The sequence below is a fragment of the Lynx rufus genome, unplaced genomic scaffold (assembly GCF_022079265.1).
Source record: "Lynx rufus isolate CCGP_SWC_20201006 ecotype Redwood Valley unplaced genomic scaffold, mLynRuf1.p SCAF_6, whole genome shotgun sequence".
In the NCBI taxonomy this organism is placed as follows: domain Eukaryota; kingdom Metazoa; phylum Chordata; class Mammalia; order Carnivora; family Felidae; genus Lynx; species Lynx rufus.
The window spans coordinates 98,797,836-98,927,500 of NW_025814878.1; the positions used below are offsets into that span (position 1 = coordinate 98,797,836).

Here is a 129,665-nt window from a genome sequence, read left to right on the forward strand (position 1 = left end):
AAAAGGCCTACAACCAAAATTCTCATCCTTCGATTCTAAGATCAGATCATATAAACCTTTTTCCCTCATATCCATACAAATGAATCTAAAACTGGAAACACAAAAAGATTGAAAGTCATAAAAAATAAAACAGAAAAAAGAAACATAAAAAGGAATCTGTGAGTGGAACCACACAAGTACTCCAGACTTTGCTAAAGACAAAAAAAAATTCACTTTGGTTTACAAAAGATTCAAGAATTTTCTAAAACATTCAAGAAATAATATGGCAATGCGAAAGAATGAAATTCTGCCATTTGCAACAATGTGGATAGAACTGGAGGGTATTATGCTAAGTGAAATAAGTCAGTCAGAGAAAGACAGATATCATATGTTTTCACTCATATGTGGAACTTGAGAAACTTAACAGAAGATCATGGGGAAAGGGAAGGAGAAAAAGTATTTTCAAACAGAGAGGGAGACAAAAACGATAAGAGACTCTTAAATACAAGAACAAACTGAGGACTGATGGGAGGGGTGTGGGGGAGAGGTGATGGGCATTGAGGAGGGCACTTGTTGGGATGAGCACTGGGTGTTGTAAGGGATGAATCATGGGAATCCACCCCTGAAACCAAAAGCACCTGTATACACTGTATGTTAGCTAAGTTTACAATAAATTATATTTAAAAATAAAAAACAAAAATAAATAAAACCAACATTTTCACACAAAAACGAAAATCTTTAGAATATAATTTTTATTTTTAGAAGTTTGTAGTTCACGTCTATGACCATACCATCCTGAACGCATCTGATCTTGTCTGATCTTGGAAGCTAAGCAGAGTCAGGCCTGGTTAGTACTTGGATGGGAGAAATTTGTAGTTCACTAGCAATTTTTAAAAGGAAATTGATTGCTTTATAAAAATAAGTATAATATTACTGAGAGATTAGTCTATTCTGATAATAAAATAAGTAACTACATTTGCTTATATTAATACAGATGATCTATCACCTCAGCACCCAGAACTCTGTACACACCATAGTTCAATATAGATTTCACATACATCATCAACAGGAAAGTCAGATGAAACTAAACTGAACATGACTTCTTTTTTTTTTTTTAATTTTTTTTTAACGTTTATTTATTTTTGAGACAGAGAGAGACAGAGCATGAACAGGGGAGGGGCAGAGAGAGAGGGAGACACAGAATCTGAAACAGGCTCCAGGCTCTGAGATGTCAGCACAGAGCCCGACGCGGGGCTCGAACCCACGGACCGTGAGATCATGACCTGAGCTGAAGTCGGACGCTTAACCGACCAAGCCACCCAGGCGCCCCTGAACATGACTTCTTAAATGACTTGTTAATGGACTAAATGATAGATTATATCTTGCGACTTACTTCAAAGTTTTTTTAACATCTCCAAAATTTAATAACCTATATTGAGATCTTCTCCCCACAGGGTTCTTGTTTCTCTAGGAAGATACACTCAGTCAGTCTTTCATAGACTTCCTGGATTTCTGAGTAGATGGTGTTTTCCAGGGTCTGGGTGGGAGGGTAATGAGGTGGTATTAGTCAAGGGGTACAAAATTTCAGTATACAAAATGAATGAGTCCTAGGATCTACTATACACCATAGAGTTTATAGTTAATATTGTGTTGTATACTTAAAAGTGTGCTAAGAGGATAGATCTTATGTTAAATGTTCTTATCTCTCACACATGAAATAATAAATACAGAGAGCAGTAAGAAACTTTGGAGCTGATGGATATGCTTACGGCATAGATTATGGTGACAGTTACACAGATACATACTTATCTCTAAATTCATCAGGTTGTATATGTCAAATATGTACAGCTATTTGTATGTCAATCATACCTCCATTAAGTGGTTTTTTTAAAAAGAAAAAAACTATAAAAAAAAAAGACTTGCTGGAGAGGCAGTTAAGGGCTATCTGCACAAATAAAATCTAAAACACCTGGGCAAGAGAAATAGCAAAATATAGAATTGTGTGCACATATGTAAACATAGGTGAAAATTAATTTCAATAAAACAGAAATTTCAGGTTGACCTACATGTGGGGTGATATGGATAAGCATGGTGAAAGCATCAGGCGGGTTTCCCCATATAGGTCTTCTTCACATGCTGGCTAGACTTTTCTCCCATACCAACAACTATTAAGCATGACCCTCGCCCCTAAAAAATGCATACTTCCTGGTATGCACTGTCAACCTCTTCTACCACTAATATTATAATGAGAGATCAAGTTTTTCAATGTATTGGGTGATCAAGATTGGTCACTTAGGAGTGAACGGTAGTGTTGTCATATGTCTAATCTAATAGAAGATGTCATCAATTTTATAATACATATTTATTATATAGGCCAACAAAAGGAAAAACAATACTGCTGAATGTCTTCAATTCCAGGAGCATTCTGATTTCAGAGAAATTAAATTGTAAGAAAAGCATAATGTATTTAATATGCCTGATATCACTTCAAGTGTTCAAAATATTTCTGGAAGACCATGTCAAAACAATATAATTAAGATACGTATAAGTAAAAAAATAAAAGTAAAAAAACCTGATTTTATTATGCTGAGATTAAATGATCCCTTAAGTCACGTGTATATTTTTTTTCCTTTGAGTTTCTATTTAAACTAAAGAAGTTTAGCAAGGAAGCCCAATGTAATATCAACCTATTCCCATAAACAGTGTCTTTTTATATAGGCAATAAATACAAATAATATAGAAATCAATTTATCATTTATAGCAATAAAAACTCTAAAAACTGTGACCATTATTATTAATCATCATGGGATTACAAATTGAAACGACAATGAGATATCACCTTACACCTGTAAGAATGGCTAAAATCAGAAAGACAAGAAACAACAAGTGTTGGAAAGTATATAGAAAAAAAGGAACCCTTGCTGCAGTGTCAGTGGGAATATAAATTGGTGCAACCACTGTGGAAAACAGTGTGAAGTTTCCTCAAAAAATTGAAAATAGAAATACCATACAATCTAGTAATTCCACTACTGCATATTTACCCAAGGGAAACAAAAACACTAATTTGAAAACATATATGTACCTCTATGTTTATTGCAGCATTATTTACATAGCCAAGATTCAGAAGCAACCTAAGTGTCTATGGATAGATGAATGTTTAAAGATGTGGTACATACATACAACGAAATATTACTCAGCCATAAAAAAGATGAGATCTTGCCATTTATGACAATATGGATGGACCTAGAATGTGTTTTGTTAAGTGAATAAAGACAGAGATAGATAAATTTCACATGATTTCACCTATATGTAGAATTTAAAAAACAAAACAAATAAACAAACAAACAGATGAAAAGCAGAAATAGAGCCATAAATACAGTGAACAAACTGATGGTTGCCAGAGGGGTTGGCATGGGGAGTGAGTAAAATAGATGAAGATACCTGGGAGCCACAGGCTTCCAGTTATGGAATGAATAAATCATGGGATTGAAAAGTACAGCATAGAGAATATATATAGTGACTGGTATTGTAGACAGAGGGTAGCTACACCTGTGGTCAGCATAGCATAATGTATACAGTTGTCAAATCACTATGTGATATACCTAAAACAAATATAATATTGTGTATCTGCTATCTTTCAATAAATTTTTTTCAATAAAATATAAATTAAAAAAATAAACTACAAACTGTTATAAAAGCTCCCTTGCCCAATACCTAGCCTACAGCTTCCATAAGATTACTGGTAAGGAACACACACAATTTTTTTCAATTAGAAAGATATAAAACTGTGATCATTACTTATTTAGAAAATGAGTTTTACTAAGATTTTAAGTCATACTTAGCTTCCCAGATTCATTGCTTTGTTTTAGACTTAAATTGCTCCCTGGCAGAATAAACTTTCCCAGAGCTGTTTTTTTTCTTTTTTAAAAAAAATAGCCACACTGAGATTAACATTCTGATATTTTTTAATGACTTAAAATACCTTTAACTCTTCTATTTACATTATATGTTAGCTAGAAATAAAAGTTTTTGTAAAAAATCATTTTTTGTTTATTTTGATAAATGGAATCTCGATAAGAATCTTTTCCCTTGTATTTCATCATCTTTTTCCATTCTAGAAACTTAAAAAAATATTTTCTTGGTGTGAATTCAGCATATTAAAATTAAAATTTAATTAAATTTTAAATATTAAAATTAAGTATATTATTTCTAGGATGTTTGTTTGTTTCCAATGTTGGCTATTCTGCATATCATGTTATGTCTTCTTTTAACCTGAGGTCTTATGTCCTTATTCTATCATAGGATTTTTTTTCAAATGTTTTATCACCTTCATACATTTTCTCTCCCTTTATGACTTCTCTGTGATGGATACTGTCACTACTGTTAATTTTCCACACCCCTTGGCTTTGTCCTCACTCCTCCTCTTCTTCTTCTTCTTGTCCTCACTCCTCTTCTTCTTCTTCTTTTCTAGTGCATTATGTCAGTATTCTTCTACAAATGATCTGATCACTAATTCATTCTTTAGTTATATGTATTTCTATTTTATTAAACAGCCCATCCCCTTGAGTTTTGTATTTCAACTTTTTTTTTGTCTAATATGTTCCAGTGGTAATGCTTCCTACCTGCTTCATCATCCTTCATATTTCCACTCTTTTTATTTCCCTAAGGTTAGTTTCTCATTTATTTTAATCTTGTGTTGAATTCCCATTCGTTTGCCTCCTTAGATACATTGTACTATTTGTTGCCTTTCTCTCATAATGTGGAAACTCCTCAGATATATTGAAATTTTCCCCTTATAAATGCTTTTGCTGCCTTGGTTACTAATGTCTGTGGGGTGAGCCAAATCTCAGGCACTAAGTTCACTTGTGTGTGTGTGTGTGTGTGTGTGTGTGTGTGTGTATGTGTGTGTGTTGAAACTGGAAGAAAATATCAATTAAGAGAGTCTCCTATACTGCAGTGGATGATTCCCTGTTCCTTGCTCCTATTTATACCATGGATGTTATCTATACTCTAGGAAATATTATAGTTCATATACTTCAATACATTCTTCTTTCCCAGATTATCAGTTGAGAGATAGAAACTGTCACACCTAAACATAATTGTCCTTGGCTCCACACTTCACCTAGACAAACATTGGCCTTACATTACTCTACAACTGACACACTTAAAAATGTGGGGGGAGGAGAGATATTTAAAAGTAATCTTTAAGGTACTGGTTTCATGCTTCTTGTGCACATTTATTTTTTTTTTCTTTTTTGCCTTTGTCTGTCTTTCTTTCTCTTTCTTTCTTTCTTTCTTTCTTTCTTTCTTTCTTTCTTTCTTTCTTTCTTTTTTCTTTTTTGCTTGAACCTTTATTTTGCTGAGCTGTGAAACCAAAATTTCAAGACTGTCCAGCACTTATCCTATTAGATAGAATTCACAAGATGTACTCCTTCCAACTACTATCGCATTAAGTCCATTCTGATTGTACTCACTGGTTTGATGTCAACAGGACACAAGGGAAAGGTGAATAGTGCAACAAAAATCCTCTACAGAAGCCTAGTCTCTCTCTCTCTCTGGGCTTTGGAATTCCAGAAGGCTAATTCTTCTCCACCACCCCTCCCCAAGAAAAACAGGAATTCAAAAATCTTCAACTCTTATAGGACTCCTGTAGGTTTTATAGTTGCTAAAGGAAATCTATCTAATCACTACTGGCATCCCAAGACCAGGAAGGGACACAGAATGAAAATCAGTTGCACACATTTCCATCTTGTACAGAGATTAGTGATGTGTGGTCACATTTGAATGTATATATTATTCAAAACTATTTCTATTATGATAGGATTTCAAAATCAATTTTTCTTGTCCCCTGCAGTATTCTAATAACTCCCAATTTCTCTAATTTGTGCTGGAGATACAAAAACACATTCTCATTATTTGTCTCTCCTTTGGCTAGAGCTTATGCAGACTACAGTAGTCTCCTTCCTCACCTCTATCTCTTCTCTATGTCAGTATCTTCAACATGTTATAATGGATGAAGCCCCAAGAAATATTACAAGGCAAACATTTTTATTACATTAAAAATCAATCAACTAGATGTAATTTTTTAATTGCTAAATAGGTTTTATATTATGCAAATCACTACAGATTCATCACAACTATGATAAATCAGTGGTCTTAAGAGATAAAAAGCTTTGATGAAAATTCAGTAGATGATTGCTCAAGAAATACCACATGTTTTCATTTTCTGTTAAAAACTTTGAGACAGCCAGACCAACACTAAACCTTCCTACCCACTTAGAAAGCTGATCTGAGGATTAACACAACAGTCTGCACAACCTGAACCACAGAATTCAGCAGGTACACATTGCTGAGAAGTGAGCTGGGGGCAGGGAGCCGCTTTTGTGTGTGGAGTTAGGACGGAAACGTGGAAGGGGGCGGGGGGAGAATATGGGAAAAGCTTCCGCCCGAAAGCAGCTAGAGAGAAAGTGGAAAAGTGGAAACAGCTGCAGGGACTGAACTAAAAAGGAGAAAGGAGAAAGGAGAGGGTTTAAATTCCATTAAGACTGTAAACAGGGGAGTGCAGAGTCTGAAACTCCGCAACACAATACCTGGTGGTGCTCTGGTGGGAAGGGCGAATCCCCAGGAGCAGAGTGGAGTCCAGGGTTCTTCAGGCCACACGGGTAGAGGCGGTCCCCTGCTGGGAGGACACCTGGTAGAGGCTGTGTGGGTCCGCCAAAGGCAAGGCTCCAGTGGACCCGAGAGAACAACCACATTTGCTGGTGCTGGAACAAGGTCATTAAGGGTGAAGCCTGGTGCTAGACGTGTGTTGTGATTTTTTCATAATCCCTGAAATGCTGCTGCTACACTATCTCGCGAACTTTTTCTGGAGCGGGCTGGCACCCGGCTGCAGTCTCTGGGTACCAGTAGCAGCAAGGTCCTGCAAACATTCCTGAGTGCCGCAGGCACCCAGCCATTGTTCCGTGAGACCCTCCTGCAGAGGGGCAGAATGGGTGGAAGCCACGGTCCCTCAGAAGTAAGGGGTCAGGAAAAACAGCCACATCTGAGACAGAACTCAGGAGGGAGGTGCTGCCTGGGGCTTGGTCACGACTGTGCAAAAACGGGAAGTGGACGGAAGCTGAAGACAAAGGATGGATGTGCAATTGCTGACTGGGGAGAACAGAGTTCCAAAAATGGAGAACTGGGCCAGAGCTGGGTGACTCCATGGAGAGCTCCAATGGAGAGCTGGGCGGCTCCATCGTCACTGCTCCCGCGCATGCGCATACACACCTACAAGCACCACAATCATCCACCCCAGTAAGCTAAGCAGCGCCACCTAGTGGAGAATGGAGTTATTACATTAAGCCATGCCGAACTGGGCCAACCTCGCACTTCAGGAACACAAGTCTTTCCGCCTGCTTAGTTTATGGGCTATAAAATTCTTCATAGTTTGACTTCTAGGGGAAAATGAAGTAATTTCAGTCATATTTCAGTCTGTTCGCCAGTCCGTCTATTCAATTTTCTTTCTGTTTTTTCCCCATTTTTCTTGTCTCTCATTTTCTTTTCTTTTTCTGAATACAAAAAGAAAAAATTCATTTTTATTTTTAATTATTATTAAAAATATTTTTGTTTAATTTTTTTCTACTATATTTTTACTGTTGTGTAAATTTTTTCAAATTCTATTTTACTTCCATCATTTCATTTTAGTCTACTTCAGTGTATTCATTTTTTCAAATTTTGAATCGATTTCCTTTTTTTTAATTTCCCCTTTTTTCTCTAATCTGTTAAGCCATTTTCAACACCCAGATCACAACACACAGGATCTAGCATCATTTATTCTATTTTTTTGCATATGTGTTTGTTTCTAATTTTTTAATTTATAATTTTTTTAATTTTAATATTTTTTAATTTTCATTTTTTTACCACATTAATTCCTTTTCTCCCTTCAAAATGATGAAATGAAGGAATTCACCCCAAATAGAAGAGCAGGAAGAAAAGACAGCCAGGGACTTAACCAACACAGATACTAGCAAGATGTCTGAACTAGAATTTAGAATCACAATAATAAGAATACTAGCTGAAGTCAAAAATAGATTAGAATCCCTTTCTGTGGAGATAAAAGAAGTAAAAGCTAGTCAGGATGAAATAAAAAATGCTGTGACTGAGCTGCAATTTCAAATGAAGGTCACGGAGGCAAGGATGGATGAGGCAGAACACAGAATCAGTGATATAAAGGACAAATTTATGCAGAATAATGAAGCAGAAAACAAGAGGGAGATGAAAGCAAAAGAGCACGATTTAAGAATTAGAGAAATCAGTGACTCATTAAAAAGGAACGACATCAGAATCTTAGGGGTCCCAGAAGAGGAAGAGAGAGAAATTGGGGTAGAAGTGTTATGTGAGCAAATCATAGTGGAAAACTTTCCTAACCCAGGGAAAGACACAGACATCAAAATCCATGAAGCACAGAGGACTCCCATTTGATTCAACAAAAACCAGCCATCAACAAGGCATATCATAGTCAAATTCACAAAATACTCAGGCAAGGAGAGAATCATGAAAGCAGCAAGGGAAAAACAGTCCCTAACCTACCAGGGAAGACATATCAGGTTTGCAGCAGATCTATCCATGGAAACTTGGCAGGCCAGAAAGGAATGGCAGGATACATTCTCTGTACTGAATCAGAAAAATATGCAGCCAAGAATTCTTTATCCAGAAAAGCTGTCCTTCAAAATAGAAGGAGAGATAAAAAGTTTCCCAGACAAATAAAAACTAAAGGAGTTTGTGACCACTAAACCAGACCTGCAAGAAATTTTAAGGGGGACTCTCTGAGGGGAGAAAAGATGAAAATGCACACACACACACACACACACACACACACACACACACACACACAAATAAAAAAAGACCAAAAGCAACAAAGACTAGAAAGGACCAGAGAACACCACCAGAAACTCCAACTCTACAAGCAACATAATGGCAATAAATTCATATCTTTCAGTACTCACTCTAAACATCAATGGACTCAATGCTCCAATCAAAAGACATAGGGCAATAGAATGGATAAGAAAACAAGAACCATCTATATGCTGTTTACAAGAAACCCACTTTAGACCTAAAGGCACCTTCAGATTGGAAGTAAGGGGATGGAGAACCAGTTATCATGCTAATGATCAACAAAAGAAAACCAGAGTAGCCATACTTATATCAGACAATCTAGACTTTAAAATATAGACTGTATCAAGAGATAAAGAAGGGCCTTAAACCATAATTAAGGGGTCTATCCACCAAGAAGACCTAAAAATTGTAACCATTTATGTGCCAAATGTGAGAGCACCCAAATATGTAAATCAATTAATCACGAATATAAAGAAACTCATTGATAGTAATACCATAATAGTAGGGGACTGCAACACCCCACTCACAGCAATGGACAGATCATCTAATAAAATCAACAAGGAAACAATGGCTTTGAATGGCACACTGGACCAGATGGACTTAACAGATATATTCAGAACATTTCATCCTAAAGAGCAGAATGTAAATTCTTCTCCAGTGCACATGGAACGTTCTCCAGAATACACCACATACTGGAACACAAATCAGCCCTCAGCAAGTACAAAAAGATTGAGATCATACTGTGCATATTTTCAGACCACAACACTATGAAACTCGAAATCAACCACAAGAAAAAATTTGGAAAGGTAACATATACTTGGAGACTAAAGAACATCCCACTAAAGAATGAATGAGCTAACCAAGAAGTTAAAGAGGAAATTAAAAAGTTCATGGAAGCCAATTAAAATGATAACACCACAATCCAAAACCTCTGGAATGCATGAAATGTGGTCATAAGAGGAAAGTATATAGCAATCCAGGCCTTCCTAAAGAAGGAAGAAAGACCTCAAATACACAACCTAACCTTATGCCTTAAAGAACTGGAAAAAGAATAGCAAATAACACCCAAAACCAGTAGAAGACAGGAAATAATAAAGATTAGAGCAGAAATTAATGCTATTAAAACCAAACCAAACCAAACCAAAACAAAACAAAACAAAACAGATTAATGAAACCAGATGCTGGTTCTTTGAAAGAATTAACAAAATTGATAAACCAGTAGCCAGTTTGATCAAAAAGAAAAGGAAAGGACCCAAATAAATAAAATCAAGAATGAAAGAGAGATCACAACCAGCACAGCAGAAATAAAAATAATAATAAGAGAATATTATGAACAATTATACACCAATAAAATGGGCAATCTGGAAGAAATGGACAAATTCCTAGAAACATATACACTACCAAAACTGAAACAGAAAGAAATAGAAAATTTGAACAGACCCATAACCAGTAAAGAAATCGAATTAGTAATCAAAAATCTCCCCCCCCCACAAAAAAAACAAAACAAAACAAAACAAAAAAACAGGAGTCCAAGGCCAGATGACTTTCCTGAGGAATTCTACCAAACACTTAATGAAGAGTTAACGCCTATTCTCTTGAAGGTTTCCCAAAAATAGAAATGGAAGGAAAACTTCCATACTCTTTCTATGAAGCCATCATTAACTTGATTCCAAAACCAGACAGAGAACTATAGACCAATTTCCTTGATGAACATGGATGCAAAAATCCTCAACAAGATATTAGCCAACCAGATCCAACAATACCTTAAAAAAATTATTCACCACAACCAAGTCGGATTTATACCTGGGATGCAGGGCTGGTTCAATATCTGCAAAACAATCAACGTGATTCATCACATCAATGAAAGAAAGGACAAGAACCATATGATCCTCTCAATAGATGCAGAGAAAGCATTTGACAAAATACAGCATCCTTTCTTGATAAAAACCCTCAAGAAAGTAGGGATGGAAGGACCAGACCTCAAGATCATAAAAGCCATATATGAAAGACCCAACGCTAATATCATCCTCAATGGGGAAAACTGAGAGCTTTCCCCTTAAGGTCAGGAACAAGACAGGGATGTCCACTCTCGCCACTGTTATTCAACATAGCATTGGAAGGCTTAGCCTCTGCAATCAGACAACACAAAGAAATAAAAGGCATCCAAATTGGCCAGGAGGAGGTCAAACTTTTACTCTTTGCAGATGACATGATACTCTATATGGAAAACCCAAAAGATTCCACCAAAAAACTGCTAGAACTGATTCATGAATTCAGCAAAGTTGCAGGATATAATATCAATGCACAGAAATCGGTTGCATTCTTATACACCAACAATGAAGCAACAGGAGAAATCAAGGAATCAATCCCATTTACAATTACAGCAAAACCATAAAATACCTAGGAATAAATCTAACCAAAGAGGTGAAAACTACACTGAAAATTATAGAAAACTTATGAAAGAAATTGAAGAAGACAAAAAAAATGGAAAAAGATTCCATACTCCTGGGTAGGAAGAACACATATCATTACAATGTCAATACTACCCAAAGCAATCTACATATTTAATTCAATACCTATCAAAATGACGCCAGCATTCTTCACAGAGCTAGAACAAATAATCCTAAAATTTGCATGGAACCCGAAAAGACTCCAAATAGCCAAAGCAATCTTGAAAAAGAAAAACAAAGCAGGAGGCATCAAAATCCCAGACTTCAAGCTATTCTACAAAGCTGTAATCATCAAGACAGTATGGTACTGGCACAAAAACAGACACTCAGATCAACGGAACAGAATAGGGAACCCAGAAATGGACCCACAAGTGTATGGCCAACTAATCTTTGACAAAGCGGGAAAGAATATCCAATTGGAATAAAGACAGTCTCTTCAGCAAGTGCTGCTGGGAAACTGGACAGTGACATGCAGAAGAATGAACCTCAACCACTTTCTTATACCACACACAAAAATAAACTCAAAATGGATGAAGGACCTAAATGTAAGACAAGAAGCCATCAAAATCCTCGAGGAAAAGCAGGAAAAAACCTTTTTGATCTTGGTTGCAGCAACTTCTTACTCAACACATCTCCGGAAGCAAGGGAAACAAAAGCAAAAATGAACTATTGGGACCTCATCAAAATTAAAAGCTTCTGCACAGTGAAAGAAACAATCAACAAAACTAAAAGGCAATGGATAGAATGGGAGAAGATATTTTCAAACAACATATCAGATATTCAAAATCTATAAAGAACTTATCAAACTCAACACCCAAAAAGCAAATAATCCAATGTAATGGGCAAAAGACATGAGTAGACATTTCTCCAAAGAAGACATCCAGATGGCCAATGGACACATGAAAAAATGCTCAACATCACAACTCAGGCAACAACAGATGTTGGTGAGGATGCGGAGAAAGAGGATCTCTTTTGCATTGTTGGTGGGAATGCAAGCTGGTGCAGCCACTCTCGAAAACAGTCTGGAGGTTCCTCAAAACATTAAAAATAAAACTACCTTACGACCCAGCAATTGCACTACTAGGTATTTATCCAAGGGATACAGGTATGCTGTTTTGAAGGGACACGTGCATCCCAATATTTATAGCAGCACTATCAACAGTAACCAAAGTATGTAAAGAGCCCAAATATCCATCGATGGATGAATGGATAAAGAAGATGTGGTGTATATATATATACAATGAAGTATTACTTGGCAATCAAAAAAATGAAATCTTTCCATTTGCAACTACGTAGATGCTAAGCAAAATTAGTCAGAGAAAGACAAACATTATATGACTTCACTCATATGAGGACTTTAAGACACAGAACAGATGAACATAAGGGAAAGGAAGCAAAAATAATATCAAAACAGGGAGGGGGACAAAACAGAAGAAACTGTTAAATACGGAGAACAAACAGAGGGTTACTGGAGGGGTTGTGGGAGGGCGGATGGGCTAAATGGGTAAGGGGCATTAAGGAATCTACTCCTGAAATCACTGTTGCACTATATGCTAACTAATTTGATTGTAAATTAAAAAAATAAAAATAAATTTTAAAATTTCGAGCTGTGCACTAATAAAATTTATCTAATAAGTTAAATCTTCTCAATGTGTGTATTTTAAGGCAAAGAAGCAGGTAGTTTGAAATTTGTTTTGGTTATGATGAAATAACTCATTATTTTATTTTAGAATAAAAAATATGCTTAAAGTTAATTATTTTAAGTTTTTGAAATAGCTTTAGAAAAGCAACTCCTATGTTATTAATAAGTTAAAAATAACTTGTTATTGTGAATTTAAACTCTCTAGCTTTTAATGTATTTTATTAAAATTTTAATTGATGTGTTCCTTTTTGCAACATTTTTTAAAAATATAAGTTTCAGAATACAATTTTCTTGTTACATAGGATAACAGCATCTACAGTTTGGACTATTCAGGGAAAATGAAACAAAATCTAAGTAACACATCAATCCTTTTTTAGAATTATTTTTAACTGGTGATGATTTATCTTATTTATTTAGTATTTACAATGTCTTTATTTGTAATGTCTTATTAATCTCATTGTAATTAAAGTTGCTATCTTAGCCCTCACATCAAGAATTTGTCTTATTAAGTGCTTTCCTCTATTGATGATTAAAACAAAAACGAAAACAGAGATCTGTAGGAATTCAGTGTGTGTGAGTTCTAAAAAAATTATCTGTTTGATATTTGGACAACTTGGCCATTTAATTTGGGGCATATTTGTGTGTGTCCTTTGTATGTTCTATTAAAAAAATTAGATTATAAAACCAAAATGCGAAATAGTAAACTTTACCTAATATTTATGTAATAGAATTATGTTAGAAGATAGATGAATAGATGGAGGAACAATAGGATAATATACAAAACAGTAAGAATATCCTTTAAAATCTATGTATTGGCTAATCTGTGCATGATGTAACCATGTGAATTACTTCAAACTAATTCTGCACTCTATACAAAGCTACATTGCATTGCACAGCCTCTACTTAACCTTTTAGAGTGATCCTAAGTGCTCTTGGACCTTTTTTAGAGTGCAAAAATAATAGTTTGCTGCTAGTATCAAAAGGAAATTTACTAATTCATAAATGTTTTTTAAATATTATTTAAAGGGGATTGCTTTATTTTTAATTCATAAAAATTAGTAACTAAAGTAATTTGCATGACTAGGTTATTGGTCAGGTCAGCACCAAAAACTCTGCATAACATAGTGGAATAGATAGATAGATAGATAGATAGATAGATAGATAGGGGTAGGTATATAGATATATTTTTTAATGTTTATTTATTTATTTTGAGAGATAGAGAGATGGAGGGGGAGGGACAGAATAAGAGGGAGAAAGAATCCCAAGGAGGCTCGATGCTGCCAGCACAGAGCCTGACACGGGGCTCCCTCTCAAGCAAGAACCGTGGGATCATGACCTGAGCCGAAATCATGAGTCGAATGCTTAACCAACCAAATCACCCAGGTATATTATATACATATTATATAATATTATATATATATAATATATATAATATATATTGTATATATATTATATATACAATATTATATATTGTATATTGTATATATCATATATTATATATTATATATGTGAATATTACACATATTATATATATTTATATATTTATATAAATCATATTTATGTATTTGTATAATGTATAAATATTACATATATATTATATATCATATCTATATCTATATATATATATATGTATCTTTAAGATACTCACCCTCATTTAAACTTAGGAACAAGCAAATTAACACCAAACAGATATTACACATCAATAACCTGGCAAAAATTAGACATAGTATCAAATGTAGGTGAAAGTCTGAAATGCTAGAAACACATATTTTGCTGCTATGAAAATTCTTATACTTTAATAGATCATTCAAAACTGTTTTTTTGCAGCAATTTCATTCTCTTTTCATATAGCAGCATAAACTGGTACAATCATTTTAGAAAACAGTTTACCATTATTCTACTAAAGTTGAAGATTGGCATACCCTAAAACCCAGCCATTTCATTCATAGGTATGTACCCTAGACTAAAGGACCTAGAGAAATTTATGGACATATACATAATGTTCTTAGCAAGAGTATTAATAATAGCATCAAATTGTAAATAATCCAAACATCCATTAGCAGTAGAGTGAATACATAATTAGTGGTATGTTAATAAAATAGCATCCTATACTGTAATTGCATGAATATAAAGAAAAAGCAACACATAAAAATTATATACAGCATAACTTAATTTATATGAATTTCCAAAATGGGCAAAACTAAACCGTATCATTTAAATATGCATAAATAGCTGAGAAAACTAAAGAAAACCAAGGAGAGGATTGTTATGAAAGTAAATTTTATGATTACTTCTGAGTGAAGGGGATAGGTTATGACTGGGAAGGGGTACAAGGGAAGGCTTGTGAGGGTCCAGAAATGAACTTTCTTCAATTGAGTTTGGTTGAACAGTTGTTAAATTTACATCTGCTTGTTAAACTGTGCATGTTTTATATATTTATATTTATCTCAATAATCACACCCACCACATTCCACACTACACACACACACACACACACACACACACACGCAGCATATGTTGATCTTGCCATAAAAATTTTAGCTGTTATCTTTGAATAATAATTCCTTTCCCCCATTTTTACACTTTACAAAATTTCATTGAAAAGCAAATATTACTTTTAATAATGGGAGTAAATATCTTCTCCCAATAACATAATGAACCCTGCAGAAAAATTCTGGCAGCTTATGTTTAGTGAATTTCTTTTGTGCAACACAGTATACTATACTCTTCACACACCTTAACTCATTTAAGATTAAAAACAACCCTACAATGTAGTTATTAACAGTCTCTTTACAGAGGCAGGTGTCAATGTGCACATAATTATTAATGTGAGAGCTAATCTGCCCAAGTCTGACTGGAACTTTCCCCACCATTCTATACAAATTCCAATAACGGAGAAAGTTTGTTAACTATCCATCTATTCACCTTCCCCTTATGATATTTTGTAAAATTTTCATCTGATATTTAATTCATTCATTTATTCAACAAATATTTACTTAGTACCTATTACATTCCAGTACAAGATATATGAAGGGGCAGGGAGGGGGAAGGAGCAGGGAATTTTGTTTTTAAAAGATACACAAGGGCACCTGGGTGGCTCAGTCAGTGAAGCATCCGACTTAGGCTCAGGTCATGATCTTGTGGTCTGTGAGTGCAAGCCCCCTGTCTGGCTCTGTGATGACAGCTCAGAGCCTGGAGCTTGTTTCAGATTCTGTGTCTCCCTCTCTCTCTGCCCCTCCCCCGCTTGTGCTCTGTCTCTCTTGCTCTCAAAAATAAATAAAACATAAAAAAATGAATGAAAATAAAAAAATTTAAAAAGATACACAAAAATGAAAAGAAATGGCAAAGTCTAAGCTTACGTTTTAGTGGGGGAGACAAATAATTTCAGATACTAATCAGTTCCATGAAGAAAAAGAAACAATTGGACAGTGATTGGGGATAGTAGAAACATTTGGGCTGAGTTTTGAATGCTAAATAAGCCATGCAAACTAATGGAAGGGGTTCCAGACAGTGGCAGTTATAAACATCAAAGCCCTGAAAGGGGAATGAGCCTTCGTACATTCAATGAATAGAAGTAGAAGTAGAAGGCTATTCTATCTGTAGTACAGTGAGCAAAGAGGACAGAAGGTATATCTTGCAGAGCCAGGTCAGTCCAAGAAAATAATTTAGAGTTCATTTTTGATACAATGGGAAGTTACTGGAGGTTTTTAAGCAAGGGAATGTCACAGTGCAGTTTATCTTAAAAACAAACAAACAAACAAAAACGTAGGACCTATGTCAAGAAACAACTTTGAGGGAGAGAGGGTTGAGTTGAGAAACAGCAAAAGTAGAGGTGGGAAGACATTAGTTTTTAGTAAGAAATCTAGGGAGGAGATGAAGAAGCTTAAACTAGAGTGGTAGCAATCAAAATGGAGAGAAGGGTTCAGCTTCCTGGTATTTTCTGCGGATGGATAAGATCAACTGAGTGTATATTTCTTCATTAAACAACTCTTCATTGCATGCTGTAATACATCAGGCCCCATTCTAAGTGCTGGGGACATAGAACTGAACAGGATAGGTAGGATCCCTGAACTCAAGGAGCTTATCTATTACATATTGCAATGGGGGAAACAGACTTTACTAGGTAAATAAAAATATCTTATAATGTCAGCTAATAAGTGTTATGAAAAATAAAGGCAAGAGTGATAGAAGTGGGGTAACATTTTAGATAAATCAAGGAAAGACTTTACATAGCATGTGACACTTAAGCAAAGACTCCAAGTGAAGCACAAGCCACACAAATTTTGGGAGTAAAGGACTCTAGGGGATGGAACAGAAAAAAAAAAAAGAACTTGAGGTGGGAATGTCAAAGAGGATTCTTGGGGTTTTGGCTCAAGGAACTGGAGAACTGAATGTAAAATTTACTGGGATGGAAGAAACTAGGGAGGAACAGGTTGGAGGACAGGGACCAAAAGTTAGTTTTTGAGAATTTATTGACTCAATTCTTAGGAGCCTGTATTGGTACAAATTTATTTCTCCTATGGGTATACTGCAGTAATACAATTTACCAGTATACACTAAGTGATAAACTCTAACCATAAAATTTCGTATGTTCTTAGCTTCAGACCAAGATGATTAATTTTATAAATTACAAAATAAAAGGAATACAGGCCTCAACCTAATACATTAAAAAAATAAATTTTATCAGGAGAACAAAGTCTTAGTAAATCTGATAGCAAACGAACTAGGAATCAGATCCTTTTCTATCATGGTTTCTTACTTCTCCCTCTTTTATTCCCTACCACCTAGAAGCTTGGTCACCAGTAAGTCCACAGAGTTAGCTATTCATTTTTGAAATAGAATTTATTTGTGTAATAAAGAATTAAAATATGGCTGTGAACGTAGAAAATAATATAGAATAAAATTTGAAATGTGCAATAGTAATTTTAGAGTAAAGGTAGTTAAGCACAGTTAAGCACTAGAGTTTTATGCTCAACTTCTACTTAAAAGATCAATCAGTATTTTATATATTATTAACTATAATGGAAAAAATGTACTTACTTGCAATTTTAATTAGCAGTTATAATTCAAAACAGTTTTATTTATATACTGTGTCAGGCCCTTGCAAAAAGTACAAATCTTAAAGATACATTTTTTGAAGTTGGCTTCACATAATAGACTGATATATCTACTTTCCAAAAGTCATAAAAATTGCTTTTCTTACTAATCTACCCATATAATTAAATCAACATGGAGGAAACATGTATTTTCTGTATGAAACCAAAATGATGGTTGATATTTTTTTCATTACATTTTTCATTACATCGGTATAAAAGCTGGTAAGCTCATGTATTCCCCAGAGCTTGGTTTCCATCACATGGGTCTTCAGATACCATACACAAAATGAAGAAACATCTAATGAATTCTATCCATCCCTCTCCAAAACTTTACTTACAATGAAGATATAGGTATTGTTTATATGAAGAACATACAAAAAGAATTGGAAAATGTTTGGCTAGAAGGAAGACAACTCTTCAGAGACTACTGTTTGCAGTTTGCAGAACAAGATAATTTTCTCTAGGAAGAATAATGTCAATACAGCAGCACTATATTCACCAGAAATCCAATGGATCTCTCATGTGGCAGGAAACCAGGCCTTCTGGCTGCTCACAACATCATTCAGCTTCCCTTTACTCTTCAGGAAGTGTCTGTTAAATGCTAATCCATCACCCTTAGAAAGCTGAAAGTCAACCAAGAACTTCTCAACCATTTGTACCAAATTCACTTCGAAAATCAGTTTATTGTTTCTCCTATCAGTTGATACAGTAACCTGACTCATACAACTCTTTTTCTACTGATAGTCTAACTTCTCACAAATTTCTTTCAGGTATTGATAAGGTTTGGCTACATCCAGTTTGGTAAAAAATCATGTCATTCTTTTAACCAAGTGCTTCCCAGGGGTCTGGGGGAATCCTGGGGTGCCAAGTAACTATTTAGAAGCATACGATCAGAACATGTGGATGGGGAAAAACTGATCTCTTGTACAGTTTATCAATATTATGAAGGGCCAGTGTCCCATAAGAAAAGACCTGTCCATGATTCTTGCTGGGAGCTAGAGTACTTCATATTTTCTTCACTAGAAGCACTGCTTACCACAGAGAAGCCCAAACTGGATTGAATGTGTTTAGAAAATCCACTAGGAGACTTATGTACACCATCTGAAATGACTCAGGGCCTTTTTACCCATTTCTTGAGTGGTTTGTTGTACCATCTATCTTTTTTGATGTCTGGGGTAGTAATTCTTACTGATGGATTCTCAACTAGGACTTTATGCAGCCAAGCTGGATAAACAGAATCAATTTTTTCCAAGAGTTGAGGTATGTATTTTTCTTTCTTTCCAATCAGACTATTCCTGACAACCATCACTGGGCTGGTCCCATGGCAACATTGCCATAAGTACTATTCCATAGGACGAAACATCAGTGAGTTCTGCATGAAATCCTTTTCTCTTTAGAAGTTCTGGAGCAATGTAAGGTAAACACATCTTGTTCAATAAACACTCATGATCATTGTGCCAAAACACTGTTGCCAAGCCAAAGTCAGAGATTCTGAGGTAATCCCTTTCATCCAAAAGGATATTTTCTGGCTTAATATCCCTGTGAGTTATCCCAATACCATGCAAATAACCACCCTGCCATGATTTCCTGGAAGAACCTCTGAGCATCTTCTTCAGGCATGCCAATGTCTGGCTCTATGCTGTCAAAAAGTTCTCCACCACTACAGTACTCCAATAATAGATACTGAATTTGCCTTCTCTCCTGTGACAGTAGAATTTCACTACACTCTCATAATTTAACACGCTATTGATACAGATCGTTTTCTTAACATTTTCTAGACAGTCTATGACATGCTTCATGTCTACAATCCTGACTGCAACTACTCCTTTAATTCTTCTCTTTACAGCAAGTTGAACTTCTCCATAGACACCTTCTCCCAAGTCTGCACCAAGCCCCAGTCTTCCACAAAGGGCACTTCCATTACTTCATGGTGGACCATGCAGGCCATTCTTTGCCCGCCACCACAAGAATTCCAAATCTGGAATGTATATTCTAAGGTCAACAGAAAGGTAAAGTTAAGCTAAACTCCTCCACATTTTTCAAAAGTTTCTACTAGAGATATTAATGGATTATACCCATAATATGCACCAATTTTATAGGATTTTTTTAATATCTCCAAAAGTTAATAATCGGTAATGAGATCTCTTCGCCCTAGAGTTCAATCAGCACTATGGGGAAAAGCAGTCATGCTAGCAGCAATTTAAGGACTTGCTAGAAAAATAGAGGATATTTGCATAAGGAAAACCAAGAAAACCTGCCCAAGAAAAGCAGGAAGATGTAAAGGTTTGTAAACACACATGAAAACTGGATTTTGTTAAGAAGACATTTCAGATTGACCTATAAGTGGGGTGATATATGCCATCAGGATTTTTAATTTTGGGAGAAAATATCCTCAGGGCTTGATCTCATTACATGAAGGAAAACAGGAGAGGCAAAAAGCCCTTGTGATTTAGCTCAATGCAACATACACCGCAAGTTGTCCTTACAGAAAGATGCCAATACAGAACAGCATATTTCATCTTTTGGTCTTCAATACCTAAGAGTTACAACTAATATCTATTACTACTCTGAACAATCAGAACCTATTTATCACTTTAATGACTGACGTTTATCAGTTATTTTATTGATCCAGGCAGCCTTTCACAGTAGGAGTTATTCCTGTTACACAGATGACTCATGCAAGAATTGACACTTTCATGTAATTTTCCAAATGAATGCATACCAACAAATTCAGGTCGCATAATTATAAAAAATTTCCAAAAATAAATCCTGCACTGGTGAAGTGGTTTTGACAGAGAAGGTCATGTTTCATTATGGAGGGAAGTTTAGAAAGTAAATTTGGGAATGGGACAAAGAAATACTATGTGAGAATGAAGGAACAAAAGTGACAGGCATCCCCTGTGAGTCTCCTACACACTCTGGCTAGACTTTTCTCCTGTAAAAACAACTATTAACTTTGTCTCTAAAAATACAAACTCCTTGCTACACACTGTTAACATCTTCCACAAATAAAACATGGAAAATTCAAGTGTTTCAAAGTGTAGGCTAATGAAACATGATAGTCTTGGAATGGGTATCAATGGGTCGCTAAACCTCATCTAAGATGTACTGTTTTAAAGTCGCTAAAAAGAAAACAAAACAAAAAGAAAACAACCATGAAATGCTATCAATGCCAGAAACATGCTGGTTTAGAAATAGTTAAATGCTAAAAAAATAAAATGTGTCCAAATATTAAATACAATGAACTCTGTACTTTCTGACTCAAAATTTCCATTTATTTATAGCAGCTATTTATATTTACAATATTTTATTTTCCTTAAAAGCAAATCAACCTAAGACAATGATAGTTCAGTCTTCACCCTGCACTGCTTCCCTCTCTTTCAACCACTCCAGAAATAGGAGTCAAGCTTTCTGTTCCATACTTTTTCAGTGCAATTTTTCTTTGAGTTCCAGTTGTAAATTCATTAGGCCTAAGTAAATAGACTGGATCCGCTTCTTGCTTCTGAAACTTACATTTAAAGAGCACCAACTATATATCTTTCTCATAAAAAGACAAACAACTATATTCAACTATGCAAGTCTTCCATATTTGCCCTTGGGATTTAAGTGTAGTTCTAGAAAATTACATAGCTGCACATACAAGTACTACTGTAAATTCTAAAATGTATTCCAAGCAATTTCAACTTAATTTTTTTTTGACAATACTCTTTTTATGGTCTTGTTCTTCACCATGCAAATATAAATATTTAATGACTTCAGGAGAATTACTAGTAACCAAAATAAACAACATTAAGAAGTTGTTTTGTTTTTTGAATTTTGTAATTTTTCAAATAAACAATAAAATTGAAGAATTTCACAGAAAATGCCTGTATACACACCACCTAGATTTTATCATTGATATTTTACTGCATGTTTTATCATGTATCCATCCACTTAGCCATCCTTCTACCCATGCATTACTCCAAGTTACTTTTGATGAATTTCAAAGTATTTTGCAGATTTTTGAGGATTTTTACAAACATATATGTGTAACTCAAACAATTATTAACATATAGAAATGTATTATCATTCCAGAAATTTCCTCATGTCTCCACTAAGTCCCCCTACTTCTACCCCAGAAGTAGTCACTCTTCTAATTTTTTGTTCATTATAATTTTTCTCTTTTATTTCATATAAATGAAATCATGCAATATGCACTCATTTACAGAAGAATTTTTTTAACACCACAATGCTTTTTGAGTTAAAGTCATATTATTGTATTAACGGAATTTATAAATATTATTTCTCTAAGTAGCATTCCAACTTATGACTATACCTGGAATATTTCACATTTTTTGGCTACTATGAACAAAGCTGCTATGAACATTCCCATACACCCCTTTTTGTCATCATATATTTTCAGTTATCTTGGATAAATATCTAAAATTATAACTGATGGGTCACAGGATTGATGTAGGATTTTTATAAATATCTGCCAGATCTTCTTTGAAAATGGTTGTATTCCACTAAGAATGTGAGAATCAGTTTCTCCACAATCTCACCAATGTTTGACGCTAATAATTTTTTTGATTTTACCATTATTGTATGTAATAGTTTCTTATTGTGGTTTTTTCATTTTCTTGATGGTTATTGAAATTAAGCACTTTCTCATGTCCTGACCAGATACATATATTACACACACACATACACGCACGCGCACACACACACACACACACACACACACATCTTATTTGGGAAATGTCTGTTCAAATTTTTGCCTGTTTTTAAAGTTGGGATGTTTGTCTTTTATTTTTAAATTTTAAATGTATTTTATGTATCTTGGATAACACTGTCATTAGATTCATGTTTTATGAGTGTGTTTCTCCCAGTGTATGCTTGCCTATTCATTTTCTTGATGGTGAGTTTGATTTAGAATGTTTCTATTTTTTCCAAATTTTTTATGGCAAAATACATATAATGTAAAATTTACCATCTGAATAATTTTTAAGTGTACAGTTCAAATGATATTAAAATACATCCATCATTGTTGTATGACCTCCACCACCATCCATCTCCAGAACTCTTTTGTCTTGTAAAACTGAAACTCTGTACTCAGTAAACAATAACTCTCCATGCCTCCCTTCTTTCAGTCTTTGGCAACCACCATTCTACCCTCTGTCTTTCTGATTCTGACTACACTAAGCACCTCATATGAGTGAAACTATAAAATATTTGTCTTTTTATGACTCACTTTTTCACTTGGCAGAAAGTCCTCAAGTTTCATCCATGTTGTAGCTTGTGCAAGAATTTCCTTCCTTTTTATTCCATTATATGTATATAACACATTTTATTAATCCACTTATCTGTCAATGGACATTTAGGTTACTTCTATATTTAATTTTTTTTTAATTTTTTTAACGTTTATTCATTTTTGAGACAGAGAGAGACAGAGCATGAACGGGGGAGGGGCAGAGAGAGAGGGAGACACAGAATCAGAAGCAGGCTCCAGGCTCCGAGCCATCAGCCCAGAGCCCAGACGCAGGGCTTGAACTCACGGACCACAAGATCATGACCTGAGTCGAAGTCAGATGCTTAACTGACAGAGCCACCCAGGCGCCCCTATATTTTAGCTATTGTGAATAATGCTACTATGAAAATAGATGTACAAATATCTCTTTGAGATGCCACTTTCAATTATCTTGGATAAGTACCCAGAAGAGGAATTACTAGATCATATAGTAATTATATGTTTAATTTTTAGAGGAACCATCATACTATTTTCCACAGCAGGTGTGTCTTTTATATTCCCACCAACAGTGTGTAAAACTTCCACTGACTCTACATTGTTGCCAACACTTCTCCTTCCCAGCCTCTCTCTCTTTCTTTCCTCCCTCTGTCCCTTCCTTTCTCCCTCCATCCCCTTCTCTTCTTTTCTCCCTTCCTTCCTTCCTCCCTCCCTCCCTCCCTCCCTCCCTCCCTCTCTCTCTCTTTCTTTCTTTCTTTCCTTTCTTTCTTTTCTCTTTTCTTTTCTTTTTTCTTTTCTCCATGAGGAGTAGCCCTCTTCATGGGCTCAGGTGCTATCTCACTTTAGTTTTGACTTACATTTTCCTAATGATTAATGATATTGAGCATCTTTTTAGGTGCTTATTAACAAAGTGGCTATTTAAGTCATTTGACTATTTTTATAAAGTTGTTTTTCTGTTGTTAAGTTTTAGGAGTTCTATGTATATTCTGGATACTTACCTCTTACTGGATACACAATTTGCGAATACTGTCTATTTTGTGGGTTGCCTCTTTACTATGTTACTGTGTGATGGTGTTTTTTGATGCAAAACTCCTTTAATTTTCATGAAGTCTACTATATTTTTTTCTTTTGTTGCCTATGACTTCAGTGTCCTATCCAAGGAATTATTGCCAATGTAATATCATGATGCTTTGCCCTATTTTTTTCCTGTTTTATGGTTTAAAATTTTACATTTAGATCTTTGACTTATTTTGAGGTATTTTTTGTATATGATATTAGATAAGTGTATAACTTGATTCTCCTACAGGTGAATATTCAATTTTCCCAGTACCATTTGTTGAAAAGACTGTATTTTCCACATTTAATGGTCTTGATACTCTTGTTAAAAATGATTTGACCATATATGTGAGGATTTATTTCTGGGCTCTTTATTCTAGTCCATTGGCCAGTCTTTATTCTAGTCCACTGGCCAGTATGTGTGTTTTTATGCCAATTCCACAGTGTTTAGGCAACTATAGCTTTGTAGTAAATTTGAAAGGAAGTCCATCATTCTTTTCCAAAATTGTTCTGGTTGTCTGGGGTCTCTTTCAATCCCATATGAATTTAAGGATAGTTTTTTCCTATTTTTACAAAAATATAATTGAGAACGTGATAGGGATTGCTTTGAATAAAATGTAGATAACTTTGGGTAGCATTGACATTTTAATGATACTAAGATTTGTAATCTAAGAACATATGTTATGTTTCCATTTACATTATTTATGTTTCTTAAAATTTTTTTAATGTTTATTCATTTTTGAGAGAGAGAGAGAGAGAGAGTTAGCAGGGGAGGGACAGAGAGAGAGAGGGAGACACAGAATCCGAAGCAGGCTCCAGGCTCCGAGCTGTCAGCACAGAGCCCAATGCAGGGCTCAAACCCATGAACCGTGAGATCATGACCTGAGCCGAAGTCAGACGCCCAACTGACTAAGCCACCCAGGTGCCCCTATTTATGTCTTTTTAAATTTCTTTCAGCGATGTTTTTTAAAGGTTTATCTATTTTTGAGAGAGAGAGAGCATGAAAGTGGGGAAGGGCAGAGAGAGAGGGGGACAGACGATCTGAAGTGGGCTCTGTGCTGACAGCAGCAAGTCTGATTCAGGACTTGAACTCAAGAACCATGAGATCATGACCTGAGCCAAAGTCAGACGCTCAACTGACTGAGCCACCTAGGTGCCCCTGATAGTTTTTATTGTACAAGTCTTTTACCTCCTTGGTTAATTCTCAAGTATTTTATTCTTGCTATTATAAATGCAGTTGTTTTGCAATTTCTTTTTCAGATTGTTTATTATTAATGTATAAAAGTGCAACAGATTTTTAAGTGTTGACTCTGTATCCTGCTACTTTTTCTGAATTCATTTGTTCGTTCTAATAGATTTTTTGGTGGAGTAGTGTTTTCTACATACAAAATGACACCATCTGGGGGCACCTGGGTGGCTCAGTCAGTTGAGCATCTGGCTTTGACTCAGATCATGATCTCATGGCTCATGAGTTCAAGCCCCACGTCGGGCTCTGTGCTGACAGCTCAGAGCCTGGAACCAGCTTCAGATTCTGTGTCTCCCTCTCTCTCTCTCTGCCCTCCCCCAACTCCCCCCCCTCAAAATATGAACATTTAAAAAAATCTGTAAACAGAGAGCATTATTCTTTGTCCTTTCCTATTTAGATAACTTTTATTTCTTTTTATTGCCTAAATTCTCTAGCTGGAACTTCCAGTGCTATAATAATCTTTGCCTTATTACTGATAATAGAGAGATGTTCCTGAGAAAAGAGAAAATATTCCTGATAATAGAGAGATGTTCTTGATAATAGAGAGATGTTCCTGATAATAGAGAAAAAGCAATCAGTCTTTCATTATGGAGTATGATGTTTGCCATGGATGTTTCACATATTGCTTTTATTATGTCAGGTAGTTTTCCTTCTATTCCTAGTTTGTTGACTGTTTTTATCATGAAAAGGTGATGGATTTTGTCAAATGTTTTTTCTGCATCAACTGAGATGATGTGTTTTCTTTTCCTTGATTCTGCTAATGTGGTGTATTACATTGATTAATATTCATATATTGAACCATTCTTGCATTCCAGGAATAAATCCCACTTGGCCATGCTGTATAGTTCTTTTAATATGCTGCTTAATTCTGTTTGCTAGTAGTTGGTTGAGGAGTCTTGCTTCAATGTTCATAAGAGATGTTGATCATCAGGGGTTTTTTTTGTTGTTGTTTTTTTCTTAAGTTGCCTATGTCTGGTTTTGATATCAGAGTAATTCTGATACCACAGAATGAGCTAGGATGTTCTTCCTTCTCTTCATTTTTCTTAAAAACTCAAAGAAGAATTGGTGTTTAGTTGCTTGTAAATGTTTGATAGAATTCATCTGTGAAGCCATCAGGTCTAGGGCTTTTCTTTGTAAATAAATTTTTTATTATTGATTCTAGCAACTTACTAGTTATAAATCTATTCAGATCTTTTATTTCTTCATGATTCTGTCTTGGCAGCATATGTGTTTCTAGGAATTTGTCCCTTTAACATAGCATATCTGATTTGTTGATAGGAAATTATTTATAGTACTTCCTTATAATCATTGTTCTTTCTGTAAAATCGATAGTAATATCTCTACTTTCATTTCTGATTTTAGTAACTTGGATTTTTTTTCTTAGTCCATTTTTTTTAAGTTTATTCATTTATTTTGGGGGGAAAGGGAAGAGAGGGAGGGAGAGAGAGAGTCCCAAGCAGGCTGCACACTGTCAGCACAATGCCTGACATAGGGCTTGAGCCCATGAACTGTGAGATCATGACCTGAGCTGAAATCAAGTCAGACACTTAACTGACTAGCCACCCAAATGCTCCCCCAGTTTTTATTTTATCGATTTTTTTCTACTGTTTTTCTATTCTCAACTTCATTTACCTCTGTCCTAATCTTTATTATTTCTTTTCTTCTGCAACATATGAGTTTGGTTTTTTTCTAGTTTCTTAAGTTGTAATCTTAGGTTGTTAATTTGAAATCTTATTATTTAACTTAAGCATTATAGCAGGAAAGTTCCACTTTAGAATTGCATTTTTTGTGTGTTCCATACATTTAATTATATTGTTTTTATTTTCATTCTTCTCTAAGCAATTTCTAATTTCTCTGTGATTTCTTCTTTTTTTAATTGGTTGTTCAAAAGTGTGTTAATGTCCACAAATTTATGAGTTTCCTAGTTTTTCTTTTGTTATTGATTTCTAACTTCATCTAATTATGACCACAGAAGAACTTTATATATACTTTTTAAATCTATTCAGACTTAATTTGTGGCTTAATATGTGGTCTATCCTGGAAAATGTCCTACTGCACTTGAGAAGAATGTGTACATTCTTGTTGAGTAGGATGTTCTATGTATGTCTTAGATATAATTGGTTTATTGGATTGTTTTCTCTTTCCTTACTTATCTTCTATCTGGTTGTGCTATTCATTAGTGAGAATGGGTTATTGAAATCTCTAGCTGTTGCTGGGGAACTGTCTATGTCTCCCTTTAATGATACCAGTTTTAGCTTCATATATTTTGATGGTCTGTTCAATGTGCAAATGCTGATAATTTTTAGATCTTCTTGCTGTATTAAACCTTTTTAAAAAGTTTTTTTATTTATTTTGACAGAGAAAGAGAGGGCACATGTATGCACATGCATGTGAATGGGAGAAGGGCAAAAGAGAGAGTGAGAGTCTCAAGCAGGCTCTGTGCTGTCAGCTTGGAGCCCAATGCATGCAGGGCTTGAACTCATGAACCATGAGATCATGACCTGAGCCAAAACTAAGAGTTGGAGCTTAACTGACTGAGCCACTCAGGTGCCCCTGTATTAAGACCCTTTTATTAATATATATTGTCTTTCTTTGTTGTTTTAATCCTTTTTCATTTAAAGTCATTTTTTTTCCTGATTTTAGTATAGGTACTCCTGTTCTTTTTTGGTTACTATTTGCACAGAATATCTTTTTCCATCCTTCCACTTTCGATCAATTTTGCCTTTGGATCTAAGCTGAATCTTTTGTAGACTGCATACAGTTGGATCATATTTAAAATTTTTTAATGTTTATCCATTTTTGAAAGAGGACAGACAAAAGTGTGAGTAATGAGGGACAGAGAGAGAGGGAGACACAGAAACCAAAGTAGGCTCCAGGTTCCAAGCTGTCAGCACAGGGACCGACATGGGGCTCAAACTCATAAACTGCGGGATCATGATCTGAGCCAAAGTCGGTCAGTCACTTAATCAACTGAGCTACCCAGGTGCCCCTGGATCATATTTTTAAATTCATTCTGCCAATCTCTGTCTTTTAATTAGAGAGTTAAACCCATTTACAGTTAAGTAAGTACTGATAAGGAGGAACTACTTCTGTCATTTGGCTGTTTTCTATATGCCTTATAACTTGTTTGCCCCTTATTTCCTGCATTACTGATTGTTTTTTTTTCTTTTGTCTTTATTTAACTTTTGTAGTGAAATTTGGTTTTCATTTACTTTTGTGTATATTCTATAACTATTTTTGTTGGTAGTTAGCAACTGAAGTTACAACAGTCTAATTTAAATTTATACCAGTGTAACATCAATAACATACAAAAACACTGCCATTTTATAGCTCTGTCTCTACTACTTTCAGTTATCACAAGACATAAACTATTAACTTTAAAAAAAATTTTTTTTAACATTTATTTTTGGGACAGAGAGAGACAGAGCATGAACGGGGGAGGGGCAGAGAGAGAGGGAGACACAGAATCGGAAACAGGCTCCAGGCTCTGAGCCATCAGCCCAGAGCCTGACGCGGGGCTCGAACTCACGGACCGCGAGATCGTGACCTGGCTGAAGTCGGACGCTTAACCGACTGAGCCACCCAGGCGCCCCAAGCTATTAACTTTTTAAAGTGCACTAGTATCTTATATGATATAGAAAACAAAGTGTATAGAGTTATAAACCATAGTTACAGTAACAGTAGCTATGAGTTTAGTTATGGAATATAATATAAGGCATTTGTCTTGGATTATCCGTGCAAGCCCAACTTAATCAATGAGTTCTAGCCCACTGAATTTTTTTTCCTGGCTAAAAGTAGAAGAGACATGCAACAGAAGTGAAAATCAGAGATTCCAACAGTAAAAAAGATAAACAAATTTATCAATGGAAGATTACATTTGTGTATGGTTCTTTTTGTCTTCAGCTTTATCAGTTAGAAACCTTTCTTCCAAAGTTACTTAAATGATCTTTTTTATCCCCAACATTTTTAATGGTATTTGTCATATATTGTAATAGTTTGGCTTATTTGTCAGTCTGCATTCCAACCTGAGATTTCTCAACATCCTGGTCCATTTTATTTTATTTATATTCACTAAAGTTCAGTCTCTATAATATATAATTCTATGGATTTTGACTTGTACTCAATACTGTAGTGCTATATAGAAAAGTTTTATCATACTAAAAATCTCAACTAATAATAGTTGACCTCCTCCATCTTCCTTTAAGGCCTGAAAACTACTGATATGCTTTCTAACCCTTTGTTTCATCTTTTTTCAAATGTCATGTGAATGGAATTTTACGAGGTCTACATACTTTTATGTCTGGCTTCTTTAGTTAGTAAAATACATTCAACTTGTATTCAGGATTTTGTGTAAGTAAATAGCATATTCCTTTTATTTGAGAATATTTCATTGCATGGATATATCTACAGTTTTATAGATGTCACCAATTGAAAAGCACTCCGTTTTTGGCAATTATGAATGAAGTTGATCTAAACATTTGCATACACAAGTTTGAAAGAGTATAGGTTTTCTGTGTACTTGAACAAATACCTAGGAGTAGAATTGATGGCTTATATTGTAAGTCTATGTTTATAAGAAACTGCCAAATTGTTTTCCAAAACAATGCTGTAGCATACCTCATTCTTCTTGGCAATAAATGAGTTTCTATTGCTATGTATCTTTGACAGCATGTATTATTGTCATAGTTTGGAATTTTAGCCATTGTAAGAGTATAATTTTATCATTGTAGTATATACCTAGGAGTGTAATTGCTGGGTTTTATGGTAACTCCATGTTTAACATTTTGAGGAAGTGTCAAACCTTTTTCCTAAAGTGGCTGCAGCATTTTGTATTCTTACCAGCAATATGTGAGGATTCCAATATCTCCACATCCCTGTCAACACTTGTTATTGTCTGCCTTGTTTTAAATTATAGCCATCCTACTGGATTATGCCTCAAACATATTTTTGTCAATAATATATGCTACATTCAACTTATGGAAACTGCCATATCAACTAATTACAAAGCCAGTTTTTATTATTAAGCCAATCAGCCACATATTCTTTCCCCCCAAATTAAATCTCTGACTCATTTTCAATTCATATGGACATTTTCATCCTCATGAAAATCATTCCTCTTTTCAGCTCAATTTCTGATTCATACAGGTAATGAATCAAAGAGCCAAAAAAAAAGAGGCCTTATCATAACTTTGTCGTCTGAAAGAAAAGTCACTATCAACTGCAGTGTTTAACTGTTACCTTCTTTGTCTCATGGGATTATCCTAAAGAAGCCACCAAGCATTCTCTCACAGTTGTTTGAGAACAGAATAAGCAAAGTAATAAAAACAAATCATGCCCGCTTACCCTAGAATATACCTAAAGCCAATGGCTAACAACAAGCTAGACTGTTAACGGAAATATGTATCAAGGAAAAACAGAAGCATAATATGTTGTCTTGAATAAATAAGGATTTATAGACCCATCATTTCAACCCATCTCTTTATTTGGTACTGCAGTTTTTATATCTCAATATAATTAAGATTTGACATGGTCGAGGGTTATTTCGTTGTTGTTTTGTTTTGTTTCTAAAAGTAAGAGCAAGAGTCAAAAGAGATGTGGAAAAAGAACCTGCAAGAGCCTTAGCAGGACTATTCTTATTCCAAGGTTTCTTCACTTCCCCAGCTCTCACTGCAAACCGGGTACCAGTCACTACTCGGGGTTCGTGTTCAGCACCGGCAGTTTGACGCCTTACGGCAACACATTCCAAATCAAGATTGACAGGACCGTTAACCAATTGCAGAGCCAAGTTTCCCTTTCCCTAGTTCAATCACACCTGCCCTGTGGGGGACTTAGTGATGAAAAGGAAGGGGCGGGCCAAGAGGAAAGCCGTTGGAAAGCATCACCCATCCAGCCTCCCGAGAGCAGTAAAGTGGTTTTTCAGCATTGGGATCCAGGTGTCAGCTTCTGTCTTTGTATTATCAAGATGTCTCTTTCTAAGAAGTTAACTTTGGACAAGCTGGATGTTAAAGGGAAGCGAGTCATCATGAGAGTAGACTTCAATGTTCCCATGAAGAAGAACGAGATTACAAACAACCAGAGAATCAAAGCTTCTATCCCAAGCATCAAGTACTGCCTAGATAATGGAGCGAGGTCAGTAGTTCTTATGAGTCATTTAGGTCGACCTGATGGTGTTCCCATGCCTGATAAATACTCCCTAGAGCCAGTTGCTGCTGAGCTCAAATCCTTACTGGGCAAGGATGTTCTGTTTCTAAAGGACTGTGTGGGCCCAGAAGTGGAGAAAGCCTGTGCCAACCCGGCTGCTGGTTCAGTCATCCTACTAGAGAACCTGCGCTTTCATGTGGAGGAAGAAGGAAAAGGCCAAGATCCTTCTGGAAATAAGCTTATAGCTGAACCAGGTAAAATAGAAGTCTTTCGAGCATCACTCTCCAAACTAGGGGATGTATATGTCAATGATGCTTTCGGCACTGCTCACCGGGCCCACAGTTCGATGGTGGGAGTGAATCTTCCCCAGAAGGCATCTGGATTCCTGATGAAAAAAGAGCTAGAGTACTTTGCCAGAGCCTTAGAAAACCCAGAGAGACCCTTTCTGGCTATACTTGGTGGAGCCAAAGTGGCAGACAAAATCCAACTGATCAAAAATATGCTGGACAAGGTCAATGAGATGATAATAGGTGGTGGAATGGCTTATACCTTCCTTAAGGTACTCAACAACATGGAGATTGGTGCGTCCCTCTTTGATGAAGAGGGGGCCAAGATTGTCAAAGATATCATGGCTAAAGCTAGTAAGAATGGTGTGAACATTACCTTTCCTACTGACTTTGTCACTGCTGACAAGTTTGAGGAGAATGCTAAGGTTGGCCAAGCCACTGTAAAATCAGGCATACCTGCTGGCTGGATGGGTTTGGACTGTGGTCCTGAGACCAACAAGAAGTATGCTCAAGTTGTGGCCCACGCTAAGGTAATTGTGTGGAATGGACCTGTAGGGGTATTTGAATGGGATGCCTTTGCTAATGGAACAAAAGCCCTCATGGATGAAATTGTGAAGGCCACTTCCAGGGGCTGTATCACCATTATAGGAGGTGGAGACACTGCTACTTGCTGTGCCAAATGGAACACTGAAGATAAAATGAGCCACGTGAGCACTGGAGGAGGTGCTAGTCTGGAACTTCTGGAAGGTAAAGTCCTTCCTGGCGTGGAAGCCCTCAGCAACCTATAGTTGACGATATTCCTGTCTACTATTTCCTGTCCATAGGCTTTAATTCAGCTTAGTGCTTTACATTTCAACTTGACTTTTGTTAGTTAGCCCCAGATCAAGACCTATGCAATGACTAAGATATTGGCTATCAGGAACTCTTAACATTAGTACAGCAATGCAACCCAGTTTGGCCATGCATTTGCCTGCTCTCTTCAAGATCTCATTTGAACTTTACCATTGTGATACATAGGAAGGACATAATCTTGCATTGCATATTAAAGTGAGTTGAATAAACTTAATCTCTCTCTCTCTCTCTTTTTTAATTTTACTACAGCTTTGTTACTGTTTCACTACTTGAAACATGGAAAACAAGAGAAAACCCAAACTGTTGAAGGATGGGGTAGAAGCTAACAAATTTTTAAACAATAAAAGAAAAATAAATCAAGAAAAATAATTGTGTTTAAGAATTCATGGGTAACAAAGCTCAGCTAAAAGGAAATTTCTTACTAAATAAGAAAGAAGAGAAATAAAAGATATTTATTGAATTCAAGAAGTTAAAAAAGGGAAAGAAATGAAACCCAAGAAAGGAATTATGTCTGTATGTGTGGATGCACTATAATACATATATATGTCTGTGTACTCTCATATGGGATCTACAAATTCAATCCACATTTTAAATAATTGCTTAATATGTAAAGCAGAATTGTTTTAATAAATGCGTAATATATATAATTGCTAAATCTTAAAACTGGATTTTTGAGATAAATATATTTATAGTCATGAGAAAAATAAGGATATAAAAAGTCTTCCCTGTTAGAAAATAGAATAAGAAAATACTCAGAAATGTAAAAGAAATTAAAATACTTATTGGAAAATATTTTGCCTAACTCTATATACAAAGAGCTGTCACAAGGCAATACTGTTAAGTTTAGAGTAAAAATGCAGAGTAACTTATCCCAGTTGTAATAGCCTACGGCCCATAGCACCAGGTCAATTCTATAAATTAACTTAATTAAAATAAACTAAAATTAATTAAATAATTAAACTTTTAATGTTAATATGCCCAAAACTTCAGCATATTCCTGAGGACAATATTCATAATGCCATGATAATCCCAGAGAAAATACAGGAGTTAAGATATAGATTTAAAAACAAGTAAAACAAAAACCCAAAATTATAGCAGTTGAAATAAGGTTATACCATATTATTTTCTCTCATAAAAGTCCAGGGCAAAAAGGTGGACTCTTCTCCATGAGGTCATCTAGGGAACCAATCTAGTGAAACAAATCTCTTACTCTCAATAAGTAAGTTACATTTCTGTGTGTGAGGTGTCAGTCTGCATTTTTACTGCTTGATATCCAGTCCAAAGGAGAAGTTAGTGAAAGGCAATGTGTTTCTTTTACACACATGTCCCCCAAAATTCAGGAATTTTTCTTTTATTGGCCATTTTGTGTTCTGCTGGGGTCTATTTTGCAAGAGAGGCCTGGGAATGTATTCTCTGTAGCTGGATAGCTTGTACTCAACTAAAGATCAACAGATTCTATTACTAAAAGGAAGTGGAGAGGCAATAAATACCAAGGGAAAAGTAAAGGCTCCTGATAGACTTTCACTCTGGCCACCCCAGTATCCATGTATGAGTATCCATGTATCCTTCTTCCTACATAAAGAAAATATCCTTTCTCCAAGAAATATAATAAAATGTCCAGTTACTGCATCCCACTCAAAACTGAGTATCTCTGGGTGATACACAATCTTTTCGATATCCTGTGGGGAGCCCAACAGTCTGATGAACAGAAAAGTGCAGTCATTTATTTCTCTCTCACCTCCAGCACTCATACACACTCAATATACAATGGTGGCGAAGAAATAAAGTGCAATTAAAAACCCTCACCTAAAAAACTCATTGGTTCATTACGATTGGGAAATAAATAGTGCTGGCTCAGAATTTCAAAAGCTCCCACGGCCTGGCCGTAAAAGAACTTCGTGGTCAGACTGGTTTTCTTCTCTGGGAGGAAGTTTCTTATCCATTGTCTCTTTTTTGGCCCCAAGTTTGATCACCTGGGAAATTTTCCTTGTTTCCTAATCTTCCATGCCATCTTCTAAAGCTGATGTTGGAGAGTTGGGCCACATTAGGCCACCACATGGTTCTCGTAGCTTCCTCTTTGATGCTGTGGTTTTAAGAAATCAAGGATTTCTTCATATCACATAGTTGAAAACCTTTCAAGGCCAGGTTAGTGACTTTTCAACTTAAGAATCAAGATCTCTGTGTGAAAGAAGCTCACCCAAAAATATCTTCTAGTTATGTTTCTTATTCTCCTGACTCTTGCTTTTAATTAATTGGTTGCTTTGCTGGGCTCACTTCCTTTTTCTTCATTTTAAGATTAGTTAACTTGTGGCCCTCCAAAAAAGTAGGCAGTGGGAAGGCAACACCTATCACCTGATATTTGCCTGTGGCCTCCTCATTATTTTTGGCTGAAAACTCCAAATGGGAGACCTTTGAGTAAAACTGACAGTCTTTCTTGTGTTGTTTGTGGGAGTGAGACTGTTAGCTTTTCCAACTCTGAGAGAACTTACTTTCCTGGTGTATTAGCCAATTTGGGTTGCAGGCAACAAAGAAATTGTCCAATATTTCCTGGATATGCTCATTTTGGGGGTTGCAGTATTTTGCTTAAGACAGCATGTAATAACCAAATGTACTGATATTCTGCCTCTTTCTAAACACTTTCTCTGTAGCTTTAAGCTCTACAGGAACATGTTGTGCCTACTACAGTTTTACCAAATGTCACAGCAGAAACATGATCAGCACCTCCCAGCCTTCCATGCCATTTTACTCTCTTCCTTCCACCTGACCTCTATGTGAATATTATGTTGTATGAGGTTTTTTTTTTTAAGGCAGCACCCCACCTACAGGTAACAATTTCTACATTAGTCTCTGCACTAGTGATTCTCACCCAGAGACAATTTTTCCTTGTAGAAGATATTAGCCAAAGAATGGAAACATTTTTGTTAGTCACAACTGGGATGAGAAGAGGAACTATAGGCATCTTGTTGCTGTGGCCAAGTGTGCTACTAAACAACCTACAATACAAACACAGCCTTCACAAAAAAGAACAATCTAGCCCAAAATGTCAACACAGAGATTTCTTTCTTTCTCATGTGACATCCCCCAGGGTGATTATGGGTAAGTAGGCACTTCTTGAGCTGATCCAAAGATTCAGGCTAGGAAAATGGCTCTGTTAACACCTGCACCTGGCTTTCATCTCTAGGAGCAGAAAGATCAATTCAATTGTTGACATTTTCCAGCCAACAGGATAGAGAAAGAGGAATCCAGAGTAAGCACCATGTCTTTGAGAAAGAGGACAAGAAGTTCTTTTGGCCTGAACTTAGCAATGTGATCATATCTAGCTCACAGGGAATAAGGGCAGTGCATTCTTTGACTGAGTGATCATGGGCTCAGTTGAAAGTATTACTAAAAAAAAGAATTAAAGGTGAATTTAAAACAACATCAAATGGAAAGACTTATTAAAACTTTAGAAGACACTGAAAGATCTTAAAGATCATGTTTCTGTACATTTAGAGAATAAGCATACTTCATGGAAAAAATTATGAGGGAAGTAAAATGAGTTAAGAAGGCACTATGAGACTGAAAATAAGCTGGCAAAAGGTAAAGGAGGTGACAAATTTAAGTATTGCTAATACAAAATATTAAATGGTGTTAGAACCATTACATAAAAGAATTAAAACTGCAAGGGAAAGAATCAGTGCCTTGAATTAGAAGATTGGGGGGGAAAAACAGAATTCAAGCAGACCTAGAAAGTAAGAAATATTTGTGTGTGTGTGAATATATGTACACATACTTACATATCACATACATACATGTATGACATGTATATTTATGAATAATATATAGTATATAGTTGTAATTGAAATTTTATTTATTTCATTTTATTTTTATCTTTTTTTATTTTTTTAAGCTTTTATTCAAATTCCAGATAGTTAACATACAGTGTAATATTAGTTTCAGGCGTACAATATAGTGATTCAACATATCTGTACATCACTGTTGCTCATCACAAAAAGTGCACTCCTTAATCCCCATCACTTCTTTAACCCAATTTTATACTTACATTTAATAATTATGTACATTAAAAATAGTTTTTTACTTTTTAAAACCAATTTTTTAAAATTATTTTTAATGTTTATTTTTTAGAGACAGAGTGTGAGTCAGGAGAGGCAGAGAGAGAGAGGGAGACACAGAATCTGAAACAGGCTCCAGGCTCTGAGCTGTCAGCACAGATCCCAATGCAGGGCTCAAACTCAGGAACCGGGAGATCATGACCTGAGCTGAAGCCAGATGCTCAACCGACTGAGCCACCAATTTTAAAAAGAAACTGAAAATTAAGGTATTAACCACAGGATGGTGGGACTGCTCTGGGTTTTGGGTTCAAACCAAAAGTGGGAGACTTACTTGTTTCCTCCAAGGTTGTAATTTGAATTATTTAACACATGCACTTGGAGGTTACCATTTACTTATTTTCTGTGCATTTTTTTTTTGAGAGAAAAAAGTGCAAGCAGAAAAGAGAAAGGGGGAGAGAGAGAGAGAGACAAAGAGAGGCAGAGAGAGAGAGAGAAAAAAATCTTAAGCAGGCTCCACACTCAGTCAGGAGTCCAATGCAGGGCTTGATCCCACGACTGTGACATCATGACCTGAGCCAAAATCAAGAGTCAGACACTCAACTGACTGAGCCACCCACGTGCCCCATTTTCTGTGCATTTTTTATTTAAAAATACGGTATTTAAATAGCTTATTTCAAGCAATGTTAGTTAATAAAGCTGTGAAGAAACTTTGTTTTAAAAATTAGGTGCTATATTTCATGGCCTTATGCTTCCATTAACTTTGCTTTTAAGTATTTCATATTTTAGTTAGTTATTAGACATCTCCCAGTGATCGTAGCAAAGCTTGGGTTTCCTAATTCAATGCCTGTTAATAATAAACCAAGAAAGGTGGGGATGTCTGATAAAAATTAAGAGTGAAATATTTGGAAAATGACAAATTAGAAAAGCATTTGAGTTTATATATAAAAGAAAATATTTTAGTTGGTTTATCCTTCCCTTAGAGACTCCAAGATTCCTTTCCTTACTTCGTGGCCTGACAGTAAACAGTGCAACTGTGGGCTTACCTTCTTTGTTTCTTCTCCCTTGAGTGTTGTTTCATAGATTTTGCCTGTTTTTCACTCGTTGAGATGAGATGGTGTATCTACTCCCTGCTATTCCACCTTAATCAGAAGTGAAAGCTGAATCATTTATTTTCAGAGTTTTACACTAATAATCTTTTAAAGATCCAGCTTTTAAATTTGTCATCCTTTCTTTTCTAATTTTGGTAAGATTTTTTTTTTCTTGGTCAGAGTCACTTGCTTGCTTGGGAGGGCATATTTTTTAGAGCAGTTTTAGGTTCATAGGAAATTGGAACAGGAAGTACAGAGTGTCCATGTTCCCCTGTCTCCATGCACATATACAACCCCCATTATCAATGTTTAGCAACTGCCTGGTACATTTGTTGCAATCAATGAACCTATATTGGCACATTATCATTTCCAAACTTTATATTTTACATTAGGGTTCATTGTTGGTGTTGTACATTCCAAGGTTTTTGAAAAATGTGTTATGATATGTATCCATCATTATAGTATATCATACTGAATAGTTTCACTGCCCTAAAAATTCTCTGTGCTCTGACTATTCATCCCTCTGTGACCTTAACTTCTGGAACAGTTGACCTTTTTACTATCTCTGTAGGGTTTTTTTTTAATTTTTAATTTTTTTTTATTTGAGAGAGAGCATGGGCACGAGCAGGGGAGAGGGGTAGAGGGAGAGAGAGAGAGAATCCCAAGAAGTCTCCACACTCAGTGTGGAGCCCAACACAGGGTTCAATCCCACGACCTGGGGATCATGACCTGAGATGAAATCAAGAGTCCAATATTCAACCTAATGAGCCACCCAGATGACCCTTCTATCTCCATAGTTTTGCCTTTTCCAGAAGGTCATTCAGGTAGAATCATGATGTGTTGGCTTCTTTCACTTATGGTATGCATTTAAGTTTCCTCCATATCTTTTCATGGCTTGATAGCTCCTTTCTCTTTAGGATGTATCACAGTTTATTTCTCCATTACCTGCTGAAGCACATTCTAATTGCATCTCAGTTTTAGTAATTATGAACAAAACTGTTAAGAGCATCTATGTGCAGATTTTTGTGTGGAAAGACAGACAGGATGTACTAAGTAAAAGGAACTGTGGTAAATAGACCTTCAGTAATACACTGGTAAGGTGTGGGCATAGAGGAATTATTTTATAGTCCTATGATTCAGCATCAGTCTTTTAGCAACTGTTGTTTTGTTTTCACCCCCCTTTGGTGGTACAGGGAAGCTAGAGGGGGCTGGAGTTGGTATGCAACTTACCCTATGTGGAAAGCTAGAACAAGATAAGTTGGGTATTTTCCTTTCCCCAAGTCTGCTAGGCTCTGAAAAATCCCCAGCAAATTACACTCTGGTAAAACAGTTTCTCTTGAAGGCAGGTTTTGTTAAGTAGATCAGAATGCTCTGTCATATTTTGAAATGGCTAGTTTCTTCCCACCTCAGAAGCCTGAGGGGATTTTTCTCTGATCTTTACTGCGAGGACTTGACAGACTTTCTGCAGTTAAAACACAAAAGTGAGTGTGGGGGACCAAGAAGCTAGGGGCTGAGATGAAGTCTTCATCTCTCAGGCTTATCTACACTGAGCCTCTGTCAATTCTTCAGTTACAGTCCTAATTTTCCTATCATGGTGCTGGTTTCTGTGGAGTTCTTTGCTAATGGATTTCCTCTCTGGTAAATTGTGATTATCTGTATCTATGTGTCTGTCTTCTCTGCAGTTTTGGAGTCAGCAGTTGGTCCTGTGGCTTAACAGCTCTGACAGATCTAAGAAGAGCTTATTTTTCAGATCATTCAGCCTTACTTATATTAGCACACACTGACGACTTTGTAAGGTTCTTCCGTGTTGGACAGCAAACTGAAGATTTGGTTTTGTTTTTATTTGTGTTTCAGACTCAAACATGTTCTTGATTTCTTAACATATTTTATAGATATTATGTTATGGAATCCATTATAATTAGGGCAATGAAATAATAGGTTTTAAGTTGGCTGAAATTATCCATTCTTCAAGCAAAACTCATCCACTAAAAATTTCTTGTATGGGATTGTTTTAGTCAGCAGATAGCTATCCCTCAGTCCAGCATATAACTTAGCTTTGGAACCTTTTTTATTTCTACAATGCAAGGCTGGCTTTGCATGTTAAATTTGATATATCACAGGTATTTTCCTTAATGGCAAGGGCTATATGAGTTTTCTCATGTGGAAATAAATCACTATATGTCCAAATGTTCATACTGAATATTTAATTAAAACCATAGGCCATTTTTTTTAGTAGGAATCTAAACCACTCAGCTTGTTTTCATTTTCGTTTTGCTTCTTGGTTGCTGTTGTTCTTGGTTTGTTTGTTTTGTTTGTTTTTAGTTTTGATAAACTAATTCATTATTTTGTCTTAGAATAACAAAAATATGCTTAAAATAAAACTGAAAAAGAGACCAAAAGGAAAGTATGTAAAAAGTATGGGTACAACAGGGTTACCAGAGTATTGGCAAACAACTGTGATAGACTTTCACCAATTTTTCTCAAGCAGTTTGAATTTATGACAATAGTTTTCAAGTGTTCTTCTGGGTTTTTACAAAAGCAGATTGGGGCACAGCGTGAGAAACAGTGGATTTGGCCACTGCTTACAAAATCAATTACATAAAAGCCTAGCGTCACAGTTATGTTTGCAAAGCTAAATAGAACAGCAATCTAAACCCTTTCTTTGGCCTCTTATATTATAGGCAATAAGATTTACCAAAGGCTATAGTGTAATTTTAAATCACTACATGGAGGGGTACCTGAGTGGCTCAGTCAGTTAAATGTCCAACTTTGGCTCAGGCCATGATCTCATGCTTCATGAGATCGAAGCCCACCCCCCCCCACGATCCCCTCCCCACCCCTGGTCCCCCCCAGGTCTGGCTCAGTGCTGACAGCTCAGAGCCTGCAGCCTGCTTCAGATCCTGTGTCTCCCTCTTTCTCTGCCCCTCCCCCACTCATGCTCTGTCCCTGTCTCTCAAATGTAAATAAACATTTAAAAAATTTAAATCACTACATGGACACACTTTTGTTTTATGTTTATTTTTGAGAGACAGAGAGAGCCTGAGTGGAGAAGGAGCAGAGAGAGAGGCAGACACAGAATACAAAGCAGTCTCCAGGCACAAAGACTGACGTGGGGCTTGAACCCAGGAGCCCTGAGATCATGACTTGAGCTAAAGTCCAACACTCTACTGACTGAGCCACCCAGGCACCCTTACATGGATACACTTGGAAAAAAATTTTTTTTTTTATTTTAATTTCCACTGTTTCCTTCAAGGGTCATACATGAAGTTCTGATGAGTTGTGTGGGGCCATGGGCAGCTTCAGGAGTGCTTAGATAATCGCACATGTGACTCAGATGGAATGAGAGGCTGAGCCACATTATGGAAGCCGTCTGTCATGCAAGAGGAAATCAAGCCTGAATTCAAGGGACAAACACAAACACATTGTCTATTAGGAGTAGTCGTCACTGGTCTCATTATTTATATGAATACATTACATGTGGGATGACAAATTAAAAGAAAGACAGTTTTTCTCCTAAAGATTGAAACTGTGCACATTAAATGTGTCTTATAAATAATAATCTTGTTCTGAAGGTAGGTTAATTTACTCACACATTCAAGTATTCAGTACCAGTTCTTAATTTTATAATAAGATAGTCAATTCCTCTAATATTTCACAGACCTATGAGTGAAAGAAAAAAATAAGCAAATGCTTTTACTTCATTATGATAAGTACTATATAACACAGATGAAGTGTATTATTTGAGTTGACAATGTGCTGATGACTTGTGACCCCATTCTTTATGGGATAATGTGGGCAATCGGTTTCCAAAAGACCTTATTCAATTTTAATAGAATCACACTTTGCTACTTCATTGTTCTCCATGTGAATTTTCTAATAAAGAAAAACTATCACTGAGGTACTTCTCATACCTTTCATACTATATACACCATACACATCATTTAACATATTTGGTTTGCCAAAAGTTATAGGTGCATGCTCCACACAAACCCTTTACTCTTTCAGTTTCTGCTCTGAATCTCCAGATTTTTTTTTCAATGCAGATAAACTGAGCTTTCAACCCAGAAGGAAACCTTAAGCCGGGCTCAATGTCACAGATGTATGACCTGTGCAGTCAGCCACACAGGGCTCCAGTCTCAGAAGAACTCCATTTTTGCTTTAATGTTCTACCATTTTGTAATTTTTTTAAACCTTATTTACTTATGTTGAGAGAGAGAGAGAGAGAGAGAGAATCCCATCAGGCTCTGCACTGGCAGCACAGAGAATGACTTTGGGCTCAAAGTCACAAACCTGAGCCAAAATCAAGCACTGGACACTTAACCTACTGAGCCACCCAGGGACCCTGACCATCTGTAATTCCTAATACTTTTGGACATGGAGCCTAACATTTTAATTTTGTACTGAACCCACTGTCCCTCAAAAATCAGGTAGCCAAGCATGCTGAAGACGGCTCTGAGCCTAGAGTTAAGGAGATTAAGAAGCTGAGTCTTCAATGTCTCTCTCTGGATGTTTGCAGGTTTCTCTAATTCTTCAGAATCATACAGAGGCCTTCCTGAAGATGGATTGTAGATTCAAACCTCACAGAATGTTTCAGAAGACACAATCTCCCACCCCGCCAAAACAAATCTTATTTCAAAACAAATCTCTACCCAAATATGACCTCTGAATATGTGTGTGTTTAAGTGCTGAAGAAAAAAAGATCAGTTTTGGCTTCGATATTGGCTCCACCCCTGCTCTAAAATGTGCTCATGTTGTTCTTAGTTATCTTTACCAATAAAAGAAGACAAAAGCAATTAAAAAGAACATGATGCCCTTCAATGTTCCCAAGATGGGTTACTATAAAATCTCATGACAATTCTTTATTTTTCATGTATTTTACAGATCTGTCCAGAGGTCAGCAGAACAGGTGGTTGATTTAGAATATTTCTGACAGGGGAGGAGCCAAGGTGGAGGAACAGCATGGAAGTTTTTTGTGTCTTGTGTCCATGAAATACAGCCAGACCAACACTGAACCATCCTGCCTAGAAAACTGATCTGAGGATTAACACAACAATCTGCACAACCTGAACCACAGAACTCAGCAGGTACGCAGCATGGAGAGGTGAACTGGGGGGAGAGAGAAACCGTGGGGGGGGGGGCAGGAAGCCACTTTTGCATGCAGAGAGAGGACAGAGATGGGGTGGAGGGGAGAGTATGGGAAAAACACCCCCCAAAGCAGCTGGAGAGAAAGTGGAAAAGTGGAAACAGCCTCAGGGACTGAGCTAAAAAGGGAGAAAGGAGAAAGGAGAGGGTTTAGATTCCATTAAGACTGTAAACAGGGGGACTGCAGAGTCTGAAACTATGCAGCACAATTCCTGGAGGTGCTCTGGTGAGAAGGGCGAATCCCAGCAGCAGAGTGCAGTCTGGGGTTCTTCAGGCCAAATGGGGAGAGGCGGTTCCCCTGCTGGGAGGACACCTGGTAGAGGCTGTGTGGGTCCCCTAAAGGCAAGGCCCCAGTGGACCCAGAACAACCACATTCACTGGTGCTGGAACAAGGTTGTTAAGAGTGAAACCTGGTGCCAGACGTCTAGTGATTTTCCATAATCTCTGAAACGCTGCTGCTACACTATCTCGCGAACTTTTTCTGGAGTGGGCTGGCACCCGGCTGCAGTCTCTGGGCACCGGTAGCAGCAAGGTCCTGCAAACATTCCTGAGTGCGGCCGGCACCCAGCCATTGTTCCGTGAGACCCTCCTGCAGAGGGGCAGAATGGGTCAAAGCCACGGTCCCTCAGAAGTAAGGGGTCAGGAAAAACAGCCGCATCTGAGACAAAACTCAGGAGGGAGGTGCTGCTTGGGGCTTGGTCACAGACTGTGTAAAAGCGGGAAGTGGATGGAAGCTGAAGACACAGGACGGGTGTGCGATTGCTGATCAGGGAGAACAGAGTTCTGATACTAGAGACTGGGTAGCTGGGTAACGCCATTATCACCATTCCCGCGCATGTGCATACACACAAGTGCCACAACAATCCACTCCAGAAAGCTAAGCAGCGCCATCTAGTGGAGAACGGAGCCATTACACTAAGCCCCACCCAACTGGGCCAACCTTGCTCTTCAGGAACAGAAGTCTCTCTGCCTGCTTAGTTTATGAACTATAAAATGCTTCATAGTTTGACCTATAGGGGAAAATGAAGTAATTTCAGTCATATTTCAGTCTGTTTGCCAGTACATCTATTCAATTTTCTTTCTTTCTTCTTTTTTCTTTTTTCTTTTTTTCATTTCTGTTCTTTTTCTTGAATACAAAAAGAGAAAAAATTCATTTTTATTTTCAATTTTTATTAAAAATATTTTTATTTAATTTTTTCTACTGTATTTTTTTTACTTTTGTGTAAATTTTTTCAAAATCTATTTTACTTCCATCATTTCATTTTAGTCAACTTCAGTGTATTTATTTTTTTCAAATTTTCAAATGATTTCCTTTTTTTTTCCTTGCCCCTTTTTTATCTAATGTATCAAGCCCCTTTCAACACCCAGACCAAAACACATGTAGGATCTAGCATCATTTATTCAATTTTGTGTGTGTGCATGTGTTTGTTTTTAATTTTTTAATTTTAATATATTTTTAAGTTTAATTTTTTATCTCATTAATTCCTTTTCTCCCTTAAAAATGATGAAACTAAGTAATTCAACCCAAAAGAAAGAGCAGGAAGAAATGACAGCCAGGGACTTAAAAAAACAGAGATACAAACAAGATGTCTGAACCAGAATTTAGAATCACTATAATAAGAATATTAGCTGGAGTCAAAAATAGATTAAAATCCCTTTCTGCAAAGATAAAATAAATAAAAGCTAGTCAGGATGAAATAAAAAGTGCTGTAACTGAGCTGCAACTTTGAATGGCTGCCATAGCAGCAAGGATGAATGAGGCAGAATACAGAATCAACGATATATAGGACAAACTTCTGGAGAATAATGAAGCAGAAAAAAAGAGGGAGATTAAGGCAAAAGAGCACAATTTACGAATTAGAGAAATCAGTGACTCATTAAAAAGGAACATCAGAATCTTAGGGGTCCCAGAAGAGGAAGAGAGAGAAATAGGGGTAGAAGGGTTATGTGAGCAAATCACAGGGGAAAGCTTTCGTAACCTGGGTAAAGACACAAACATCAAAATCCAGGAAGCACAGAGGACTCCCATTAGATTCAACAAAAACCAACCATCAACAAAGCATATCATAGTCAAATTCACAAAATACTCAGACAGGGAGAGAATCATGAAAGCAGCAAGGGAAAAACAGTCCCTAACCTACCAGGGAAGACAGATCAGGTTTGCAGCACACCTATCCACAGAAACTTGGCAGGCCAGAAAGGAGTGGCAGGATATATTCAGTGTGCTGAATCAGAAAAATATGCAGCCAAGAACTCTTTATCCAGCAAGGCTGTCATAGAAGGACAGATAAACAGTTTCCCAGACAAACAAAAACTAGAGGAGTTTGTGACCGCTAAACCAGACCTGCAAAAAAAAGTTCACAGACCAGGCTCCTTTAGGTTAACAATTTTTTTAACATGGCCTAACATAAGTGTGAGCAAGGAACCTGTGTGCAGGGTTTTTAATATATAATTACCTGAAACTAATGTAACATTGAGTATCAATTATACTTCAGAAAAGTGTATATATATATTTTTTACAATTTGATAGTATTAACACTTGAGTGTAAATATTCAAGAAATTATAAAACTTTATCTCCACATTGTTCTTTTAATCAAAGATATAAATATAGAACTTTCCACTTTCTCTGTGTTGAAATCATGTCAAACATTCAATCGAGGCACCAATGAATGAGAGCCCACAAAGCTCTTCCACCGAAAAGTGGTAAAAATGGACAAGGGACAAATTCATTGCAAATCAATAATTCACATCAGGCTTTTTAAAATAAGTGTTCTGTATTTAATTCTAAGATTACTATGTAGATGAGTAGATAAAAGTAGGAGGCTTGCTGTATTGTTTTCACCTAGACTTCAATATTTTTTACCAAAATGTTCATCGTTCTTAGAGGACTCACCTGAAACAGCATTGGCAATAGCAAAGAGGATAGAAGAAGGATAGAAGTCACCAAAGTTGGTTTCAAAATTGCTATCTTTCCCATTGCCTCCATTCCACAATATCTCAGAATTCAGGACACTGCAACTCAGCCTAAATATCTGCTTCTAACCCCATGGCACACTGTTAACTGAATATGCATATTGCAAGGACAGATGTAAACAGTAACCCAGGGTTTTGATGCCTTAATTAAAGAAGGATTTCCCTGATACCTAGAATTCAGATTGCCCTTTTACTGAGTCCTTAGAGGTTCTACATCTTGAGGCAACTCACCATTCAAGATGTGAAAGGGATGCTTTGCTTTTGTAAGGGGAAGCACACAGTGGTAAATAGAAAATCAGCACAAAGGTTCAGTCAGCACAAAATTAGCAAGAAATTATAGACACATTTCTCAGTAAAATTGTTTTTATGAAAGAGTCCACACATGGCTTTGAAGGATTCCCATAAAACCACCTGGGCCTACATTTCTCTCTAAACTGTTCTTGTAGCCCTGTTACATTTACTGCAGTTGGGAAAACACCATTGTAAATGGTCCAAACTGATCTATGTCTATTTCTCACATGTGATTATATCCACATAGGTATCAATGAATGTTAACAAACCACTTGCTGAGCTTTAAGGATTTAGATGCATAAATGATTATGGAACAGCAGAGAAAAAACTATTTAGCAAACAGAGTAGTCTTAGACTTAGTGTTTAGTGAGGAGACTGACAATCCGTAGAACAGTTCCAAGTGGAACTAACTAAAGAGAACATTGTGCTCCTCAAATTATGCTTATAATAAAGCAAAGGATGGGAGAAAGTGCTGTGAGTAGAACTACTGTGAGTAGAACTAGCCTAAAAGCCTAAATCAGAGAAAAAGCATAAGCCTTCTTAGAGGAAAAGGCAAAGGTCTCCTGACAAATTAGAATTATTCCCTAAAAACTGACATAAACTGTTGCTTCTTAATTTTTTTGGAGTGCTAAAATACCCAAAGTAAATAACTAGCTGTTCCCTAGGAATGTGTCCTGTGGTTTTGAGAACTTTATGATGATTGAGATTTCCTAGAAATCTCACTAGGACTCACTAGAACACTAGAACTAATACAGGCTTGATTACAGGGTTAAGAGGACTAAGAATTTCAAAGCTGAAGGTGAGACTTAGCAGAAAATATTGCCAACAAGACAGAAAAAAAATGAAAGGATGTGATCTAGAGGTTTTATTTTGCAGAAGATATTACGAAAAAAATCCATGCTTACACATGATCCCACTCAGGGAGAGAGGTCAAACTGAGAAGGTGAATCGAACTTCATTAAATATAATGAGATACTACAGACAGAACAAAGATGTCAGTGGGAACAACATAACAAATACCTGGGAAACCTGAATGATATGACTAACAAGGAAAATAGAGCATTTACTTCTATTGTGTCAATATTTGAGTTGTGAACATCCTGGAGGCACCAGGTGGTGTTCCGAAGCTATTCTTGCAGTAGCTTATAATAATATAAGCAATTGCTTCTTAGTTTATATTCTAAACTCTTGATACATGCATATTCATTATACTACATTGACAGTATGTATAAAGTCAGTATTCATTATGCTATAATGACGGTATGTATAATGACATATGTTTAAAGTCATTAATGTTGGTTTTATTTCATTTCATCTCTTAGGTATAGAGATAGCCTGTTTTTTCAGCAGCATGATCTTAGTGGAACTAACTGAAAAAACACTGTGTTCCTTTCTGCATCAACCACACTGTGTAAATACTGGTACAATGAATGATTCTTTTATAGGACCACAGTATTGCATCTGAAAACAAGGTTTATGTGAAACTGAAAATACCGTTTATACCTCCTTTCCTTCTTTCTGTATTATTTGCATTATATAACCAACGCTGCAATTCACTAGATAGTTTAATGTTAATTCCATAATTTGAACCAATATTTCTGTCTGTAGAAATGTAGCTTACTTAAAGTTATAGGTGTTTGTACCTTTCTTGTTTCTATCGAGACAGAAACAAGATAATCTAGAAAATAAATGCCAGTAGTTATTTACAGGACATATCAAACTTGGAAAGTCCCAAAATACCTGAAAAATTCATCCAGAGTCACTAAACACATGAGAAATGCCAGAAGAAGATATAAAAGTGTATTTTTTGCAAGAATATGACAAACTATCATATGTTGTCAATAACTAATGATTATGATTCAAAGACTCACAATGCTTCCAGGCTGAAGGACATTCTCAACAAAAAAATGAGACTAGGAAATATTTTCCTTATATAGAGAATCAAATCAGGCAATTATTTGTCTAGATCTTTATAAAGAGCCTTTTATTTTATTTATTTCCTCACAGAATTTTCAATAATTAGAAATTACACTTACCTAAAAGCAGAATAATTAATATCATGAAGAAAATCACATCCTGAAGGCAAAAATATCTTAATTTTTCTTTTGTGTTCTACCACTGGTTCTTAAGATATTTTCATTTGGATAAAAGTAAATCATGCAAATAACACCTTTTTTCTGATTTCAAAAATAATGAATATTTTTTTAAATGTGCAATGAGTACTGTATACTAATGACATGCTACTAATTAAACAGTTTTTTTAAACTTTTTTTAATGTTTATTTATTTTTGAGAAAGAGAGAGACTGAGGGTGGGGAGGGGCAGAGAGAGGGAGACTTAGAATCCAAAGCAGGCTCTAGGCTCTGAGCTGTCAGCACAAAGCTCGACACAAGGCTCAAACTCATGAGCCATGAGATCATGACCTGAGCTGAAGTCGGACATTTAACCGATTGAGCCACCCAGGTGCCCCATTAATTAAACAGTTTTAAGGAAAGCTCAGGGTTTACAAGCAAAATATGAAATGATTTAGTAGACTAACTGTGAATTAGGCATTCCTCGACTAAATGTCTGATTCTACTATCAACACAGGGCCAAACGGAACAAGAAAACTAGGAGATATTTCTGTCTTTGCCCCACACTACTTCTATTTTAAAATGATTAGCTCCTGTCAACTTTTTAATACAACACAGGCAGTCTTGCTAGAGTCAGAGGTCATACTCCATCTTATTTGGATACCATCTCGAGCAATGTGTCACGCAAATTCTCTGTAGCCTCCTGAATTACTATTTTTTTAAAGTGTCCTATAGTCCCCAACATTTCTTCAAGAATACGGTGTCCAAGATTTTTTTTTAAAGTTTATTTATTTTATTTATTTATTTTGAGAGAAAGAGAGAGGGCATGAGCAGAGGAAGAAGAGAGAGAGGGAGAGAGTGTATCCCAAGTAGGCTCCACGCTTAGTGCAGAGCTCAGGCAGGGCTCAATCTCAGGACCCTGAGATCACCACCTGAGCCAGTATCAAGAGTGGGATACTTAACCAAATGAGCCACCCAAGCACCACATAAACACTAGAGACAGAGTGTGCCTGGGTATGTGCTGGAATTTCAAGATAAGAGAAAAAATTATTGTGATTCTTTATCAGTTCCATTGGACTTGGGTTGGACTGCACCCCAAAGCAGAGAATGGGTACTGGGGCCCACACAGGTACTAGTCTGTCTTGAGTACTCTTCCTAAATGACACTGCAGACTCTATTCCATTCTAGACCCTGGAAGGAGCCTTAGAACTTTTGCTTCAAAGCCCAGTGGCCCCCTGACATTCATATCATAGCACAGAGTTATTTTAACAGTATATTAATAAATAATGCTGCATTCACTTATAAAAGAAATTCTTACTTTTTTAATTTCTTCAGTTTCCCAGCTTTTTGTCTTGCCATGTAATTCCAAATTCATCAAGGTTATTTACCTCTTTCTCTGATCAGTACAGATATATCTGGTTCCTAATTATCCTAACCCTATTTTTTCTGGTTTCCATCTATACATTTGTTCTTTAATTTCCTGTGCTTCTTGTACAGAATGGCTTATGACGTTCTTATTCTTTTAACTACAAATGTATTCATTAAAAGAGGCTGAGATCATCTGACAATTTCATGAACTCTTCTGGCATAGTCTGGCACCAAAATTTTTGTATTGAAATATATGTAATTTATTATGAATGACTTTAATTTTATTTTCTTATTACATTATGCATGGGCATTATTAATAACAACCTTTCAAAAAATTGTGTGTAGACATAATTTATGTTTGATCCTATTCTTAGACAAGGGCTGGCAGGGTTCCTGCCCCATGGATGTGTCAAATTGGGCCTCAAAGGTGCTCATGTGCTTTGGAGTAACATCCTTGAAAATATCTAAGTATCCCAGAAGTATGGGCCCCACTCCCTGTTACTCCATGTAGACTGCTCCCCAACCCTAATGCCCATACATGGGATCTAGATGTCCCCAAAAGCAACACAATTGAACCTATAGGGTGCCTCAGGCTCCCTGGCAAGTCCTTAGTTCCAGGTGGGCTGTCTGGTAAGTAGATTGCTCTCTTTGGTTAGTGGAGTATTTTTTTTTACAGGATAAAATGGTATTGGGCCAATAGAATGGTATTTACATGCTAACTTTAGGTGTGATAAATGGTTAATGAAGAAAAGGGTCCCACAAAAAGAATTTTCTCAGGGCTTCACATACACTAGAGGAAGCTCTGGATATATTATTCCCTAAGTTTTTTTTAGAACAGTAAAATAGATGTTAAAAAACATTGTGATAAAAGGGAAGCTCTGGGAACACAGGGTATACATTTATAGTTATAAATAAGTAATGGAGATGTAATGTACAACAAAGAAACAAACAAACAAAAAGAGAGTATTGAGTCCAATAGGGCTAAGAACCAATGTATCATACTATACGTTACTGAAATTTCCATAGGAAGGCTTTCCTTCTTATTTCTGCAACAGGGAAGGCCAGAGCATGAGGAAGAGGTTTCTCTAAGTCTCTAAGTCTCTAAGGAGAATATAATCACTGCTTTTTGCTTCATACTGGGAATTCTAGCAATTACCTTGCAAATAGAGCCAAGTCATAGAAATAGGCCAAGAGTTCTCTCTACTGGGTACAGCACTGATGTCTTCCAGTACACTCTATTCTCCTGGTTGGGAAACTTTTTATTCCAAATGTAATTGCAAATTAGTGAAATCCATGAGGGAGATATACTTTGAAGCAATGTGAAGAGAGAAAATCAAACATAATTGTAGTAAAACAAATTAGGAAGAGTTACAAAACCCATACTGCATCAAATAGTTCCAAGTGCAGAAAACTTCTTGACTGTGTTCACTGTAAAAGGACAGGAAGAACTGTGTGTTTATTCATGCTAAGGGGACTGGGTTATAACTCACATGATGGTTAATGTCCTTTCACTGAAATATTATGGTTTTACTTAAGTTCTGATATATTTCAGTGAGAACCTTATTCTTTTGTAACTTAGAGTTGCAAAACAAACCCAGAATCAGTTAGATAAATCCATTCCAGTAATTCCTGTTTAGGACTGACTGGAAACTCAGAAGAAAGGTGCCAAGGATAGAGGCACCTGGGGGGCTTGATCACTTAAGCGTCTGACTCTTGATTTTGGCTCAGGTCATGATCTCGCTTTCGTGAGTTCAAGCCCCACATTGGGCTCTGCACTAAAGATGTGGAGTCTGTGTGGGATTCTCTCTCTCCCTCTCTCTCTGCCCCTGCTCAGTCTCTCTCTCTCTCTCAAAATAAATAAATAAACTTAAAAAAAAAAGTGCCAAAGATCAAGTCACATTCACCCAAAGGTCTAAAGATGAAAAATAATTGAATATTAAAAATAATTATGGGGTGCCTGGGTGGCTCAGTCGGTTGAGCGTCCGGCTTCAGCTCAGGTCATGATCTCACGGTCTGTGGGTTAGAGCCCAGTGTCGGGCTCTGTGCTGACAGCTCAGAGCCTGGAGCCTGCTTCGGATTCTATGTCCCCCCTCTCTCTCTGCCCCTCACCCACTCATGGTCTGTCTCTCTCTGTCTCAGAAATATATATATATATATATATATATATATATATATATATATACACATAATTAAAGAAGAACCCTCCTTTCATGCAATCAATGATGGAAGTCCTGAAAAATTAACTACAGATAAAATAGTCACATATTTTGTGCTTTTAGTGTTTTCTCCAGAGGAAAAAAAGTGTTTACTAAACATGTAAAATTATGCTAATAACAAAGATGACAGTAACCACATCGGCAGCTTTCATGCCTTAAGCAATGTTCTGAAAAAGCTTTACATATATAAACTAATTGAATTCTCACAACCATTCATGAAATGTATACATAATTAACCCCGGTTTTACAAAGAAAACTAAAGCATAGAGTTAGCACTTGGTGATTCAACCAAGTAGAGGCAATACCAGAGCTGCACAAAGGGCTGAACACAGGATTTTCTGCTGTTAGGAAAGGTATTTGAATATCTGTGGAAGTGTTCAACTTGTGATAATTGCCATTCATCTAATGTTGCTGATATTTCACCTACAAATCTCACAGTTTAAGTCAGGGGACTCCAACATGTCATGGAAGACAGATCATTAAATTTGGAGATGAGAATATAGTTTCATTTCCAGCTTTTCCTATTGATTACTCTATGATCTTGAGATTTTATTTAACTTTTCCAAGTATCATTCTTTCGAAATGGAGAGAACAACACTTCTCCATCACAGCTGTTCAGAAATTCAAATGATGTATGTGAGGTGCTTTGTGAGCTTCAAAGTGCTACACAAATGTGGAAAATCAATATCTATTTCTGGCCTTCTCATCTCATTCATACATTTCTGGTACTTTCAGCGTCTTTTCATTTTCTCAGATATGTCATTTATAATATCAGATTTGTCCAGTCACTTATCTAACTAATTTGTATTGAGCCTGTATGTGCAGAACACTCTAGGGGAATCAGGAAAGGCCTTTTTAAAAAACTAATATTTGGGCTAACATCTGAAAGATGAGAAAGCTAGTCATGAATCTATGAGGGTATAGGTTCAGGCTAGAGCCACCCAGGCAAAGATTCCAGAAGGCGTAAGGTTTCTAGAGTGGAAATGAGCTTTCATCCAGAAGTGTTGGCAGGGCCATGTGGCTGGAGCATCATCAGGGAGAGGGAATGTGATTTCCATGGGAAGCACAATGTATTAGTAGAAGAGAACCCTTCTCAGTTTGGGGTTAATGGAGGAAAAGTCTAAAAGCAAAACAAAGCAAAACAGATTAGGCAATGAAATGAAAAGGAGCACTGGGTGAATTAACAGTTGGCTCAGAACTAATCTTGAGAACCATGCATATGAAAGTAGTATCCTACTCAAATGTTTTCCTAGGCTGAGGGTGGAGATGGAGGCAGTTATCCCTGAAGCAGTAAAATCACATGGATAAAGAATCACGAAGTGATGGAAACCCAACTCAAGACAAAGGGAAATTTAGAAAACTGGAGAACAGCATGTGGTAATTATATCTAAAATCTTGTCCAGCAGGCAGAAGAGAATTTCCCCTACCCTTTGTAAAATGGGAATTTGCCTAGGACAGTATCACTTGAGTAAATAGTGTAATCTGACACCACACAAAGGGAGTAGCACTAATTATTCATATGAGTAAACCTGTAATTATAAATTGTTTCCTATTCCAAGACAGGGATCCCAAGGTCATAAAAACTTTTGTTTGTGCTTAGGATTAAAATGAAATGAACCTAGGTCATTACAATCTTGTGTAACTTGATAGAAATAATAAAATTTTAGCTAGAATTTAGCTTAGTCAAGGCTGGATTGCTTTCACTCTGTGAGTATTCGGGAGATAACCAACAACCTGAAAAAAAGTAGAACTAATAATACAGGCAGCTGCAATTAATCTATAAGCCTCATATTAAAGGCAGATGAGGCAGGGGCACCTGGGTGGCTCAGTCGGTAAAGTGTCTGACTCTGGTCATGATCTTACAGTTATGAGATGGAGCTCCTCCTCCCACCCCAGATAGGGCTCCACACACTAGGGGTGGAGCCTGCTTGAGATTCTCTCTCTCCCTCTTCCTCTGTTCTTTCCCCCTTGCACTCGCTGTCTCTCAAAAAATAAAATAAAATAAAATTTTAAAAAGTTAAAAAAAAAAGGCAGATAAGGTGTTTTCCTGAATGAGAGGCAAGAAATACGGTTTCACATGCAGTCATAAGAATTGGAGTCTATGGAGTCATAGATGATCTTTGAACACCATTGCATTATTGAAAGTAAAATAAAAAGGTCGCATGCCAAAGAGCAAGGAACTGGTGCCAGGTGTAGCAAACCCACATAAATCACTAAATGGATTTCTTTATTCCTTGGACCTTAATTTAGGGGGTGATTAACATTGGACAAAGAGCCACTTGCTTAGGGAACAATGAACCAGCAGGCCCAAGCAGCCACTAGTTGACCTTTGAGAGAATATAATGAGCTCAGGGAAAGTACATGCACAGAAAGATTAGTTAATGCCTAACACGGATTTGCATCCTTGTGGAACACAGATGATGACATTGTATGCAGTTGGAAACAAGCCCCAGAGAAGAACAAACTTCCAATTGTTACAAACGCAAGTCTATTGTGAGGAGAGAAAGCTTTAGATTTACTGGTTCCAGTAGTGTGGCTCTTAACTCCTCAAACTGTCTTTCAATGTGTTGGGACAATTCTCTTCCTTCTCTATTATTCATTTACTAACCAAGTGTTACCATTCTCCACTCACCTATGCCCTCATTTCTCTTCCTGTGCTTTTGCTTTTTTTTTTTTTTGCCTTATTGGGAATGTGAATCACCCTCATCTATCTCCAAGCCACCGTGTCCCTTACTCCTTCAAAGTTGAGCTCCAAATGTATCGCGTTCATGAACACCTGACCGACTAATCTTAACTTTAAAAAATGTATGTATCCCTTCAAATGAGCACTTTATCCTTATTCTTTATTTGTTACATGTCAATATATGTATATATATTCCATGCAGGAAAAGTGCTAAGAACTGGTGACAAATATATACAAAAATCCAAGGGTCAAGAATATTACTGTTTAGAAGGGAAATGAACATGTACATAAAAGGCCACATTTAAAAATTACTGAGTTATTGTACAAGAGGTATGTACAAAATAAAATATGAGCATAAGAAACATATTCAAATATACCTTCAGGACCTAAGGAAAACCATCATGAAAAAAATATGATGAATCATGGGAATCTACCCCCCAAAACCAAGAACACACTGTTTACACTGTGTGTTAGTTAAACTTGACAATAAATTATATTTAAATATATATGTGTATATATATATATTAATCTTATTTTATTTATTATTTTTTTAGAAGGAGTACATGAGTGAGTGATGGTCAGAGAGAAAGGGAGAGAGAAAATCCCATGAGGGACAGAGAGAGAGAGAGAGAGAGAGAGAGAGAGAGAGAGAAAGAATCCCAAACAGGGATCCATGAGCTCACCCAATGTGGGGCTCAAACTCATGAACCATGAAACCATGACCTGAGCCAAAGTCAGATGCATAACAGTCTGAGCCACCCAGGCACCCTAATAATATATATTAAGTTGAAATACAAACAATAAGTGAGATTTCAGGACGAAGAAAAGTAAGGAAAGCAGGTGCACAAGTGTGAAGACATGGGAGGAGATGTGGTTTTTCAGATCAGTAAAGCAGAAGGAGAGACCATGGAGCACATGGTATGGAGGAGCCAAATCATGAAGAACTGCACACCATGGAAAGGAAATTATTCTAAGTGGAACACACAAATGCTTACCTATTAGAGCTCTTTCAAGACATAGCAGGGGAGCTGGGTCCTGGAGGACACTGCCATGCTAGCCCTAGCCTTGTTTGTCACCAGATTGCGGGAATGTCCCTGTGGGCTGTGAAGGCAGAGGCTGAGGTGGTTCTGCAGCAAGGCAAGAAGCACTTGAGAGGGTAAGAGCAGTGGCAGTTTGATACCTGGTGTTTTTTTAAATTTTTTAAATGTTTATTTATTTTTGAGAGAGAAAGAGCATGAGTGAGAAAGGAGCAGAGAGAGCGAGGGAGACACAGAATCCGAAGCAGGCTCCAGGCTCTGAGCTCTCAGCACAGAGTCCAAAGTGGGGCTGGAACTGGGGATAGGTGAGATTACCACCTGAGGCAAAGTTGGTTGCTCAACTGACTGAGCCACCCAGGTGCTGCTGCTACCTGGTATTTTTAGGCACTGGTTTGCTCTGGCTAAATAACTATTCTTTTTACCACTGTGTATTTCCTTGTTCAAATCAATATTATTATGGTATGTATTTTATTGCTTATTCTGTTTATTATTATAGTTTAAATCATATAGAAACATTAACAAACTTCAAGCATGATAATACAATGATAATTTATGCATCATTACTCTGGCATCAGCTGGGGAGAAATAATGGAATAACAAAAACATGGAGAACAAGAGCAGTTAAAATCTAGACGATAAATGATGAGGGCTCCATCTAGAACAATGGTGCTGCAAATGTAACAGATGAACTGGTAGAAGCAATAATTTGAACTGATACTCTGCTGTTCTAATTGGATATGAGTAGGGATAATATGGAGACGACAGTCTAGGATACATTTCAAGACTTTTAGTCTGTCCTGGATTTTATATTCAAAACATGTGCCTTAGTATTCAGCTCTTCCTAGAACAATAATACTTCTTGGTCTAGGAAGCCCCTGATATACATAGACTAGCCTTAACAATAATTTTAAATAGTGTCCTCTTTCAACTTCGGAGGATCATAAATTAGGTGGTCATTTTAGCCAGCTTTAGAAAACTTTTCAAGTGACCCCACACATGTATGGCTATTAGAAGAGTTTCCCAAATGTAAGAATCACCTAGGAAGCCTATCAAAATGCTGAAATCTGAGCTCCACTTTCAGTAATTCTGATTCTGTATGTTCAGGATGAAATAAAGCAAGACAAAACATAAAACAATACAGAAATCTATAAGCTTTCTTTTTAATCAAGTACCTTTGTTAATTTTGATTATATCATTAGGAATACTATATGAATATGTCCAAATGAATTGTCTACTATCTCTTCTCTTTCTCTCCACAGAAGACAGAACAAATTATACATACAATAGGTGCTCACTAAATCATATATTGCTTCTTTCTTAAAGTTTATTTATTTACTTTGAAAGAGAGAAAGAGAGAGCATGCACACGTGGGGTAGGGGTAGAAAGAGAGAGTGAGAGAGAGAGAATCCCAAGCAGGTTCCAGGCTGTCAGCCCGGAGCCAACATGGGGCTTGACCCCATGAACCAGAGCTCCACCTCACAAACTGTGAGATCATGACCTTGGCCCAAATCAAGAGTCGGACACTTTCCCAACTAAGCCACCCAGGTGTCCCTCATATATTGCTTTTATTGCTCAAGTATATGTGTGTATATTGAGCAAAATAACCTAGAATTGAATAAATAGCCCTGAGTGTCCCTAGTGAAAACTACTATGACCTTACCAACCATATAATGCCACATAGAAAACCTCAAGAACATTGTAATCATTCTCTTCTTATAGCTTGAGAAGATAAATAAGGACAATAGAAAGAATGACAAGATGGGGTGGGGGAAGCTCTAAGAGATGAAGAGATTTAATGGAGAACTTGGGAACTGTAGGCAATTCTACATGCATTTTTTTTTTTTGACTTGCAGAAATTGGCTAGAAAACAAAATTCTCCTTGGGGAAATATTTGAAGTTATTTTCATGTAATTGTTACAGAAATCCACATGGCTATGATTGTTCATTATTCTGCATGAATAAGCACTACCTGTGCTGACTAAATGGACTGGGCCCAGTGGAAATAACACAAGGTGTCTGGTCACCTGAGAACATTCTGAATATGACCACTCTTCCCCAGGAGATGTAATGAAGTGATATGCATCAGAGTCAAAGGACCCAGACAGGGAAAAAGCAGAACATAGGCTGTCAGCGACTGAAATCACAGAAGAGACTCTATTGGCAGTGAGGCAGTCTCAGAGTTTTAAATAAAGTTTGAGAGGCTCCTGAGAGCTATTACTTATTGCAGTCTAAAGCTCTCTATCCTAACTTAGCATTCCACTTAGAATGACTTGGATTTAACTGCATCTGATAAGGCTAAGTAGAGGAAAAATGTGGAGCCTTTCAGGCAGGAGTAGCTGAAAGGCCAAACACTGTCATGTTAGGATTCCACCCATTTTAATATAAATAAAAAGACTCACCTGCAGACAAAAGATCACTCCCCCCATAGGGTTTGCCATTCTACTTTTAGAGAAAAAATTAATTATCTGTAATTTTTATTCCTATGGAATCATTTCTTACTAGGTAGCACTGCTCAGTGGCACCTATCTTTTCTGATTTGAAATCATAATTTTATCAAATACCTACTCACACATCTTTTTTCTTAGTGTGATAACCTGTGAAATGAGGAATACTATTCATGGGGAAGTGACTTAACCAGTCAAAATCAAGAAATAAGCATGGATTTAAATCCAAAAATTTGATTCAGTCATCCCTCCATACATCTTTGACATCCATGCTCCACTAGTCTGTACCCAATAGGATGACGGACAGTTGTGCTCTTTCTTAAGGGAATTTCAAACAAAAGGAATCTCAAGCATCAATAAGTTAATATATTAGATACACAGAGGCCCATTTAGTTTTTCTGAGCACTTCTGAAATCTCACTATCCAAAAAGTTTACTATGAAATTAGGACAATCACAAAAGTCTTTATAAATTATTTGATTACTATGACCTATGAATATTTATTAAAAGAAGTATGCCTCAGCAATGGGAAGGCCATATATGCTAGTGAAGAGGGTAGAAGATGAATAAGCTGTTTTCCTTTCCTTCCTCACTCTCTTACTCCTCCTGTACACCAGCAAGACCTTTTTTTGGTATTCAGTTTGTTTATTTCTCTTCCTCAACATCTTCTAAGACAAAGAAAAGAGTCACTATAGACGATTAGCTGCTATTTGCAACGTGTCTTTATTTATGAGATAATGCTAATTTTAAAATGCACCTAAGTCTATGGCCCTCAATTTCTTGGCAAGGACACAGAGATGATCATTCATTTTCCTAAGGTCACCCTGATATTCTTTAATAGAATTGGGCCTTTAACACTTGAACTTCTGTTTAAATTATACTGATCCTTTCCCATGACATCTAAAACAAGAAACTGATCTTATGAAAAACACTGCATTCAACCAAACAAAAATGCACTTATGGAAATACTTTATGTGTTCAACAAATAGCAGGCTTGGGAAAAGACAATAAAAAAGTTTATAGTATTTTGGGGATGCAAGCTGGTGCAGCCACTCTGGAAAACAGTATGGAGGTTACTCAAAAGACTAAAAATAGGGGCGCCTGGGTGGTGCAGTCGGTTAAGCGTCCGACTTCAGCCAGGTCACGATCTCGCGGTCCAGGAGTTCGAGCCCCGCGTCAGGCTCTGGGCTGATGGCTCAGAGCCTGGAGCCTGTTTCCGATTCTGTGTCTCCCTCTCTCTCTGCCCCTCCCCCGTTCATGCTCTGTCTCTCTCTGTCCCAAAAATAAATAAACGTTGAAAAAAAAAATTTAAAAGACTAAAAATAGAATTACCCTACAACCCACAAATTGCACTACTAGGTATTTATCCAAGGGATACAGGTGTGCTGTTTTGAAGGGACACATGCACCCCCATGTTTATAGCAGCACTATCAACAATAGCCAAAGTATGGAAAGAACCCAAATGTCCATCGATGGATGAATGGATAAAGAAGATGTAGTATATATATATACAATGGAGTATTACTTGGCAATCAAAAAGAATGAAATCTTGCCATTTGAAACTACGTGGATGGAACTGGAGGGTAAGATGCTAAGTGAATTAGTCAGTCAGAAAGACAAAAATCATATGACTTCACTCATATGAATAATTTAAGAGATAAAACAGATGAACATAAGGGAAGGGAAACAAAAATAATATAAAAACAGGGAGGGGGACAAAATAGAAGAGACTCATAAATATGGAGAACAAACTGAGGGTTATGGGAGGGGTTGTGGTAGGGGGGGATGGACTAAATGGGTAAGGGGCATTAAGGAATATACTCTTGAAATCATTGTTTCACTATATGCCAACTAATTTGGATGTAAATTTTAAAAAATAAAAAATACAATTAAAAAAAACTTTATTGTATTTGTTATCACATATCAGGTATCATCTTAAAAGTTTTATGTTTACCATACAATTTTTAGTCATCAAAGTAAACCTATTAGATGAAGATATACATTTTACAGAAGAGAAAAGCTGAGGCTTGGAGAGGGTTTTCTAAACCTGACAGTTTGCAAAGATTATGCTTTCAGCCAGTAAGCTATAGGCAGTTGGTAACTGGGAAGTGAAAGTCATAGAAAGCTGGGCCATGAGAGATCAGCTTCAAGGCAGAGATCCTATTCATCTTTGCAGTAACTAGTTAGTTTTGAGTGATCAGCACAGAAATGACAACAGGCAGCAAGCATACAGTTGTTACTATGTCTAAGATAAGAGGAGAGCTGGTCAGGGAAGGAGGGACTTATTTGACATTGCTGTTTTATTTATTTTATGTTATAGCCAATCTGGTTAGAGTATACTAGGTAAACCCAAGAAGAGAACACTAATTTTAAGAATAAATGTGGGGTACCCGGTTACTCAGTGGGTTGAGTATCTGACTCCTGATTTTGGCTCAGGTGATAATCTCATGGTCTGTGAGATCAAGGCCAAGTCTGGTTCTGTACTATGTGGAGCCTGCTTGGGATTCTCGCTCTCTCTCTCTGCCCCTCCCTTGCTTGGGCTCTCTTTCTCAAAATAAATACATAAATCTTAAAAAAATTTTAATGAAAAAGAGAAGTAAGAAATGCAACATTCTCTAAACAAGATGCAGTGTTTAATAGCAATGGTCACTGAGATACTCAATTACAAGTTCCACTAAAAGTGTTGGAATGCACAAACCAAAAATATGGTGGTCCCAACCCCTGACCCTCTCCTTTTCTTGCCACATGAGTTATTTTATTTAAAAACTCAAAGGAAAAAAAAAACAGTTGGAATGGAGTTAAAATATAGACATAGGAGCAAATGACTTGCCCTTTTAACATAAAGTTTGGATATGCAAATGAGAAAAAGATGAAAGATACTCACGATAAAGTTGGGAGGGATGCATCCTAAAGGGCCAACAATGACAATGGTGGATGTAAATACAGAAAAAGACAAACTAATCACGGCAGGTGAGGGAACAAGCGTGGTTGCAAACAACAATTTTAGAAGATTACGGTCAATTTGTCAATCCAATATGTTTATGGTATTTTGTGACCCAAAGTCACAATATGTTTTTACATCTGTTTAACTTAATAATAGGGATGCTAATATTTGACAAGAAAAAACCTTATATATCATGGGGCATTTATGATTATGTAGTCGTAACAATGAATATAAAGTTGGAGGACATCTATTAAGTGTTAATTATGAGTCAAAAATATTTTTCCTTTTTATGCCATTTTCTATACAATTACTATGGTAATTTCTCACATAACTACCTATACCTTGGTAAATCAAACCACCTTTCAAAAAATTCAAATACAATCCCACAGCTTAAAGTATTAGGGACAGTTTCTCCAGACACAGAGGAAAAAAAAAACACATAAAATGGGAGGCAACTAACACTTTAGAAATTCTTACACCTGTAATCTCATTTTATCACAACCAAATAAAATAATAATACTATTCCCATTTTGCAATGGGAAAACTTACTGATAGTGAAAACTTACAGGCAGAAAAACAATGTCTCAATATACATTGGCATAGAAATGTAACCTCTGTCCATCAGATCATAAATCTCAAGCTCTTAACAATATTCTATACCATTAAGTAGAGAGGAGAATGGGCTCTGGGTGCTTCTGGATATGGTCTTGCCCATGAAACACATTCTCCCATAGAAAATGGTTGCACAGAGGACGATTCCAAGGTGACTTTGTCCAAGTGGCTGATTCAGCTTATTGAGAACTCTCACCTCACATACACATAAAGTAAAATACATTTAAGGGATTAACTGGACACACGGCAGCTGAGTGTTTAACAGGGGTTTTTTTTTTAATTTACAGTACAATCTACCTTGATTTCTAAGCTCTTTTTTTATAAAAAAAAAGTTTAGAGTAATATCTAATTATTTGACTTATTAATTAATTGCAATTAAATATTATATCTGTTGAGCAGGCACTATTCAGTTCTAGTATATGTTTACCACATAACTCATAAAGCCAGTACAGACATGAAAGTGAACAGAAAATACTGAATTACCACATTGTGCAATCTACATGCTAACATGAGCACCCAGAAATTCCTGCCAGTGCTATGTATGTGATTTATTAGTTTATACTCCCTCATTTATAAAAATTCAGCATTTGGAATCATTACATTTTGGAGGTAGAGAGAACCTGAAATTATTAGTCTAACTCTCTTCATTTTTGAGATATGGAAATAAGCCTGGGACAATTAAATAAAGCCTTCCACAGATGAACAGAATCAAATGATGATAATTTAGTATGTAATGTAGATCACTGTTATAATGAATTTTATACAACCAGAAAATAAAAGTTAATACCATAAGAACTTGGAACTTAAAAATACTAATGAGTTATGGGGTCTTTTGTCATTATGTTATATGCTATGTACTTCCATTTATAAATATCACTATTGAATATTTTAACTCTCTATAGTTCACAAAACTAAGCTTAGCTTTACTATTACATAAGTAATCTTGAAAAGCCTCAAGTTGCAAACAGAATAATTTGGTTAAGATTTATCCAAGTATTGGGCACCTGGGTGGCTCAGTCAGTTAAGCGTCTGACTCTTGTTTTGGCTCAGGTCATGATCTCTTGTTTCATGGGATGGATCGAGCCCCGTGTCAGACTCTGTGCTGACAGCGAGGATCCTGCCTGGGATTCTTTCTCTCCCTCTCTTGCTGCCCACTCTCTCTCTCAAAAATAAATAACCATTTAAAAAAATGAATTGTGAAAGTATTGACTGTCAAACATGTGGATAAATTATAACAGCAAAATAGCTCCAAAGAATAAATATACAAGCACTAAATCTGAAATAGCAATTTTATTTTGATATCCACATGCACAATTTGAACAATCTTGAGAAGACATCTTGTACACAGGAAGTGTGTCTTTTCTGTCACCAGGAGGATTCCACGGGCAGGAGGCTACTCTGGGTTTAACAGTGGGAACAGATGTGCTGGCTGGGATGATTGACTCCCCATTTTTTGTGTGCCTTTCCCCTTCCCCCTCCAGGCTGGTCAGTCAGGTGTGAACCTGGGCCCTCTTACCTGGCCCAACTATGGCCAGGAGCAATGTGAGCAAAGAATTTTTCAATCCATCATCCAGGGAAATGAGAGAATGCCACCCTCTACAGGGCCCTCCTGTCAGCAGTCAGGATCCCAGTGGAGTCCATTAGTCACAGGGAGTTGCCCATTGAAACCACTGTGGGAAGGGGACCTAACAGAGAAGTGTAGACAGAACTCAGAGACAGGTGGCTGTTACAAAAGAAAGCCATCCCTGGGCCCACATGCCCTGCCATGTGACCTTGGATAAGTCCCATAACTCTGTGTGCCTTGTTTCTCATCTGCAAAATGGGGTAACAGGAGCGCTCACCTTATGTGGTTGTGAAGAGGGCTTAATGAGTCATTCCACACACAAATTTATGACTATCGCCAAAATTCTAGCTACATTTTAAACATGAAGAGGACAGTTTCAAAAGTTTGGATTTTAAATGTTTCTAGAGAAGAAAAGGGCAATCCTGTGAATTATACAAAAGTATAACCCTCCCCAAACTAACAGAGCCAAGTGGACAGATTCTCTACTTAATCTTCCATTAAGAAAGGATCCACTTTTGGAGAAAGGGAGATTGTGAAAAGATTTAGATGATTGATTCCCAAGGCACAGGTCACAATGTACCAAGCCTGGAAGAGAAGGAAACATGGTCAATGACATGCTTTTACCATGTGTCACCCTGAACCAATCTCTTGTTTTAACATTCCAGTAACTCTTGACCTTGTTTTCCCTGAATTTAAAGGCCTACAACTTACTCTAGTATTGAGGTTATAACAAGCAACAAAGTGTAGCAAACATCAGAGCTGACAGTTTATCTCAAATTACTTTGTCAGTCTTGACAGTGAACAAGACTGGACCCAAATAGCAAATGTCTCCATTTGTCCAGTGAGCTGCACATAATACCTGAAACCACCACCTCCCCATCAGGAATGTAGCAGAAAAGGAGAATTTTCTCAAAACCATATGCCTGGATGGGGCTGCACCACAGGGCAGGTATGGCCTGGACACTGAGGAACACTGGTATACACACCTGGTCCCGAAGCCCTGCCTTAGCTTTGGCCATCTGAGCCAGAGTACAGGATCTGAGCCATTGCTTGAGATACATTGGCTGGGGTGCCTGGGTGGCTCAGTCAGCTAAGCATCTGACTCTTGGTTTTCAGCTCAGGTCATGATCTCACGATTTGTAAGTTCGAGCCCCACGTCGGGCTCAGTGCTGACAGCCTGGAGCCTGCTTGGGTTTCTCTGTCTCCCTCTCCCCGGCTCGCTCAAAATAAATAAGCTTAAAAAAATTAAAATAAAAAAGATACACTGGCTGATATTCCTTCTGGGTGGGCCCCTCACATCACCACGTACTTTGTCAGGACTTCTAATATTATTTGCTAAGAAGAAATCCAGAACTGGAAAATCAGGAAATCGAGAATGAGGTTTAAAAAATGTTTTGGAGCCAAACCCTCCTGAGGACATGCAGAGAAATGGGGACACCCGCACAACATCTACATACAACACACAGTTGCAACTAAACTCATTTTTTAAAAGCAGCAAGTTTATCCAATTAGAATTAGAATGCATTTCATTATCCATTTTAAAGGACTAAAACTTTTCAGACAAAGGAGATAAAATCTTTCTGCCTTAAAATTTTTCAAGTCAGAAAACTACAAACTACATGTGACAAATTGGTTTAATGTTGACCTAGCTTCATGTTCCAGGGCCAGGCCTGACGGGCATAAATTCGCTTTAGAAGACAGTAAAATGAAGCTGTGTGAGGCACCCCCTCCATCCCTTCCTGCATTCCTTAAATCAAGTTTTCTAGGTCATTCTTTCCATTAGAGAATAGACCAAGTTCTGATATATATCCAATAAACAAATTAAACACTCTAAAAATAATTACAGTAAATTCAATATTAACTTTAGATATCCTGTACAAATCAAGTCCTGCCAACAAACTAAAGAATGACCTCCTAGCCCTTCCACTGAACAATGTTAGGCTTACTTGCAGAAATGCATGCATAAGAACATGTATCTACATTCAGTTTATGTAAGCATTTCCCACAGTACTGGACACATCACAGCTCCCAGTAAGCAAATGTGTCAGCTTATGGACTCATCCAGCATCCTGGGAAATATCTGGAAGAAAGGCATTTGCTTTCGCGAATGTTTTTGCATTTCCCAGCTCCATAGAAGAAAAAGCTGTGCATAAGCTCTTCAACCTGCCTACCTCTGGACATATGGAAACATTAAATAACCTCCACCCAAGGTCTACAGAGAATTCACTTCTAGGAACTAAACAGGCACTGAGAATAAATGCACACCAAAGGAGACATCTAAGGACATCACCTGAGCTGAAGAAAAGCCATTCAAAAAAAAAAAAAAAAAAAAAAGCCATGTGGAGAATGACAAGATATTGCCAAAACTTCAGTTAAACAATCAGCAGTGAAATTTGAAACTATTGGTATGACAAATCCTGTTTCAGACCTGTTGACTTAGATTCACTTGCGCAACCGTAATTGGCCCAAAACAGGAAATAAGTGTAATGTATATATACTGCTCTAACCTCTTTTTCTCCACCTTCCTTCTTCCTACAGATAAAGCAGATGTTTCAGCCAGCTCTGAGAATCAGCAGTAAGTAATGTATTTATTTTAAGGTGAACATTTTATGATGCAAATACATTGATGCTTTTTCAGTGGTAAATCATAATATTGTAAAAGAATCTATGATTTTTCAAAACTTAATCACTTTTATTGAGAGTAATGGGCTTAATTTTTATACTCTTTCTTAAGCTGAGAAAATACTATGTAGCTCTATTATTCCAAAAGCACTTTTAGCGAATTTAATATTTAAATTAAATTTTACTTTTCATTCTAAAATAGGTAATATAATTTCCATGTTTATGACTTTTGGAAACAATTATACCAGAACTTCCTTTCAAGGAAAAATGAATAACTAGAGAGATATGTGTCACATACTTCCATATTAATAATTTCACTCATATTCACATATATGGCTATGTCATTGATACAGACTATATTAAAGTAAGGATCAGAAGCTATTGCTAATAATTTTAAATCTATCAAAACAAAATTATAGCACTGACATAGAGATAAAAAAAATACCCTGAATGATTATCAGCATAACATACAATTTCCCTCGTGAAATTCCCTCAAATCAAAAAGACAAAAAAAGACTTATAAATTTTCTGATCAAAAGTTAGTCTACATAAGCAAATATAGTATCTGCTGTGTATATTTTATATAAGAAAGCAGTTTCAACAAAGAAATTTTTCTGGCAAATAAGAAATGGTACCTAATCACAACATTCAAGGAGTTATTTACCCTGCAGAGCTAAGATTTTATTTGCAAAAATATTTTATTAATGTTCTCCTCTATGGCTAAACTGCCTTCCAGAGAGTTTAGGAAGGATTTATACTGTTGCCAGAGAAGATCCGGTGTTGCGTCTTTTGTCAATTAAAACCAAAATCTACACCTGCTTCTGTGTGACTCACCTTCTGGAGGAGCATCAAAGGAAATTAAACCGATGACAAGTTGCAAATGCAGGAACTACTCTATAATGATGCGTCGTGAGGTCATTTGGAACCCCTGAATAGAGCTCAGACTTGTAAGAGGAAGAGGCAAATTAGGAGGAAGGGTGTCAGACCTCTAAAGTAATGTCTAAATCAGATAGTGCTAATAATTCCAGTGATGCTGTTTAGTAAATTCAAGTAAGGGAAAGGAAAAAATGTGGAAAAGAAAAAAAAAACTTGCTTTTGGGAACTGTCAAGGTGGCCACTGTTATTTAGGTATCTTTGCAGATTTCCTAGATGATGATGTCTAGAAGTTTGGCAAACTTTGTACAGTATCATAGGCTGCTTTCTGTAGTGCAGACAAGTGGCTGAGATAAAGAAAGTGACCAGAATGAAGATTAAATGTGACATCTAAAGTTCAAAAAGATTGCATCAAATACTTTCCTGTGCTGTGAATGGTATGCAGATGTGTCTGTACCCACAAAGCACACATTATACATATGTGTGTTGATGCTTTTAATGACATTTTTTTCTGGTCTAAGTGTTTGAAACGTTTTCATCCCCTCCTTTCAGGAGCTAGGGCTTTGAGGCCAAACTGTCTGCACTTACCCTCCGGTTCTTTTGCATGCAAGCATATGGCATTTCATTATTAAATCTCTGATCCTGGGACTGAAGATCTGTAAACTAGGGTATTGAGTCATGTAATCTACTATCTAGAGTGTTAGGAGTTTTAACGGGCCCATAAAGAGTGACACAGTGCTTCACACAAAACACAGGTCACCATATAATGGCATGATCATATAGTTCACTTAAGGCAAAGGGATATGGTCTTGAAAACATGCATGTAAAACATTTCATCTATTTATAAATTTAATCCCTCTGTATTTACTTTCATAGGTAATGATTAATAAGGATCTGGTTTTTTTGCTTCTTTAAAATTTTCCCCATATAGCAAGGTAATTTCCCCAAAGTCACATGCTAGATAATCTGTTCTTCCTCTAATGCTTTTCTATGCTACTTTGTTTTGTCTGTCTCTTAAATTTTCTATTCACTTTCATTGGCCCATTTTTCTCTTCCTAATACAACATCCAAATTTTGTCAAAACAAGTTTGGAGCCTATTTTAATAACTAATATGAAAAGATTACCAAATTAATTCTTCTTATTAAAAAAGTATATTCAGTTATTCATAGGCCAATTAGAATTTTTACTAGGATTACAAAGAATTTTCATATTAATTTAATTAGGATATTAACTTTATTATATTAACAGATACCATAATAGAATGAAAATCTCTTAACTTATGCATATCTTCTTTTGTGTCCTTTACTAGAGTTTAAAAGTAGTCTCCAAACATTTTTTTTTCTAATTCTTGGTTATATGGTAAATAAGCTTTATATTTTTTGTACTATTTTTTTTAAGTTTATTTATTTATTTTGAGGTGAGAGAGAACACGAGCAGGGGAGGGGCAGATAGAGAGTGAGAGAGAGAATTCCAAGCCAGCTCCACACTGTCAGTGAAGAGCCCCATGTGGGACTCGATCTCATGAACTGTGAGACCATGACCTAAATCAAAGCTAGACACTTAACAGACTGAGCCACCCAGGAGCCCCTATTTTTCGTGCTATGAGTTGTATGTTTCTTGTTAATCTTATTTTCTAGTTGAGTGTTGCGAGTTTATGGCAATGGTATTTTTTATAGGTTGACTATTACATCTTACAAACTTTTCATTATGGTGCATTCTCCAGATAATTGGCCATATCATTTAAAAATAATACTAATATTACCTCTTCCTTTCAAGACTTACAAATATGTACTTTTTTTCTTATGACTTTGATAAGGACCTCTCTAATATGATGTTGAACAATACCAATGACATTAGTCATTCTTTTTTTGTTGTTGTTATTCTCAATATTAAATGAATGCACCTAGAGTTTCTCCAATAACTACAATATTTGCTAGAGATATTTAGCAATATTTCCATTACCAAATTAATAATCTCTCGTCTTATTTGTTCTTATTTTTAACTATAACTAGGGGTTGAATTTAATAACATATTTTGCCACATGATTTTTATTTAGTCCATTAATGTGATGAATTTGACCAATATATTTTCTAATTTTGAATTATTCTTTTTATAATTTTGAATTATTCTTACAGTCCTGATATAATACTTACTTGATCATGGATTTCTTTGAAATTTGTTTTTATTTGAGTATAGTTGATACACAATGTTATATTAGTCTCAGATGTACAACTTAATGATTTGACAAGATTATATATTATATTATGTTTACCTCAAGTATAAGCTACCATGTGTCCCATTACATCACTCTTACAGTATCACTAACTATATTCCTTACGCTTTGCTTTTTATTCCCATGACTTACTCATTCTGTAAAAAGAGACCTGTATTTCCCTCTCCCCTTCACCCATTTTGCCCCCTCTGCATCCCTTCCCTTTGGCAACCATCAGTTTGTTCTCTATATTTATAGTTCTGATTTTGCTGTTTGTTTCTTCTTCTTCATCTTCTTCTTTTAAATTCCATTTATGAGTAGACTGTCTACCTCAGTCTGACTTATTTCACTTAGTATAGTACTGTCTAGATGCATCCATGTTGTCTCAAATGGCACCAGATTTTCTCACTATATCGTTTCTTCCATCATTCCTCCAGAGTTCATGTCAGGGTGATAATACGAAGCCTGCCTATTTTTACAGCCTAACTAGAATAGAAGCCTAAATGCTTACTTTATTTATTCATTCATTCATTCATTCATACATACATACATAATTTTATTTTATTTTTAAAATTTTTTTTAATTGTCTTGAGAGAGAGAGAGAGTGCATGTGTGAATGGGGGAGGGACAGAGAAAGAAGGAGACAGAATCCCAAGCAGGCTCCGCACTGTCAGCTCAGAGCCCAATGCAGGGCTCCAACTCACAAACCGTGAGACTGTGACCTGAGTTGAAGTCAGACACTTAATCTACTGAGCCACCCAATTGACCCTATACATAATTTTAGGGAGAAATAGAATGCCAGTGGGGGAGAGGTGCATAGAAAGAGAGGGAGAGAGAGAGAGAGAGAGAGAGAGAGAGAGAGAGAGAATCCTAAGCAGGCTCCAGGCTCCATGCTCAGCAAGAAGCCTGATACAGGGCTCAGTCCCACATGACCTGAGCCAAAATCAAGAGTCAGACGCTCAATCTACTGAGCCATCCAGGCACCCTGAAAAGCTTGCTTGTTAAATCAACCCTTTTATGAATTCTTCTCTTAGGAACTAAACAAATTCTCCCTAGTGTCTAATTTGAAAATCCTTATTTCCATAAAATGGACTTCTAAGGCAAGGTATGGCTATATAATTTTTGTAAGTTTATGTTTTTCATTAATTAGTAAGCAGTGATATCATGTCATTAGAGAAAACAACTTATTTTTTTCAAGTGAGTATTTCAAATTTAGGGGTGCTCCTAACACCAATGTAAAGAAGAAGCTATATGCTATAATTTAATTGTGTATATAAATTTATGCTTTAGAAAGACACAATTTGCTCCGCTGCATATAGTTAGCAGTAAATCATCAACACTTGGATTTGTAAATCTTTGAATCCCTTTGACTTTTCCCTAGTCACACTCTTGAGAAATTACTGATCTCTTGAAAAGGAAAATTATGAATGGCAGAGCAGAAAACTGTATAAGAAGAGAGACTTGGTGACTTGCATGTAGCAAAATAACTCTTTTGAGGGCAACGATTTAGAAAGAATCTAAAGTTTGTTACCAAGGAAATAGTCGAGGAGATATATCATGACGCACATTTAAAAATTGTCTATATGCAAGTGAATAACAAGAAGACTCTATTACTTCCCTAAATTTCTTAAAAATCTTTGCTTACTTTTGAGAGAAAGAGAGAGACAGAGTGTGAGCAGGGGAGGGGCAGGGAGAGAGGGAGACACAGATTCTTGAGGCAGGTTCCAGGCTTTAAACTGATAGCATAGAGCCCAAAGCATGGCTGAAACTCACAGATAGTGAAATCATGACCTGAGCCAAAGTCAGAGGCTTAACTGACTGAGCCACCTAGGCACCCCTCCTAATTCTTTCTAATGTTTTCTGTATGACTCTACCAAATGGAAATGCAAATAAAACGTATCCTATCTGCACCTGCTATTTAGGGAGGCCCCTGGGGGCAAGAGGTGAGGTGGAGCTAAATGCATTGGTCTTACAATATATCTGAATATCTGAATACAAAACATCTGAAATATTTATTTCCAGAGCCTTGCGCTATGCTAGATTCTTCCCTTTCCTTCTCCAAAAGTCCCAAAATGGGTCTAGGCAAAAGACAATAAAACTTTACCTTTCACTTTTGCACACATGGGAAAGTCCAACCAGCTCACACTGCGGGCATTAGAATTATGGGCTCCCCTAACAATATGCTAAGACAGGGCTGGCAAGAATCCTGTCCTTTTTCCTTAACCATGCTCAACAATATCTAGCATGCTATCATGGATAGAATGTGGAATAACTGATTGCCATTGACTTGGAAAAAAAAGGGAGAGTCTATTTTCCTCTTTTGCTTTCAAATTTTCTAGGAGGCCCACCTGAGGCCATGACAAAGGGATGTGCATGGCCCAAGGACACTAGTGTAAGAGTGAGTCCCCTGGAGACTTTGTAAGCTTCTGCAGCTCCCTCTCTGACCAAATACAGAGTGAACCATCTTTTGCCATAGCTACTCACAATGTAGATATTGGGGGGAAGTCAAATGTAAAGAAATTGAGAGAAAATAGAATATTAATATAAATCAGAAAAACTGAATAAAATACAAATTGACTGGGTGGGCTTTAAATGTTCCCATCCAGAGACAAGATCGGTGTTTTTGGAGTTAGCCTGTGAGTTTCTTTGGAAAGAAGAACTTAGAAATGTTCACATTCTTGAAGGATATGGTTAAAATTCAGGTTAAGGATTAACATGACCAAAGACATAAAGGGCATATGATCAAAGGATAATGAGGTATAAACAAGGAACCCCTCCTAAGGAGAGTTATGAGAAAAAGATTATCTAATGAATAATGTACCTACCAGGTTGGGTTCCCCAGGTAATGGTAACAAAATCTGAGACACAGGAGGTCAAAAAATACATTTGGGATCAATTCCCTATGAAGGGAGGGAAGGGAAGTAAGATTGTTCCAAGATAGAGGTCAAACTGTGGTGTAGTCTAATCGGAGGCTTCAGCCAATCAATTGAAGTGCCAACAAGCTGAGAGATTTCTGCTGGGTACACCTCCACCTGAGGGCACAGGCATCCTTTACTCTAACATTACTTATCTCCCTATTAACAAGAACCATATGAAGTGATCCTATGTCACCATAGTCCAACTTGAAAAAGATTTTCAATTTCATATAACTAGTTACAACAGGATTAATGACAATAAACCCCAGACTTCTTAACATCTATAGTGCACCCTTTCCATTATCACAATGCCAGGTGCCAACTTTAGGTGTTCAGGTTTGTTCAATAGGGACCAGGTATCTCCGAGAAATGAACAATGTTTTTTTGGACACTAAGTTTATGTATTTGCTTTATACAGAATTTAAGTTAATTTTTCTTTCCATAATCTTTCTTTTCTGTCTTCAAATTTTCATTTTATTCTCCTACCTCTTCCTCTGTTCCACCTAATAATTACAGTATAAGCAAAATCAACTTTTTCTTACTTCTGTAAGTGATATTTTAATGGGATAGAAGAGTTTACATTTCCAAAAATCTGTAGGAACACCTGCATAATTTGTATCCCTCATAAACTCTCTTGCAGGAATATGCTGCTAATTTTGTGATTTTCATTCTAATTCTCTCCCTTCCTGTTCTAATTATTTAAAAAATATTATTAAATAAATACTTCATTAAATAAAAAAAATACTTCATTAAAATGCCAACAAACTTCTCCATTATTTTAACAAAGTTACCTAAAGCTTATCATAATGAGGCATATTTTCAACACGAGATGCATATCCTAAGAAAATTGATAGATGCATATCCTAAGAAAATTACTTGAGCTCTTTAAGTTTTAGGAGTTTTATTTCATATTTGAGGGACAATAGTAGAGGACTAACTTGTTAATATTGTGTATTTTTTTTTCTAATCTTTTCAAATGTGTTTAGTAATCTACCAGCTATTTAACAGCCAGGAAAAGCTTTATAGTAATGCACAAATATTTTTAGTCAAGGCAGAAGATTCATTAAATGCTTTCATTCTTACCAGGAACCCCAGGCCTCCAAAAAGTATAATACAGTTTAGTGGAAATAGATATTGAGGCTAAAAGAAATCTTGGGTTCTGTCCCAGCTACACTCCAACTGGCAATGGTGCTATTGGGAGGTCACTTATACTTCTGTGCCTCTGTTCTCTTACATGATTGTCATAATGCCTAACTGTTAGCTACACCAGGTTGCAAAAGAAAAACAACTAATAGGCTTGACAAAGTCAGACACACTTTCCAAAGAGTTAATAATCTTCTTCTTTTTCTAATTACAGTAATTACAGTAACACAGACTTATTATAGAAAATGCAAAAAAGAATGTCTCACCACGTGAAGATAAACTAATTCTCTTGTATTTCTGTTTAATCTCATTTGTTCTTTGTCTGATAATTATTTTGTGGGAGAAGGGGATGAGATCCTATTTCTGTTACTTCAGGAGAGTAATAATGTAAACATTCCCAAATCTCCCTAATATCAAGATTGTCAATATGACCATGCAATAAAATTTCTTCTCTTACCTTAAAACTACTCCAAAATACCTGTGACATGCTTTTTGTCATAGATCCATGAGCAAAGCAAGGCTCATTGAGATATGGATGCTGAATGGGAGTCAGAGGTAACCAGATCTCTCAGTGTCTTGCTCACACATGGGCACCTGAATGCAAATCCGTAGCTCCAGAAGATTTCAAATTACCATATTTTATGGACCTTCAAACTCACTCAGAAATAACCTAACCCTCAAATACCAAATATGGGAATGTGTGTGAGACTTCTTGGGCTGCCATAACAAAATAACACAGACTGGGTGGCTTCAGAAATTTGTTTTCTCACAGTTATGGAGGTTCAAAGTCTGAGACCAAGGTGACAGTATAGTCAATTTCTGGTGAGACTTCTCTTCTTGACTTGCAGACAGCCACCTTCTCACTGTGTTCTCACATAGAATCTTCTCGTATGTGTGAAGATGAGAGAGAGGAAGGGGGGTGGGGAGAGGACTCTGGTATCTCTCCCTATATGTACGCTAACCTCATTGGATCAGGGTTCATTCTTATCACCTCATTTAATCTTAACTACTTTCTTAGAAACCCAAATACAAATATAGCCACAATGGCTTCCACATATGAATTTTGGGAGGGCACAAACATTCATCCATAACAGAAGCTAAGAATTTCCCATATACCATTTTTTAACTTTGAAGCATAAGCATTGTTTTTGTTATAACACCATCAGAGACATAACTGTTATGTCTAATATACTCCAACAAGAGAATGTATTCTAATTTTTGGGGGCATTTTATCTCCCTGCTATTGAGCATGTAGTAAATTGTAAGGTTTTTATCCTTATAAATATTAATGTAATAAAAATGTATGCCTAAAGTTTTTCCAGTATACATTATTATTTCTTCAGGATTCCAAGAAGTTAAATTAGTGAGGCAAAGGATGTGAACCTATTAAGGGCATCAGTACAGATTGTAATTTAATCTTAAAAGTGAGAAATCTACCTTCTGTTTTTAGATACAGAAGGAGAATGTTGCCTTTTTTAGAATTTGAGGCATTGTAATAGTGAAAGGTTTGAATGGGAATGAATGAGAACACTGGCTACATTGGTGTAGTTGAAAGTATTAAAGAAAAGCACTTCCTTCTCAGTGGATTTACCTAGGGTTCTAGTAATGTCAAATACATGAGCCAGATTCATGGCAGGAAAGAAATGGCACATGATAACTAGTAATTTGAAGAGATCTTAATGAGGGTATATTTATGAAGGATTAAGAAGGATTTAAGGAAACCAGCAAGGACTATTCCAGTGGTATCCCAGTATTGCTAACAGTTGGGAGCTAATACTTCTCCTCAGTAGGCAATGTGAAGAAGCCATTCCTAGAATCCGAAGGGAAGAGCTACATAGACAAGACTGTGGAACTAGGGTAAAATAGGGTAGTATGTAGATGCACTTCACATTTATAGGTGTACTTCAAAGGCTTCAACCGAGTACCTCCTTTTGTTCTTTACATCCTATGAAGGGTTGCTTCTGGGTGAATCCATTATCATTCTATCGGCATCTTGTAACAAATCTTCTCTTGTTATATTATTAATGAACGTGGAATAACTGAGATCATTACATTGTTTTGTTTTGTTTTGTTTTGTTTTGTTTTCCTATATTCCTCAGAAGTTCATGCACTAAACATTCTAATGCAGGTCTTTGTTCCCTTTGTGTTTTGTTTTTTTTTTTCTTTTTTTCCTCCCCCAGCCATGGCCTTATTCCTGGAGTTGCTGTTCCTGGCTCTTGTGTTGCTTCCATTCTTTCCTGCAAATGGACAGGTACGGTCAAGTTTAAAAATATTTTCAGAACGATTGAAGCAACTCTGAGGAATAGCAAGCTATTAGATCAGTTTGCAAAACTGAAAAGTACTACAGTGTCTGGTACATCACAGAGTACTCATCCGTTGCTCGAGTACTTAACACAGTTAATTTTAAGGCTGTGATGACGAGCTGTAGCCTCTAGCCACGTGAGGGTATTGAACACTAGAAATACAGATGATCGGGACTGAGATCTGCATAAACACATGGAGAATTCAATACTTAGTAAAAAAAAAAGTCAAAATATTTCATTAATAATTTTAAAATTGATTGCATGATGAAAGCATAATATTTTGAATCTATTAAATAAATATGTTATTTGATCTGTTTATTTTTTTCCTTTTCAAAGTGGCCACCCAGAAATTAAAATTACGTTTGATACAGGGCACTTGGGTGGGTCAGTCAGTTAAGTGGTTGACTGCGTTTCAGCTCAGGTCATGATCTCATAGTCATGAAATCAAGCCCTGCATCGGGCTCCATCATGGGCGTGAAGCCACTTAAGACTTTCTCTCTTTCTCTCTCCCTCTGGCCCTCTCCCTCTCTCTTTCTCTCTCTCTCTTAAAAAAATTTTTTGGGTGTGCCTGGGTGGCTCAACCAGTTAAGCATCCAACTCTTGGTTTCAGCTCAGGTCATGATCTCACCACAGTTCATGAGTTCAAGCCCTGCGTTGGTCTCTGAGCTGACAGAGCAGAGCCTGCTTGGGATTTTTTGTCTCCCTCTCTCTCTGCCCCTCCTCTGCTCGCTCTCTCTCTCAACATAAACAAACAAAAAAAATTTTTTGTATAAGTTTGATACTGTAATTATAGTTCTATTGACAGCAATGATCTACAGGTTTAAAAGCTGTCCAAATATCTTTTTTGATTTCCTTTTATTTAATTCATTACAATGTGATTTTCACAGAAAATTAACAATATATTTATATATTATATAATCTCACATTAGCAAAACTTCTTCACATACTTCACCACATTTATTTTCATAGTTACTGTATGATAATAATTATACCTATTTTTAAATTTAAAAAAAGAAACTTTACTAGTGATATTAAGTATTTCGATTTTTTTTCATGGTCTTACAATTAGTACGTAAAGAATAAGATGCTCTATTCCTTTAAAAAATTTTTTCATCTTCCTTTTTTTAATATAATTTATTGTCAAATGTTTATTTATTTAAGAGAGAGAAAGACAGAGTATGAGCAGCCGAGAGACAGAGAGAGGGAGACACAGAATCTGAAGAAGGTTCCAGGCTCTGAGCTGTCAGCACAGAGCCCAATGCAGGGCTCGAGCCTACAAACCGCGAGATCATGACCTGAGCCAAAGTCAGATGCTCAACTGACTGAGCCACCCAGGCACCCCTAAGCTGCTCTAATTATTTCTAATACACTGTTGCCCTTTAATAATCCTAAGAACAGGATGAATCATTCTCTTAAGTACTTAGCATGTAGGTGCTTATACAATGTGTCTATCTTCTGATCAGAAAAAGTCTGGATGTGAAGTTTGGTCACTGCTGTCTGTGCATTCTTTGTTAACTCTGAGCATACGAGAACAGCTAGGGATCCTCAGATCAAAGAGTTCAGACACTAGGTCAAAACTCACACGGCATTCAGAAATACAGTCATTATATTACCACAATTAATTTTCAGTCTGAAGATAATTTGCTCATCACCTCGGTCTTCAGTCAAAAAGTTTGCTTTCTCCCCAGTCTCTTTCTTAAAGATTTTTTCATGGTCCTTACTGCTCCTCTGTTATCTCTCTGGTCCATCTCCTGGTCTTCATTTTTGAAATTATTTAAAGGAGAGATATTTTGCTTTTTTGTACCACTAACCGTTAGCTAATCAGATTCTCTACGTACTTTCTACCCCTTCTCAAGAATGCTAGAAAACACTAATCATCCTTTATAACCCCAATCCAGACCATCTTTTACAAAGTTTTCCTAGCCTCAATCAAGAATTCACCCTGTTTTTTTGTATATCTAGCAGAATCCACCTATCATTTTAGTTACAATGTAACTGAAATATATGTAATTATTTTATTATTTATGTCATATAGTCTATCAAAATAAACTTTTTAAGGATCAATAGATAGATACCATGTTAGATCTATTTTATGTTCAACACTCTTCATATTTCCTGTTACCTAATAAAAGCTCTCTTGAAACTCATTTAAAAACAATAACGACAAAGACGCGTCTTCAGTAGGATTTATATCTATACAAAGCAATATAGGATATGAAGGAGGAAATAATGACTTCTTTTGCAGGGGCCAAATTTTTATGTATTTTGAAATGAAATTCTCTTAAGCAGGTTTTTGAGGGTCAATAGGAAATATCCAAGGTATTTTGAAATGAAATTCTCTTAAGCAGGTTTTTGAGGGTCAATAGGAAATATCCAAGGATGTTATTTTATGCTTTAGTGTAAAGCAGAGGTTGGTCACTGTTAATATTTCACATGCACATCCTTTCTAGCTTAGGAGTTAGTAGCTGCAAATGTGCCACATCTGTGGGTACAATGGCATTCACTACTGGTTCCTGCCTTAGGAACATACAAGCAAGCAGGGGAAATGGATGCATAAATAAATAGTGGCGATAAACATGGCTAAACCTAAACTTACATTATTTGGAGGGCTTTGAGGGAACTCATTATTTGGGTAGGAGAGAATAACTTACCCCAGTGTGTCAGGTAAAATCAACAAAGGGCCCTGTCTGTTTAGACTTTGACTTCAAACTCTTGCTCATATTCATACAACAAAACACTTGTGTATTAATTTAAGTCATCAATTATCTTAACCTGTGGGAACAACTCACCTACCCTAGGCTAGACACAACCCCACACACACATACACACGTACAATGATAAAATATACCAAAAATTTCAGCAGCTGATATAATACTTTATTCTGTTACTAAAAAGGAACAGAATCAGCAATGGCCCATTAATTAGATGACTTTGCTCCCTCTAAATGGCCTTGGAAGTTTTTTGCTGTTGCAAAATTATCTTTTGAGTGGCCCCATGAAATCAGATCATAATAAAGTAGATCATAATACATATCATAACAGGAAGAATGATTTTACTAGAGTATTTTTAAGTACTTTAAAAATTTTTTAACTTTAAAATTTTAAACTTTAAAAAAATTTTAAGTTTATTTATTTTGAGAGAGAGAGAGAGAGACCAGGTGCAAGAGCTTAAGCAGGGGAGGGGTGGAAAGGGAGAGAGAAAGAGAATCTTAAGAAGGCTCTGCATTGTCATTGCTGAGCCCAAAGATGTAGGGCTTGAAACCACAAACCATGAGATCATGAGCTGAGCTGAAATCAACAGTTGGTGGCTTAACCAACTGAGCCACCCAGTCGCCCCTTACTAGAATATTGAATAAACTTTGAATCTGAACATTCTTTCTCCAAATACATTCTAAATACATTATTTCTCTAAATACAGGACATGTCAGGTCAAAATTTCCTTAAAGTCTAGGATGAATCTTGAGCTCCACTCTCATACCACCTGCTGCAGCCTGATCAAATGTGAATCAAGGTGTCTTAATGTTTCCATTGTGTACCTTTATGGTTATAAAATATTATCACTCATATGGATAGAAGCAGCACATGAAGAGTTCCCTTGAAACTAGAAATTGACATCTGTGGCCTCAGAGAATATTCTAATTTGTCATGCTCCTAACTCCATTACTATTCTCAAAGCTTTAAACTGCTTTTTCTTATTTGTCACAGTTTTGGCTCAGGTTCATTGGCAATGCTTAGTAACTACTATTGGCTTGAACTGAATGCTTCTAAAGTGATCATTGTTCCCTGGAATTAATATTTACTTTTAAATGCAATTTTTTAAAAGTAAAATACAACAAAATGTTTAACAAGCAAATTCATCTTAGGAAATATGAAATTGCCACATAGAGGAAAGGGAGGAGGCCACTGGGCTGGGGCACCGGTCAGGGAGACTAAGGACAGAATCAACTACATAAGAAACAGAGGAGGGTAGGCACCGGGGAGAGAACCAGAGGCCAAGAGAATGGGGGCTGTGGACCTAGTTAGGGAGAAGGCAGGGCACTGGGGGTTGGACAAAAAAAATCAAAATAGTTTGGCTATGTGGGGTGCCTAGAGTGTCCAACTTTGGTTCAAGTCACGATCTCACAGTTGGTGGGTTCAAGCCCAGTGTAGGGTTCTGTGCTGACAGCTTGGAGCCTGGATCCTGCTTCAGATTCTGTGTCTCCCTCTCTCTCTGCCCCTCCCCTGCTCATGCTCTCTCTCTCTCTCTCTCTCTCTCTCTCAAAAATAAATAAACATTAAGAAAAAGTTTATCAAAATAGTTTGGCCATAAATCATAAACACACTATGTTTCTACAGTGGGGAAAGGGAGAAAGAGAGTAAAAGGGAGGAGAGGCTGTTATGAGGAGGGGCTACGGGGGTCCTACCGCCCTGCTGTGAACCCCCTCCCCATCCTAATCCCTTCCCTCTATGTCTGTGAATGCATGTGTCTGTGTGGGCCTGTGTGCAGACTTCCCTATTCCCCTCCCCACCCACACCTCACCCCCACCCTAATTGCTGCCACTTAAGTTGCTGCTAGCTGTCATTCAGCTTCACTCCTCTGCCCAACTTCTTCAGAGGGGGAAAGGGGAGGAGTGGGGGGGGGAGCAGCCCCCAGACAGCCCTGCCCCCACCCTCCCCCTCCACTTCTACCAGAAGTCCTGGGGAGGGGGGGAGGTGGTAGGAGTCGGGGTCACAGTATTTTGTGACAACCACTCTGTTGGCAAACTTGCGACCCTTCAGGCCCTGCATGGCTTTCTGGCAGTCAAACAGGGAGGTGAACTCCAGGAAAAGCCTTCTGCAGCTGGGCACCTCAAAGCTGTCCAAGGGCTGAGGGACCAATTTTAACAAATGTTAAAATGGTAACCATAATATTATTTCTCTTTAGGATCCATCCTTTGCTGCTTTGTCAACTACTCGAACACAAGTCCAAAAAGAGATTGTAGATAAACACAATGAACTAAGGAGATCAGTCTCTCCACCTGCCAGCAACATGCTAAAGATGGTAAGAGGCAGTGATAAAGGCTAGTGATGTGAAAAGTCACAGTAAGAGCAGGGAGCTGGTAACTGACATCTCTTAAGTACCTTGTGCTTACATAATTTTGCTTCTATTTTGCTATTTCATTTGAGCTGTGTTATGGACAGGACAGAAATTAATTTTCCTTTATATGGTTAAATAATTTGTCAAGGGCTATTAGGTTGGGAAGGCAAAATTAGAAGCCAAATCTTCAGACATCAAGTGTGAAGCCATTACACTTTTTGTTCACTGTCTTCCCTAGTCTAAAATAAAGGAGTCCCCTTTCCTTCAAAATCAGTGCCATTAAGAGTAAATAACAGTTCACTTTCCAAGGCATAATCCATAAAAGCTAGATCTCTCCCATTTGAATGCAATGGGCTGTAAGTGGAATTGGGAATAATCTAGGCCAGTTTATTACTATTGAAGTATAATTTAAATACTTCAATATATTTGATGAGTATTTAGAGTAGCACTATTACTAAAAATCCTAGGTGTGTTTCCTCTCCTATCATAAATTGTCAGTGTTATTGTATTAGGTATTTCTCTCACTAGACACATCATTTATGAACTTCTTTTCACGTGGAAAATGGCACTGGGGCCCGTAAACACACACACACACAACTAACAAAAAGATCCTTCATACCAAAGACAATTACATAATATATCTATAGAAGCTTTTAAAATAGTGCAAATCAGTCTACCAATCAGACTATAAAGCATATGCTCTATTGGAGTTGAATCTTTAAGTGCATTTTTTTTCTTGTGACATTTAGGAATGGAGCAGAGAAGCAGCAGCAAATGCCCAAAAATGGGCAAACAAGTGCACTTTAGAACACAGCAATGCAAAGGACCGAAAAACCAGTATGTAAATGAGCAAATATCTGTGGAATAAATGAATAATAAAATAATATTAGAAAAATCAAATAGAATGGGACATTCAGGGATGCTGAAAGAAGACTTAGTGAATAAATGTTGCTCTTTTTAAAATCAAAGTATCTGTATAGGGAGGGATCATTACAGATACCATTTTGGACTTGTTGATTGCATTATGCCAAGAATTTTTTTTTTTAATTTTTTTTCAACATTTTTATTTATTTTTGGGACACAGAGAGACAAAGCATGAACGGGGGAGGGGCAGAGAGAGAGGGAGACACAGAATTGGAAACAGGCTCCAGGCTCTGAGCCATCAGCCCAGAGCCTGACGCGGGGCTCGAACTCACGGACCGCGAGATCGTGACCTGGCTGAAGTCGGACGCTTAACCGACTGCGCCACCCAGGCGCCCCATGCCAAGAATTTTTGAAGCAATACTTCATTTATCACTCTGAACCAGCTCATGAATAAACAGGTGATGAATCATCATTTCTCCAATTTTAGAAATTATAAGATATGGACAGGGGAGGAATGACTTCCCCAAGACACAATCTGAAGTGTCCTTACTGGAGAGTTTCATGCTTTGGGCAGGCTTATTGATCTCTGATCCACTGCCCTTTTTTGTGATATTGTGTAGCTGTTTGGTGTTTTGATATCTCCTCATTTTGTATTCATAAAATATATTGGATTATGTTGAATTTTTCCTGAATTTTGCTGTAAACATACCTAAACTTTTTAAATCATGATTTATATTTTGTGTATGTTGATTCAGTTTTTAGTTTTTGATAGTCAAGTACTTTATATAGACTGTGTACCTGTAATGCATAGAATAATGTTATATGCAAAAGTATATATAACTTTCAAGAATTAGAAAAACTATTGGAGAAAACTGTGCATAAACTGTTCATAAAACATTTATTTACATTATTAAGCATGACAGGCAAACCCAATTGGAAAGTAGTGAATAATTACTTGTAACTTCAGTAGAACTACTGTTATTTATATTGCTGATGCCAAAATTATAATGAAATTAGGTAACTACATTCAGTAGAAGCTTAAAACAAATGGTCTTAACATCAAGCTCTGTTAGATTCTTAGTTTCTTTCCTTCCATATTAAAGAAAATTCCCAAGAATATTTTATACTCTCTTTAAGCAGCATGTAAACATTATATTTTAATCCACCAAAATGTAACTATTAAGTGAGGCCTGAAATGATAGGAAAATGTTTCTGGGCTTCAAGGTATTTCATTCTTTTTCTAAATTAATTTTATTACAGCAACAGTGCCTAAGAAAACTTAACATGAGACCTACATTCTTGACAAATTTTTAAGTGTACTATACAATGCTGTTGATGTCAGGTACAATGTTGTACAGCAGATAGCTAGAATTTATTCACTTTGCTTACCTGAAATTTATTGATTAGTAAGTTCCCATTTCTCTTTTCCCTCATCCCCAGCCATTACCATTGCACTCTTTGATTCTATGAATTTGACTCTTTTAGATACTTCATATAAATGTATTCATGCTTGTAGTTGTCTATCTGTGACTGCATATTTCACTTAGCATAATGTCCTCAAGGTTCACCCATGTTATCACATGTTGCAAAACGTCTTCCTTTTTTAAAGATGAATGATATTCCATTGTATGTATATATCTCATCTTGTCATCCATTCCTTTGTCCATGGACATTTAGATTGTTTCCAAATATTGGCTATTGTAAATAGTGTTGCAATGAACATGAGTGTGCTAATATCTCTTCAAGATCCTGATTTCAATTCTTTAATACTCAAGAAGTGGTGTTGCTGGATCATTTTGTAGTTCTACATTCAATTTTTTGAGGAACCTTCATATTGTTTTCCACGGCAACCACACTATTTTTCATTCTCACCAGCAGTGCTTATGATTCCACTTTCTCTACATCCCTACCATTACTTGCTATCTTTTGTTTTTTTGATAATAGACATTCTGACAGATGTAAGGTGATATCTCATGATTTTGATTTACATTTTTGTGATGATTAGTAATGTTGAACACCTTTTCACATACATGTTAGTCATCTGTATGCCTCCTTTGGAGAAAAGTCTGTTCATGTCTTCTGCTCAAAAAATGGGCAGAAAACATGAAGAGACACTTTTCCAAAGAAGACATACAGATGGCCAACAGACACATGAAAAGATGCTCAACATCACTCATCATCAGAGAAATGCAAGACATCACTTCACACCCATCAGAATAGCTAAAATAAAACACACAAGAAACAACAAGTGTTGGAGAGGATGTGGGAAAAACTAAACCCTGTGCACTGTTGGGAATGCAAAGTAGTGCAGCCACTGTGGAAAACAGTATGAAGGTTCCTTGAAAGTTAAAAATAAAACTACTTTGTAATCCAGTAATTGCACTACTGGCTGTTTACCTAAAAACTACAAAAACGCTAATTCAAAGGGATACATACATCGCTATGTTTATAGCAGCATTATTTACAATAGTCAAATTATGGAAGCAGCCCAAGTGTCCATTGATAGATGAATGTGCAAAGAAGAGAAAATATATATATATATATATGTGTGTGTGTATATATATACATATATATATATATATATATATATATATATATATATATAATTCAGCCATAAAAAAGTTTTGCCATTTGCAACAACATGGATGGGGCTAAAGAGTATAATGCTAAAGCAAAATCAGTCCCAAAGAGACAAATACTATATGATTTCACTCATATGTGGAATTTAAGAAACAAAACAAACAAGTAAAAAGAGAAAAGGAAAAAAGAGAGAGAGAGAGAGACAAACTAAGAAAACGATTCTTAACTATAGAGAAAAAACTAATGGTTACCGTGGGGTGGAGATGGGGAATGGGTGAAACAGGGGATAGGGATTAAGGAGGGCACTTGTCTTGATGAGCACAGGGTTATGTATGGACTTGTTGAATCAGTATATTGTACGCCTGAAACTAATATAACACTATATGTTAACTATATTGGAAAAATAAATAAATTAATTAAAATAAAATAAATAAATAAAATGCTAAATGAAAAATGATAAAAATATACAGAAAACAAAACAAAACAAAAACAAATCTTCTGCCCATTTTTAAATTGGGTTAATTTTTGCTATTGAGTTATATGAGTTCTTTATATACTTTGAAAGTTAACTACTTATCAGTTATATGCTATGCAAATGTTTTCACTGTTTCCACAGGTTGCTTTTTCACTTTGTTGATTGTTCCTTTTATTTTGCAGAGCTTTTTCATTTTGTGCAGTTCTACTTATTTATTTTAGTTTTTGTTGCTTATATTTTTAGTGTCACATTCAGGAATTCATTGCTAAGATCAATGTCAAAGAGCTTTTTCCCTATATTTTCTTCTAGGAGTTTTACTATTTCAGGTCATATGTTTAAGTCTTTAATCTATTTTGAGGTAATTTTTGTGTGTGGTGTAATTTAGGTGTCCAAAGTTACTCTTCTCCATGTGGCTGTCCAATTTTCTCATCATCACTTCTTGAAGAGAGTGGGTTTTTTTGCCCATTGAGAAGAATTAATATTGTTAAAATATCTATGTTACCCAAAGTCATTTATATACCTGTTGGCTGGTTGTACATATTCCTTGGAGAAATGTCTGCTCAAGTTGACTGTGTTCACAAAAGATCTTTAGTCAGTTCCTCAGGCAGCCCCCATAAAAGATGGAGATTTAGTCATCCCATCCAATTCTTGCTTTCTCATGGAAAGGCTAGGAGCTAGGGTTTTTTATCTGCTCACTCTGTGCTGAACCAAGAGAGTCTATGGCTACTGCCAGCCCAAACCTCTATCTGTTCTCATTTGCCCCAGGGAACTAGATTATGCTAGGTCTAGTTCACATTCTCAGAGACACAAGTCAGAAGCCAGGCTTTGGGGCAGCCTCTGGAAAGTTTGTGGCATTGGATACCCAGACCAACTCTTCCCCCACCCCTACCCCCCAAGGAGAACCAGGTAGCTGTGGTATTTGTTCGCTTGCTCTTTTCTGAGCTGAAGAGAGGAGCCATGGCATCTACCAATACAAAACACCATCTGTGTTCTCCCTCCAGGGGGGCAACACTGTGCCAAAGCCATCAGAGCTCCAAGACTGGCAAGAGAGATGTCAGCTTTTTGGGAAGCCCTGGGGAAATAGCATTGGACACACCAATCAACTCTTTGCTTCCTCAGGAAAAAGAAGCTGAGAGCTAAGATTTTTCATTTGCTTGCTCTGTGCTAAGCCATGGGGAGGAGATGTGATATCTACCAGTCCCAACCACCATCTCCATTTTCCCCCAGATGGCTAGCCTGTGTCTGACAATTAGAGCTCCAAGACTAGCAAGACTCTAGAAGCCAACCATCTGGGAGTTTTCCTTAAGGAAAGGTTGGGGGGCTGGACAAATGAACCAACTCTTTCCTTCCCCTGGGAGAAGCTGGGAGATACAGGATCTCTTCCTGATCATATGGCAGAAACTGTGCTGAGGGTAGGCATTCTAGCAAGAAGGTGTCCTAATTTCCCTACAGCTTCAGTTTGTCTGGGTTCATATTCTCCCAGGGTATAGAAGCCTTGCAATTAGTTTTGGATTTCTCACAAGGGCAATTTGTTTGGGAATTGTTGCTGAATCAGTGTGTTTGTCAGGGGAAGGAGAATCCAGGGCTTCCTACTCCACCATCTTGCTGATGTGACCCTCTGCAAGGCTCTTCTTACCTACTTCTCTGAGGAAGATTTGGTCTGATGACATTCTGATTTATTGATTAAGGGAGGATCCAAAAACTTTGAAAACTGCCATCTCCCCTGATGTCAGTTGCCTCTTAATTGGGACTCTTAAAGACTGCCTGTAGAACATTTTTTCCAAGTTCACACAAAAATCATACCATAAACATTTACTCAGGGTCCAATATATGAAAAGTATCTGGCGAAAGTAGGCATGAAGAAGAAAAAAAAGAATAAAAGTTGGTCACTACCCTTTGCATGCTTACAATACAAAGCTGAGACTACAGGAAACATTACACATGTGAAGAATTTTGCATGGAAAAGAATGCATCTCTGACACCCCAAAAGGAGAAGGGTTTTTAAAGCATAAGATCTTCTCAACCTATTCAAAATTTTGCATGTTCAGGTCAGCCTCAATGTGGTAGACAGATTTGTCTTCTATTCAGCTTAATAGTTGGTAAGGACAGAAGCTGTTTTATTACGTGTTAAGAGTTGGCAAGCATAGGCACTGTTTGAAAGGCAACATCTTTGTGTTCATTTAGTTAATTTCTTTTGCCATGGCATGCTTTATTGCTTCATTGTGATCTGGTTCTCCTTAGGTACAAACTGTGGTGAGAATCTCTATATGTCATCTCACCCTAAGTCATGGTCAGCCCCAATCCAAAACTGGTATGATGAGAAGGACAATTTTATCTATGGTAAGGGAGCAAAGACTGCTGGTGCAGTTGTTGGACATTATACCCAGGTAAGGAAAACAAATTAAAATACTTCTGCCACAAATGTTCTAATATAGAAAGCTTCTCCAAATTATGACCAACCCGTGTTCAATTTGCGTGAGAATGTGAGTAGACCCAGTAGCCTTGGTGTTGGCCAGTACTTCATCTAAAGCTGTCATTTATTCCTTGGCTGGCAGAACTCTTCATAGGGAAACACACCCTGGATTTTCCCAACATTATAGATGCATAAAGTGAGGAATGTATATGAAAATTCAGTATTTTAAAATGTGTGATTTACTTCAATAATTGAACTAAATATTTCCACAAGGCAATACCATAATGGTAACTTTTTTTTTTCAGTTTTACAATTGGTACTATTTGTTTTTCAATATTTTCCCTCTTTCATGTACTCTCCTATGTTCCCTTCCGGATTTGTAGGTTGTCTGGTACTCCTCTTACCACGTTGGATGTGGAGTTGCCTATTGTCCCAATCAAGATATTCTGAAATATTACTATGTTTGCCAATATTGTCCTGCGTAAGTATACGCTTTAGAGCTGAATGCCAATAATCCCATCTGCAATTTAATATTTTGAAATTTTTGTATATTGAACAAACTACAATACAAAGAATATTTCAATAAAAAGAAGGAATTGTGTCTTTGGAAATGCCTTTTAAGTTGAGATACATTCAATTTATCAGAGAAGACACCAGGTTTTCAGTTCCAAGTGTAAAATCTGAAACTCTATTTCCCCCAATTACAGAGTGACCTCTTTTCTCTCAGTGACCTTTCCCTTGGGCTCACAGCTATTCAATGAGCATGGGTAGTGTGCATTTCTGTGGATTTGATGTCATTAGTTCTCACTAACTTCATACTCTAGGAAGGTGGCAGCCTGATGGTTAAGCAAGGGATGGACTGGGAAACTGGGAATGGCTGATTGTGATTTCAGCTCTTTCTGCTAAAATGTTCCCACCCCTGCTTATCTAAAATGCTGCCTATGTTATTACCATCACAGATGACTCATTCATTGGCTCTCAAAGGTGTTTTCAAGAGATCTTTAATGTATTTCGGAGTCCAGGAGAGAAGAACATCCTTAATCCTTGTTTTTCAGAAGTTTGCACAAAATCTCCATAATGAACCATCCTTTAAGGTCCTGACTTGCAGCAGGAAATGTGTTCTTTCATCAAAGATTATGTTTGAACTTACCCAAAATAAATTCTGTGGATATACTGAAGATCTAATCTCAACATATCTGTTAACCTTAATTTCTTTAAATGTTTGAAATTCCTTGCCATCGGGGACAGGGGGACCCCTAAAACCAAGCTATCTTCAGGCTTTATTTTGAGACTGTCGATAACCCAAGTATATGGATCTCCTGTTTGAGAAGTATGGCTCCCAATGTCATTTTCCTGCAAGCACCTATGAGGGTTTAGTAGAAAGAATTGAAAAGTTCCTAGGAGAATGCATCTAAAGTCACTGTCTGGCTCTAAGAAAGGAGGATCTGAAAGGTATCTGAAGTGAGAGTTGGAGTGAATAATGAGGGAAAGCAGGGGTGAGAGAACTTCCAGAACATATTTGTGTCTATTTCACATTTTTCCAGGGGCTCACACACATTCGGGTATATTCTGTGCAGGGGCTGAGATTTAGATGCATGGCCTTGTGTTGTCGGCCTACTTGGAGCAATCGAGATTTTGACTGTCTTGTATTTTCAGATAATAACGGCCAATCGAATAATATTCACCAACGAGGGGTAGACTAGTTACTGTAAGACCAATATACCTTAGAGATTAGTGTTAATAAAACCATTTTTCTAACATTCCCTCTTTTTTAAGTATTAAAATCTTACACACAAAACCTCTAGACATTCAAAAATCTTCCTGTCACCCCTACTCCCAAATATAACACACCAAAAATCACTTGAAAATCATCACCCCCATCTAGAGGCCAAAAGTATCCTGGGCTTTACCTTCTCTAGTTCATATTTAAAAATTATCATATTTTCTTTTTTAAATGTAAAATTACATGTAACTTTAAGCATTTTCCCTATGGCAACCCTTTCTTTCCCAGGAACTTGCTGTCTCTCTAAGAAATATGTTTTATCACCAGCCAGCACCTTGGGGTACATTGCTTTAGCAATTGACCACATCTTCTGGGTGAGAAAGAATGTTGCCATGTTGAAATATACTCCAAAAATTTTAGACCCCATTTATCCCATTTCAGTGTCTCAGGCTGGGAGATTATGGTCAAGGAAGTAAGTGAATGTGTGAGTTATTTTCTTACTTTACCTGATGTATCTGAGTACATTTTACCAAAATGTATCTGAGTACATTTTGGGAATTTTAGTTATTCAGTTATTTGACATGATTAAAAACACTGAATAAATACTCAGGTATTTGTGGTGATAGGTGCCACCCTAGTAGCATAAACTAAACTGAAAAATGAAAAATGTTTGACACTCTGTATTTCAAATTTCAGTGGTAATCATCTTAACAAGATAAATACACCCTACCTAGAAGGAAAGCCTTGTGCCAGCTGCCCTTATGACTGTGACAATGGACTATGCAGTAAGTTTGAAGTCATTAACTTGCTAGTACATCTAATAAAATGGACTGACCTTTTTTTTTTAATAATTAGGAAATTTCAGGCACCTGAATGGCTCTGTCAGTTAAGCATCTGACTCTTCATTTTGGCTCAGGTGATGATCTCAGGTCAAGCCCCATGCCAGGCTGACAGCGTGGATCCTACTCAGGTTTCTCTCTCTCTCTCTTTCTCTGTCTCTCTCTGTCTCTCCCTCAAAATAAATAAATAAACATGAAAAAAAGAATTAGAAAATCTTCTGATTGTAAACCAACTTAAGCAATTCCCTCATGCAAAAGACAGAAAATATTCAACAGAGGGTGTTTAATCAAAAAATGTACACAACCCAGTATCTATATTTATTTGTAACTAAAACCCTGTAACCATATATAACCTAAAGAAATATCTACCATCAGTGTATATTTGTGCTTATTTTGGACTCATTACCTATTGGCATATATAAAAATGTTTCTGTGAAAATATTCATTGTAAGTGAATATTTTTCCTGTCAAAATTAATGCAATTGTAGCAAAATTTCATTATTGCATTTTAAAAAGAGAAAATATGTACAAACATAAAGGTATGAGATCACAGATATGGTTCAGTCCAGACACCAAACATTTCTTATACACCAATGAGTTCATTATACTAAATTCATTTTTCCCATAGTATAGTTAGAATAATCAAGTTTAATTTAATAACCATTTGCATTTGTGTTTGTTAGTAATTTTTATATACTTTTAAAATGTCGATCAAATCTTTGTATAGCAATATTAACTCACAGAAGTCTAAAAAATATTTTAGCAAAAAGGACTACATTTAGTGTCATATATCTCATTTTCAGTGTTGTTATGAATATAAATACTAAGAGTTGGTATTTTTGTTTGGTTGGGATATGTCATTAAATTATTATGAATAGTATAATTGACCCATTACCTGAGATTTTTACCTTTCAGATGCATTCACCAGACTAAACTGTAGCATTCTCAGTATACTAAACTGCATACATTCTCAATTGTATAGCTCCAATTCAGAATATTGATGATATCAAAGCTATACATCAATTAAATGAAATACTTACACATCTGATGAATACTATTTGTTAATGGGTTTGGAATTTATCCTGTTAGTAATGATCAACCAACTGAAAGATTTTTAAACAGAAGAGTGATGAAGTCAGAATTGTGTTTTATCAAGATCTGGCAGTAGTATGGAGAAACAAGTGGATTCAAGCCAGCTTGGAGACTGTTGAAAACATGGGTTCAAAAGCCAAATGGATGTTTTTACTGCGTTAGGACAAAATGAATGAAGAGAAATGGACAGTAATGAATGACAGGAAAGAAGTAGAATGGCTACTGTTTGTTACTTGCATTTGTTGAGTGCTGATAAAAAGTAGAGAGCCATGAGTTCATATTGATTCCCAGTATCTGGTTTGAATTATTTAGTAGTTAAGTTTCATTTCTCTGATACTGGGGGAGTTGAGCTGGGAGTTGGGGAGGGACTCCAAAGGAATGCCAAGTTTGCAGGTAAAGTGACGAATTTAGTTTGAGAGTTAATTGAGTTTGTGGCCACTGAGGGACTTCAAAGTGGAAATGTCAGATAATTGTAGTAAAATTCCCTCCCATTTTTATATCCACATCTTCTCATAATGGTTTATTATTCTTGAAAGAAAAACTAGTGGCTCTAGCATCTAGATGGAGCAACAGTGTCTAATATAACTTTTTGCAATGATGGAAATGTTCAATCTTTGCACTGTCCTGTAAAGTAGCCACTAGTCAGATTGGTCATGGAGCACTGGGAATGTAACATGTGTCACTGATAACCTGAAAATGTATTTTCTTAATTTTATTTAATTTTAATTAATTTAAGTTTAAATTTAAACAACCTCATGGCTAAAGGCTACAATTTTGGACAGTGCAATTTTAGAGACTCATTTACATTTATTTTACTTTGTTTTCTGAGGAAGAAAAGTAGGTCAATTCATCTTAAAAACATTTCAAAAAGCTCAAATTTTAAAAGAAGTGGTGGATTAATGTGTCCCTTGACATCATAGTGTAATGATGCCAACTTGTTTTTTCAATTGTGTTCTCCCCACTTGCATTGAATGTATTGTTTGTGTTGCTGCTATAGAGGAAAATTATAATGAACTAATTTCTTTGTTTTTATTTCAGCCAATGTTTGCAAGTATGAAGATAAATATCAAAACTGTAATGATTTGAAGAAAACACTATCCTGTGCCCATAGTCTTCCCAAGGACAGTTGCAAGGCTTCCTGCTATTGTAAAGATAAAATTTATTAAATACCCAATACAGACTGAGGGGGGCTAAGTAGAGAAGGGCCACACTATCTACTTAGATGTGACATTAGCAAAGATATTGTCAGCATGTTGGCTACAAACTTGATTCCAAGTAATAAGGAGTCTTTTTCTCTTGGATCTACTTTTTATTTTACAGAAATTTCTTTCATCAAAGGATTAAAAAGTTACATAATCTATGATTATATTATATGTTGCTCATGTAAAAATTATGAGCGATAAGGAAATTCTGAGAAACCATTACAGACAAGAGGAGACTAAGAAAACATGAGAACTAAATGGAACGTGGTCTCTCAGATCAGATTCTGGAACACAAAAAGGTCATTAATGGAAAAAGTGGTGAAATCTGAATAGGGTCTGAATTGTTTTTGATAGTAATGTCTCTTTCTTATTCTTGACAAATGTACTACCGTCATACAAGATGATAACATGAGGGGAAACTGAAACTGGGTGAAGAGTATATAGGAATTCTCTGCACTATCTTAGCAAAATGTCTATAAATCTAAAAATACTCCAAAATAAAAAGTGCATTAAAAAAAACACTTTTCTTGGCTCCATAATGCTTGGAAAATTCTTCTCTTGATTATCCGGTTATTCTTTCTCAGACAACCCTCCCCCAGTGTCTCTACTCCATTGCTAAATGTTTGATTTTATTTTTTTTCATGGACCTTCCAGATAATACCAATGATTGGACTGTCAATTAGACTCATATCCTTATCCAGTGTCAAGATTCACTATTTCAAGGACAGGAATAGTCATGAGGTAAACAGAAAATAGGGAGAGGTTCAAGATCATCAATGCAGTTCCTGAATGTTATTTAAATTTTTTTAACACTTACTTATTTTTGAGAGAGAAATAGAGAATGAGCAGGAAAGAGGTAGGGAGAGAGGAAGACACAGAATCCAAAGCAGGCTGCAGGCTCTGAGCTGTTAGCACAAAGCCCAACTCAGGGATCGAACTCAAGAACAATGAGATCATGACCTGAGCCAAAGTCTGATGCTCAACTGACTGAGCCACTCAGGCGCCCCTTGAATGCTATGTTTGCAGCACATTCCTTAATATCTAAAGTGAAAGTCTTCTTAGTCTACTTTCAAAATCTTTCCATTGACTTCTTAAGTACTTAGGATAACACTCTTAAACTGATCTGCAAGAAGTTGAATGTTTTTTTTTATACTTTCCCTTTTAACCTCACTTCATTCCTCTCTCCTTTATTTCTTATGCTCTAAGTACAATGATCTTATCAAATTCTTTCAAGCTCCGCAAGATTTTCCATACCTAAGGGCATTTTTATTTGCTATAGCTCTGTCTGAAAGAGTCATCCTTCTAGTATTTGCTAGAATAACTCCTTCACATTAAATGCCACCTTACCCAAGAGATTCCTTTGAGTATTTAATGTGAAGAACTGCCCCCATTTTCTCTCATAGCTCCTTGTATTTCTTTTACAATAATCATTGCAATGTATAATTCATTCCTCTATTCAATAAATATTTATTGAAAAATGTCTCTGGTATTTACTTAGGTACTTTGAAATAGGGTGATTAACAAGAGAGACCAAGTTCCAAACTTCATGGAGTTCAGACTTTCATACAGGAAAGAGGAAGGAAATTATTTGCAAATAAATACTTAAGATATTGGAGGTGGTAAGTGCTATGAACTAAAATGGGCAACACAATAGAGAATAAAGAGGACAGACTAGAAGAATGTTAATAGGAGAGTCAGGTACATCCTTTCTAAGGATGGATTAGAATCATAACAGAAGTGAGAGAACAATGGATAAGATAATTTGATCGAAACAAAAACAGAATAGTGAGTATAAAGTTGTTAAGGTAGGAATACAGTTAGCATATTTGAGGAAAGGCAAGAAGACTAGAATGACTGAAGTGGAATGAGCAAGATAAAGATCATTTTGAAAGCAGGTCAGAGAATTGGGCAGAAACTTAGTCCCATGGTATGCCCTAGGGCACATAAAGAATTAGGATATTGTTGTAAGCGAGATAGCAAGCCATGAGAGTGTACTGAAGAAGAGAGTGAGATGATGAGGTACAGACTGTAAGAGAATAAGAGTGGGAGCAAAAACCCAGTTAAGATACTATTGACTAGAAGAGAGATTAAGTTAAACTGCACTAGATTATAGATATACCATGTATACAGTGCATATTGTGCAATTTCAGGATTATTTTTGTTTATGTCACGACAGAAAACAGGAGAACTATTTCCCAACTCAGGCTAGCATTACCTTATGCCAAAGGCAGACAAAGATATCACAAAAGAATAGAAAACTACATACTATTATTTCTCATGAACATAGATACAACATTTGAAAAGGATTATACACCATGAGAAAGTGAAGTTATTGAAGGAATAAAGTGTTATTTCAACATTTATAAATCAATTAATGTCATATACCATTTTAAAATAAAGGTATCATATATTTAGATATGCAAAAATGCATAAAAAGATGCAAAAAATATACTTGACAAAATTCAACACCTTTAATGAAAACAATTTTCAGAAAACTGGGAATAGAAGGTATCTTCCTCATCTTAAATATTTTACAAAATCCTCCAGCTAGCCTTATATGTAGTAGTGAACGACTGAATTCTTTCTTTATATTATAGGTGAAAACAATATTAAAGTATTTTTTAATCTGGAATCCCCTAACAGTAATAAAGCAAAGCTATCAGTTTGCACCACTTTGTTCACATTGTAAGTGAACTGCCAATGCAGTAAAATTAATAAGAAGAAAATAAAAGCATACAGAGTGGAAAAGGGCACTGGGTAGGTGTCCAGAGACCTAGGTTCCAATCTTGCTCTCCCTGGACTACCTACATGTAACCTTGGGGGAAGATGGCAGAGTAGAAGGACCCTAAGCTCGCCTTGTCCCACAGATACAACTAGATAACATTCACATCAGTGTAAATAACCCAGAAAATGATCCAGAGACTGTAGAACAAACCTCACAACTAAAAGTAGGGGGGATGCCACATCAAAAAAAGTTAAGAAGGGTGAAGACACGGTTTGGGAGTGAAATGGACCATGGCCATCAACAGTGGGGAGAAAACCAGTGGCATGAAGAAAGGCAAAAAACAGACTTTCATACTGGGGAGCCCACAAACAGTGAAGACAAATTCCTGTAACATTTGCCTTTGAAAGGGGGCTGAATTTTGTGAATTCTTACAGCCAGGATCAAGACTTAAAGCATACAGTTTTAAAAATCAGTGGGCTCTGTCTCTAGGAGAGCCCAGAGGGCAAGAGGAAGGTGAATCCTTGCCCTGAAAGAGCACAACAAACAGCCCATTCAGATACAGCACAGAACCAGCAGTTTAAAAAAAGCTGGTGGCAGATGGGAGGGAGACTGATTTGTTCATCTCAGAGTGCCGCCTGGAGAGAGATAAATCATGGGAAGACCCCTTTAGGAACAAAGGACCTGGCAAGTGCCATTTCCTTCTCCTGCCCCACAGCATAAACAATGGCCACCTGTGGGAAATAAGCACCAACACTCTTACCTAACTTGCTTGCACCAAGCTTGCCCACCCCCTGTATCAGTGGATCCACCCTTCCCAGTCATGCTTGTCTCATTCCTAGCATTGTGTCCCCCCTTCCCCTCCCAGAAGACCACCACAAACTCTGTCAACACCACATCTCCCAACCCTTGTGTTTTGTTGGACCTCAGTTCCTGCAGCAGTGAGGACAAGTATCATTTCCATGGATGCAGAAAAGGCATTTGACAAAGTACAACATCCATTCATTATAAAAAGCCTCTCCTAAGTAGGTCTAGAGGGAATATACCTCAACATAATGAAGGCCTTTGGGAAAAACTCAGAGCTTTTCCCCTTAGGTCAGGAACAAGACAAGGATGTCCATTCTCAATCCTTTTATTCAACATAGTAATGCAAGTCCTAGCCAAAGAAATTAGACAACATAAAGAAATGAGAGGCATCCAAATTGGTAAGGAAGAAGTAAAACTCTCACTATTTGCACATGACAGAATACAATATATTTAAAAAAAAAGACTCCACAAGAAAACTACTAGAACTGATAAGTCAACTCAAGAAATTCGCTGGATACAAAACCAATATACAAAAATCTGTTGCATTCCTATACACTAATAATGAAGCACCAGAAAATGAAATTAAGAAAACAACCTCATTTACAGTTGCACCAAAAACAATAAAATATTTAGGAATAACCTAAATTAAAAACATGAAAGATCTGTACTCTGAAAACCATAAAACACTGATGAAAGAAATTCAAGAAGACACCAATAAATGGAAAGACATTCCATGCTCATGGGTTCGAAGAACAAATATTATTAAAATGTCTATATTACCCAAAGCAATCCACAGATTTCGTGCAAGCCCTATCGAAATACCAACAGCATTTTTCACAGAGCTAGAACAAGGCCCCTAAAATTTGTATGGAACCACAAAAGACCTCAAATAATGAAGCAATCTTGAAAAAGAAAAGCAAAACTGGAGGTATCACAATTTCAGACTTCAAGTTACATTACAAAGCTGTAGTAATTAAAACAGTATGGTACTGGCATAACAATAGACACATTGATCAGCAGAATAGAACAGAAAACCCAGCAATAAACCCACAACTGATGGTCAATTAATCTTCAACAAAGGAGGAATGAATACACAATGGGAAAAAGACAGTCTCTTCAACAACAGTTATTGGGAAAACTGGACAGCCACATGAAAAGAATGAAACTGGACCACTTTCTTTCACCATACACAAAATTATAAAGTCAGAACGGATTAAAGACCCAAATGTGACACCTGAAACCGTAAAAATACTACAAGAGAGCACAGGAGCTCTGACATCAGCTATAGGGACACTTTTCTAGATCTGTCTCCTGAGACAAAGGAAGTAAAAGCAAAAATAAACTATTGGGACTACATCAAAACAAAAAGCTTCTGAACAATGAAGGAAACAACAACTAAAAGGCAGCATACAGAATGGGAGAAGACATTTGCAAATGACACATCTGATAAAGGGCTAGTATCCAAAATGTATAAAGAATTGATTATAACTCAACACGCCAAAAACAAATAATACAATTAAAAATGGACAGAAGACATGAACAGACATTTCTCCAAAGAAGACATACCAATGGTCAACAGACACGTGAAAAGATGTTCAACATCACTCATCATCAAGGAAATGCAAATCAAAACTACAGTGAGATATCACTTCACAACTGTCAGAATGGCTAAAATAGAAAACAAAAGAAACAACAACTGTTGAAGAGGTTTTTTGGAAAAAAAAAAAAAGGAACCCTTGTGCACTGTTTGTGGGAATGCAAACCCGTGCAGCCATTGTGGAAGACAGTATGGAGGTTTCCAAAAAATTAAAATTAGAATTACCATATGACCCAGTAATTTCATTACTGGGTGTTTACCCATAGCATATGAAAACACTAATTAGAAAATATATACACACCCCTACATTTTTGCACCATTATTTTCAATAGCCAAACTATGGAGGCAGCCCAAGTTTCCACTAATAGATGAATGGATAAAGAAGTGATAAACACACACACACACACACACACACACACACACACACACACACACCAGAATATTATTCAGCCATAAATAGAATGAAATCTTGCCATTTGCAGCAACAGGGATAGAGCTAGAGAGCTTAATGCTAAGCAAAATAAGTCCGTCAGAGAGAGACATAACATACGGTTTCATTCATATGTGGAATTTAATGAAACAAATGAGCAAAGGGGAAAAAAAGAGAGACAAACCAAGAAATAGACTCTTAAGTATGGAGAACAAACTGATGGTTAGCTGAGGAAAGGTGGGTGTGAAGAATGGGTGAAATAGGTGATGGGGATTAAAGAGTTCACTGACCAAGATGAAAAAATAAATTAAGTGAATAATAATTTTAAAAAAACGAAGAGAAAGGAAAGGTAGAAACTGTCCTTATTTGCAAATTAAAATTATTTTTGTAGAAAACCAAAGGAATCTATAAAATAGCTGTAGGAACTAATAAGCAAGTTTAGCAAGGTCACTTGTTTACAGGGTGGAGGGGGAGAAGAGTATATTACATGTAAAGGAATAAGGTAAGAATTACAGTGGATTTCTCTGCAAAGTTCATGCAAGATGCTACCCCCAGCTCTCAGGCACTTTCAACACTGCTCCTTTGAGCTCAGCACACTGTTAACTTTTGATTTTACTTGAATATTTAGAAGCACTTGTACTATTCCTTTCAATAGTGGAGTTGTACTTTCAAGTGCCTCAAAACCTACAAGGTTTCTTCTGTTCTGAATTTGCCCTCCATAACAAATTCATCATCAACACTGCTCTTTTAATCTCTTCACATCCCAACCATTTGTTCTATTTCTACTGCTCTAAAATTAATATGGGAAAATGTCACCATCTTCTTATTTTTTCTGTCACCAATTTCTCCACTCTGTGAATCACCCTGCACAACGTTATTAGGTACCTTTTTAAAAAAGTTTTCACTTAAATTCCTAATTTACTAAATTTACTAAATTCCTAAATTCCTAAATTTATTTAGTTAACACACAGTGTAATATTAGCTTCATGTGTATAATATAATGATTCAACACTCCCATACATTCATTATACAGTGCTCATCACAAGAAGTGCACTCCTTCATCCCCATCACTTCTTTAACCCAGCCCCCACCCACCTCCCCTTTGGTAACCATCAGTCTATTCCCTATAGTTGAGAGTCCATTTCTTTGTTTGCCTCTCTTTTTTTTTTCCCCTGTGCTCATTTGTTTTTTTTTCTTAAATTCAACATATGAGTGAAATCATATAGTATTTTTTCCTCTGATTTATTTTGCTTAGCATAATACTCTCTAGCTCCATTCATGTCATTGCAAATGGCAACATTTCTTTCCTTTTTTGTGGTTGAGTAATATTCCATTCTGAAGCTTTTATAAAATAATATTTGATCATAAAATTTCCCAACACTCAATGAAAGTACATCCCATGTTATATAAAGAAGCGAATCTTGTTAGACTTCTACACAAAGTTATGCCAACATTTTCACCAGCCTATCATTCTGACTTATATACACCTTATGATACATTGATTTGTCTGTTTCTGCCCTTCCAAACAAGTGTTCTAAACTTTTTTTTCTAATCCAGCCATGCACATTTTTCAAAGAAGTTCAAGTGTCACTCCACCACCTAATTGTATCAGATTGTATCAGCTCAGAATTCCTAATTATTGTAGATATTTCCTATTCCAGCTACTTAGAACTAAACCGGACTGCCTGGTAATGTTCATGTGTATGTATTTTTCCTACAGTACTATATGTCTTAGAGGAAAGACATGATGTGCCTTCTTCTCTGAATTCCCTAAGAATCTAGGCCAAGTCAATATATTTATTTTCTCAACAAATATTTATAAATTATTACTCAGGAAACTGGTATCATGCTAGTCTTGACATATAGCAATAATCTATAGAGATACAGTCCATTTTTCAAATACACATTTACTCACAATATCTATCACTACCACACTCAAGTTGCTCTCATTTTGACATCATCAATGGGAACAGGTAATAATTATAGGTATGCTGTCTCCCAGAATTAAAAATAGGATATTCACAGTAAATTATAGACTGTTATAGGATAACAATGAATTGTGTTGTACTAATAAAAAAACAAATGGACTAAGCAATTCTATTTATAAATAAATGAGTAGCAACTATGTGGATATAAGTAATTGAAATGTTAAATTAATAAGCTAAGCAAGACACAATGAAAACATGAATATAACAGTGAGAAAGATAGATCCGGGGCTGGATTTTGTAAACATTCAGAAGGGCAAACTGTCAGGAGTTAACGTTGATTGAACGTAACCATAAGAGTAAATCAGGCTAGGATGACTTCTAAATTCTGAAGTGTTTAGTTAGTGGTACTTGAACTAAAAGAACAGTACAAGAGAGTTAAAATAACGTCTGTGCATTGGGCACTTGGAATTTTAACACTGCCAGGGGAAAATGACACTCAGCACTATGAGACATGGCAGTTTGTTATAGTCTCAAAGGTTGGAATGAGAAATTTCAAGCCTCTTCGCAGGGGGTACAGAGAACTAACGTGTGATGCACATTGATCCTTGGTTTATCATCTTTTGACCAAATGTATTCTTGGTGTGATGAATTCATTCATTCCTTTAAATCTTGAAAACAACTAAGCATTGAAGAAAATGCATCTATTACTCATCTGCCATCTGTGAAGACAGACAATAAATACATCTTCAACCAAGGCCAGATAAGCCTGCTGCACTTGAAGCCACCGGTCTTGGATCAGGAATTCTGGGCATTTTCCTAAGACCTGTTCCTGTTACTCTTGTTGAATTTCTTCACTACAAACCATTTTGGAAGGGAAGAAGGGAAGGAACACTAAGTTTGTTTAACTAAACTAAGTTTGAACACTAGGTTTGTTTATAAGCAAACCTGCAAAAGGTCCTCTTTATGTAACCCTGAATACACTATTGTACCAGACTGGTATTGCACTGAAAACTTAAGGTATCTATGGCCTTTACCAATCTGCTCTTTAAATGCTGACCTGTGTTAATTCAGGAACTCTTGTATGAAAAGGAGCGGCTCCTTTTTCAGTCACCCCTTGCATTTTGAATCCTGGTATTATTTCCATCTTCTTCCTAGGGTTCAATTGTGGGAGCAGACATTTCCCTTCCTCAAGGGAAGGTGTGCAAGATTTTTTCCGCGCGCCATTGGAGGGGAGGCGGTTGTAGGAATTCAGTAAGCTGACGACTGCGCTGAGGGCACAAAGCCCGTGACGTAGCTCCTCGCTCACACCTGCTTGGATGAGTATCTTACTCTCGCTGTCCAAGCAGCGAGCAGCAGCCTCTCTCTGGCTCCGTCCACCCTGCAGGAAGATCTGGGCTCTGGAGCCAGGGTAAGACTTGCAGCAGTCTGGGAAAGGCAATGATCAGGGCCCGGGAGGTGGGGCGAAGACGAGAGAGAAAGATCTGTGGGGTGAGGAGTCTTCTGGTCCTCCGCGCCTCTTCTGGGACTCTGGTGGGCACATCGGCTGATCAGTGCAGATGCACGCAGAGTTTCGGTTTTGTTGCGTATCTCTGATCCACCGAGGACTTTCAACATGCCTCTTGATGTTTATCCAGTTGGAACTCTTTACCTGTCTTAAAAGATGAATCATTCCATTTACATGAAATGCTCTGATTCATAGCTGAAGCCTGAAGTCATTTGTCAATCAGGCCTTTCATGAGGTCAAATTAAGAACTTCAGTTTTTTATTTCTGTTTTGAATGCACTGTTATTAGGAACTATATATTGCAGGCAATTAGAATGATGGCTGTTGACTCTTCTGGACTACATGTCATCTACTGGCTTCCAGGAAAAGACATGAAGACATGTAGGTGTGACCCCAAATCCATGTAGTAAAAGGTTACTCTGCGGGTGACTACTTATAGAAATTATCTTCCAAAGAGTGTGTAAGGATTTGGGAATCTGGAAAATATACCGTGATACTCCAAGGAAGTCAGTCAGTCAGTAGTTAATTGAACTTGTTTAAGAAGCCCACTTCTTTGCTACTGTTTGAAGGAAATACCAAGATATCAAAATATAATCTGATCTCAGAAGGATTCTTGATGGGTAAGATCAAATAAATTAAAATTACTAATATTAGTAATACTAAACACAGTTAAGCTTTAGGTTTGTGACAGAGATGATTAATACTACTTATTTATGCTTTCCATCTTTATTTTAAATGTTGTCTTTTTTCCCCTATTCTAGGATTATGAAACTGATCATCATGCTCTTCCTACAGACACTGTAGAACCATGTCATCCCAGTCTTAAAACACCTGCAAGAAAGGGGACAGTACTTTTCCATTAGTAAGTAGCAAGGGGGAAAATGGCAGCCAACTTTTCAGCTCTGTATGAATGTGGATTTTGCCATTGCTTTCATTGATGCAACAAAGATGATTATAGGTTGGGTAAGTGACGGGGAGGGAACAGGAGAGTGGTAGGGAGGAATATGTGGCATCATAGTCTGTTGAATTATGGAATTGTGGATCATCTAATATAATCCCATTGAATGATTGAGCTATATAAAATTACCCAGCTAATGTGTATATCTATCAATGAGCTGATGAGGATGCAACAGTCCAGATGTTAGAACATTTTTTTTAAAGTTACAAGATTCCTAGTAGACCTGGGCCTTGAACATTTGAATCTCCGATGAGATTATGCTGATTTTTTTTCCTATGATACCCAGATGTAAAAACAGATCTTATGACACTTCTAAAATTAGAAATTGAGTCAAACAACATGCATTTATGGAAAGATCTTACAATCTCAGCAAACTATCACACATTGTAAAGGATCATCATAAAAATATTAATAATTTCCATTTACTGAATATTATATTGCAGACACTATGTTAGGTGCTTTATGTATGTTGTGCCACACCCTTTGCAAAGCAAAGCTGTTGATGTGATCGTCCCCATTTTACAGCAGAGAACCTTGACGCTCAGGATTTCTGAGAACTGATGGTTTCTAAAGACTATGTTTAATAAGCCATAGAAAGTTGCTAATTGGGAATTAAAAGCTGAGCCACAGAAGTTCAACTGTAAGGTAGGACCCTGGTTATCTTCACAATGATTAACCAGTCATCAGTGGTTATTATAAAAATACTAGGTCAAAAAAGCAGCATCTAGAAGAGGGGGCGGGGCTGGTTAGGGAGGGAAGGCATGCTGTATTAACTTGTGTTAAAAGCTGTATGGAAACTAAATAATATCAAGAGCAATGCCAGACAACTAGCAATGAAATTTGAATATATGGGTGTGAAAAATTCTGTTTCAGAAATCTATTCATTTAGGTTTACTTGCACAACCAGAATTTGCTAAAATATAAATAGATGTAACATGTATTGTGCTCTAAGGTCCTCTCCACCTCCCTTCTTTCTACAGATAAAGCAAATACTTCATCCTGCTCTGAGAACCAACAGTAAGTGATAACTCATTTATTTTAATGTGAACATTTATGTGTCAGTCATCTTTGTTTTTCCAGTGGTAAAAATAATATATTTAATACATTTATCTATGATTTTCAAAACATTATGGATAAATTTTTATTAAGAGAATCAAGTTAATTTTACTCTTTACTCATTTTATCAAGTTGAAACTCAAATTAATTCTTTACACTTCAGCTTAAAATAGATAATAGAATTTTCGTGTTTGACTTCGAAAAAATTATTCTGGAACCATCTTAACTAGAAGAAATGTAAATATGGCAAATTCCATATATTTTATACTTCCATATTGATAATTTTTGCTATGAACATGCATTGTCATGTATTAATACAGGTATTGTTAAAATAGGGATGAGTGCCTCCAGTGTGCTACAAAATGATTGCTTTTCTCAGGTGAAAACAATGTTCCTGTCAATGTGCATTGGCTTTGACCTTACTTGGTTGAAGGTTAATTTCTGAAGTTACTTAAGAACTTACCATTGGCATAGATAAATTAGCCTAATCTTCAATTTCTTCATCTGTAAAATATAGTCATACTAGCCAAGGTATGACAGTGAAATTAGACATCAAGTTTTGCATTGCACTGTCAATAAATGTTCACTCCTCTCCTTTTTGTGAGCACATTATTGAGGATAAAGGGAATGCAGGGAACAGGTATCAGTTGTCTACTATTTACCCATCAATAAGTCCTGAGAAGTACCACAGATAAATTGTTCAGAGTTTTCTTTCTCTTCAAGAATGTGGGAGTACCAATCTCACATGAAGAACACCAATCAATGTAGCATTCCCTCAGTTTACAAAGTTAGTAATTTATATGACTAACTGCCAGAAGATCAGTGCTTATTTAAGCTTTAGTGGGTTTGTCGCTTTGCCTAGAGGACCAAGAATTTTTTTTGACATACTGAGAAAGGACAACATGGGCCACCCAATGTTGAATGCCTTTTAAAAAGTTAGTGAATACATTAAACAACTTTTATACCAAATCATGAGTTCAGCAAATTTGGACAGGCTAGATTTTCAATATATTATTTGTATTTTATTTTTTTATACAGGGAAATTTGAGATATAGGCAAGTATAAGGAATAAAATCAAAATAATTTCTAATCCCTCTGCTGGGGAAATAACCACTAATAAAGTGTACATTTATTTCTGTATAATAGTAATCTTAGAATCTTGATTAAAGTCATATGTCAATAAAAGAACAAACAGTTCTGGTTTTTATAGAACACCAAGAGATGGTGCACATTGAAAATAAACTTTCCACAAAGATTGGGATTATTAATCAATACAGTATCAATTAACTCTGAAGAAATCTGGTTTTCCATATTTTTAATGGATTTTAATGGAGCAATAGAGCTGAGCAGAAACATGGTGATATATTCCTAACCTTTATTTTTTTTTTTATATGAAGTTTATTGACAAATTGGTTTCCATACAACACCCAGTGCTCATCCCAAAAGGTGCCCTCCTCAATACCCATCACCCACCCGCCCCTCCCTCCCACCCCCCATCAACCCTCAGTTTGTTCTCAGTTTTTAACAGTCTCTTATGCTTTGGCTCTCTCCCACTCTAACGTCCTTTTTTTTTTTTTTTTTTTTTTCTTCCCCTCCCCCATGGGTTCCTGTTAAGTTTCTCAGGATCCACATAAGAGTGAAACCATATGGTATCTGTCTTTCTCTGTATGGCTTATTTCACTTAGCATCACACTCTCCAGTTCCATCCACGTTGCTACAAAAGGCCATATTTCATTTTTTCTCATTGCCACGTAGTATTCCATTGTGTATATAAACCACAATTTCTTTATCCATTCATCAGTTGATGGACATTTAGGCTCTTTCCATAATTTGGCTATTGTTGAGAGTGCAACCAACAAAACTAAAAGGCAACCAACGGAATGGGAAAAGATATTTGCAAATGACATATCGGACAAAGGGCTAGTATCTAAAATCTATAAAGAGCTCACCAAACTCCACACCCGAAAAACAAATAACCCAGTGAAGAAATGGGCAGAAAACATGAATAGACACTTCTCTAAAGAAGACATCCAGATGGCCAACAGGCACATGAAAAGATGTTCAGCGTCGCTCCTTATCAGGGAAATACAAATCAAAACCACACTCAGGTATTCCTAACCTTTATAGGTATACTTCAAGAGCGTCAGACAAGTGTTTCAATTTATTTTTTATTGTCCCTATCAGTGACAAAGTTGATTCCACTATGATTTTGCTTGCACCAGATGAAATCTTGTTACATTTCTTATGAATTTGGGAATTACAGTTCCATTAAAATAGCCAAGATCATTACATTGTTTTTTCGTCATGGTCAGAGGTCTATGTACTACATATTTTAATGCAGAACTTTGCTCTCTTTGATTTACTTTCCAGCAATGGCTGTATTTCCGATAGTGTTGTTTCTGGCTGCTGTGCTGCTTCCGTCTTTACCCACAGAAGCAAAGGTAAAGTTAAATTGTAAAATCTTTCTAAAGCTATCCAGGTATCTTTCGGGATGGCTAGGTCCCTTGAGAGTAGAAGGGGCAAGAGTGGACATCACAAAGTACTGATTGGTAGCTCAGATCCCTTAACGCAATTATCTAGATGACATTCTAAGGCTGAGCTCTCCAATACAGCAGCCACTAGTCATATGTGGCTAATGAACACAATGTGGCTGTCCAAAACAAGATATACTGTAAGTATAAAATACACACTAGATTTTAAAGATGTAGTACTGAAAAAGAAGGAGGAGGAGGGGGAGAAAATATATTCAATAACTAACTTAGATATTCAATACTCGATGGAATTATATTTTAGATAATTAAATAATGTATTAGGTCTAAGGGCTGTTGTAAGAAATAAATGCAAGCTATGTGGCTTAGAACAATAGAAATTTATTCTGTCACAGTTCTGGAGACCTGAAGCTTAAAATTTAGATGTCGGCAGGGCCACACTCCCTCTGGAGGATCGAGAGGGAAGTCTGTTGTCTGTTTTTCTTTTAGCTTCAGGTGGCTTCCACCAGTCACTAGGATTACTAGGCTTGTGGCTATATCACTTACTCTCTACCTTCCCTTCTCCTTTCTGTGTCTCTTATAAGGGTACTTGTCATTCGATTTAGACCCTACTTGAATAATAATAATCTTGAATAATCCAGGATGATTTAATATTGAGATCCTAAACTTAATTATATCTACAAAGACTCTTATCTAGATAAGGTCACATGGACAGAATCTGGGGATTAGGATGTAGACATACAATTTTTGTAGACTTCTAGTCAACTCATTACAAATAAAATTTATTATTTAAAATAATGTGAATACATTAAAAAACCATACACCACAATAAAGTAGCATTTATTTCCAGGATGCAAGTGTGGTTCAATATTTGCAAAACAATCAATGTGAATCATCATGTGATTAAGAGAAAGGATAAAAAATAACAATAATTTCAATAATTCTAAAAAAAAATTTGACAAAGTACAACATCCTTTCATGATAAAAAGCCTTTGGAAAGTAAGTCTGGAGAGAACACAAGATAATAAAGGCCTTATGTGAAAACTCACAGCAACATCATACTCAATGGTGAAAAAATGAGAGCTTTTCCCCTTAGGTCAGGAATAAGATAAGAATGCCCTCTATCACCACTTTTTATTCCACATAGTAGTGCAAGTCCTCACCACAGAAATTAGACAACATAAAGAAATGAAAGGCATCCAAATTGGTAAGAAAGAAGTAAAACTCTCACTATTTGCACATGACAGAATACTATATATAGAAAACCTGAAAGACTCCACCAAAAAACTACTAGAACTGATAGGTCAATTCAGGAAAGTCACAAGATACAAAATCAATATACAGAAATCTGTTGCATTCCTATACATTAATAATGAAGCATCAGAACGTGAAATTGAAAAAACAATCTCATTTACAGTTGCACCAAAAACAATAAAATATTTAGGAATAAACTCAGCCAAAGACATGAAAGACCCATACTCTGAAAACTATAAAATGCTGATGAAAGAAATTCAAGAGGACACTAACAAATGGAAAGACATTCCATGCTCATGGGTTCGAAGAACAAATATTATTAAAATGTCTATATTACCCAAAGCAATCCACAGATTTCGTGCAAGCCCTATCAAAATACCAACAGCATTTTTCACAGAGCTAGAACAAGGCCCCTAAAATTTGTATGGAACCACAAAAGACCTCAAATAATGAAGCAATCTTGAAAAAGAAAAGCAAAACTGGAGGTATCACAATTTCAGACTTTAAGTTACATTACAAAGCTGTAGTAATTAAAACAGTATGGTACTGGCATAACAATAGACACATTGATCAACAGAATAGAACAGAAAACCCAGCAATAAACCCACAACTGATGGTCAATTAATTTTCAACAAAGGAGGAATGAATATACAATGGGAAAAAGACAGTCTCTTCAACAACTGTTGTTGGGAAAACTGGACAGTCACATGAAAAAGTATGAAACTGGACCACTTTCTTTCACCATACACAAAATTATAAACTCAAAATGGATTAAGGACCCAAATGTGACACCTGAAACCATAAAAATACTACAAGAGAGCACAGGAGGTAATGCCTCTGACATCAGCTGTAGGGACACTTTTCTAGATCTGTCTCCTGAGGCAAAGAAAGTAAAAGCAAAAATAAACTATTGGGACTACATCAAAACAAAAAGCTTCTGAACAGTGAAGGAATCAACACAACTAAAAGGCAGCCTAGAGAATGGGAGAAGACATTTGCAAATGGCATATCTGATAAAGGGTTAGTATCCAAAATATATAAAGAACTGATACAACTCAACATGCCAAAAACAAATAATCCAGGGGCGCCTGGGTGACTCAGTTGGTTAAGCATCTGACTTCAGCTCAGGTCCTGATCTCACTGTCTTTGAGTTTGAGTCCAGCCTCCGGTTCTGTGCTGACAGCTCAGAGCCTGGAGTCTGCTTCAGATTCTGTGTCTCCCTCACTGCCCCTCCCCAACTCACACTCTGTGTCTCTCACACTCAAAAATGAATAAATGTTTAAAAAAATTTTTAATAATAATCCAATTGAAAATGGACAGAAGAAGAGTGCTTGGGTGGTGCAGTTAAGTGTCCAACTTCGGCTCAGGGCATGATCTCTCAGTTCGTGGGTTCAAGCCTTGCATCAGGCTCTGTGCTGACAGCTCAAAGCCTGGAGCCTGCTTCTGATCCTGCATCTCCTTCTCTCTCTGCCCCTCCCTCATTCATACACAGTTTCTCTCTGTCTCAAAAAATAAATAAACAGTAAAAATTTTTTTTAAATGGACAGAAGACATGAACAGACATGTCTTTAAAAAAGACATACCAATGGTCAACAGACACATGAGAAGATGTTCAACATCACTCATCATCAGAGAAATGCAAATCAAGGCTGCAATGAGATACCACCTGACACCAGTCAGGATGGCTAAAATAAAAAAACACAAGAAACAAGTGTTGGAGAGGTTTTTGAGAAAAAGGAACCCTTGTGTACTGTTGGTGTGAATGCAAACTGGTGCAGACACTGTGGAAAACAGTATGGAGGTTTCCAAAAAATTAGAATTACCATGTGACTCAGTAATTTCACTACTGGATATTTACCCATAGAATATGAAAACACTAATTAGAAAATATATATGCACCCTTGCATATATCATTATTTACAATAGTCAAACTATGAAAGCAGCCCAAGTGTCCACTGATAAATGAATGGATAAAGAAGATATGGCATATATATATATATGTATATATATATATGTGCGTGTGTGTGTGTATATATATATATATATATATATATATTCAGCCATAAAGAAAAGAATTAAATTTTACCATTTGCAGTAACAGGGATAGATCTAGGGAGTATAATGCTAAGTGAAATAAGTCAGTTGGAGAGAGACAAATACCATATGATTTCACTCACGTGGAATTTAAGAAACAAAACAAATGAACAAAGGAAAAAAGAGTGAGCAAGCAAGAGAGAGAGAGAGAAACCAAGAAACAGACTCTTAACTATACAGAACAGATGGTTACCAGAGGGGAGGTGGGTGAGGAAATGAGGAAAATAGGTGATGGGGATTAAAGAGTACACTTATTGGGCCAGTTGGGTGGTTTAGTCAGTTAAGCATCTGATGCTTGATTTCAGCTCAGGTCATGATCCCAGTTTGTGAGATAAAGCTCCCCTTTGGGCTCAATGCTGACAATGCAAAACTTGCTTCGAATTCTGTCTCTCCCTCTCTCTCTCTCCCCTCCCCCTGTTTGCATGTTCTAAATAAATAAATAAATAAATAAACATTTAAAGAGTACATTTATCATGGTGAATAAGATATAAAAATATATATAAAAGAAATTAATATTACCTGCTTCTTATTTTACTTTTTTTAAATGTAACCACCAAAAAGTTAAAATTACATATTATGCTTGAATTGTTTTTCTAATGGACCCATGGTCTATGATTTAAAAAGTAAATGATAGGGGCGCCTGGGTGGCGCAGTCGGTTAAGCGTCCGACTTCAGCCAGGTCACGATCTCGCGGTCTGTGAGTTCGAGCCCCGCGTCAGGCTCTGGACAGATGGCTCGGAGCCTGGAGCCTGTTTCCGATTCTGTGTCTCCCTCTCTCTCTGCCCCTCCCCAATTCATGCTCTGTCTCTCTCTGTCCCAAAAATAAATAAAAACGTTGAAAAAAAAATTAATTAAAAAGTAAATGATAGTCTTCTCCCCACAAGATCTTTTCTTATTTACTTTTTAAAATTCATATCAGTGTGATCTCAAAAAGAAATTAACAATACCATAACCCTAAATTAACACAACTTCATGTATCACCATGTTTAATTTTCATCATTACTGTATGGTAAAAATATACCAATTTTTTACATTAAAAAAATGTACAACCTCTTGGGGCACCTGGGTGGCTCAGTCGGTTGAGCGTCCAACTTCGGCTCAGGTCATGATCTCACGGTCCATGAGTTCAAGCCCCACATTGGGCTCTGTGCTGTCAGTTCAGAGCCTGGAGTCTGCTTTGGATTCTGTGTCTCCCTCTTTCTCTGCCCCTCCCCACTCATGCTCTGTCTCTCTCTATCAAAAAATGAATAAACGTTAAAAAAAATGTTTTAAAATGTACAACCTCTAAAGGTCTTAGTGTTTGTTTTGCTTTGTTATTCATGCTCATAGACTTGGTATGTGAGAGCCCTACTCTTGAACTCAACTCTTACAATTAGAATAAGCTACTTTGAAGATGTGGTGTATATATACAATGGAGTATTACTCAGCAATCAAAAAGAATGAAATCTTGCCATTTGCAACTACGTGGATAGAACTAGAGGGTATTATGCTAAACAAAATTAGTCATAGAAAGACAAATATCATATGACCTCACTCATATGAGGACTTTAAGACACAGAACAGATGAACACAAGGGAAGGGAAGCAAAAATAATATAAAAACAGGGAGGGAGACAAAACATAAGAGACTTAAATATGGAGAACAAACAGAGGGTTACTGGAGGGGTTATGGGAGGGGGGATAGGCTAAATGGGTAAGGGGGATTAAGGAATCTACCCCTGAAATTATTGTTGCACTATATGCTAACTAACTTGGATGTAAATTAAAAAAATAAGATATAATAAGCTACTTTGCTTAAATAATCCCAAGAACAAAATCCATCATCCTTTTCAATGATTAGAGGGTATGTGTCCATATAAAGTGTCTATCTCTTGATCAGAAAATCTCTGAATGTGAGAAGCTCTGGTCGTTGCTGTTTCCCCACCTTTCTTTAACCCTTCTCTTATAAGAGGACATCCAAGGACCACAGAATGCTAGGACTAGAACTCATCAGACCAGAGAATCCTGACACTGGGTCAAAACTCATTTGGCATTCCGTAATACAGATTTTAAGATTCCTTTAAACTCCAAGATGAACCTTGAGCTCCACCCTTATCCTATCTGCTGCAGCCCGATCGAATATGAATGAATGTGTCTTAATGTTCCTATTGTGTGCCTTTGTGGTTATAAAATATTATCACTTATATGTCTATAAAAAGCATAGAGAAGGTGAAGAAAACCATATGGGGCAGAAGGTATGTAAAGAATCTTATTAGCAAACATTTAGTGATTCAAAAGAGCAAAATATATCTCTCTTTTAAATAATTTTGTAAATGAAGACCAGGAAATGACCAGAGATATAACAAAGGATTGGGAAGGACCATTAAAGGAGAAAAAGCACATTAAGAGTTCCTTGAAACTAGAAATTGGCGTCTGTGGCCTCAGAGGAGGTTTTAAGTTATCATGCCATGAATTTTATTCTCATTCTTGAAGCTTCAAGTTACTTCTTTTCTATTTGTCATAGCTTTGGCTCAGGTCCATTGGCAATTCTTAACAACTACTATGAGCCTGAACTGAATGCTCTTTAAAGTGATCTTTGTTCCTTCAAATTAACTTAGCCCCCACCATACGCAATTTTAACAAATGTTAAAAAGATAACCTTAATTTTATTTTTCTTTAGGATCCATCCTTTACTGCTTTGTTAACCACTCAAACTCAAATCCAAAAAGAGATTGTAAATAAACATAATGAATTAAGGAAATCCGTTTCTCCACCTGCCAGCAACATGCTGAAGATGGTAAGAAGCAGTGATAAAGCCTAGTGGTATCAATCAGTGGTGGTAAGAGCAGGGAGCTGGTACTGGCATTTCTTAAGAACCTTGTGACTTACAAAGTTTTATGTCTGTTTTGCTATTTAATTTGAACTGCACTATGAGCAAAATAGAAATTAATTTTCCTTTGTAATGGTTAAATGATTTGTCAACGTTATAAGCCTTATTAAGTTGGGAAGGGCAAAAATTAGAAGCCAAATCTTCAGACCTCAAATGTGAAGCCATTTTGTTCACTATCCACTTTAGTCTAAGATAATGGAGTCCCCTTTCCCTCATATATTTTATTTTTTGTAAGTAATCTCTGTGCCCATGTGGGGCTCAAACTCAGGACTCCAAGATCAAGAGTCATATGCTCTACCAACTGAGCCAGCCAGGCACCCCCTCGGAGTCCCCTTTCCTTCAAAATCAGTGCCATTTAGGGTAGATAACAGCCGCTTTCCAGGGAATCGTCCAAAAAAGCTAGATATCTCTCATTTGAATGTAATGGGCTATGACTGAAATTGGGAACAATCTAGGCCTATTCATTACTAAGGAAATATAATTCAAGACTTCACATGTTGAGTATTTAGAGTAGCCCCATTACTAAAAATCCTATGTGTGGTTCCTGTACAATCATAAATTGCCAGATATTATTTTATTAGATATTTCTCTCAGTAGACACTTCATTTATGAACTTTTCATGTAGAAATTGGCACTGGAGCAGATACACACACACACACACACACACACACACACACACACACCCCTAACAAATAGGTCTTCTGATACCACTGACAATTAGATAATATACCTAGAGAAGTTTAAAGTAGTGCAAATCAACTGACCAAGTATGTTATAAAGCATATGCTTCTTTGGAGTTGAATCTCTAAGTGTATTTTTTTCTTGTGACATTTAGGAATGGAACAGAGAAACAGCAGCAAATGCCCAAAAATGGGCAAACAAGTGCACTTTAGAACACAGCAATGCAGAAGACCGAAAAACCAGTACGTAAATGAGCAAATATCTGTTAAATAAGTGAACAAATAAAATAATATTGCAAAATATTATGGAACATCAAATAGAATGGAACATTCTGGGACCTTGTAAGAAGATCTACTAAATAAATGTTGCTTATACTGCTCTTCTTAAAATCAAAGTATCTGTATAGGGAGACATCCTTATAAGTACCATTTTGTGCTTTTGATTTTTTACATTATGCAAATAATTTCTGAAGGAACACTTCATTTGTCCCTCTTAACCAGCTCATGAGTCAACAGTCAACAGTCATCATTTCTCTAACTTTAAAGATTAGGGACATGGGAGAAATGACCTAAGAGCACATTCTGAAGTTGTATAGCCAGGCTTATTGATTTCTAATCCACTGCCATTTTTGTGATATTGTGTAAGTGTTTGGCATTTTGATATCTCTTCTTTTATATTTATAAAATATACTAAATTGTTATTTTTTCCCTGAATTTTACTCTGAAAATACTTAAAGCTTTTAAAATCATGATGAATACTTTGCATATATTGATTAAGTTTTCAAGTTTTGCTAACTACTTTGTATGGACTGTGGGCTTATTTGCATAGATAATATATTATACTCAAAAACTATACAATATCTTATCAAGGGTTATAAAAACTATGAAAGAAAAATACTTTTATGCATAAATCTTACATAAAGTAATTATTTACATTATCAAACATAATACATTTAGGCAACTCAGTTTGAAAGTAATGAATTTTTACCTGTATTTTCATTATAATTATCGCTTATATTGTTGATGCTAATCTGTTAAAAATTATGAAGAGAATGATGGTTTTCAGTAGAAGATGAAAACAAATGTTCTTAATGATACAAATCTACATGGTTAGAGTCTTAGTTTATTTTTTCCATATTGAAGGTGATAGCCAAGAATATCTTATACTTGCTTTAAGCAGTATGTAGACCTTATATTTCAAGCTACCAAAATGTAAATATTATTTGAGATCTTGAAAAGATAGAGAAGGGGCACCTGGGTGACTCAGTCGGTTAAGCATCCGACTTCGGCTCAGGTCATGATCTCACAGTTAGTGAGTTCGACCCCTGCGTTGGGCTCTGTGATGACACCTCAGAGCCTGGAGCCTGCTTCGGATTCTGTGTCTCATTCTCTCTCTGCCCCTCCCCCACTTGTGCTCTGTCTCTCTCTGTCTCTCAAAAATAAGTAAAAATGTAAAAACAAAATGTAAAAAAAAAGAAAAGATAGAGAAAATTTCTGGGCAGCAAGGCACTTCTTTCTCTCTTTTAATTTTATAATGGTAAGAATACTTAACATGAGACCTACACCTTTAACAAATAGTTAAATGTACTATACAATATTGTTGTCTAGGTAAAATGTTGCATAGAAGAATTTATTCATCTGAAATTATTCATCTTATTTATCTGAAACTTTATGCCCATTGATTGGTGACTTCTCATTTCTCCTTTCCCCCATCCCTGGCTACCACTATTCTACTCTTTGATTCTATGAATTTGACTATTTTAGGTACTTCTTGTAAATGGAATCATGTAGTAGTTGTCTGTCTATGACTGGCTTATTTCAGTTAACATTTTCAAGATTCATCTATATTTTCTCACCCAAATGTAGAATTTCCTTCCTTTGTAAGGATGAGTGACATCCATTGTATGTATATGTGTCTTTTTGTTCATCCATTCATCTGTCCATGGATTTTAGGTTGTTTCCACATGGTGGCTATTGTGAATGGTGCTGCAATGAACATGAGAATGCTAATATCTCTTTAAGAACCTGATTCCAGTTATTTTGGATAAGTACTCAGAAGTGGTATTACTGGATCATTTGGTAATTCTAGTTTTAATTTTTTGAAGAACCCCTGTACTTTTTTCCATAGCACCTATACCATTTTTATTTCCACCAAAAGTGTACACCATTCAAATTTCCCCACATTCTTCACTCATTGCCCTTTCTCCACCCATCATAAACATCCTTATCGATATAAGGTGATATCTCATTATTTTGATTTGCATTTCCCTGATTAGCAACATTGAGCACCTTTTCATATACCTGTTGGTCATTTGTATATCTTTGGAGAATGTCTATTCAAATTGTGGTCAGAAAAGATCCATATCAATTCCTCAGGCAGGCCCCTGAAAACAAAGGATCTTTGGGCATTCCAGCCAACTCTTTCCCTATCCAGGAAGAGGCTAGAAGCTTGTGATTTTTATCTCCTCACTCTATGCTGAACAAGGAGGGAAGCTATGGCAAATCTTTATTCTCATGAGCCCCACATCTTGTTATGTGAGGTCTGTTAACATTCTCAGAGAGGCAAGTCAGAAGTCAGTCCTTTGAGCAGCATCTGGAAAATTTGTGGCCCTGGATGCCCAGACCAACTCTTTCCCACCTTTGGGAGAAACAGGCTCTGTTTCTGAGAAAGGAAGAGGAGCCATGGCATCTACCAATCCAAACCACCATCTCTATTGTCCCCAGGGGGCAAGACTGTGACTGTGCCAAACCTGTCAGAGCTCCAAGAATACCAAGCCATATGTGAGTTCTTTGGGCAGCCTTGGAGAAATTCAGGCATTAGACACACCAGTCAAGACTTTGTTTCCCAAGGAGGAAACTGAGAACTATCATTTTTCATATGTTTGCTCTGTGCTGAGCCAGGGAGAGGAGATATGGTATCTACCAGCCCCAGACACTATCTCCATTCTCCTCCAGGTGGCTAGCCTGTGCCTGACTACCAGAGCTCCAAGACTAACAAGACAGAAGCCACCCATCTGGGAAGTTTTCTTTGGGAAAGGTTGGGTGGCTGGACACATAAACCAATTCTTTCCTTCCCTGGGAGAAGCTGGGAGACATGGGATTTCTTCCTGATCATATGGCAGGCACTGTGCTGAGGGTAGATATTCTAGCAAGAGGGTGTCCCAATTTCCCTACAGGCTTCAGTGAGTCTGGGCTCATATTTTTCCAGAGTATAGAAGACTTTCCATTAGTTTTGGAATTCTCACAAGGGCAATTTGTTTGGGAATTGTTGCTGAATCAGTGTGTTTGTTAGGGGAAGGAGAATCCGGGCTTCCTATCCTGCCATCTTGCTGATGTCACCCTGCAAGGTTTTTCTTACCAAATCTTCCTCAGAAGATTTGGCCTTATGACATTCTGATTCATTGATTAAGGGAGGATCCAAAAACTTTCAAAACTTCCATCCCCCCCTGATGTCAGTTGCCTCTTAACTGGTGCTCTTAAAATCACTTCTAGATCTTTTTATCCAAGTTCACACAAAATCATAATCATAATCATAATCATAATCATTTACTCAGAGTCCAGTATATGAAAAATCTCTGGTGAGGGTGAACAAGAAGAGGAAAAGTATAAAAGTTGGTCACTGCTTTTTGCAAATTTACAATACAAAGCTGAGAGCATAGAAGATATTACACATGTGAATTTAGCATGAAAAAGAATGCATTTTTGGCAATCCAGAGGATTTTTAAAGCATACGGTCTTCTCAACCTACTCAAAGTTGTACATGATGAGGCCAGCCTTAGCATGCTAGACATATCTGTCTTCTATTCAACTTTATAGCTGATAAGGACAGAAGTCCTTTTATTATGTATTAACAGTTGGCAAGTATAGGCACTATGTTTAAAAGGCAACCTTGTGTTCCTATAGTTGGTTGCTTTTGCCATTGCATACTTTATTGCTTCCTCATGAATGATGTTTCTCTTTAGGTACAAAATGTGGTGAGAATCTCTATATGTCAAGTGACCCTGCTTCCTGGTCGAATGCGATCCAAAACTGGTATGAGGAACGCAATAATTTTGTCTATGGTGTAGGACCTAAGAGTTCCAGTTCAGTTGTTGGACATTACACCCAGGTAAGAGAAACAAATGAAAACACTTTTGCCACAAATGCTCTAATATAGAAAGCATCTTTAAATTATGACCAAGCCCTGGGGCGCCAGGTGGCTCAGTCAGTTAAGTGTCTGACTCTTGATTTCGGTTCAGGTTCATGAGATCGAGCCCCATGTAGGGCTCTGAGCTGACAGCGTGGAGACTGCTTGGCATTCTCTCTCTTCCCTCTGTCTACCCCTTCCCCACTTGTGTGTGTTCTCTCTCTCTCTCTCTCTCTCTCTCTCAAAATAATTAAATAAATTTTAAATTATGACCAAGCCCAATATTTAATTTGGGTAAGAGCCTGACTAGATAGAATAGTCCTAGCATTAGCTGGTACTTCATCTAGAGCTGTCTTTTTCCCCCATAGTTTGCAAAACTCTTGGTAAGAAAGCATACTCCATTCTTTTTCTAAATTAGGATTGGATAAAATAGTGAATGCATGTTAAAATTTAATATTTTAAAATTTGTGACTTGGTTTCAATAATTGAACTAAATATTTCCATAAGGTATTTGGCTACAAACTATAATAGTACCATGTTTTCAGTTTTACATTTGTTATTATTTTTTCAATATTTTCTATCTTCTTTAATGTACTCTCCCATATTCCTTTTTGGATTTGTAGCTTGTCTGGTATTCCTCTTTCCACGTTGGATGTGGAATTGCCTATTGTCCCAATCAAGAAAATTTAAAATACTACTATGTTTGCCAATATTGTCCTGCGTAAGTATATACTTTAGAGTTTAACACAATAATCCTATGTGCAGTTTAATATTTTGAAATTCTTATGGAATAAACAAACTGGGATATAAAACACATTTCAGTAAAGGGAAGGAAGGAATTTTTTTTCATTTTTTAAAATTCATGCATAGTTGATCCACAATGTCATATTAGTTTTAGGTATATAACATAGTGACAAGTCTATACCTTATGCCATGCTCACAAGTGTAGCTATCATCAGTCACCATGCTATTACATGCTATTACAATACAATTGACTATAGTCCCTATGCTGTACCTTCTATCCCCATCACTTATTTATTCCATAACTGGAAGTTCATACCTCCCACTCCTCTTTACCCATTTTACCCATCCCCCACCCCCTTATACCTATGGTCTGTTTCTGCTTTTTGCTTATTTGCCTGATTTGTTTTTTAGAATCCCCATATAAGTGAATCGTGTGCTATCTGTCTTTCTCTGTCTAACTTATTTCACTTAGCATAATACCCTCTAGGCCTATCCAAAAGGGATAAATCTTTAGAAATGCCTTTTAAGTCGTGATACATTCAATTATCAGAGAAGAGACCACATTCTAAATTCCAAGTGTAAAATCTGAAACTCTCTTTCCTTAATGTGACATCTTTTCTCTCAGTGACCTTTCCCTTAGGCTCACAGCTATAATGAGGGAAAGCGTGGGTAGTGTGCATTTCTGTAGATTTGATGTCATTAGTTCTCACTAACTTCATACTCTAGGAAGGTGGCAGCCTGATGGCTAAGCAATGGATGGTAGTGGACTGGGAAACTGGGAATGGCTGATTGTGATTTCAGCTCTTTCTGCTAAAATGTTCCCACCCCTGCTTATCTAAAATGCTGCCTGTGTTATTACCATCACAGATGACTCATTCATTGGCTCTCAAAGGTGTTTTCAAGAGATCTTTAATGTATTTCGGAGTCCAGGAGAGAAGAACATCCTTAATCCTTGTTTTTCAGAAGTTTGCACAAAATCTCCATAATGAACCATTCTTTAAGGTCCTGACTTGCAGCAGGAAATGTGTTCTTTCATCAAAGATTATGTTTGAACTTACCCAAAATAAATTCTGTGGATATACTGAAGATCTAATCTCAGCATATCTGTTAACCTTAATTTCTTTAAATGTTTGAAATTCCTTGCCACCAGGGACAGGAGACCCCTAAAACCAAGCTTCCTTCGGGTTTTATTTTGAGACTGTTGATAACCCAAGTATATGGATCTCCCGTTTGAGAAGTATGACTTCCAATGCCATCTTCCTGCAAGCACCTATGAGGGTTTAGTAGAAAGAATTGAAAAGTTCTTAGGAGAATGCATCCAAATTCACTGTCTGGCTATAAGAGAGGAGGGTCTGACGCCAGGTATCTGAAGTGAGAGTTGGAGTGAATAATGAGGGGAAGCAGGGGTGAGAGCACTTTCGGAACATGTTTGTGTCTAGTTCACATTTTTCCAGGGGCTCACACACATTCAGATATATCCTGTGTAGGGCCTGAGATTCAAATGCATGGCCTTGTGTCTTTGTCCCACTTGACACTATTGATATTTGGACTCCCTTGTATTTCAAATGAATTAAATGGCCAATAGGTAATGATCACAAGCGAGTTATAAGTTAGTCACTATAATGTGATTACACTCTGGATATTCATGCTTCTCAAAACTTTTTTTTAATTAACGTTCCCTTTTTAGTAAATAAAAATCTTTCACATACTGCCTCTAGAAATTCACAAACCTTCTTTTCCTTCCCTGTCTGACAAGCACACACACCACTAACTACTTAAATATTACTACTCTCATTCTAAAAGTAAAATGTATATATATGTGTGTCTGTCTGTGTGTGTGTGTGTGTGTATATATATATATATATATATATATATATATATATGAAATTTGGTATTTTATTATGTTTCAAATAAAAATGATATTGTAATATTAAATATTCTTTTCCAAACTATAATCCCTATGTTCCAGAGGCTCTTTTGTCTCTCTTGGCGGATATGCTGTATTCCCTAGCACTCACATTGGGGGTACTGTCTTAACAAATTTGACCATGTCTAGTGGGAGATGAAAAGTGTTGCCACATTGAAATATACTCTAAAAACTTTACACTCCCATTAATGTGATTTAGTTGCTCAGATTGAAAAATTATAGTCAAGGACATGGGTCAATATGTGAAGTATTTTCTTAATTTGAATGTTACCTGAATTACTCACTGGGAATTATATTTTTTCAGTTTTGTTAACATACCTAAAGGCATTTAATAGTCATGCATATTTGGTAATTTATACTGCTTTGGGGGAGTATAAACTAATCTGTAAAGTGAAGTTATTTGACATTATGTATTTTAAATTCCAGCGGTAACAATGTGAGTAAAAAGAATACCCCTTACCAGCAAGGAACACCTTGTGCCAGTTGCCCTGGTAACTGTGAGGATGGACTATGCAGTAAGTTTGAAGTGATTACCTTGCTATTATAAGAAACAGTTGATGTTTTATTTTATTTTTATGGGTTAAGAAATCTCCTAAAGGAACCAATTTAAATAGTATCCTTATGCAAAAGACAAATATGTTACTTAACAGACTGTGTTTATGTAAATATTTTACACAGTTTATTTAGTAACCTACACATTACTTGCAGTGAAAATATTACCACATGTAAGATAATGAAAGATCTACCATCAATGTGTTTTTGTGACTATGCAAAGCTCATTAATATTAACTATACATATTTCTGGTAAATAGTTCATTTCCTCAAAGTTAGTATCTTTATACCGAAAGTCTTATTTTGAAATGTAAATCTATGGGTGTAAGATCACATTATAGCTCAATCTAGACAGACAAATGAAATATTATTTTTTGTGTGCTAATGAGTTCATCATGCTGATTTCCTCTTTTTCCTGTAGTATAATTGAAATCACAGTGTTTAACTTAATAATTACTCTCCCTGTGTTTTGATAGTAGTTCACTGCATATTTTTAATGGCAAAATCAAATCTGTATGTAGCACTGACTTGTAGACCCACAAAAATATTGTTGCAACAGGAGAGAATTTAAAAAAATATCATATATATGATTTCTAAAGTTGTAATGAAGTAAAAATAGCTGTTAGCTCTTTATAGTTGGGATGCTTGGATTAAAATTATTATGAATAAGAGTTGAATAAATATCATTTGTTGAGATTTTTACCTTTCAAGTACATTCACCTTTAGTTAGCATTCTTACTGACTGAATTATATAGGTATAATTCATAATATTGATTGAATTAAAGCTATAAATCAACTAATGAAGAAAAAAGGGTTACATATTAACAACTCTTCTGAATGCTATTTGCTAAGAAGCATGGAATTTATCCTGTTATCAATAAGCACTCAACTGAAAGGTTTTAAACAGAAGAGTGACAGGGCCAGAACCATGTTTTATAAAGAGCTTCCTAACAATAATATGTAGAAACAATTGGATGGAAGCCAGCTAGAAAATTGTTGAAAACTATGGGTTAAAAAAAAAAAAAAAAAAAAGATGTCTTTACTGCATTACTGACAAAATGAATGAGATAATTGGACAGGGTTGGAAAACAAGGAATAGAATAGCCAGGGTTTGTTACCCGTCCTGGTTGAATGCTGGTCTGAAGTAGGAAAGATGAAGTTCTGACTGATCCAGTCTCGGCCTAAATTACTGAGTAGTCAGAGAGCCATTTGTCTGAGATTGTGGGAGGGGTACAAGGAGACCATACCCAAGAATTGTCAACCTTGTGAGCAGTATGATGAGTAGCTTGAAATTTATTGAGTTTGGGGAGGATCCAAGAAATACCAGAAGGAAAAAGTGCATATTATCATTGTTTTGCATCTTTATCTTCCCATAGATATCTGTTTCTCCAGAAAGAAAGCTTTGGAGTCTGAAACAGTGCTATTGAAGAGTATGAAATGAAGGAAATATTCTCTATCAGCATATGTCTTACAAGTAGCCATTAGTCACATGTGACCTTTGAACACTTGAAATGTGGCTAGTAAGATTAAGGGACTAAATTTTTTACTTTAGTTTAGAATAATTTAAATTTCAATAGCTACATGTGACTAGTGGCCCCTACATTAGACTGCAGGTGTAGAGAGATTTATTTATATTCATTTTACTCTTTTGGCTAAGGGAGAAAAGTAGGTCAATTCATTTAGAAACATGACCAAATTCAAAATAAAAAAGTGTTAGATTGATCAATGAGCTTGACTAAGGCACCTGATATGTCCCTTAAGAAAGGAAAAGCCCATCATTGTGTAAGTGATGTTGACTTGTTTTGTCCAGTCTCCTACCCATCTCATGCACTTTGAATGTGTGGATTGTTTTGCTGCTACTAAGGAATATGATAATGAGGTAAATAATTTGTTTTTGTCACAGCCAATAGTTGCGAGTATGAAGATCTCCTTAGTAACTGTGATTCCTTGAAGACAACAGCCGGCTGTGGACATGAATTGCTTCAGGAAAAGTGCAAGGCTACTTGCCTGTGTGAAAACAAAATTTACTGAGACGCCCAGTATGCATTGCAAAACTAAGTGAAGAGGGCTGCATCATTTAGTTAATACATATCGCAGGGGATTTTAGGCATGTTAGTTACAAATATGGTTCCACACAGTAATGCATTTTTTTCTCCTGGATCTTTATAGAAATCTCTTTCATACAGTGATTTACAAAAGCAGCATAGTCTATGATGACAACTTCGGACTTTGATAGCAATTTGGTACTTTAAACTTAATGAATTGAATCAAGTTGAGAATTTTGAAAGTTGTATAATCATAGACTTTTGGTCACTGAAAGGGATCAGAATGGAGAAGTACGTTTCTTGAAACATCATGCAAAAAAAAAAAAAAACTATAACATCACTGTCATTCCTACTACATGAATTTTTTCTTGAATAAAGTTTAAAATTCAAAGATTGACATGTACCTTTGTCTTATGGCTTCCTCTTTAAACAAAAGTAATCACGTTTTAGAATAAAAAAATGACTCTTGCACAATATTTTTGAGTATTCATAGTTCACCCCAGCTAGACTCAGCCCAGATAAATGATTATACAGTGCAAAATTTCCAAAATATTTGCCTATAAAATTTTAACAAAAGTGGAAATCAGCTCTGTTCTTACTTATTCTTTGATATTTTGATCTCCCTACAGATTTAGTTGATAAGTTAAAAGAAAACATTATCTGAGAGCATATACAAAGATAGCCTTCCAAGAAAAAAAAATATTTCAGAGAGATTTATCATTTATAAGTTTGCATACATTCTCATTTAATATTGATGACAAAAACATGGTGAAGTAGACCCATTTTATAGGTGAGAAAACATACACAAGAAATCTAAAAATGGTTAAGGAGGCTGAGGTGCCTGGGTGGCTCAGTTGGTTAAGGCTCTGACTCTTGGTTTTGGCTCAGGTCATGATCTCACAGTTTGTGTTTCGAGCCCCATATCAGGCTCTGCACTGCTAGAGTGGAGCTTCTTAGGATTCTCTCTCTCCCTCCTGCTCTCTCTCTCTCTCTCAAAATAAATAAGTAAACTTTAAAAGAAAGAATAAGCATTTTATGAAATCTAGTATCCAATCCTGATGAAACTCTCAGCAAAACAAGAAGGGAAGTTTCTCAGCTTGATAAAGAAAAGCTATAAACAAATGTATAGCTAACACTGTATTTAATGGTGAAAGACTGAATTTTTCCCCCTAAGTTCAGAAAATAGGCAAAGATGTCACTCTCATCACTAAGCATTATACTAGTTCTGGCCAGTGAATCAGATAAGACAAAAAAAAACATCTAATTAGAAATGAAGGAGTAAAACTGTCTTATGGATAGAAGCAATGACACACATAATCACCAACTGGGAAATATACCTACATATACAGTTGACTTTTGAAACACAGGGGTTGGGGGACTGATACTCTACACAGTCGAAAATCTGTGTATAACTCTTGACTCTCCAATAACTTAACTACTAATAGCTTACTGTTGAACAGAAGCCTTACTGAGAACATAAATAGCTAATTAACACATTTTTGGTATGTTATATGTATTGTACACTGTGTTCTTACAATAGAGTAAGCTAGAAAAAATATTATTAAAATAATTTCTGTACAGTACTTTACTCTGCAGTACCCTAAATGTATTTATCCAAAAAAATCCATGTATAAATGGACTCATACAGTTCAAACCTATGTTGTTCAAGGGTCAGCTGTATGGGGACAGTGGATTTTTGGCAGTGGTAGAGAGGAAACTCAATGGAGAAAGAAGAGTTTTATCAATAAGTGGTGGTGGGAAAATTGACATCCGTATGTTTAAAAAAATGAGTTTGATCCATACTTTGCACTGTATACAAAAATTTATCATAGACCCAAATAAAGAAATTAGAAAATGTTTAGAAGATGTAAGAGAAAATATTTGTGACTTCTGGTTAGGCAAATATTTCTTATATACAAAGTCATCTATAAAAGTAAAAACTGATAAATTGGGCTTCATCAAAATGAAAAAATTATTTTCTTCAAAAACACTCATAAGAGAATGAAAGGACCAGTCATAGGCCATGAGAAATTGTTTACAAACCATCCATCTGAGAAAGGACTTGTATCAGGAATATATGATGACTCTCAAAACTCAGTACTGGGGCGCCTGGGTGGCTCAGTCGGTGAAGCGTCCGACTTCGGCTCAGGTCACGATCTCGCGGTCCGTGAGTTCGAGCCCCGCGTCGGGCTCTGGGCTGATGGCTCAGAGCCTGGAGCCTGCTTCCGATTCTGTGTCTCCCTCTCTCTCTGCCCCTCCCCCGTTCATGCTCTGTCTCTCTCTGTCTCAAAAATAAATAAACGTTAAAAAAAAAAATTAAAAAAAAAAAACTCAGTACTGATGAACACAGGCAACCCAATAAAAATGGGCCAAAGATGTGAACAAACACTTCATCAAAAAACATGTACAGATGGCAAATAAGAATATGAAAAGATGGTCAACATCACCACTTGTTAAAAAATGCAAATTAAAACCACTATGAGAGACCACTACCCAAGTATCAGACCAAATAAAATGAAAAACACTCACTATACAAAGTGCTGGTGAAGTTGTAGGGGACCTGGATCCTTCATATACTCCTCCTGAGGATATAAAATGGTGCAATTACTTTAGAAAACATGTATTCAGGTTCTTAAAAAGCTATATACCTACCATACGCTCTAGCCTTTCCATTTCTATGTGCCCATGAGAAAAGAAAACATAGATCTCTTCAAGACCTGTCCTTGAGCATCCATAGCAGGTCTACTTGTAATAGCAAAAAGTTAGAAACAATCCAAATGCCCACTAACATGTAAATGGATTAACCAACAACTCGGATGAGTCTCAAAGTAGTCTGAGTGAAAGAAGACATAGAAGTGTACATACTGTGTGATTCTATTTATATGAAACTAGAAAATGCAAACTATAGTGACAAAGCAGATCAGACTTAAAGTTCCTCTTTTGTAAAATGACTATAATAATTCTATGTTTCTCATAAGGATATTTGGTAAAAATTTAATGATATAGGTAAGCATTTAAAATGTCACCGTGTTGGGGAGCGTGGGTGGCTCGGTTGGCTAAGTGTCTGACTTAGGTTCAGGTCATGAGCTCATGAGTTCAAGCCCTGATCAGGCTCTGTGGTGACAGCTCAGAGCCTGGAACTTGCTTTCAGATTCTGTCTCCCTCTCTCTCTGCCCCTCCCCCACTCATTCTCTCTTTTTCTCTCTCTCTCATAAATAAACATTAAGAAACATTTTTTAAATAAAATGTCATAGTGTTGGGGTGCCTGGGTGGCTCAGTCAGTTAAGCATCTGACTCTTGGTCTCGGCTCAGGTCATGATCTCATGAGTTTGTGAGGTCAAGCCCCATGTTGGGCTCTGGGCTGAGAGCATGAAGCTTGCTTAGGATTCTCTCTCTCTCTCTCTCTCTCTCTCTCTATATATATATATATATATATATATGCTACTCCCCTGTTTTCCCTCTCTCTCTCTCTCTCTCAAAATAAATAAAATTAATTAATTAATTAAAATTTTAAAAAAATGTCATAGAATTGGTTGCAGGGTGATGTCAGCAAATGGCAGCATAGGAATTTCTAGCACTTATCCCCCACCCAAAAACATCATTCACAAAAATACCTTCACAAGAGCCAGGGATTCTAGGTGAGGGATACAGCAATTGGGTGAAGCACAGAAACAAGAAAAGATTCACACTCACCTGATCCTTCACCTACCCCAGACCTAAGCAACCCAGTGTGGACTATGGGGAAGTAGAGTGCAGTGAGCACCTGACTTCACCACAGACCTCAGAGCTGGCCTACCTCAGCACCAGACAACTTCCTGCAGCCCTCAGAGGCTCCCTGCAGACTTGCAAATCCAGCCCCCAGCTCACCCCAGTGCTACTGGCTCTAGAGGCCCCAGGTAGATCTCTAATGCTTCAGACAGCTTACTTGGGTCCAAGATCCCAGTGGGCCTCATGAACCTCGTCTGCTGATCTACCCTGGATTATGTTGGCTTCCACAGCTCCAGGCAGCTCCTGTGGCCCCAGAATCCTGACAGGCTCCTTCAACCTTAAGCAGCTCCCATGTCACCAAACTTCCAGGGTGATCCCATGAATTTAGCCTCCCAGCTTATCCAAGCAGCAGCTTCTCCTGAGGTTGGAGCACCACCCTTGGTACCAGGTTCCCTGTCAGCCTGGCCAACCCAGGCTCCAGGCCTTGTCTTCAGGAAGTTCACATTCTAGTGGGACCTTGCCTCTCTTGTTTTTTTCACAGCTGTATTTCCAGCACTCACCAGAGTGTTTCACACATAGGCCCTCAACAACTGTTTGTACCATAAATAAATTATATCAGTGAATAGGCCAACAAGTCAATCATATATTGTACACTACAAGTGTCATAAAGAATACAAGCAGGAGCATGTAACAAAAAGAGAGAGAGAGAAGAGGAGACCTATTTAAATATCATTCTGGGGAGCCTGGGTGGCTCAGCTGGTTAAGCGTCCGACTCGACTTCAGCTCAAGTCATGATCTCATGATTTGGTTCGTGTGTTTAAGCCTTGTGTGGGATTCTCTCTCTTGGGATTCTCTTGGGATTCTCTCTCTGTATCTCTCTCTCCATCCTTCCCCTGCTGTCTCTCTCCTTCTCTCTCTCTCTCTCTCTCAAAATAAATAAACTTAAAAATAAATAAATAGATAAATAAATAAATAAATAAATAATAAAAATTATCATTTTGTCTTTGGACACTTAAGAAGCAGTACTAGGCTTCATAACTTCCTATGCAGGATGCGTATACTCCATGCAGACTCTAGCTACCTATATTGTCATCCTACCAGATACTAAAACTGAGATAATTGAGAATGAGGGTGAAAGATGAGTGTTAAATTTTAAGTTTACTTATGAATTTTGTGGAAATTCATGGACTATGTAGGCGTATAATGAGAATATTGGAAGTACAAAAATGGATTAAATATGCAAAATATATAAATATATAAAATATTTTATCTGATTTAGTACAGTTATTTAAATGAAAAATTTCCCAAAGGCATAAAACTGAACTCACTGAGTATAATTAAAAAACAAAACAAAAATGTTACACTGATGGTTTGGGGATGGGGCTGGGGGGATGGGTGAAATAGGTGATGGTGATTAAGGAGTGCACTTGTGATTAGCACTAGGTGTTACATGGTAGTGTTGAATCATGCTACTGCATACCTGAAACTAATATAACACTCTATGTTAACTAACTAGAATTAACATAAAATTTTTAAAAATAATAAAAAAAATTAAACTGTTTTAAGGAACCAATGGCTTTAAATGACACTGGACTGGATGGACTTAACAGATATATTCAGAAAATTTCATTCTAAAGCAGAATACACATTCCCCTCAAGTGCACCTGGAACATTATCCAGAATAGATCACATATGGGGACACAAGTCAGCTCTCAACAAGGAGAAAAATATCAAGATCACACCGTGCATATTTTCAGAGCATGACACTATGAAACTCGAAATCAACCACAAGAAAAAATTTGGAAAGACATTAAATATTTGGAGAATAAAGAACATCCTACTAAAATAACGAATGGGTTAACCAAGAAGTTAAAGAGGAAATTAAAAAGTACATGGAAGCCAATGAAAGTGATAACACCACAACCCAAAACCTCTGGGATACAGCAAAGGTGGTCATAAGAGGAAAGTATATAGCAATCCAAGCCTTCCTAAAGAAGGAAGAAAGGTCTCAGATACACAACCTAATGTTACACCTAAGAGAGCTGGAAAAAGAACAGCAAATAAAATCCAAAAACAGAAGAAGGCAGGAAATAATAAATATTAAAGCAGAAATCAATGCTATAAAAAAAAAGCAACATTTGAACAGATCAATGAAATCAGGAACTGGTTCTTTGAAAGATTAACAAAATCGATAACCCCCTAGCCAGTCCGATCAAAAAGAAAAAGAAAAGGACCCAAATAAATAAAATCAAGAATGAAAGAGGAGAGATCACAACCAACACTGCAGAAATACAAGCAATAATAAGACAACATTATGAGCAATTATAGGAAAAAAAAAAGGACAATCTGGAAAAAATGGACAGATTTTTAGAAACATATAAACTACCAAAACCAAAACAGGAAGAAATAGAAAATTTGAACAGACCCATAACCGGTAAAGAAATTGAACTAGTAATCAAAAACCTCCCAAAAATATAAGAGTCTAGGGCAGATGGCTTTCCAGGGGAATTCTACCAAACATTAAAGAGGAGTTAATACCTCTTCTTTTGAAGCTGTTCCAAAAAAATAGAAATGGAAGGAAAACTTCCAAACTCATTCTATGAGACCAACATTACTTTGATTCCAAAACTCTACAAAGACCCCACTAAAAAGGAGAACTACAGACCAATTTCCCTGATGAACATGGACACAAAAATTCTCAACAAGATAATACCCAACCGGATCCAGCAATACGTTAAAAGAATTATTCACCACGATCAAATGGGATTTATACCTGGGACGCAAGGCTGGTTTAATATCTGTAAATCAATCAATGTGATACATCACATTAATAAAAGGACCAGAACCACATGATCCTCTCAACAGATGCAGAGAAAGCATTTGACAAAATACTTTTTTTTTCTTGGTGAAAAAAAAAAAAAAACTCAAGAAAGTAGGGATATAAAAATCATAAGATCATAAAAGATCATAAAAGCCATATATGAAAGACCCACTGGTAATATCATCCTCAACGGGGAAAAACTGAGAGCTTTCCCCCTAAGGTCAGGAACATGACAGGGATGTCCACTCTCTCCAAGTTATTCAACATAATATTGGAAGTCCTAGCCTCGGCAATCAGACAACACAAAGGAATAAAAGACATCCAAATTGGGAAGGAGGAAGTCAAACTTTCACTCCTCGCGTACAACATGATACTCTATATGGAAAACCCAAAATATTCCACCAAAAAAAAAACTGCTAGAACTGACCCAGGAATTCAGCAACTTAGCAGAATATAAAATCAATGCACAGAAGTTGATTGCATTTCTATACACCAACAGTGAAGCAACAGAAAGAAAAATCAAGGAATCGATCCCAGTTACAATTGCACCAAAAACCATAAAATACCTAGGAATAAACCTAACAGAATTGAGAAATCTATACACTGAAAACTATAGACTGCTTATGAAAGAAATTGAAGAAGACACAAAAAAATGGAAAAAGATTCCATGTTTTTGGATTGGAAGAAGAAATATTGTTAAAATGTTGATACTAATCAAAGCAATGCACATATTTAATACAATCCCTATAGAGATAACACCAGCATTCTTCACAGAGTTAGAACAAAGAATCCTAAAATTTGTATGGAACTAGAAAGACCCCAAATAGCCAAAGCAAACCTGAAAAAGAAAACCAAAGCTGGAGGCATCACAATCTCAGACTTCAAGATGTATTATAAAGCTGTAATCATCAAGAATAGAAAACCCTGAAATGGACCCACAAATGTATGGCCAAGTAATCTTTGACAAAGCAGGAAAGAATATCCAATGGAATAAAGACAGTCTCTTTAACAAATGGTGTTGGGAAAACTGGAGCAGAATGAACCTGGAGCACTTTCTTACACCATACACAAAAATAAACTCAAAATGTATGAAAGACCTAAATGTAAGACAGGAAGCCATCAAAATCCTCGAGGAGAAAGCAGGCCTCTGATCTTGGCTGCGGCAACTTCTTACTCAACACGTCTCTGGAGGCAAGGGAAACAAAAGCAAAAATGAACTACTGGGACCTCATTAAAAAAAAAAAAAAGTTTATGCACAGCAAAGGAAACAATCAGCAAAACTAAAAGGCAACTGACAGAATGGGAGAAGATATTTGCAAACGACATATGAGATAAAGGGTTAATATCCAAAATCTATTAAAGAACTTACCAAACTCAACACCCAAAAACCAAATAATCCAGTGAAGAAATGGGCAAAAGACATGAATAGACACTTCTCCAAAGAAGACATCCAGATGGCCAACCGACACATGAAAAGATGCTCAATGTCACTCATCATCAGGGAAACACAAATCAAAACTACAATGAGATATCACCTGACACCTGTCAGAATGGCTAACATTAACAACTCAGGCAACAACAGATGTTGGTGAGGATGTGAAGAAAGGGAAACTCTTGTGCACTGTTGGTGGGAATGAAAAATGGTGCAGCCAGTCTGGAAAACAGTATGGAGGTTCCTCAAAAAATTAAAAATAGAACTACCTATGACC

General features: G+C 36.5%; 3 protein-coding genes and 1 pseudogene across 4 annotated transcripts; 3 read left to right on the forward strand and 1 right to left on the reverse strand.

The window, feature by feature from the left end:
- Nucleotides 1-18,562: 18,562 nt before the first annotated feature.
- On the reverse strand, nucleotides 18,563-19,965 carry LOC124527995 (serine/threonine-protein kinase Chk1-like; annotated as a pseudogene).
- Nucleotides 19,966-31,532: 11,567 nt separating this feature from the next.
- PGK2 (phosphoglycerate kinase 2) lies at nucleotides 31,533-32,786 on the forward strand. The gene has a single exon (XM_047101286.1). It carries the CDS (start codon nucleotides 31,533-31,535, stop codon nucleotides 32,784-32,786), a length of 1,254 nt encoding a protein of 417 aa, XP_046957242.1.
- Nucleotides 32,787-75,223: 42,437 nt separating this feature from the next.
- LOC124528752 (cysteine-rich secretory protein 2-like) lies at nucleotides 75,224-92,151 on the forward strand. The gene is made up of 7 exons (XM_047102548.1): nucleotides 75,224-75,352; nucleotides 80,307-80,423; nucleotides 81,209-81,296; nucleotides 86,620-86,765; nucleotides 87,175-87,272; nucleotides 89,211-89,299; nucleotides 91,484-92,151. Exons 1-7 carry the CDS (start codon nucleotides 75,224-75,226, stop codon nucleotides 91,609-91,611), a joined length of 795 nt encoding a protein of 264 aa, XP_046958504.1. The 3' UTR covers nucleotides 91,612-92,151.
- A 10,427-nt stretch (nucleotides 92,152-102,578) lies between these two features.
- LOC124528935 (cysteine-rich secretory protein 2-like) lies at nucleotides 102,579-121,413 on the forward strand. Of its 2 annotated transcripts, none has more exons than XM_047102815.1 (8): nucleotides 102,579-102,609; nucleotides 104,963-105,089; nucleotides 111,144-111,260; nucleotides 112,189-112,276; nucleotides 115,996-116,141; nucleotides 116,783-116,880; nucleotides 119,257-119,345; nucleotides 121,286-121,413. In XM_047102815.1, the coding sequence occupies exons 2-8, from the start codon at nucleotides 105,021-105,023 to the stop codon at nucleotides 121,411-121,413; spliced, it is 735 nt and encodes a 244-aa protein (XP_046958771.1). In that variant the 5' UTR covers nucleotides 102,579-102,609; nucleotides 104,963-105,020. The 2 variants fall into 2 exon arrangements, with proteins under 2 accessions (XP_046958771.1, XP_046958772.1); XM_047102816.1 differs by having other exon boundaries at nucleotides 105,019-105,089.
- Nucleotides 121,414-129,665: the final 8,252 nt, after the last annotated feature.

Coding starts and splice junctions, on each gene's coding strand:
- PGK2 (XM_047101286.1), top strand. CDS start 31,533: ATGTCTCTTTCTAAGAAGTTAACTTTGGACAAGCTGGATGTTAAAGGG.
- LOC124528752 (XM_047102548.1), top strand. CDS start 75,224: ATGCAGGTCTTTGTTCCCTTTGTGTTTTGTTTTTTTTTTTCTTTTTTT. Junction 75,353..80,306: donor TCTTTCCTGCAAATGGACAG/GTACGGTCAAGT, acceptor ATTTCTCTTTAG/GATCCATCCTTTGCTGCTTT. Junction 86,766..87,174: donor TTGTTGGACATTATACCCAG/GTAAGGAAAACA, acceptor CCGGATTTGTAG/GTTGTCTGGTACTCCTCTTA.
- LOC124528935 (XM_047102815.1), top strand. CDS start 105,021: ATGGCTGTATTTCCGATAGTGTTGTTTCTGGCTGCTGTGCTGCTTCCG. Junction 111,261..112,188: donor CCAGCAACATGCTGAAGATG/GTAAGAAGCAGT, acceptor TGTGACATTTAG/GAATGGAACAGAGAAACAGC. Junction 116,142..116,782: donor TTGTTGGACATTACACCCAG/GTAAGAGAAACA, acceptor TTGGATTTGTAG/CTTGTCTGGTATTCCTCTTT.